Raw genomic sequence first — 144,179 nt, 5'->3', positions numbered from 1 at the left:
CGTGATCGAACATGTTTATTATATGATCTCATAACCCGGCTTCGGTAGGCTTCCATTCGGATGGCTGCCCAGTTTCTCTTTTCTTCCACCAGATCAAGCTCAATGGCCCAGGTTTGATCATTATTGCTTGGGTAAGATTCCACTCGGGCAGAAGACTGTCCAATTTCCATAGGCAAAACTGCTTCTGTGCCGTAGACTAGACTGTACGAAGTTTCCCGGGTGGTTGTCCGAGGTATAGTCCTGTATGCCCATAGTACACTTGGTAATTTTTCAACCCAGTCTTTACCTTTCCCTTCAAGTCGGGTTTTTAATGCTTGTACAATAATTCTATTAATTACCTCGGTTTGACCATTGGCTTGTGGGTAAGCTACAGAGGTAAAAGATTGAGTGATTTTCATTTCTCGGCACCAGGACATGATTTTCTTTTCCTGGAATTGTCTGAAATTAATCTTCTAGGGATACCAAATATGCAAACAATATTTTTCCAGAGGAATTTCATCACTTCATCCTCAGTAATTTTGGCCAAAGGCTCGGCATCCACCCACTTAGAAAAATAATCCACAGCAACCAAAAGAATTTTTTTCTGAGCCCGAGCTATGGGAAAAGGGCTCACAATATCCATGCCCCATTGATCAAAGGGACATGATTTCCAAATAGGCTGCATGCTAATAGTAGGACTATGTTCAAATTTAGAATGGTACTGGAAACCTTTACATGTCTGGACAAGCTGGCCGGCATCTTGATTCATTTTGGGCCACCAAAATCCGGCTAGTATCGCTTTTCGAGCCAGGCTTGCTCTACCAAGATGTTCACCACAGCATCCCTCATGAATTTATCGAAGAACATATTCCACTTCACTCTCCGCTAAACACTTGAGCAGAGGACCCTTGTGTGATCTCCTGTATAATACATTATTTAAAAGGACGAACCTGGGTGCTTGCTTCTTGATTTTCAAAGCTTGAGCCCAGTCTTCTGGGAGCTTGGCGTGAGTTATATACTCGATCAAAGATGTTATCCATGAACTCTCCCAGGCTGATGGCACACCTTCATCAACAGAAATAACCAGTCGGGTAAGACATAAGATTTCCCGGGTGCTGATATCTGATAAAGAGGCAGCCATTTTGGTCAGAGTGTTAGCTTCCACATTTTTATCTCGGGGAATTAGCTCAATGCTCCAATCAGTCAGGGGTGCTGCCCGGGCTATGATGAGTCCAAAATATCTGAGAATTTTCTCGTCCTTTGCTTCATACACTCCTTTGATTTGCTGGGTAACTAACTGAGAATCAGAGTAAATAACGACAAGGGAAACCCTAACTTCATGGGCGGCTTGTAGTCCAGCAAGAACAGCTTCATATTCTACTTCAACATTGGTGACTTGGGAATCAAATTCGCAGAGCTAATTTAACCTTCTCTCCTAATGGCGCAATCAAAACTATTTCAACCCCGCATCCTGATGAATTTGATGCACCGTCAAAAAAACTCTCCATACTACTTCCTCTTCCGGTTGAACCATTTCTATCAAGAAATCGGCTAATGCTTAGGCTTTGATGGCAACCCGGGGCTTATACTCAATGTCATATTCCCCGAGCTCTATTGTCCATTTTATCATTCTCCCCGAGACTTCAGAATGAGTCATGCTTCTTCCAAGCAGGGAGTTGGTGAGAACCACAATTGGGTTTAATAAAAAATAAGGTCACAGCTTCAAGACGGTCATTAACAGAGCAAGAGCTACTTTCTCAATTTCACTGCGTTTTAGTTCTGCTCCCCTAAGGACGTGACTGACATAGTACACCGGCCTCTAGTCTGTCCCTTCTTCTTGGATGACTACAGAGCTAACGGTGTATTCTGTAGCGGATAAGTAGACCAGCAATTTTTCCCCAGGCTCGGGCTTTACCAAGATTGGCAGTTCAGCCAAGTGCTTCTTTAGATCTTGAAAAGCTTGCTCACACTTCTCATCCCACCCGAACTTCTATGATTTCCTTAGAACATGAAAGAACGGATAACTTCTGTGGGCAGACCTGGAAATGAACCGGGACAAGGCAACAATCCTCCTGGTTAATTTTTATACTTTCCGAATAGATTGGAGGGAAGGCATGTCAAGCACTGTTTTAGTCTTTTCCGGGTTTACTTCAATTCCTCGGTGCGTCACTAGAAAACCCAAGAGTTTTCCACTTCTTACCCCAAAAATACATTTAGCCGGGTTTAGTTTTATTCCATATTTTTTTAATGTGGCAAATTTCTAACCCAGGTCGAAAATGAAGCAAGAGACTTCCCGGGTCTTGATCAAGATGTCGTCCACATAAACCTCCACATTCCTCCCTATTAGTTTTTGGAAAACTTGATTCATTAGGCGCTGGTAAGTGGCCCCAGCACTCTTCAATCCAAAGGACATTATCACATAGCAAAACGTGCCTCCAGAAATGATGAAGCTGGCTTTGTCTTGATCTTCTCGGGCAAGGGGGATTTGGTGGTACCCCTGATATCCATCCATGAAGCTCAACAATTCGAAACCGGAAGTTGAATCCACCAATTGATCGATCCGGGGAATTGGGTAGCAATCTTTGGAATGGGCTTTGTTCAGATCTCAGAAGTCCACACACATCCTCCACTTTCCCGTGGCTTTTCAGACAAGAACCACATTTGAGAGCCAAGTAGGAAACTGCACCTCCCGAATGTGGCTGGCCTGCAGCAATTCCTGCACCTGTTCGTCAATGACTTTATCCTTTTCAGGTCCGAAATGTCTCTTCTTCTGCTTTATAGGTCGGGATCCCGGGATAATATTCAATTTATTCCGATTAGTTCCTGTTGAAACCAAGCGAAAACACAAAGGTTAGCTTTTAAAGTGGCCGCAAGACTAACTCGGGTGGAGACATTAAGATCTCAGGCCACCTGGAACTGCTTCCCTGGCTCGACCTCCACTGTTTTCTATTGTTCCTCAACAACAAAATGCACTTCTCTTTCAACCATCTCCTTTTCTTCTCGAATTACCTTCTTTCCCTTTATCTTCTTTCCTGGCCTTCTTTTGATCCACTCGGGCCGTTTCTCCATAACACTTCCGAGAGGAAGGTTGATTGTATAGGCCCGTGTTTCTTATTTGAAAATTTGCGGAAAATTTTGAAATTTTCTCTTTAAATAAATAAAATGCCGAATTCATAAAATATACTGATAAAAGGTTCAATGTTTAAAGTAGCAGCGGAATAAAAGTTTTAAATGTCGAGATAGCAGCGGAAGTAAATATTTGTTTCAAAGCAACAACTTAAAATAATTCATCGTGATAAAAATGAGTTTGCATAAATATGATAAATAAACTGATAAATGGGGTCCTCGGGTTCCTACTATTGCCGACCGAAGCTAGCTCACTGGTTCCCGCCCTCGGTCCCGACCTCATCAGTACCTACAACAATCAAGTCTAGTGAGTCTAAAGACTCAGCATGCATATATCGTAGATAACAAGTAAATATATCATAAAAATTTCATGTCGTGTAAAGATATCATGTCGTAAAGCATAACGTGAAAATATCTTGTCATGAGTAATTATAAATACGTGCATAACTGAACTGAAAATCGTAAGTGAAATGTTTTCTCGATAGAGCCCTGTCATGAAATAGCATATAATAATTTTCTGTTGAGAATATGTTCTACGCAAGTGGCCCATAAAGTGAAATGAATCATCTGATCAGACTAAGCCACAGTATACTGGGCGGTAGAGATCTACCAATACATGAACATGAACCGGTCAGTGACCACCGGATGAAGTGATAATCCCATGATAAGCTGCAATCCCATGAACGTGAAGTGGCAACAAGCAATATCGCATATATCTCAAAAATGAACATTTAATATTTTTATGCACGTAATATAATTAAATGTCCTGTATTATTTTACCGAAAGGGTTAGATCGCTCTCAGGCTTGCTGCGACCTAATTCTAGCATGAAAAATATGCGAATGATTTAACTTGACCAAAACTTCGTAATTGAATCCAAAAACAAGACAATTACGCCCAATGACTTAGTATTTAATCATGACTCCGTGCCAACCCGACCCAACACCGAACTGTCATTTAGTCATGATTAAAATACACCTAAAACGATGACATAATGCTCTTAAAATTATAGTACTCGAAATTTGTGGAATGGAGGCCAAAAACATGAAATGCTCTTTCGAGAGTCATTTTGGCACATTGCACCGTAAATTCTCGTACGACCTCTAAACTTAACCGAATCACAAACGGACAAAAAAATCATCTTTCTAACTTGATGAGGCATTGTCCAGTCCAAAGCCATAGGCACAAAGCCAACCAAGAACTCAAACGAGCCTCAGAACCTGAGCACCAACTTGCTGTCAAAAATACAGCAGCAGCGCTTACGCTCGCATGCTTTGTTTTCAAGACTATCGGCCATTGGAGCTTGAACCACCAACCAGAGCCTCTTACCAACATCATAAGGTATGGTTTGAACCATGGCTAAGGGCCCTAGGCCAGCCACAATCCAAACAACACCAGAACAACCCGAAACTCTTCACCCGAGAACGCATATGCACGCGTGGGGTGTTGCAATTGTTCTTGCTGTCATGGAGCATTCCAATGGCCATTTGATTGACCATGGCATGATCTAGACATCAAGAGGTATGGTATGAACCATGGCTAAGGGCCAGAAGCCAACCAAGATCCACACCAAACCACAAAACCGAACACACACTTACACAGAAAATTCAGAAAACAGAACCATGGATCACATGCATTGTTTTGTTTTAAAACCGGGGGGGGGGGGGGGGGGTGACCGTGAACCAAGCCATGAAAGGGCATCTTGATCACGTCCTAGACATGCCAAGGAGAGGTTCGGACCATGGATATAGCCCTTAGGGCAGCCGAGATCGGAACACACGCATTAGCCACGCAAGATTCAAAGTTTGAGACTCGAAATGGCAGCCGGGACAGTTGCTGTCGAAACGTGCTACTGGGGGCGAAAGGGTTCAAACAAACGGACCAAACTCTTCCTAACACGCCCTAGGACATGAGACATGACCATAAGCAGCCTTGGGAGCCTAGGATCGAGCCAGCCTGTAAATCAACCAAAACAAATACCACCGTGAAGCATGAAGTGAAATCGAAAATCTGTACAGAAATTCGAAAGTGTTGCTGCCTTGTATCGGTTTTTTTTTGTGATTAAAATCATGCACATGTGATGTAAAAAATTCAGTATATGACTTGATTGAGGAGTAAATAAAAACATATACATGCCTGGATTTGTTTTGAAAGAAAAACAAATGAAAACAACGACGCGGCGCGGCTGAGACGAAGTGTTCTTCACTTTCTTGTTTCTACTCGATTTTCTCTCTTGTTTTCTCAAGGCTCTCTCACGATTTCTCTACTGAAAAAGCTCTGAAATTTCAAAAATGGAGAGAAGAAAGTGTCTAGGAAATGAAGGAAAGGTTGCAAGATAAAAGGGAGAAATGAATCTTTCTATCTTTCTAATTTGTGAGATAAGGAATGATTTGATATCAAAAGATTTTTGAAAGAAAATAACGAGTGCACTTGGTCAAAATTTTGGTCTAGGAACAAGGAAGAAAATTGCCTAATTATTTATATGTTGGTGATTTAAAAGTGGGAAAAATTATCTACCTAGAAAAGATTAAGGAAAGATATCAAGGAAATGAGTTGTCAAACAAATTTTAAGTCTAGAAGGGAGGGGCCGATTTTATTAGATAATTGGGGTGAGAATATTGCTTAATTATTAATTATTGAAGATTTAAAGTTGAAGGAATTATCTATGCCAAGAAGGGATAAAGAAAGATACCCAAAATTGTGAGTTAACAAATTTAAATCCTACAAAGTGAAATGGCCAAAAATTGTAGGGTAATGGGAGGGAAAATATTGCTTACATAATGTATTTTAAATCTTTAGTTTTTATCTATCCTTTAAATATTTTAATGAGTTAATAAGTTAATTATTGAATAACATTATCTTACATGCATGGCTAAATCTTTAAGTTACTTAAATAATTCTTTAAACCTTCTTTTACATTAAATTAACTTATTATTTATCTTAAATAAATTCTAGGAATATTTTCTTAATATTAAATTTTATCTCAAAACTCCAACTCCAGTCCGGCCTCACTTATTTAACTGAAACGATAAAACCATACTTATGCTATTAAAAATAAATAATCATGACTAACAACTTTAAAATTCTTTAAATAATAAAGAAATAATTTTAATTTAAATACTAGAAATTATGCATGGCTTATACGTAGTCTGATTTACGGGTTTTACAACTCTCCCCCCTTAAAAGAAATTTCGTCCTCGAAATTAAAACTTACCGAATAACTCGGGATAACGACTCCTCATCTCTAGCTCAGACTCCCACGTAGCTTTCTCCTCTGAATGATTAAGCCATTTGACTTTCACTCGCTTAACCAGCTTGTTCCGAAGCTTCTTCTCCTGTCTGTCTAAGATCAGCACTGGTCTCTCTTCATAAGACAGGTTCGGAGTAAGCTGCAACGGTTCAAAATCCAGGACTTGCAAAGAATTCGCCATATACTTCCTCAGCATAGAGACGTGGAACACATTGTGTACTCCGGCCAGATTCGGCGGGAAAGCAACACGATAAGCTAATGTCCCAACTCTGTCGAGGATCTCAAATGGTCCAATAAATCTCGGACTGAGCTTCCCTTTCTTCCAAAATCCCATGACACCCTTCATAGGTGCTACCTTCACAAAAACGTGGTCGCCGACGGCAAACTCTAGATCTCTCCTCCTCTGGTCCGCATAACTCTTCTGTCGATTCTGAGCAGTCCTCATCCTATCACGGATCTTGACTACTACATCGGCAGTCTGCTGAATAATCTCCGGACCCAATTCTGCTCTTTCCCCTACTTAATCCCAATGAATAGGAGATCTACACTTACGACCATACAGTGCTTCGTACGGAGCCATACCTATTGACGACTGAAAGCTGTTGTTATAGGTGAACTCTACCAATGACAAATTCGACTCCCAAATCCCAGAGAAATCCATAACACAAGCACGGAGAAGATCCTCCAAAATCTGAATAACTCGCTCTGACTGCCCATCTGTATGAGGGAGGAGAGCTGTGCTAAACAACAACTTAGTACCCATAGTCGAATGCAAACTCTTCCAAAATGAGGAAGTGAATCTAGGGTCTCTGTCAGATACGATAGAAACTGTAATACCAAGAAGTCGGACTATCTCCCGGATATACAACTCTGCATACTGAATCATGGTGAAAGTCGTCTTAATAGGCAAGAAGTGCGCTGATTTGTTAAGACGATCAACGATCACCCAGATGGCATTTGATCCTCTGACTGACTTCGGCAAACCGGTCACGAAGTCCATGGTAACATTCTCCCACTTCCACTTGGGAATAGGAAGAGGCTTGAGCATACTTGCTGCTCTCTGGTGCTCCGCTTTCACAAGCTGACATATCAGACACTCAGATACAAAACGTCTGATATCCTTCTTCATTCCCGGCCACCAATACAACAACTGCAGATCTTTGTACATCTTTGTACTCCAGGGTGAATAGAATACGGTGACATGTGGGCCTCTGATAAAATATCTGCTCGAATAGAACCATTGCTAGGAACCCACATTCTGTCTCGGTATCTCACAATACCGTCGCTGACTGTATACAAGACACTGCCCTTGGCCTCATCTCTCTGCTTCCACTTTGCCAACTGCTCATCTGTTGACTGCCCACTGCGAATACGGTCTAGAAGGGAAGACTGAATCGTCAAAGTAGATAGACGGGGAACTCTACCTCGAGGATATGTCTCTAGATCAAACCTCTGCATCTCAAACTGAAGAGGTCTCGAAATCGCTAAATGAGCCATCACTGCGACTTTCCTGCTCAATGCGTCTGCAACTACATTAGCTTTACCCGGGTGGTAGCTAATGTCACAGTCATAGTCCTTCACTAGCTCCAACCAACGTCTCTGACGCATATTCAACTCTTTCTGCGTAAAGAAGTACTTGAGGTTGTTATGGTCGGTAAAGATCTGGCACTTCACTCCGTAAAAATAATGCCTCCAAATCTTCAAGGCAAAAACTACGGCGGCCAACTCTAGATCGTGGGTAGGGTAGTTCTTCTCATGGATTTTCAACTGTCGAGATGCATATGCTATCACCTTCCCATGCTGCATCAACACTGCACCTAGACCGAGCTTCGAAGCATCGGTATACAAAACAAAGTCTCCGGGCCCTGACGGCATGGCCAATACTGGCGCTGAGATAAGAGCTTGCTTCAAAGTATCGAAGCTCTTCTGACACTCATTGCTCCACACGAATTTCGCATTCTTCTTTGTCAACGACGTGAGTGGAACTGCGATAGAGGAAAATCTCTGAATAAACTTCCGATAATATCTTGCTAGCCCAAGGAAACTACGGATCTCTGATGCATTCTGCGGCACAACCCAATCTCTAACTGCTGCAACTTTCGCTGGTCTACCTCAATACTGCTGCTAGAAACGATGTGGCCTAAGAACGCCACCTTCTCTAACCAGAATTCGCATTTACTGAACTTTGCGAATAACTTGTGTTTCTGTAAGGTCTGCAAAACTGTGGTCAGATGCCTGCTGTGATCCTATTGATTCTTTGAGTAGACGAGAATTTCGTCTATGAACTCTATCACAAACTGGTCAAGATACGGCTGAAATACGCGATTCATGAGATCCATGAAGATCACTGGCGCATTGGTCAAACCGAACGGCATCACAAGAAACTAGTAGTGGTCATAACGAGTCCTAAAAGCAGTTTTGGAAACATCAGCATCTTTCACCCTCAACTGATGATAACCGGAACGCAGATCAATCTTGGAGAATACCGAAGCTCCCTGCAAGTGATCAAATAGGTCCTCAATCCGCGGAAGTGGGTACTTGTTCTTCACTGTAACTCTGTTCAACTCCCGGTAATCAATACAGAGCCTCATAGAACCATCCTTTTTCTTCACAAATAAGACTGGCGCGCCCCATGGTGAAAAACTCGGGCGAATGAACTCCTTGTCAAGAAGTTCCTGAATCTGCTTCTTGAGTTCTGCCATCTCTGTCAGTGCTAGTCGGTACGGTGCTTTTGAGATCAGTACGGTACCTGGCATAAGCTCAATCAAAAACTCCACCTCTCTCTCGGGTGGCATACCGGAGACGTCCTCAGGAAAAACGTCTAGAAAATCTCTAACAATGGGAACATCAGGGGCTGATTGACTGGGTGCCTCGGGAACGGATAAAAAGTCGTTAAAAACGCCCGACATCCTCTACGCATGAGCTTCCTAGCCTGGACACAAGGTATAATGTACAGTAAAGGAAAGTACATGTCTGGTTCGAATAAGAACTGCGCCATCCCAGGCGGTCGGACTAGAACAGATCTCTGCTGGAAGTCAATCAAAACTCTGTTCCGCAATAGCCAGTCCATCCTTAGAATGGTGTCAAACTCTGGCATTGGCAGTACGATAAGATCCGCATAAACAAGATTGCCATGAAGCTCGAGGTCTATGTCTCGGATCACATTGGTAGCTGTCATCTCCTCCCCAGAAGGCAAAACTACTCAATACGCCACATCTATCCCAACGGTCTTGACCTTGAGGAAGTTAGAAAAGACCTCCGAAATAAACGAGTGAGTAGCCCCTGAATCTATCAAGGCTTTCGTAGCGGAACCAGATATAAAAATTCTCCCTGAAAGATTGGAACGTCAAGCTGAACCCAATAATCACTAGAACTAACTTAATAGACATGCAAAGGCCAGAGTTTTTCTAAACTAAATTCCCGAAAATATCACTGATTAGAGCATGCAATCCTATCATCAATTATATGTTCAAAATCTTAATCCAGATTCCCAAAACAATGAATTTCAAATATTAACTTAAAGCTTTAAGATACCTGTCATGAGCATGGTGTCGGGGTTTGTCTCCGCTGCATGGAGAGCAAAAACTCTGCCTTGGGTAAGCAGACTCCCCTGTGGGCACTGCTGCAGCAAGTGGTCTGGACTACCACACTTGTAATACTTCCCGGAACCATACACGCTCCAGCATGGCAGCGTGTGCACTTAGGACAGACTGGGTGATCAAAAGTCCTCAGAACTGCGCGTCCCCGCTGCTGCTGCTGTCCTCTGTTTCTGGGTGGGCCGTGATGAGTCCTCTTATGCTGATGTTGCTGCTGCTGGGGAGGAGGGCGGTGTGGTACTTGAACTGGTCGCTTACCCTGGCGATCCCTCTCAATGTCAATCTGATCTTGCTCTGCAGCAAGAGTTCTGGAAACAGTGACTTCGAAGGTAGTAGGGCCAGCCACCCTAACATCACGGCGCAAGATCGGCCGTAGTCCATCTAGAAAGTGCCTCAGCTTGGCACCCGCATCATTCGCAATCAGGGGCACAAAATGGCAGCCCCCCTCAAACTTACGGATGAACTTTGTAACAGTCAGCTCTCCCTGCCTCAGGGTCATGAAATCCCTGGTCAATCTAGAACGCACTTGGTCAGTAAAATATTTGGAGTAAAATACCTCCGTGAAGCGCGTCCAGCTCAGCGTAGCCAAGTTCAAAGCTATTGATGCTCCTTCCCACCATAGGCGTGCATCTCCTACAAATAGATATGTCGTGCAACGAACTCTGTCCGCATCCCCAAGCTCCATAAACTCAAAGATAACCTCGAGGGACTTGATCCAGCCCTCGGCAATCATAGGATCGGAAGTCCCTGAGAACTCATTCAGCCTCATCTTCATGAAGCGCTCATAAGTAGCCTCGGGCCCTGTCGGCCTGGCTGTCACAGCGTTGTTCCCCGCAAACTGTGCGAAGAACTGAGTCATCCCAGCTAACATCTGGGCATTCATGTCAAGTGGAGGGGGTGGAGGTCCATTCCTCTCCTGCCTCTGATCCTCCCTGTCCTCCTGGTGAGGCTCATCATCTCTCGTGCGCTCAATAATGCGTCTAGGAGGCATACTGTTCCATACATAACCATACGTAACTAACATGTATAATCTCTATTATTTCTTGAAATTTAAATAAATACTGCAAAATCATAATCTTGACATAAATCATTTCATGGAAACATGCTGTAAAAATATTTCATGCTTTAAAAGAAATGCGTAAACGTAAAACTTACAGACCGAAGACGTGACTTTGTGAGCTTCTCGAGGTCAGTAATAGTACAACCTTTTACAAGAACATAGGCTCTTATACCAGCTGTAGAGGCTCGTGTTTCGTATTTGAAAATTTGCGGATAAATTTGAAATTTTCTCTTTAAGTAAATAAAATGCCTCATTCATAAATTATACTGATAAAAGGTTCAATGTTTAAAGTAGCAGCGGAATAAAAGTTTTAAATGTTGAGATAGCAGCGGAAGTGGCCCATAACGTGAAATGAATATAGCATATAATAATTTTCTGTTGAGAATACGTTCTACGCAAGTGGCCCATAACGTGAAATGAATCGTCTGATCATACTAAGCCACAGTATACTGGGCGGTAGAGATATACCAATACATGAACATGAACCGGTCAGTGACCACCGGATGAAGTGATAATCCCATGATAAGCTGCAATCTCATGAACGTGAAGGGGCCACAAGCAGTATCGCATATATATCAAAAATGAACATTTTATATTTTTATGCACGTAATATAATTAAATGTCATGTATTATTTTACCGAAAGGGTTAGATGATTCTCAAGCTCGCTGCGACCTAATTCTATCATGAAAAATATGCGAATGATTTAACATGACCAAAACTTCGTAATTGAATCCAAAACAAGACAATTACGCCCAATGACTTAGTATTTAATCATGACTCCGTGCCAACCCGAACCAACACCGAACTGTCATTTAGTCATGATTAAAATACACTTAAAATGATGACATAATGCTCTTAAAATTATAGTGCTCGAAATTTGTGGAATGGAGGCCAAAAACATGAAATGCTCTTTCGAGAGTCATTTTGGCACATTGCACCGTAAATTCTCGTACGACCTCTAAACTTAACCGAATCACAAACGGCCAAAAACATGACCTTTCTAACTTGATGAGGCACTGTCCAGTCCAAGGCCATAGGCTTAAAGCCAACCAAGAACTCAAACGAGCCTCTGAACTAGAGCACCAACTTGCTGTCAAAATTACAGCAGCAGCCTTGGGAGCCTAGGATCGAGCCAACCTGTAAATCAACCAAAACGAATACCACCGTGAAGCATGAAGTGAAACCGAAAATCTGTACAGAAATTCGAAAGTGTTGCTGCCTTGTATTGGTTTTTTTTTTTGGTGATTAAAATCATGCACATGTGATGTAAAAATTTCAGTATATGACTTGATTGAGGAGTAAATAAAAACATATACATGCCTGTATTTGTTCTGAAATAAAAACAAATGAAAACAACGACGCGGCGCGGCGGAGACGTAGTGTTCTTCACTTTCTTGTTTCTACTCGATTTTCTCTCTTGTTTTCTCTAGGCTCTCTCACGATTTCTTTACTGAAAAAAGCTCTGAAATTTCGAAAATGGAGAGAAGAAAGTGTCTAGGAAATGAAGGAAAGGTTGCAAGATAAAAGGGAGAAATGAATCTTTCTATCTTTCTAATTTGTGAGATAAGGAATGATTTGATATCAAAAGATTTTTGAAGGAAAATAAAGGGTGCACTTGGTCGAAATTTTGGTCTAGGAACAAGGGAGAAAATTGCTTAATTATTTATTTGTTGGTGATTTAAAAGTGGGGGAAATTATCTACCTAGAAAATATTAAGGAAAGATATCAAGGAAATGAGTTGTCAAACAAATTTTAAGTCTAGAAGGGAGGGGCTGATTTTATTAGATAATTGGGGTGAGAATATTGCTTAATTATTAATTATTGAAGATTTAAAGTTGAAGGAATTATCTATGCCAAGAAGGGATAAAGAAAGATACCCAAAATTGTGAGTTGAAAAATTTAAATCCTACAAATTGAAATGGCCGAAAATTGTCAGGTAATGGGAGGGAAAATATTCCTTACATAATGTATATTATCTCAAAACTCCAACTCCAGTCCGGCCTCACTTATTTAACTGAAACGATAAAACCATACTTACGCGATTAAAAATAAATAATCATGACTAACAAGTTTAAAATGCTTGAAATAATAAAGAAATTATTTTTAATTTAAATACTAGAAATTATGCATGGCTTATACGTAGTCTAATTTACGGGTTCAACATTGATATTCCCTGACTTTACCAACTTGGCTTCGTACTGGGAATTTGATTTTCTTATGGTAGGTGGAGGCCACAGCCCTCAACTCATTCATAGCTGGTCTCCTGAGGATGATGTTATTTGAGGACTGGGCATCCACCACCGTGAAGGTTGTCATTACCATTTTTCTCAACTCTCCCGTTCCCAAAGTTAAAGGCAATGTTATCTCTCTTTCTGGGTAAACGGCATTGCCCGCGAAGCCAAACAAGGTTGTGTCAACTGCCTCCAGCTGTTACCCCGGCAAATCCATCTTTACCAAAGCATCCCTGAAAATGACATTGACAGAGCTGCCATTGTCAACAAAGACTCTCATCACATCATAGTTTGCAACACGGCTTGAATAACAAGAGCATCGTTTTGGGGTAGGCTAATTCCTCTAAGATCTCCGAGCCAAAGCTTATAACCAACTCATTTCTACTTCTCCAATCAACTTCCAGATAGTCTTTTCTGCTTCTGGCCTTCCAAGCCCGGTTAGAGTCACCATCTGTGGATCCTCCTTAAATTATTTTTATTACCCCTCGAGTCGGGGAGGGTGCTTTTGTCGAGGCCTAAAAATCCTTACTTGGAAAATTGCGGAAAATTTAAAATTTTTCTTTTCAAATAATTAAAATTGCCTCAATCATAAATGAACTGATACATAAAGTTTGATGTTTAAAATGGAAGCGGAAGAATTAACATTTTTCGAAATAAAAATAAAAAATTTTTCCAACGATAATTAAAATGTTTGAGCCATCAAATAATAATAAATGCTGAACTGAGGTCCTCGGGTCCTACTACTGCCGACTCGAGCTGGCTCACTGGTCCCCGCCCTCGGTCCCGACATCATCAGTACCTACAACAATCAAGTCTAGTGAGTCTAAAGACTCAACATGCATATATCGTAAATAACAAGTAAATAAATAGTAAGTTTGCATGCAAGTGAAAAATATCATGTCATGAGGCATATCGTAAAAATGTCGTGTCATGATTAATTATAATACGTGCATAACTGAACTGAAAATCATAATGAAAATGTTTGCTCCTTGGAGCCCTGTACTGGAATAGCCTGTAGTAATTTTTCTGATGAGATTATGGTCTACGCATGTGGTCCCTGAACTGAACTGACCGGTAACTGGCGACCGGACTTAATAATATACGTCTGATCAGACTACTGCCACAGTACCGGGTGAAACAACTGAACTTACCGGTAACTGGCGACCGGGCCGGTAACTGGCGACCGGACTTAGTAATGGTCTCATAACCGGTAACTGACGACCGGACCGGTAACTGGCGACCAGATTTAATCATGATAGTAAAGTGACCACAAACCATATTGCATAAATCTCAAAATTTGTATTTTTGCACGTAATATAATTAAATAACTGAATTAAATATCCTGTAACAATTTTACTGAATGGATTGGATCCCTCCCAGGCTCGCTGCAACCTAAATATGCCATGAAAAATATGCAATAGTTTTTTTCTTGACCAAACCATGCAATTAAAAACCAAAAACCAAGACAAATGCGCCTAATGACTTCGTATTTAATCATGACTCCGAACCAACCCGAACAAACACTGAAACATCATATAGTCATGATTAAAATACGCTTAAAATGATGAATTAATGCTCCTCAAATGATGCATGTCGAATCTTAGGTGAACGGAGGCCAAAACATGAAACGCTCTCGAGAGAGTTAATTTGGCACATCGCACCGTAAATTCTCGTACGACCTCAAAAATGATCCGAATGACAAACGGCCAAAAACATGACCTTCCTAACTCGATAAGGCACTGTCCAATCCAAGGTCATGGGCTAAAATCCAACCAAGAACTCAAACGATGCCTGAGAATAACAGCACACTTGCTGTCAAAATTACAGCAGCTGCGCACTTGCTTTCCTTGTGTCGTTTTCGAGACTACCGGCCATTGGGGCTTGTACCACCGACCAGAGACTCTTACCAACATCCCAAGGAATGATTTGAATCATGGCTATGGGCCCTAGACAAGCCACAATTCGCACCATTCAGCAAACACCCGAAAACTCCAATCGAGAACAACTTGCATGCGTGTGTGGTTTTGTGTTTCATTTGCTGTCTCGTGTCGTTCCAGTGGCAATTTGATTGACCATGGCACGATCTAGACATCTTGGGGTATGGTATGAACCGTGGCTATGGGCCATAGGCCAACCAAGATCCACACCAATCCACCAAAATTCGAAACACACATGTTGTACAAAGGAAGAGTCGAAATGGGGAAGGGGCTGTTCTTGTTGTGTTATTTGAAAACCGATTCACCATGGACCAAGCCACCAAAAGGGAGACTTAGTCACGTCTTACACCTGCTAGGGAAGTGATCTAACCATGGCTATAGGCCTTGTGGCAGCCATGATCATATTCATTTCCTATATGATAGCAACACAGAATTTCGAAAGGTTCAGATGGACAACATGTGGAGTTGCTGTCATTTTCGTGTCTTCCAGCGTGCATGGGGTTGAATGAGTGGACGAACATGGTCATAATGCATCCTATTACATGTCTAGATGTCACCTTGGGAGCCTGGAATCGAACCAATACCTGCAACTCACAAAACAAATGAAACCGTGAAGCTTGAACTGGAAGGGCCGAAAATCTGCATGTTGTTTTCTGAAAAATCTTGCTATGTTTCGGTTTTTGCCGTAGAAATAATGATCATGCATTGAAAATAAATGATAATAGGACTTGATTGAAGAGTCAAGGAAGAATATATGCATGCCTGATTTCATTTTGAAAGAAAAACGAATGAATAAGACGATCCGGCGCGGAGGAGGTGTAGCGCTTTCTTTTCTACCTTTCTTGCTCTCGATTTTTCCTCTCTTTCTAGCTATGATGCTCACGGTTTTTCCCACTCTAAACTCTCTGAATTTCGGTCATGGGGGAGGAGAATGATGGTTGGAAAGGTGAGGGGGAAGATCCACTAATAAAGGGATTAAAATGCAAGACCAAGTCTACCTCTCATTTAAATTTTAAATTTGTTTGAACAAGTCTTCTTGGGAGGGAGCATGGCCGATATTTGTTTCATCTAGACTAGGTGAGGATAAGGTTGATCATTAATTAAATGGTGCTAGAAAAATGAAGGGATTATCCTACTAATTAAATACATAGAAAGGGTCAAAGGTGGTGGGGTGGCAAGGCATGCTAAGTCATCCAAGGGGCCGAAAATCATCAATACAAATGAAGGGAAATGTTGTTTAGTTACTAAATTTATAACCCTTAAAAGCCTCACCTATCCTTTAAATAATTTAGTGAACTAACCCCTTAATTAAGGAACTTAAATGAATTTATTTTTCTACTCACCTCAAGTAACTAAAATAATTCCTTAAACTTCCTTATTAACTTAAATGGACTTACTTGCTAGCTAAAATAAATTCTGGAAATGTTTTCCTAAATCTTAAATTTTATCTCTAAACTCCAACTCCAGTCCGGCCTCACTGAATTAACTGAAATGATAAAAATCAAAATACTGCATAAAATAATTAACTTAAGGAAAAACATTTAAATACTCATGCAATAAAATCATTTTAAAATTTAAATACTAGAATTATGCATGGCTTATACGTAGTCTAAGTTACGGGTTCTACAATCCTTCCCCCCTTAAAAGAAATTTCGTCCTCGAAATTAAGACTCACCGAATAACTCGGGGTACAGACTCCTCATCTCTGTCTCGGATTCCCACGTAGCTTCCTCCTCTGAGTGGTTGAGCCATTTGACTTTGACTCTCCTAACCAGCTTGTTCCGAAACTTCTTCTCCTGCCTGTCTAGGATCTGCACTGGTCTCTCCTCATAAGATAGGTTCGGAGTAAGCTGCAACGGCTCGAAGTTCAAGACATGCGAAGGATTGGCCATATACTTCCTTAGCATAGAGACGTGAAAGACATTGTGTACTCCGGCCAGATTCAGCGGAAGAGCCACACGATAAGCTAGCGTCCCAACTCTGTCAAGGATCTCAAATTATCCAATAAATCTCGGACTGAGCTTCCCTTTCTTTCTGAATCGCATGAAACCCTTCATAGGTGCCACCTTCACAAAGACATGGTCGCCGACAGCAAACTCTAAATCTCTCCTCCTCTGATCTGCATAGCTCTTCTGTCGACTCTGAGCGGTCCTCATCCTATCACGGATCTGGGCTACTACATCGACAGTCTGCTGAATAATCTCTGGACCCAACTCTGCTCTCTCTCCTACTTCATCCCAATGAACAGGGGATCTACACTTAAGGCCATATAGTGATTCATACGGAGCCATATAGAAGACTGGAAGCTGTTGTTATAGGTGAACTCAACCAATGGTAAGTTCGACTCCCAACTCCCAGAGAAATCAATGACGCAAGCACGGAGAAGATCCTCCAAAATCTGAATGACTCGGTCTGACTGCCCATCTGTCTGCGGATGGAAAGCTGTGCTAAACAGCAACTTCGTACCCATAGTCGAATGCAAACTCTTCCGAAACGAGAAAGTGAATCTGGGATCTCTGTCAGATACGATAGAAGCTGGAATGCCATGGAGTCGGACTATCTCTCGGATATACAACTCTGCATACTGAATCATGGTGAATGTCGTCTTAATAGGCAAGAAGTGCGCTGATTTGTTAAGACGATCTACAATCACCCAGATAGCATTTAATCCTCTGGCTGACTTCGGCAATCCGGTCACAAAATCCATGGTAACATTCTCCCACTTCCACTCTGGAATAGGAAGAGGCTTGAGCAAACCTGCTGGTCTCTGATTCTCGGCCTTCACTAACTGACAGGTCAGACACTCGGATACAAATCGTCTGATGTCCTTCTTCATACCAGGCCACCAATACAATAGCTGCAGATCTTTGTACATCTTCGTACTCCCTGGATGAATGGAGTACGGTGACATGTGGGCCTCTGATAGAATATCTGCTCGAATAGAATCAATGCTAGGAACCCATATCCTGTCTCGGTATCTCACAATACCATCGCTGACTGGATACAAGGCACTGCCCTTGGCCTCGTCTCTCTGCTTCCACTTTGCTAACTGCTCATCTGATGACTGACCACTGCGAATACGGTCCATAAGGGAAGACTGAATGGTCAAGGTAGATAGACAAGGAACTCTACCTCGAGGATAAGTCTCAAGATCAAACCTCTGCATCTCAAACTGAAGAGGTCTCGAAACTGTCAAATGGGCCATCACTGCAACTTTTCTGCACAATATATCTGCAACTACATTAGCTTTACCCGGGTGGTAACTAATGTCACAATCATAGTCCTTCACAAGCTCCAACCAACACCTCTGACGCATATTCAGTTCCTTCTGCGTAAAGAAATACTTGAGGCTCTTGTGGTCGGTAAAGATCTGGCACTTCTCTCCATACAAATAGTGCCTCCAAATCTTCAGTGCAAAAACTACGGCGGCCAACTCTAGATCATGGGTAGGATAGTTCTTCTCATGGATTTTCAACTGTCTAGAAGCATAAGCTATCACCCTCCCATGCTCCATCAATGCGGCGCCAAGACCGAGCTTCGAAGCATCGGTATACAGAACAAACTCACCGGACCCTGATGGCACAGCCAAAACTGGTGCTGAGATAAGAGCTTGCTTCAAAGTATCGAAGCTCTTCTGACACTCCTCGCTCCAAACTAATTTCACATTCTTCTTTGTCAGTGTTGTGAGTGAAACTGCAATCGAGGAGAATCCCTTGATGAACTTCCAATAATATCCTGCTAGTCCAAGAAAACTGCGGATCTCTGATGCATTCTGCGGCACAACCCAATCTCTGACTACTGCAACTTTTGCTGGGTCTACATCGATGCCACTTCACGGCACAACCACATCTCGAGAGCGCAAATAGGGATATCCAAAGCCACTCGGTTGAATCTTTTGATATACGCTTTCAAAGTCTCTTTCGGGCTCTGCTTTACTTCAAATAAACTGAAAACAATCTTCTTATACTTCTTGCTACTGCTGAACTGATGCAAGAATACCTTCTTGAAGTCATCAAAAGATTGGATGCTTTTAGGAGCTAGCCCTTCGAACCATCTCTGGTCCGACTCAACCAGGGTAGTTAGAAATACTTTGCACTTAATTTGGTCTCCATAGCAGTGTAGCATGGCCATATTTTCGAATCTGGCGAGAAGCTCTTCAGGATCATAACTCCAGTCATAACCCTTAATCCTGGCTAATTTGAAATGCCCGGGTAACGGTTCCCGGACGATGATATCAGAGAAGAGGCAATCCTTGATCTCCACTCGAGTGTTGCTTTTAGACCCGACTTGCCCTTCCAGCACTCACTTTCTTTCTCAACTGTTCCATCTCTTCTACCACGGTGGGAGATTTAGAACCGGCACTCGACTCCCTTCCTTCCTCCCTTCTACTTCCCTCTCGATCTTCCCGCTCTTGCTCATGTCCCTGTCCAGGTTGAGCAGAATGATGAGAAGGGGCTTTCTTTGCCAAGGCCTCCTTCATAGCATCGGACACAAGTTTAGCCAACTCTTCTGGTGTTAAGTTGATAACAGGCTGGGTAACAAGGGGTGGCGGACCACCTGCACCAGAGAGAAGTGCATTCGCTCCCTGGATCTGAGGCTAATGATGCGATCTGGGTGAAATGGATGAGACGGATCGGGTGCTCCACCGGATCTGCTATCAAGAAGAGGAAAATATGAGCAGTGTTGATATCAAAACCAGAGACTTCCTTCCCGGGCAATTATGGAAACCTGTGATCAAGAAGATGTGTGAATAGGCGTCGGAAGGACATCCGACGTGGCCACTCCGATGCTTAAGTTAGTGAATAACTTAACAAAGGGACCAATGTAACCAAGTGATGGTTTTGATATTGGTGTGAGGAAAAGATTTTGAGAAGCAATAAATGCTATTGTTTTCAATATCTGAATGAAATAAATGCAAAGAGAGAACCTGATATTTATAGGAGGAGAAGTGATAATGACCTCGTTCTGCGTGCTACCTACTAATTATAGTATGGCGGCTGATTATACTCTACATTCTGACATGTCAAATCTCACACTTGTCACATTCACCCTACTTGATTTTGTCAACCACTTGGATCGGTGTCAGAGATAGAACAACCACTCACACCCTATTCTACTAGTACACTCGAGTGCAATGCTCATATTGAGGTATGAGAGCCCAGACAACCAATAGCTCGAGGAGAAGAAATCCCAAGCCTTCGACTGCTCGGCTTCTGATGAACCCTTCTCGCAGATTCACCCTAATTTGAGCTATCCATTCAGTATTCCAGGTTGTTCGTGACCCGGATTCTTTTGTAGACATCACCAATTGTCTCGGATCATATATGACTCGGACACAATTCATACCCCTAACCCGGGCACAATTCATGACCCGGGATATCTCGGGGCATCATCAAAACTTATGTCGGCCCAATTTTGATTTTAGTCATTCCTCAATTTTAAATTTCATTCCACCATGTTTTTTCTGAATTTGATAACTAAAAGTAAAATATATATAATGTTTCGATTAAATCACCTAGATCTGAAGTTACTACGAGATCAAATCGAAGGAGATGATAAACAACAAACTTTCTTTATATAGTTATTTGTCAATATAAGATTAAGAAAAGTTACAATTTTTTTCTCTTACAAATGGTCGAGAACATAGTAGAATAAAGAATGCTTTCACATTATTTGAAGTTAATTGAATAAAATATCGCAATACTAATTACATTAAAAATAAATTTGGGACCCTCTTAAAGTATGGGCTTTTAGACGGCCGCCTAAGGTATGGACTTGTGTGTAACCATTGCAAGTAACGTCGCTACGAAATACCCACAAATAGTCAGAGGATTACAGCGGACGATGGAAGAGAGGTTGCAGTCCGAAAAGAACATGGTTGGACAAAAGATCAAATTATTAGAGATAAAATTGTGTTTTAGATCTATCAATTAAGGGAAAAATAGTTCTTTAAGATTTTAAAATGGGGAGGTCATTCATCTAATTGTGTGCAAATGGAGATTAATTCCTTAATTTATCACGTCAATTATGATTCATAATACGTACTTTGTAAACGAGCTAAAACTATGCATGTTTTAACTTACCTTATGTAAATAATTAAAAATATTTGTGTCATGAGACGAGAAATAATAAAAAATAGTAACGAGGTTCTAGTATTCTAAGTGTTGGGAATGAGTTTTTCTCTCCTTGTTGAGAGTTTTGATCTATCTCTGTTGCTGGTGATTCTTGGCCTCGTCATCTTCTTCTCTCTTGATTCCAAATCCTCGGAGCACTATGGATATCATGATGGCAGGGCCTATCATTCTCCACTGCTGAGGGTGATGAGGTGCTCATAGTACCAGACATTTCCGATCTATGGTTGGTAGGGGAGATTTCTTACTGATCGATCGATTAACTTTGGGGCGATGAATAATCGTTTGGCAGACATCTGACGCCCAGTCAAAGGAGTTCTTATTCTAGAAATTGAGATCCAACCGTATTTGTCTTATATTTTTCATGAATTCGATTTGTGCCTAATCTTGGAAGGGGGACCTTGGTCCTTTGATAGGTTACCTCCTTATTGTACATAGACTGCAACTAGGGGAATTGCCGACACAGGTTGATGTGATTATTCAAACAAGTGTGATCCAAAACGAAAATCACACACTCAATTCAATGAATTAAATAAAGAACCATTGTGTGTCTCGATCTTGTGAAACAAGTAAATGGTTTGTGATATTCACCCTTAAACTATAAAAAGTTTAGTAAAATATGAAATTTAAACGAACCTTCAAAATACTAGTCTTTGACAATTCACATGAAAAAACAACCGACGAACACCACAAAGAATGATTCTTTGATAAGTTTTATTTTGATTAACACAGCAAAAAGCTTTTGAAATTTGAGATAAAAACTCACAAAATTGGATAAAAATATTCAATTCATTCACTAATAATCAAAATCTTTTGAATAATTGTTTACAAGGTGTTTTTATAACAAATAAGATAACAAATCATTAAAACTCGCAAACGATATTTTTGAATTGATTTATACAAGAATTTAAATAATTACGTGGTTCCGAAGTTAAATACACAAAATAAAATGAATATTTAAAATCAAATATGAAGTAAATTTGTTGAGAATTTCGGTTCACCTGTCACTTGTTATTTTCTATATTTAATATCGACTAACATTCATTAACTTTGACAAGATTTTCTGAATAATTAACAGATTTTCTCAAACTATGTTAAACTAATTCAACACGATGAAAGAATTGGACTATAACTATCAACGAGTATTCAATTTCATATGTATTAGCAAATTGTAAATCCATGGATTATATTAATTGTTCCTATTGCAAATTATTTTATCGACCTCAGTCGTAATATAAAATTTATCAAAGTTATCTAGGCTTCAATAATTCATAGAAAAACAATAATATAATATAGAATAAAGCAAAATTTGAGTATTTAATTAATTCAAACGACGGTTCGGGGTAGGATCCCTTTAAATCTGAACAAAAATGGTTTAGCTACTAGAATATTGCTAAAATATACTATATAATAATTAAATGAATGTTCTTAAATAAAAAAAATACTAATGTAGTCGAAGAATGGAAGATACACTGCTCGAAAAATTCCGAATTCTTCAAGTTGCCTCGACTCCGGTTATTTTCTCCTTCCGTGCGGCTGCTCTCCTTGCTGATAATTACTGATAATCCTTCTAGAAGATGTGTGGTAGGCTTTGATCAAGTAGGCAATATCCAAAAAATATGGGTCCTATCGATTGGCAATGATATCTCATTCTTCTGCCATTGCGAGACATTACAGCGCTTACATATGTTGATGGACTTTCTCTCCTATTACTGGAAAATCAACTTCCTCTAGGACTAGGGATCAAAAGACGTTTTCAGACTAACGAAAATAAGCGCAGCGGAAGGTATGATCGAGTAACTAACGATCAGACTGTCCTTGTGGTACAAGCCGTCGATATCTAGTAATTGACTTTCGTCAGATATTAGTTCTCTCTGTCATTGTATGGAGTAGAGGCTAGTTCGGGCAGGTTTCTCTCTTATGTCATTCAACCAAGTTCTTAGGCGCGCTGTGGTGGATGAAATTTCCAGCCCCTGCGCACTTGTCTCGCAAAATCTTTTTCTTGAGTGTGTTAGGGCTGGTAAAAACCTCCGCCCCAGCGCGCCTTGATTCAATGAAATAAAGAAATGTTTTATGTCTCGATCTTTTGAAAAAAAAATGGTTGTGATATTCACCCCTAAACTATGAAATTTTAGTAACAAATAATCACGATATAAAAAAATTGAAATTCAAATGAATTTTCAAAGAACTCGTATTGGCAATCCGCGTGAAAAAAAAACTGAAAAGTGCCACAATGGAACTCGTCTTTGACAAGTTTGATTTTGATGAACAAAGGAAAAGGCTTTAGAAATTTTAGAGAAAAATCTCACAAAGTTTGATAAAAAAAAAATCAATTATTGTAAATAATCCAACTTACGAGGTATTTTAATAAAAAAAAACATAGTAAATATCTCTTAAAAACCCAAAAATATTGTTTCCTTAATCATTTTGCACCAAAATACCGAGTTTCTGAAGTAATCATGGTGGGGTTATGTTAAGAAATTATTATTACCCAAAAGTTTTCGTGATCGACAAAATCAAGATAGCACTTCACTATTTCAGAAAACAGATGCATATTTTATGTGTAACAGATATCAATTCAACCGCCCAGTCTAGCAACCAGACTGCTTCACTACCGGCTACACCAAAAAGAGTTTAACCACTTAAACAAAGGATATACGAAAGAAGTCTGACCGCTTGAATTCCAGACCACTGATAATTCAACTGCTTAGAGTAAAAGAAGATGAACTTCTCAACTTGTTGATTCAAAGACATCATTAAAGAAGGTTATTTATTACCCACTTAATGAAATACATTCTCTGACTAGTTCAAGACATTCAATAGTTTGCACCGCTTCAAAGTTAACTTATCCCTACATTAGTCCCGAGAATGATCTGCATTTATATCACTATCCTAGAAAAGAAAGATAATTTATCTTTCAAAAATCTGAGGATAAAATCAGTTGCCATAAACAGCAACTCTACAGAAACTCTTCAAAGAACGAGACTCAAGGAAATATCAACAAAGAGAACATTAATGTATATCTGAAGAACATTAAATGCAGTTGCAGATGATAGTGACACACCTTCTCTCTGTTACAAATTAATGTTACTAAAATCCTTTCGACCGTTGGAATGATCGCCTATATTAACAGAGAAGGAAGTGTGCAAGAACACACGCGATACATTAGCAAATTCACAAAAGTGAAATCATCACAAGCTTGCATACTTCAGAGATTCAGAGCGCACTCAAAAGTCTACACAATTCATCGCTCATAAGCACACACTGAACAGAAAGATATCTGATCACTCAAGGATCATCTTCGTGCTACCAAAATCAATTTGTTTATTTATATTAGTAACCTTTCGATTATTTTTTTAAGTCGTGGTGTTAGGTGAACCGAGTGTTCTTAAAATTCAGAATTGTAAAGTGATCAATAAGAGTTCCAACACAGGCAGTGTGACAAGTCCTGATTGGAGTGGGCTGTTGCGAAAAGTTTTTGTAAAGCCAAAGTCTTTTAATGGAATCCTTCTTAAAGAGGAAGAAGGGGTGACGTAGGAGTTTTCATCTCCGAACATCCATAAAAAACCTTGTGTCTTTACTTTCTGCAAGCACTTACTTTTCACTATATTTATTGCTAAGGTTGCCAACAAGTTTTAAGCTATCATTAGAAATCTTGAACCGTTTTTCTGCACTTTACAGTGGTTCATATTTTTAACAAGTTTGAGAAGAGTTTTCATCTGTTTCAAAACGGTTGAAAACCAGTTTTAGAAAGCAAAATTTGAAAGAGTTTATCAACACCCCCCCCCCCCCCCCCCCCATCCCTCCCTCTAAACTCTTTCCCGATCTCAACAAGTGGTATCAGAGCGGTATCTTCTCAAAAATCGATACCCAAAAAATACTCATGGCATCTTTTAACAAAATCCCTATGTTTTCAAAGGAAGATTATGACGATTGAAAAATTTGTATGCAGGCTCATCTAGCAGCCCAGGATAACGATATGTGGTACGTCATAACTGACGGGCCAATGAAAATCGTAAAAGTAAATAGGTTAGCAATGGTCGAATATTAAGATTTTTGTCGAGTAAGAAATTTAAAATCTTTATATGAGGATTCTTGAATTCTGTGGGTTATAAGCGAAGTTGATTTATTAGAATTAGTCCATCATTAACATGGGGAAACTTATTAAGCTTTATACGTTAGAATGAATTTAGTACTGGGGATACGTCAAAGTGTGACATTCGTTCCAATGAGGAGGGTTTAAGTTTCTTAGGCCTCAACTATAATGTCATTCGGAAGAAAATAGTTTGAGCATGTGTTTGATGCTACGAAGTCATTAAGAAACTTAGGATTAAGTGGATACGAGTACTGGAATTAGGTTATCTAAGACTACTTTGGTTGTGTAAGCTTTAATTTCAAGTTTATGAAATAGGTGATTATACGGGGATATTTGATGAAATAAAAACAAAAAGGAATTAGTTGCATTCAAGATTTGTCTGCAATTACCACTGAAGGTGTTCCTCAAATGGTGGAAATACATCGTTTTGAATGTACAGTTGAGGACAAGAAGAAGGCAAATCTCGAGATGAAGCTGGGGGAAACTTTTGCAGAATTTGACATACGGTTCAGCAGTATTGTCATCGAACTCATTTCCTTCAGAAAAGAATATTCCAATCGAGAAATTGCCCTGAAGGTTATGAGAGCTCTTCCTAGAGAATGGGACGTAAAAACTATAGCAATGCGAGAATCGAAGGATCTGAATAAACTGGAACTCCATGATCTTTTCGCTGATCTTAAAGCATATGAGTTCGAACTTGGGATACGAGTTCGAACTGAAGAGGAACCATCCACTTCCCAAAAAACAAAGGCCTTGGCAGCTACCACGGGTACTCTTCCGGTCAAAGAGTCCACAAGTAAGAAATCGGCAAAGCAACTAAGCAATGAAGCCATATTCCTATTTGTTAAAAATTTCGGTAAATTCATGCATAAAAATCAATCTCAAACTAATAAACCCTACTTCCAAAAGGACCATACTGATGATGGTCAAGCTAGCTTTAATTGTGGGATAAAGGGGCATTTTATTGCAGAATGCAACATTCCAAGAAAGGATGAAAAGAGACCAGTTGACAGGAGACGGTCTAAAGACGATAAAATGTTCACCAAAAAGAAAATTCAACGAGTTCTAGTAGCATAAGAGTACAAAAGCAAATGGGCTGATTCAGATTCAGAAAAATCCATCTCTGAAGAATCTTCAAGTGAAAGTGAAGATGAGACGATAAAATGTCTCATGGCTAATGAAGATTCAGAACTCTCAGATGAAATGGTATTTAACTTTGAATCTATTGGATTCACTCGAGAAGTTCTGGTCACCGCACTACACGACATGATAAATGAGTTTAAAGACTATCGCAAAAATTCGATGAAGTCAAAGCATAAAAACAGGACTTAAAAAACAACTTGACTGTCTCTAGCTGCTCGCAGGAAAAGGAGGTCGATGATTTAAAGTGAAGTTAATTCTGCAAGCTGCTGAGAATGATGATTTGCGTGGACTGTTCCATGCTATGTTGAAAGAGAACAAAAGGTTGATAAATATAGTCAACTCATGGAATAATTCATCTGCCTCACTTAACAAGATTCATGAGATGCAAAAACCAGCCGAAGACAGAGTCAGGCTAGGTTATAGTATCAATGAATGCAGTACTATAGAAGCATCAACTCAACCATTACTAGAGAAAGACAGTTTAAAATCAATTAAATTTGTCAGATCTAGTACGTTATATGAACATGACAAGCCTGAAGTCCAAGGCATTCAGAATGTAAATCTTGAGAACAATGGAAGGCGATGTGGTTTAGGATATGTCGAAGTTAGGAGTGCTAATTCCAACCGTTCACAGCGGTTCAGATTGATCGTGCAGAAATCCAAGTTCAACCGGATATCACTCAAAAACAAGACCTAACCACTACCACAATAACCGACCTATTCAAAAGAGGTACAGAGTAAATGAAAATGATAGACGGCAAAGACAACATACTGAAAAAGAAATAACACTGCATTCACCACCTGATTATCCACTTAACCGCACTCACCTTGGGACACATCATGGAAAGTCCTTTAGGATAATCCAAGTGTGGATTCCTAAGGGTCTAATCAGCTCAGGACCCAAATAGGAAAGGGTACCAATCTCTCATTTCATAATTTCAAGCATTGAATAAAAAGAACTTGGAAGAATCGATCTGGTTCCTGGACAGCGGCTGTTTCAGACACATGACCGGAAATAAAAATATTTTATCAGAAATTTTCAAGTACAATGGACCAACTATCACCTTTGGTGATAACTCTAAAGGTAAAGCTGTGGGAAAAGGTAAGATTATACATGGCAAGATCATTATCAAAGATGTACTTCTGGTAGAAAACTTGTGTTATAACCTGATTAGCATAAGTCAACTATGTGACAACGGTTGCACCGTTGAATTTCACAAACATATATGCACTGTTAAAACTGCCGCAGGTAACTCGGTGCTTACCGGTCATAGAGAGAAAAATACATATATAAGGTAAAATGGAATGATGATTGTCTAAAGGTGCCCACTTGCTTCATTGCCTTAAATGATAATAAAAATTGGCTCTAGGATTAACGACTTAATCATCTTAATTTCAAATCCATTGTTATCATTAGAAAGCTTAAACTGGTATCTGGATTTTTTAACATTGATTTTGCCAAAGATAGAATCTGCAATGCTTGTCAGCTAGGTAAACAAGTTCGTTCAACTTTCAAGAACAAAAGAAGAAACTTATCAGTTAGATGCTTGGAACTTCTTCACATGGACTTTTTTGGACCTATATCGGTAATGAGCTTAGGGGGAAAGAAATATACCCTTTTGTTAATTGATGATTTTTCCAAATTCACATGGGTAATATTTTTAAGCTCTAAAGATCAAACCACGGTTCAACTAATCAAGCTCCTCAAAAGAGTTCAAAATTAGAAAACTACAGCAGTAGACAGAATCAGAAGTGACAGAAGAACTGAATTTCTGAACAAATTCCTATCATCTTATCTCGAAGATCATGGCATAAAGCATGAGCTGTCAGCTGCTAGATCACCTCAACAGAATGGAGTAGCTGAAAGAAGGAACCGCACACTGAAGGAAACAGCTAGGACCATGCTGGCAGAATCCGGTATCTCACAACGGCTTTGGGCAGAGGCTATCAATACACCCTATTATAATCAGAACCGGTCTATGATAAATAAAAATCATGAAAAGACTCCATATGAAATCTGGACCGGCTGATACTTCCGCATCTTCGGTTGTAAGTGTTTTATTCATAATAATGGCAAGACACATCTAACTGCATTTGATGTAAAATCCGATAATAGTGTTTTCTTGGGATATTCAGCAGTGAGCAAAGCATATAGATTTTATAATCAAATAAATCTCATTGTCAAAGAATCCATACATATTGTATTCGATGAATCATCCATATGTCATGACAATAGCAGTAGCAGCATTCATGATCTAATCAATAAGCTTGATGCTACTAACTTTAAACCAAGCAGTGATGACGAAATAAATTTAAGAGAAAAAGGTGAACACATCTCGGAGCAAAGTCCAACAGCTCAAGAACAGACTCATCAGACAAAATAACCCGAGAATAATCATCAACCTGAGATTGTTCAGATAGAAGAAGAGTTGCTGGAACAAGAAAGTAACATCACACAACCAACCGAGCCAGATCCATATGGACCATGTATCCAGTGGAAAAAGGATCATCCACTTGAGCTGGTCATCGTTAACCCTACTGCTCCTCTTAGAACTAGAAATCAAATGATTAATGAATTTATGCATGCCGCATTTGTCTCCCAGTTAGAACCTAATAAGATTGATGATGCACTACATGATATTAACTGGATAGAAGCTATGCAGGAGGAACTTAATCAATTTTGAATGAAGCAAGCATCTAGTTCCTCGTCCTGATAATATGTACGTAATTGGTACTAGATGGGTGTTTAGAAACAAAATGAAAGGAAATGGTTCGATAATCAGAAATAAGGCCAGACTAGTAGCTCAAGGTTATAGCTTGGGATGTAATCGAGTCGAGCCAAGCCGAACTCTTGAATGTTTGAGCTTGACTTGTTTATAATCGAGTCGGGCTTGAGCTTTATTTAACGAATATATTCATGGCTCACGAGCTTATTCAAGCTTTTATCGAACCTAAACGAGCTCAATAAATATGAATTGTACATTTAAATATTCATTAAATTCATTAAAAAATAAATTATACATTTCGAAAAAAAATATAATATTCTTATTAAAATTTATCAATTTATTATAATAAATAAATTTAATAGATTTTTCTATATATTTCATAATTAATGTGTTAAATCAATAAATTAAATATCAAAATTATTATTTTTCATCTAAGATATTACTTATGAATTTACTAACGAACATGTTCACAAGCTAACGAGTCGAACATTGTAGAGCTTGAAATTGGTTCGTTTATCTTAACGAGCCTCATTAAACGATCTCAAATGAGCTTTTATCGAATCGAGCTTCGAATAAATCACAAACAGTTTGGTTCATTTACATCCCTAGTTATAAGCAGAAGAAAGGAATAGACTTTGATTAATGTTTTGCCCTTGTAGCTAGGCTAGAAGCATTAGAATCTTTCTGGCCTTTGCAGCATTTAAGGATTTTAAGGTATATCAGATGGATGTTAAATCTGCATTTCTAAATGGTTTGCTAAACGAAGAAGTTTATGTAGAGCAACCACCTGGTTTCGTTAATCACGTTCATCCTGATTATGTTTACAAACTAGATAAACCCATGTATTAACTAAAACAAGCACCTTGAAGGATCATGTGATGGGCATTTTGATGTTCTTCAAACACAATATTCTCCAAGAGCTGCAATAGCTCGTGTTCTAAGAATGTATACACCGATGAATTAAATCGAGTTTGGTTACAAACCAAGCGGAAAACTCTCAAAGTAATCCTTCGTTAAGAAACACTGATATATTTTATATCCTGAATAACTGAAAACAACATGAATCAGTTTTGACATATATCAGTTCAGTTATAGTGAAAAACTGAACCGACGGATGCTCTTACTGATCAAATCAGTTTGAAAACAATAGTTAAACAATTAAATACACAAGATATGTTTATGGATATTCGGAGTCTTCAACTGCTCCTACGTCACCCCTTTTATCACCTAGGTAGGATCCACTAGAAGACTTTGATCTATACAATTGATTTGTACAAACCCACTCAGCTTAGGACTTATCCAACTGCCTAACTGAACTCCTAGACTAGACTTAAGGCAGCACCTTCCAGTCAACACTTGCTTTACGTATGTATGTCAAAGACTACATACAGAAGTTTATTGTTTTTGTGCAAGACTGTATTTGAGTAGTGGTGTGTGTATATGTGAGAACTGATCTCTGAGCACAACACTAAAGTGTTCTCACACACTGAGGGAATTATGCTTCTAATCTAAGTTGATCCCTATGGGTTGTTTGCTTCTTGAAAGCTGATATTCAATATGTGTGTCATTTCTAATGTTTTTCCACACAATTGTTCTTGTTCTTAAATATTTTTTTTGTGTTTGTCTTCACTGATCTTCTATTTATAGGCGAGAAATTGATCGTACAATGACATTCAACAATTGTATCCGTTGCAGCTTTAATGTTTTTCTTGAGATTCGTGTCTCGACTTTTCCGAAATATATGCTGGAACATTTTGTCTTTAAGCTTTGCTGCAATGTCCATTATTGTACATTTGATCATGCAGATACTTTTGTATCTTTGTGCGTAGCTTGAATCCATTTAGATAAGCTGGCCTTGATCTGCAACTGATTGATTCCTAACTGATTCTCCTAACTGGTCATCTGAACTGATCTTCAGTTGGGCTTGGTGAAATCAGTTGACTCATCAGTTGAACTGATTTCACTCTTTCAGTTGAACTAGTCAGCTGAGTTCTTCATCAGTTGAACTTTTCATCAGCTGGCCGGGCTTCTGAAGGTCTTCAACTAAACCATCTATCAGCTGGATAATCAGTTAAACTGTTCTTTGATATATCAGTTGAACTGATTCAGTTTGGTCGATCAGTTGGTGTTTTCAATTTGTGTCTCGTAAGCTTCAGTTTTGGCTTGTTTAACTGATCAGTTCGAAACCTGATCAGTTCCAGCTTCCTGCGCACTTAGATAAAACATTAGAAACAAAATAACAAGTTTTGTTATCATCAAAATCAAGATTGCAAATATGAAATGTTCCAACACTCCTAGAGCATTGTATAACACGTTAACTAAATTCTTGCTTGAACGTGGCTTCTCAACTGGAACACTTGACAAAACTTTGTTTAAATTTTCAAAAGATGGTAACTCGTTATTTGTGCAAATATATGTGGACGATATTATATTCGGGTCAAACAATCCTAAATTATGCGAGAGATTCTTTAAGATAATGCAGGAGCAGTTTGAAATGAGCAAGATGGGAGAACTGAACTTCTTTCTAGGGCTGCAAGTCAAGCAGTCAAAGGATGTCATCTTCATTAGCCAAGCTAAATATATGAGAGATATGCTGAAAAAGTTTGGAATGAAAAATTGCTCCCTAGCTACTACCCCAATGAGCTCATCAATCAAACTGGACAAAGATGAAGGGGGAATCTATTTGGACACAAAAATGTACAGAGGTTAATTGGTTCAATATTGTATATAACCGATAGTCATCCAGATACGATGTTTGTTGTTTGTCTAAGTGCTCGATTTCAATCTAATCCAATGCAACCACATTTTACTGCCGCTAAACGAATCCTTAAATATCTTAAGGTTACTATTAATATTGATCTTTTTTACCCCAAAGATTCCAGTCTTCATCTTGTAGGATATTCTGACCCATATTATGCCGGCTGCAAAATTGACAGGAAAAGTACTAGTAGTTCATGTCAGTTTTTGGGTGATACGCTAATATCGTGGTTTAGCAAGAAACAGACGTCTATTGTGACATCAACCACTGAAGCGGAGTACCTTGCGGCTGGAAGCTGCTGCACACAGATGCTATGGATATAACAACACCTCGAAGATTATGGAATTCAAGCCACTGAATCTCCCATTTTCTATGACAACACGAGTGCAATCGCAATCACATACAATCCGGTTATGCACTATCGAACAAAGCATATTGACATCAGACACCATTTTATCCGAGAACATGTCATGAAGAAAGAGATTCGACTTGAATATGTGCATATTGATCAACAAGCGGCTGATATTTTCACTAAACCGTTACCAGAGGCTAAGTTTTCTTATTTTCGAAATACACTTGGTTTACTCGATTTATCTTAGTCATTTGTTTAACATTCTTAGTTGATTGAATTATTACTAAGTTTGTTATGCAGAGAATAAAGAAATAGATAGACGAGAAGTGGTAAAAACATAATAAAATTTCATTAATTTAGGCGAGCCCTTACAGCAGCAGTTTCTTTTTTCACTTCACCCCTCCAGAAGGCCAACCAAGTGGTCAGCCCTTCAACAGAGGTGCGCATAAAGTCCTCTGAGAATGTAATCTTTCTCAGAACCCTCTACTCCTTCAGAAGCATGAGGAGGTAGCTAGACACCTTCATTAGAGAAGATGTCTTTGATATCAGCAACGCGGAGGCGCCACTGATACTTCGTAAGTGTTGCCACCCCTTTGGGGGTAGCAAAAAGCCCTCCCCCGAGGGAAGACTGAATTTCCTGGATTTTCATCCAGGATGACAGCGTCTTCTTCAAGACGCTTTCCTCCAAGGCAGCCTTCCGTGCCGTGATTATCTCTTGCATGAACTCCTCAGCGAGATCCGGCTCACTTGAACTACTTCCAGTATTCATTCTCTTTTATCTTGCTCTGCACTTTAAAATGATTTTGTGACTAACCCCTCTGTTTGTATTTATAGATAAGAACCATAAAAAAAGTCACCATCGTAATTACTGTCAGAAGCATATGAAGAGGTCTCTGCAAATCGACCATCGTTTCATTAGCAAAGGATATGTTTACTTTATGCATTTGCTTAAGAGGAATACCGGTTTAGTCAATAAATTAATATGACTCAACCGCCGCCCCTCTAATAATATTAAACGGTTCATTTCTTCATATTGGGCACGTTTTACTTTCCACGTCATTTCGTAAAAATTACGCAACTTTGTGTCTGCCATGTTTTGATGTGACGGCTACTTTCTCAAAATCAAAAATTAATTATTTTACCACCGTCTAAAATTTTTCAAAATTCTTCGAAATTAATTATTTCACCTCCGTCTAAAATTTTTCAAAATTCCTCCACTAACAGTTCTCCACGTGGGCTGACTTGTGATTCTTCAAACTGGACACTCATACTCAAATTCAGTATCATTCTTATCTTTATTTTTGCTGCAATCATACGCAATTCTTCTGAAATATTATCTGAGATTATCTTCTAGATGTGTATTTCGATCTTTCCGCATCAAATGGCTACATCAATTGTTCAAAATACAATTGCCATCAACTTCGCATCAGTATTTTCCATGACCAACAAGCCATGTTTCGTCTTCTTGAATCTTCTGGGCTTATTTCATTTCTGGGATGCAGTGAGAAGTATTCTAAGCATTTAGTGATGGAATTCTTCGATTAAGTATACATGAAAAATGGAGAAATTATTTGTGATGTTCGAGGAAAAAATCTTCATTTCATCTAGAAGATGTTTGCTGATTTGTTTAAACTACCTGCAGTTGGAATCACCGACTTCACTACACTTTCAGAGGGCAACATTGAGCTTTGGAGAAGCAATTTATTTATCACTTAATCTCCAATTTCTTCTCCAACCTGTCTAAAACAAGATCTGAAGATCGAATTCAGATTGCTGGCTGATATCGTGGCAAAAGGAGTCCTTGCAAAGGCTGGTGCATATGACAAGATAAGTTTTGAAAAATTTCTTGTCATGGCCACCATCTCATCAAATCTGAAGGTCAACTGGTCCAACATTCTATTCAAAACATCGGTGGCTATGATAAAGAATGAAAACCAGTCTCAAGGATTTGCGGTTCAAATCTGTTATCTGCTAATTAACGTTGGAGTTCAACCGGTGGAAATGACTGAAGTTGGAAAGACCAAGCTGTTCAACTGGCCAACAGCCGAAAACTTTATCAAGAAAAATCAACCAACCGATGAGGAAATAGTCTCTATCAAAACAGAGATTGGGCTGAATTTGTAAAACAAAATAATACTGAGTCAACTCCCAAATAAACAAAGAGAAAGTTGGTCTTAAAATCAAGCTCTGATTATGAATCTAGAGATGATGTTCCTGTCTCTCAAGTTTTCAAGAAAAAACGGTCCAAGAAAGCCAAAACAACGAAGATCAAGTTGATTAAGCATCTTTCAGTGCCACTGGTTCCTCCCCCAATCCCTGCACTCCCTGCAACAAAGATAAAAGGTACTCAAATTACTGAACCATAAATTGAATCCTCTTACTCAGATATGGGAGGAAGTGTAGATCACCCATACATTGGGACGAGGTTGGTGAACGAGGAGAATTCGGACCAGAGTTGATCAAACACACCGCCGAGTTAGTAGTCAAGATTCGAGATAGAATGAAAACTGCACAGAGTCGACATAAAAGTTATGTCGATAAGCATCGAAGGGAGTTAGAGCTTGTCGTTGGTGACCATGTGTTTGTGAAAATAACTCCTATGAAGGGTGTTATGAGATTTGGCAAGAAAGGAAAGCTCAGTCTGAGATATATTGGACCATTTAGGATTTTGGAAAAGCTTAGGACACTAGCTAATAGAGTGGCATTACCACCGATGCTAGCCAGAGTGCATTATGTGTTCCACATCTCGATGCTGCGAAAGTACATATCGAATCCCTCACATGTACTAAATTATGAGCCTCTACAGTTGATTCCAAATATATGTCATATGAAGAAATACCTACACAAATCCTAGGAAGACAAGATAGAAGATTATGAAACAAAGTTATTCAAATGGTCAAAGTCAAGTGGCTAAATCACTTGGAGGAAGAAGCTACGTGGGAGACTGAGAGGGATATGAGGAGTAGTTATCCGGAGTTATTCGGTAAGTTTTAATTTCGAGGACGAAATTTCATTTAGTGGGGAGGAATTGTAAGGTCCAAAAATAAGATGACGTAATCCAACTGCATGCGAATCTAGGGAAAATGAAAAATATCTAATTAAATGATTTTAATTTCTTAAATTAATTAGGTTTAATATGTTTATATGGTTAGGATGTACTTTTTACATGAATGCATAAAACTGTATTTTCAAAGGTTAATCAAGTTGCGATCGAGGAACGGAGACCGAGGGCTGAAAAATGAAAAATATTTTTATTAATAATTATTTTTAATTATTTAAAATAAGGTTGATGCTTTATGATAATTTTAAGAATAAGGAGTTTTGAGGTGATTTTATACACCGAGACGTAATTTTTAACGGTATTCGATTTTCGACTAAAATATGAATTTTTCGAGAACTCGGCTAATATTTTTACAAACTTTCCTAAACGAAATATTTTATATATGTACTAATGGTTTTATTGGACCTATTATGCTAGACTAATGGGCCCTAAATTGCACACATGTTTAATCATCAATAAAAAGCCTACAAACCCTACCCCATAACCCTATAAACTCACGCCCAACTCACACACCACACACTAGAACTCCTTAAGCAGCAAAACACACACACACACGAGATTTTTGAGAAGGAAATATTCGGTTCCTGCAAGGAATAATCAGCCTAGGTTCTACGTTGCCATTCTTCGAATCTCCACAATGTTTTCGTGCGTAATATATGCAAAGGCACGCCATATATCTTATTTTTCTCATCTATCACATCCTATTACGTGTTTGATTATCGTTTGCATGAAATATGTTTACCATGTATTTATATTTCGTTTTTATGCATTAATATGTCAAAAACTCATGATTTTATGTCCCAAAACTAGATATATTATTGCATGAAGGGGCTGCCATAATAGGCACACCAAAAAGGAAGATTTTAAGGGTTTTTAAACATCCCTAGAAAACGGTTTAGAGGCTGCACGTGAACTAGAATAAGGCTCGATCATAATTGCATGCGTTGGGTACAAGGGATCGGTTAGGAGGCTTCCTAGCGTGCGGCTCGAACCATCACTCGACCAGGGCTCGAGCTAGACATGGCAAGGCATGGGGAAGAGCCCTAGCCATGCTAGGACTCAAGCACAGCAGCTGGGGAGGAGTCCATGCAAGCTAGGACTCTTCCCGAGCCAAACGAGGAGAGCAGCTGTGCGTGTGGGTTTTGGCTCGGACAGGGTGGTTAAGGCTGATCTAGGCTAGGTCTCAGAGAGTTCCAGGGTTGGTCAAGAGGATATGGGCTCGGGTGGTGGTCGGGATAGGAGTCCTAGAGCGTGGGAAGTCCAAAGGCGTAAGGGTGAAGGATCGATAGGCTTCTTGTCTTCGGGCAGGGGGTTGCAGCAGGCTATGGGCTGGTTCAAGGGGTCATGGCTAGTCAATAGGGTCCATAGGTGGTCTGGGAAGAGGTTGGATCAAGGTGAGTCGGGCATGGCTTGATGAAAACCGAGAGTTGGCTCAAGGAATAACTTAGGGTTCGGTTTTTAGGTTTTAAATGGCCAAGGTTTCAAACCATGGTCCACGGGGGTCAAATCATGGTTCACGAGGGTAAATTAAGTAATAAAAGTCTATGGTTAAATTTGGAAACAAATATTAAAGTTTGAATTAATTCGGGTTTAAAAAGTTCTACGAATTAGTGATTACGAAATTAAATCGAAAGACTAGAATTTAAGCTAAATAAAAATATAATAAAATTAATTTAAGCTTAAATAATTATTTAGATTGGTCTAGAGTCAATTAAAGTAACAAAAGTCAAAATCGATAAATTTGACGTCTAGGGGTAAAACAGTTTTTTACACTGAAAAATGGGTACACGTCATGGCAGTGTCCCGAATGATGTAATATATGATAAAATGTTTATTTTAAATGTTTGATGAATTTTATGATAAAACTTTAAAGTTGAAAGATATGTTGGATGCTTGGTTTAAAAGAAAAATGATATTTATATGCATGATTTTTATAAGTGATGAAAATATGAAACTTTGGAGGAGGTGAAATAATTGTGACTATTATGATGATACGATGATATGGTTGGGGATATTGTGAGGGAAAAGGCTCAGAGGGAGTCTATTTACGGGAGAAGGCCCCAGAGGGAGCCCGACGAATGTATTTCCATATGATGATATGATAGGCCAAGGCTCAGTTGACGGGTGAGAGTGTTGCTGATGTCCCTGCCGTCAAATACTGTGGTTACATGTAGATGGATCTATCGACCTTAAAGCTGAAACGAAAGTCAGAATTAACGATCTGAATTCAATAAAAAGAAAACGTATACGTCCATGATGAAAAGGACAAATGTTTATGATGAAATGATATATGCTACGAAATGATGAAAAGAAAAATTTTTATTTTTATGCATGTTCATGAAAAGTTATTTTACTTAAAAGTATTTTCACTGTTGCATGTAGTTGTATATGTATTACTGGTAATCAAGATTATGGTTTGCTGAGTTATTAGACTCACTAGGTGTGATAGTGTGAGGACCCGGACGCTAATCATGCTCTTAATCATCATTTAGGACAATTTAATCAATTATAATAAACATGGTCTAAATTTTTTTTTTTTTCAATATGAAATGCGGAATGTAATGGAATACATTCTAATATACATGCAAGTATTAAAGTACAAGTCTTGTACTATATACAATCATTCAAACTAAGGTTTAATGACTATAAATCAAGTGTTTAAACCCTATCTCTAATCAAAGTCCGTAGTCTCCACTCTAATCACGATCTCTCTTCATCTCCTCGACCCTGAACCTGTCCCACCTGTTGTCATGCACACATACAAACACGACAACAGCCGGATAACTCCGGTGAGATATATATCCCAATATAAACAATGTAAACATGCAGTCATATAAAAGCATATATAAAAGCATGAAACACATACCAATAACATGTATCAAATCTGAAAAACATGTATCAATGCAATCTCTGAATCACACTCTGTGACTCCTAGACTCTGACTCGACTCATCCTAATCTAGGGATCCCGATCTGAATAAGAACGCAACGTTCTGCCATCTACTTTACCCCAGCTAGATGGTGGTACGTTCTTTGTCCCAAACTTTGGCTGTCTATATTGAAGATCTGCAGTAGGAGTCGGTCTTCTCCTCAGTCTATCGATATATATCCAAAAGTCCAATGACTTGGCGGTTCTGCCATGGCGGTTCTGCCAAAGACTAGGCGGTTCTGCCCAACTCTGACTCATGCTTTGCTATAATCAATAGAATAAGCATATCAATATCAAGCATTGCAAATATCAAATGCAATAATCATTCAGTATGTGAATTTGGGAAACTCAAATCGAATCTAACTCGAGTTGTGCGTGTCCCGATTAATCCTCTCCTAATCATATCAATTCACAATAAATCATTTCGCAGATTAACAGATAAAAATTCCGGGCATTACAGATAGATTCAGGTGAGCATGATATTAATGATGATGAAGGTTTGGATGGTTGATCTTGCTGGGCTGAAGGTGCACACAATTCGACGACCAGCGCTAGATTTCCGCATTACACTTATGATTATTGATTATGATTATGATTTACGTTTAAGTTTACGTTAAATACTTTTACGACTTTTATGATGTTTTATGAGTGGTTTTTGAGAGGTTGTTAGAGTTAATTTATATTTTGAAATATTTATAAGTTAGGTTTGGGAAAGATTTATGAATCTATGTTTCAAATTACTTTCTTTTGAACTTTCAAATATATTTGGTATATTTATTTTAAAATTGTGTCAAATATTATATATATATATATATATATATGGTTCAGCCGAAAAGGTGATGATACGAATCCTCGTACGAATGAGAAGCAAACACGATTAATTAGAATCGCGCCCTCAATTCAATAACCAACAAGGATCGATTGTGTTGTCCCGATCTTTTGAAACAAGGAACGATTTGTGATATTCACCTCTAAGCGATTAAAACTTCGCAACAAATCTCAACGATAATAACAATCGAATTTCATACGAACCTTCAAAGAACTTGTTTTGACAATCCGTGCGAAAAAAATCGACAAACGCCACAAAAATGCAATCTTTGATAAGTTTGATTTGGTAATGAACAAAGCTTTAAAAGCCTTTAGAAATGAGAGAAAACCTCAAAATATTTCTTATCAATCTGAATTGGTTCGTTTTTGGTCTCCTACAATCATTATATAATCATTAAAACATGAAAAAGTAGTGTAAAAAATCATAAAGAAAGTTGTGAACAAATTCTACATGGCAGGGCGCGCGGCTGCGCATTGATCTCGCGCGGTGGCGCGGGTTTTACACGCGGTGGGCGCGCATGGGCGCGCGGTGGCGCGCGCATGTGGCAAGGTGGCGCGCCTAGTGTTGCTTTATGCGCGCGGTTGCGCATTTTTCTTGCGCGGGTGCGTGTAAGTTGCTGTATTCATGGTCTTTTATCACTTGAATGACATTCCAAATACTTCCATTATTGTGTCCATGTTCCCCAAGCTCCTCTAATTTAGACACCCCATTTGTTGAACTTCCTTGGTAGCTCACCATGAATCCTTGAAGTGCTTCTTTAAACTTCTTGCTACGTCCCCTTGTTATAGGTCCTTCGGGCAACTCCAACGACTCCCATGACTTCTTTGGTGCTTGACCAACCACGTTTGCATCATCCTCCCCTTCTTGAAAAGGATTTGTCCTCAAATCTTGATCATCTCCTACATCAAACAACGAAAGATCACTAACATTAAAAGTGGAACTGACATTGTACTCACCTGGTAAATCTAGTTTGTAAGGATTGTCGTTAATCTTTTCAAGCACTTGAAATGGTCCATCACCCCTAGGTAGGAGCTTCGAACGTCGCTTCTCTGGAAATCTTTCCTTCCTTAAGTGCAACCACACCCAATCTCCCTTTTCAAAAACCATCTTCTTCCTCCCCTTGTTGGCTTGCTTCGTGTATTGTAAATTCTTCTTCTCGATGTTAGCCTTGACCTTCTCATACAAACTCCTAACAAATTCAGCTTTCTTCTTGTCATCCATGTTCAACCTTTCACTCACAGGCAAAGACATCAAATCCAAAGGAGTTAAAGGGTTAAAACCATAAACAATCTCAAATGGTGAATAATTCGTAGTAGAATGCATGCTACGATTATAAGTAAACTCAACAAATGATAAGCATTCTCAAATTTCCAAGTTCTTTTTAAGTATAACACGTAAAAGTGTTCCTAGAGTCCTATTAACAACTTCAGTTTTTCCATCTGTTTGAGGATGACATGTAGTAGAAAACAATAGTTTTATGCCAAGTTTAGCCCATAAAGTTTTCCAAAAGTAACTCAAAAATTTAACATCACGATCAGATACAATAGTTCTAGGCATACCATGCAACCTAACGACTTCCTTAAAGAACAAATCCGCAATATTTGATGCATCATCGGTTTTATGACAAGCAAAAAAAGGTGCCATCTTAGAGAATCTATCAACAACAACAAATATTGAATCCCTCCCCTTCTTAGTCCTAGGCAACCCCAAAACAAAGTCCATAGAAATATCAACCCAAGGTTCACTAGGAACAGGAAGTGGTGTATACAATCCATATGGTTGTGTTCTCGACTTAGCTTGTCTACAATTTATGCACCTTTCACAAACACGTTCAACATCACGTTTCATATGTGGCCAATAAAAATGTTCATGCAAAGAACTCAAAGTTTTAGCCACACCAAAGTGCCCCATCAAACCACCTCCATGTGCCTCCCTCACAAGTAATTCACGAATTGATGACTTAGGAATGCACAATCTGTCTTCTCAAAATAAAAACCCATTATGCAAATAAAATTTATCATGTGGACTATGCATGCATTTTTCAAATATCTCCTTAAGATCCTCATCCAACAAATACAACTCTTTCACATGCTCAAACCCCAAAATTTTTTACTCCAAGGTAGAGATTAGTACGTACCTCCGTGATAGTGCGTCGGCCACTACATTTTCCTTATCTTGTTTGTACTTCATTATGTAGGGGAATGTTCCTATGAACGCCACCCACTTGGCATGCCGCTTGTTCAGTTTCTGTTGTCCCCTAAGGTACTTTAGAGACTCATGATCCGTATGGATCACGAACTCCTTAGGCCTCAAGTAGTGTTGCCACATCTCCAAAGTCCTCACAAGCGCGTACAACTCTTTGCCATACGTTGGATAGTTCAGCGCTGCTCCATTGAGTTTCTCACTGAAGTACGCCACTAGTCGTCCTACTTGCATCAAAACCCCACCAATACCTTCACCTGAAGCATCACATTCAATTTCAAAAGTATTAGAAAAATCAGGCAAAACAAGTAAAGGAGTATTAATTAATTTTTGTTTAATAATATTAAAAGACTTCTCTTGCTCCTTGCTCCAATGGAATGGAACATTTTTTTTAATCACCGCTGTCATCGGTGCTGCCAGTGTGCTGAAATCCTTTACAAACCTCCTATAGAAGCTTGCAAGACCATGAAAACTTCGGACTTGACCAATAGTAGCAGGAGTTGGCGAATCTCGAATAGCACTTACCTTATCTTCATCCACTTGTATTCCCTGTGAACTTACCACAAAACCAAGAAAGACAAGCTTGCTTGTACAAAAATAACATTTCTTTAAGTTAGCATACAAATTTTCAGCCCTTAGTGTGATTAGCACAAGTCTCAAGTGGTTAACGTGCTCATCCAAGTTTTTGCTATACACTAGGATATCATCAAAATAAACCACAACAAACTTTCCTATGTGTGCACGCAAAACATGATTCATTAACCTCATAAAGGTACTAGGAGCGTTAGTTAAGCCAAAGGGCATGACCATCCACTCATATAACCCGTATTTGGTTTTAAAAGCAATTTTCCACTCATCACCTACCATCATCCTAATTTGGTGATAACCACTTTTCAAATCAATTTTACTAAAGATACAAGCTCCATGCAATTCATCTAACATATCATCTAGTCTAGGTATGGGATGCCTATACTTAATGGTTATGTTATTGATTGCTCTACAATTTACACACATACACCATGAGCCATCTTTCTTAGGAACTAGTAAAACAGGTACATCACAAGGTGACATGGACTCACGCACAAAACCCCTATCTAACAACTCACTTACCTGCCGCTGAAGTTCCTTAGTCTCCTCCGGATTGCTCCTATAGGCTGGACGATTTGGCAATGCACTTCCCGGCACGAAATCGATTTGGTGCTCGATTCCCCTCAATGGTGGTAAGCCTTGAGGTAACTCTTCCGGAAACACATCTTCAAATTCCTGCAAAAAAAAAACAACAATGCTCGGAAGGAACCCGACTATGTCACTTGTGTTAAGGAGAATCTCCTTGTAAAGAATCAACACAAGTGGTTCATGTGTGTGCATTAAATGTTTCAACTCACCTTTCTGGGCCATATATGTTTTCTTTTTGTTCTCTTTTCTCTCAATTTCTTTTCTCTCTTTTTTGTTGTGTATGGCTATCTCACCTTTTTTATCTCTCTTTCTTTCAGCCATCTCATCTTTTCTTTCAAGGGTCATCTCACTTTTGTTCTCACTTTTTTTTCGGCCTCAATTGGTCCTCCAACATTTGCTTTGGGGACAAAAGAAGTAAAACAATGGGTTCTTTCTTGAGTACAAAAGAATATCTATTCATAAACCCATCATGTGTCACTTGTCTATCATATTGCCATGGTCTCCCTAACAAAATATGACAAGCATTTATTGGCACCACATCACACAACACCTCATCAACATATTTCCCAATCGAAAAAGAAACCAACACTTGTTTTGTCACCTTCACTTCCGCACAATCATTCAACTATTGAAGCCTATATGGTTGAGGATGCTTTAACGTAGGTATACCCAAATTTTCTACCATCTCACTACTAGCCACATTGGTGCAACTTCCTCCATCTATAATAATGTTGCAAACCTTGCCACTGACAAAACATATAGTATGGAACAAGTTTTCCCGCTGATTCGTCTCATCTTCTTTGACTTGGGCACTCATGATACGCCTAGTCACTAATGCCTCACCCACAACTGCTTCATATCCCTCATCAGGATCCTCTAATGCAGGCATCTCATCTTCATCCTCTCCATCATCTCCCTCACTATGAGATTCATACTCCCCATAAGTATTCAATACCATCACCCTTTTATAGGGACATTGGCTTGCAATATGTCCAACTCCTTGACCCCTAAAACATTTGATATCTCTAGAACGATTAATAGGAGTTTCAGGTTTACCTTGCAATCCCTGCTTAGGCGCCTCCTGTTTAATGTCAACTTTGGACTTGGTCACAACCTTGCCTTCTTCTCGTTTAACAACGTTGGAACGCCAAGGTGTTAATGCATTCCCCACTTGAGTAGTGCGACCAACTCCTCTCCTCTTGAGTTGTTGCTCCACTTTTATCACCATCGGCACCATCTCATCTATATCCAAGTAGTGCCTAAGCTCCACTTGGTCTTGAATCTCCCTGTTCAAACCACACAAGAAACGAGCCATAGTAGCCTCACGATCCTCCTCTATGTTTGCTCTAATCATGACAACTTCCAACTCTTTATAGTAGTCCTCAACACTCTTCACACCCTGTCTCAAAGTTTGTAACCTCTTAAACATTTCTCTATAATAGTGATTCGGTACAAACCTCTTCCTCATTACGCTCTTCATCTCAGCCCAAGTTTCTATAGGCCTCTCATTGCATCTTTTCTTAGTGTTCGATAATTGATCCCACCAAATAAGTGCGTAATCAACAAACTCAACCACTGGCAACCTAACCTTTTTGAGTTCAAAATAGTGGTGACAGTCAAAAACAAATTCAACTCGCTTTTCCCATTCTAAATATGCCTCTGGGTCTGACTTACCATGGAACGACGGAATTTTCATTTTAATGCTACCTATGTTACCATCTTCCCTATTCCCATCATCATACCTATCCCGTACGGCTTCTCTTCTTCCTCTACCAAACCCTCTACCTCTTTCGTTCCTACCCCAGTTCTCGTTTTGACTCTCCTCTTCTCCTCCCAAATCATATTCATCCTCTCCTTCTTCGCCTCTATCCAAACCTTTAGGCTTAGATTTATTTTCGCTAGTACTAACCTCAAGCCTATCCAACCTCTCATGTAAAGGATCCAACTCGGCCCTCATCATCCTACTGAAATGCCCAAATAACGCCTCCATTTGAACCTTAGACAACCCCTGGTTCGAACTATCTCCTAACTCCCTCTCCATTTTACTTTCAGATTTTGTACCTGCAAGAAAATGTTAGTAGAAGTAAAAGATGTTCCTCACCCAAATTCTCATGATCACTCCAAAGAAATAACGCTCGCACTCAAATGTTTTCACTCGAATGTGATAGTTTTCTCGAAAGTGTGATCAATTTTTATATTTGTATATCAAACTAACAAGATTCAACTCGTGGACACTCGCAACTGTTTCATTTGGACTGCGCAAAACCAAGAACGCTAGAATAATGCAGATCTTACAACAATACAAAGGATAACACGGATCTGAAAACAAAAACAAAAATATAACACAGATCTGATAACAGAACAAAATTTTTGAAAGATCTGAAAATAGCAACGAAAGGATAACACAGATCTTGAGAAAGAACGAAATTTTAGACAGATCTGAAAATAACAACGAAAGGATAACACCGATCTGAGAACAGAACGAAATTTAAACAGATCTGAAAATAGCAACGATAACTTACTTGAATCAAAAAGAACCAAATGCTCTGATACCAAATGATACGAATCCTCGTACGAATAAGAAGCAAACACGATTAATTAGAATCGCTCCCTCAATTCAATAACGAACAAGGATCGATTGTGTTGTCCCGATCTTTTGAAACAAGCAACGATTTGTGATATTCACCTCTAAGCGATTAAAACTTAGCAACAAATATCAACGATAATAACAATCGAATTTCATACGAACCTTCAAAGAACTTGTTTTGACAATCCGTGCGAAAACAATCGACAAACGCCACAAAGATGCAATCTTTGATAAGTTTAATTTGGTAATGAACAAAGCTTTAAAAGCCTTGAGAATTGAGAGAAAACCTCAAAATATTTCTTATCAATCTGAATTGGTTCGTTTTTGGTCTCATACAATCATTATATAATCAATAAAACATGAAAAAGTAGTGTAAAAAGTCATAAAAAAAGTTGTGAACAAATTCTACAGGGCAGGGCGCGCGGCTGCGCATTGATCTCGCGTGGTGGCGCGCGAGATTTTGTCTAACCCGTGCGGTGGCGTGGGTTATACGCGCGGTGGCGCGCGCATGTGGCACGGTGGCGCGTCTAGTGCTGCTTTATGCGCGCGGCTGTGCGTTTTTCTTGCGCGGGTGCGTGTAAGTTGCTGTATTCATGGTCTTTTATCACTTGAATGACATTCCAGACACTTCCATTATTGTGTCCATGTTCCCCAAGCTCCTCTAATTTAGACACCCCATTTGTTGAACTTCCTTGGTAGCTCACCATGAATCCTTGAAGTGCTTCTTTAAACTTCTTGCTACGTCCCCTCGTTATAGGTCCTTCGGGCAACTCCAACGACTCACATGCCTTCTTTGGTGCTTGACCAACCACGTTTGCATCAGGTGAGGGAAGGAAAATAAATTTATATTGTATTTTAAAGAAAAACGAGTAGTGGACATTTCAGGGCCATAAACATCTATATGGATCAAATCCAATAGATTATGTGCACATTCGTTTTCCGTAGAAAAAAGGATTTTTCATCTTTTCTTTCATACTAGACTCACATGTTTCAAGAGAGTTTATCATTGCCATGTCAAACATGCCATCTTCCACTAGCTTGTTCATATTTCTTTGGGAAATATGCCCTAACCTAGCGTGCCACAAATGTGTATTATTTAGATTATCTTGTACTCTTTTGTTTGTTGTTGAAATTGTTCAGACATTCACTTTTATTTGCGAAAATATTTATGGCCCAGATATTTTCTTATATTTAGTCTTCTTGTAGTGAAACAAACATGTTATAATTTATCGGGCTTCGTTGGCCCTTAACCTATCCTTTGGAGCTTGCTTTTTATTGGTCTTAATTTTTTTTGTAAAGGGCAAAACATTGATTTCCTTTATCTTGTGGGCTATTTTTCATCATTGAAAAGAAGCCTACTAAGAAAACAATATTTTCTTTCTTTATGGTAGTGTTGTAAGTAGTAAGTATATTGACTAGCTCTTCGAGGCTATCTATCATCTATCTTATTCATTTTAAAACTCATCACGAACCCATCAAATGAATAAGATATTGACAACTAGATGATGTCATCATGTAGCTCGTTGAGAATAATCAATTTCATGCCCACCTTATTCTCAATAAGCACAAATATGCACATCATGCTCATGGGCAGAAGCAACATCTTGCATGTGTGTAGTCATGAGCTCGTTGAAATGAATGTGCATCACTGTACAAGTGTCAGTACCATCCAACTCTTGTATGTGCATTCGAATGACAACATCATTCATTATTTCCTCAAACTGTCTTCATAAGTCATATAATTACATATATATTTTAAAGAAATAAATTACAAATAAAATAAGCTTTAATACAACTAAAATAATATTTTCAAAAGTTCAAATTCAAATTTATAAAACAACAAAAATTAAGAATTAAAATATAAGATATAATTAAATTCTAAAAAAATTATCCTAAAAATATAATAAAAGGAAGAATGAACTGTTTCGACTTGTTTTTTACTCGTTCGTCGGTTCAGGACCTATTCAAACAGGTTCTTGAAAGGTTTGAGCTTTAAAACAATTTTAAGACGGTTTAATTTTGAAAACAACCATATGATGACTATCATATTTAGCCCAGACAGTTATTCTGCAACGAATTAGGGGAGAGAGGATGAGATGAGATCTGAAAGAGATTTTTGTTGAAGAAGAATTTCATATTTTAATTAGATTTTTTTAAAAAAAATCAATCTAAAGAGATTTTTGTTGGAGAAGAATTTCATATTTAATTAGAATTTTTTTATAAAAAATCAATCTAAAAGAGATTTTTGTAGGAGAAGAATTTCATATTTTAATGAGATTTTTGTTTAAAAAAATCGAATTAAATATGAAAAGTTGCCGCAATCCTCTTAATTTAAGTGGTGAGTTCAAATATATACTCAAGTACACTAATCTAAATTTAAAATTATCTGTTTTTATTTTATTAGATGTGCAAAAAGGTGAGTTCGTCTTAAGATTGAATGATGAGAGTGTGTTTTTTAAATGTTTTACATTCTATCAAATATCACAATGATGTTTCAAACTGTTCTAGAATTGATGCTATTAATGAGTTTGTTGAGTGTGATATGCATGAATTAATTTGTAGTCACCGCTATTAATACTATAATTTAATTATTATATTATAAAATTACTAAATAAATAAGTCTAGACTCAGAATAAACACAATCGAAAATTAGACAGCGTCGATGTATCGAGAGTATAGGTCTTGTTCATATAAAGAAATTGAAAAGTTCGAAGATCAAAATTTCCACTAATCCATTTTTTGCAGTTGTCTGTTCTGTGACCTCTTTCAGCAAAACAAGCACTTCCACTTCCTCACTTAATTAGTAGTTAAGTTAACTTTCAATACATGAAATTAACTTATAAACTCTTTTATAAGCAATCTAAATGATCTGCATCAAACTACAGTAGTCAAATTCAACTTCTTGATCTCGACCATCTCAACGGGAACACAAAATGCAATACTTGTGTTACCCTAAATGGTTTAAGGATACAACTAGCCATGAGTTCACAACTTCATATATTTTAGAATAACATTTATTCTTATTCGGACTTACCCTAATTTTAGCCTCATTCTTTCCATCAACCCTTTGATCAAGAATGTTAGAACTCAAGTATGATTGCATTCATTGAATCATGGTAAAAGCGTCTAGTAGCATTGCCCCAGGATCCACTAGGTATCAATGATAGTGTCGGCAAGAACCTTAAGCTAGGGTTAGAATACAGTACAGTTTCTTCAACGCATATATCTTGATCGAATCTGCAATTATTGGTATATCAAGAGTTGAAAATAAATTCGATAACGATGTGATGTATCTTCGAGTGATAACAGTGACATGGTATGTGCAATTAGGAAAACAATTTTCCCTAAAGCACATGTCTTGCCCTGGCCAGAGACTCCTTGCACTATTAAAGATATCTTCACCCATATGAAAAACAGTGAATCTCAGATGAAAATGCATTTGCTCTTACGTATTTAAAAACTGAATCAAATCTCGTCGTCTAATGACACTCTATGAAGTCAGTCAACAAGTCAAAGTGCAGTTCTAGTATGCACCGCCTCCATATTGTCCTAGGTCAAATAACTAATTGTGTACAACCATAATCACATACTGTTTCACTCGATAAGTGATAACCACTTGAAAGTCCGATGGAGGGTTATTCAATGTATCATTAAATGGTCACTAATTTGTTGAACGAACATCTACATGTGCTAACCAATGAAATATGACCTTTACATAACATATGCTAGTCTCAAAGCTCAAGCGACATTTATCCTTATTTTTTGTCGCTGATTGGACTAGGGACCTGTTTAGAATATAAAATACACTTCCTAGTGAGTTAAATGATCTTACGTTTCGAGATAGATCTCATGATACTTGTTTGAGTCCATAGATGAATCTCTAAAGTTTGCATATTTTATGCTCAATTCCTACTGATGTGAATCATTCAGGTTGACACATGTAAATCTTTTTCTTAATGTCACGATTAAGGAACACTATCTTCACGTTCATCTGTCATATTTAGTAGTCATACCATGCTGCTATAGCTAGCAATGTTCTAATGGACTTTAACATTATGATTGGAGATTTTTTTTTAAATAGTCAATACATTGTTTTTGAGTATATCATTTTGCTACCAATCTTTCTTTGAAGGTCATTACATTCTCATCCACCACAAGTTTCCTTTTGTAAATCCATTTGCTTCTTATGACAACAATTCCCTTAGGTCAATCTGCTAAGGTCCATACATGGTTCGAATACATGGAGTCTATCTAGGACTGCATGGCTTCAAGCCAATTAGATGAATTGGCATCAGACAATGCTTCTTGGATCACATTCGGGAATGAGCTTATCTTGGCTTCTTCAAGGAGCAGGCTCATCATCTTAGGTGGCTTCAAGACTCTTTTAGATCTCCTATGAGCTTGTATCTCTTCGACTAGTTTTTTGGGTATGGGTTCTACTATTTCATAAGATGGTAGTTCCCGAACCTTTTCAAGTTCTATCATTACGCCCTTGATATCCAATAGAAATTTTTTTTCTCCAAGAAGGTGTCATTTTTTAAAATAAACAACTTTGTTTCATTGAGATCGTAGAAATAAATATGGAATTTTTTGAATATTTCACAAAGTAGCACAAATTGGCTCTCCTATCGAATTTGTCTCACTTCCTGCTTCACATAAGCAGGAAATCCCCTTATTATTAAGAAAAAATATTTGGGTGGCTTTTTCATCCGTATCTCAATATCTCATATGGAGTTTTATCCATTACCTTTGTATGGACTTTGTTCAACAACATTGTTGCATCCTCAAGCCCAAATTCCCTAAAGGATGGTGGCAGTTTAATGAATCTCATCATAGATCGAACCATGTCCACCACTGTTCGAATACTTCGTTCTAACACACCATTCAAATGGAGTGTTGCCGGTGGGTCCACCGTGAGATAATCTCATTCTTTTAAGGTACTTTTAAAATTCAATACTTAGTATTCTCTACCTTGATTAGATCGAAGTGTTTTGATATTCTTTCCTAATTGTTTATCTATTTTAGCTCTAAGTTCTTTGAACATTTCAAAGGCTTTAGACTTGTATTTCTTTAAATACACATACATATACCTCGACAAGTTATTAGTAAAGGTAATGAAGTAGGATTTGTCATATTTTGTGCTAATGCTTAGTGGGCCATAGACATCTATATGGATCAAATCCAATATAATATGTGCACATTCTTTTTCCGTAGAATTATCATTGACATGTCAAACATGCCCTCCTCCACTAGCTTGTGCATCTTTCTTTGGGAAATATGCCCTAACCTAACGTGCCATAAGTGTGTTTTATTTAGACTATCTTGTACTCTTTTGTTTGTTGTTGAAATCGTTCAGACATTCACTTGTATTTGCGAAAATATTTATGGCCCAGATATTTTGTTATATTTAGTCTTTTTGTAGTGAAACAAATATGTTATAACTTATCGGGCTTGTTGACCCTTTAACTATCTTTAGAGCTTTCTTTTTATTGGGCTTAATTTTTTTGTAAGGGGCAAAACGTTACTTTCTTTTATCTTGTGGGCTATAATTCTATTAGGAATTAGGGAGAAAGGATGAGATGTGATCTAAAAGAGATTTTTGATGGAGAAGAATTTCATATTTTAATTAGATTTTTTCTTTTAAAAATCGATTCCCATATTAATTAATAGTTGCCGCAATCCTCTTGATTCAAGTGGTGAGTTCAAATATATACCCACGTACACTCATTTAAATTTAAAACTTTATATTTTTATTTTTTTTTTATGGAAATGAAATTAATTTGGGTTATAAAGATGTTTTATTATTCATCTGATTTTTAATAATGATGCCAAATAAAATTAAATTAACAAAGTGGGCAATTTTGGATAAAAGCTATACATCTATCTTGTTTAATTATTTTTTGCATTTTCTTGTTAAGGCCAAGATAGGATTTTGATCTGGATATGATAAAGAACACCAAAATAACAACTGAGATTTTCTTGAACGAGATAACGATGACTACAAATCTAGAATTCTTTTATGGAAATAATTTTAATTTCACTGTTTGGGCAGACTAATTATATATATGATGGTAATTATCTCCTCGAACTCAAGAAAAAATCACAATTATCATACATATAAAGTAGAAAGAACGTAACAAAATAAACCATATTTCCGTCGTCATTTTCTGGGTTGATTCCATTGATGGTAAGATTGTTGGATTAACTCAAGAAACCATATTATTTCAGGGTTCAATTTGTTGGTGTTGGAGGTTTTTCTTTTATACAAGATTTAATTTGTGTGCATGGGAGTGTCTGTTTTTGAGTTCTCGAATGTTTTTTGCGTGCGTGTTTTGAATTTTGTTCGTACGTCGTCGACAGTACTACTGATCATATTTCTACGTAGTTGTAATCTGTCATTGGATGTTTGATTTCTTGTCTTATTTGTAATCTGTGTTTTGAAATTATAATTTTATCGTGTTTTTACAATAATTTGTACGTCTAATTTTGCAGTTTGCAAGCATGAAGGCGACTCTAAAATACAGAATAACAGCCCAAGGACTTGTGCCAGTGGATGCCTTTAGGTCTCTCGAAGGAGATGGAAACAACAACTTTAAAGATATTGCACAAACTAACAGTAAGAAACGTAGGCCATGTTCATCTCCTGATGGTCGAATCGAGAAAAGGCGGAAGACACTGGATTCGGTCGCTATGGAAAAACGGATAAAAAACAGGTCCAGCAAGGCAATCAGAAGTATTTTGGATCCAAAATCTGGGACTGTAAGTAAAATTAATACTCGTTCGCTTCCTCATATCATGTCGACGAAGGTTTTTATGTATGTGTGCGACGTGCTTGGTTTTATTTGAGCAGGGCAAGGCAGCAAAGTTAACAAAGAATAGGCGTCCCACGCCGGCAAGAGAAGGTTGTCCTCAATCCTCTTCAAGTGGTGAGTTCAAATATCAACCCCACTGATCCATATATGTTGGTTGTCATGATATATATATATATATATATATATAAACTTTATTCTATGTTATTTTAGGCATCTCGTTCGAAAAATCATCGGGACATCCCAATCTTTGTGGTGATTCTAAACTTGTAAGTATGACAGCAAGTGCTTGCAAATTATCGAGAATTACTTTAAATTATTATATATATTGTCCGGAAAATTCACTCGATGTCGTTTTTGTTGATAGTATCATGAAGATGAAACGAGAGACACTCCAAAATGTCGTCGAAAAAGATTATGCATCGATTCTGATCGTGAGCACATTTTCATGAGCATTGTTTATTTTGGTAGTTTCGAATCGGTGGTTTAATTTTCATTGACATGCTTTCGCGCATGATTTCAGGGCATGTTCTCGATGAAGACATCATCAACAAGCATACTGAAATATTGTCACCCGAAAAAGCTTTGCAAGCTGCAATGCTGAAACGCCGATTTGCGAATATCATCTTCAAAGCCACACATCAAACACTGCTGGATAGGGTAAGGCTTTCTTTGCCGGCCTTTGTGCTCTGTGTTGATTGTTTTAGCTAGATTTATGTTGTGTACGTGTTGCTTATGTTGTAGGGTGCGAAAATCGACTCTGTGACGATGAGTCGAGAAAGAGAAAGATTGGGAAGAGAAAAAGCTGAAGGTGGTTGGTTTAATTATATATATTTGGTTAACTTATGAAATATGTTCTTTCATATTGACTTCTAAACATTGCAGATAATGCGAAAATTGAAGCAGAAGTTGAAGGCGCATTGCGGAAGATAAGACAACTTCAGAGAGAAGCTGAAAGAATGAAATTAGAAAAGGTCTTTTTTATTTGTCTTTCTTTCTTTAGATTCTCACAGCGGAGGATGAGACCATTTCTTTCTTATGCAGATGCAAAAAACCGTTGATATCAATGACAATTTGGAGGTAACTAAAGAATTCGATGAAATAGTGAGCCGTGGATGTCAACCAAGGAGATGCTAGAAATAGAAGAAGGAGAAATATAATTCTTTGAAAAAATATTATTAGGAATTTATGTAAATGTCTATTCTTTTAGCAATTTTCTTGTTTTATATAAAAATCAAATGTATTGTTTTGATAAGTTTGCGTAAGAAAAATTATGATTAATAAAACATAAAAGTTATGTTCACGATCAAACTTTCTTTTTTGTAAATTTCCTAATCTATGCAAGAATTTATAGTACATCCCATCGTGTTACGAGAAAAATTTAATCGACTTTGAACATAACTATGCCGTCGTAAGATCATCCAAAAAATATACATCGGAAAGTTAAATAGAGATGAGCTTAAATTGGAAATGAATGTCGTATATGTATGTCACTACTTTCATTCAACAAATCTTTATATCATAATATAAACATATGTGCAATATTCTAACAGAGTGGCTATCTTTGTTAATTGAAATTAGGTAACTTTATTCGATTTACCTCCGAAGACATTTTTTGAACAAGTTGAAGGAATGAGCATTATAAAAATAAAAAATATTCTAATTAATATTATGTATTTGAGCTCATTAATGTGTTGTTTCTTATATTAAAAGTCATCATGTTTGTTATTAATGTATACATGAAGTTAACTGAATTTTAGTCTTAACAATGCGAAATTTGTGTTGACGCAAAACAAATAAGATCGTTTTTCAATACTTTTGAAAGAAAAAGTGAACCCTTTTAATTTAATTTACTCATATATTTAGATTTAAAAGGAGTACAAATACATGGTGCAAATAAATATTTAATTAACTTTTTTTATGATATTAAATGTCATCATGTTTGTTATTAGTGTATACATGAAGTTGACTGAATTTTAGTCTAAACAATGACACTTATGTGGACCACTATTAACATTTCAACAACAATATTGAGGTACATGGAAGGAACTATTCGAATTAACAATGTAGAACCACCATGACTCATTTTAATGTACATCTAATTTAATTATGATATTATGATGTGACCAATGAATGAACATTTTTATCTTTATGCTCTAAGAATTAATTTATTATTTATTTAAACCACAATTTATTATTTATTTTTTATCTTCGAAATAGCATATCACGCATAGGATATTTGGTATAACATTTATCATAAGCATAACTTTTCCTAAACACCAAGATTCCTCTTCTTTCCATAATTTACTCATATTTTTCCCTAATTTTTACTTCAGGGGACGAGACCATATAAAATTTACAATCTCACCGTGTAAAGGTCATGATAAATTATCGTATGTTGGGATTCTCACTCATATTTAGTTAAATCCTCACAATGCCAAAACATAGGGTACTCTCAACACAACACGAAACGAATAACTCATGCTCGAACAACAATTTGAAAACTAAAACAATTAATATACAAATTATTTTAAAACATAAGCCCACTTTAAAAAATAAGTTACCAAATTACATATATAAAAAATTTCACTTACCTTATTATTGCTTGAAGAATTTGAAAACAAAAAAAGAATAACTAAAACGACACTTCAAAGACACAGCAGCACTTCGACAAAGAAATCAGTCGTATGGTGGGATTCTTTTCGACTTATTGATCCCTTGGACTGGGCTTAACTTTCACACTACGTTCACAAGTAAGTAAGCTAAATTATGAACAGTGAATATCGGGTTTGGAAGTCGTTTTGACCATTTTTTGGGTATTTAAAAATTCCGCAAGGCGGCAATTGCAAGTGCTACTTTAATTGAGGTTATTCTTGTTACTGGAGAATAAATGTTAAAGCAGTCAAGCCTTCGTGTTGACGATAACCCTTGATTACCAATCTGACTTTATACTTATCTATTGTTCCATCTGATTTCATTTTCCGTATAAAAATTCATTTGTAACCTAATGGCTTTCTTCCTGAAGGAAGATCTACTAATTTCCATGTATGAATTTGCAAAATAGATTCAATTTCGGAATTAATTATCACTTTCCATTGAGGTCCCTTAGATGAATTTACTACCTCTTTAAATTTTTGAGGTTCACTTTGTAACAAGAAAAAAATAAAATCCGGACCAAATGATTTTTTCACACTATCTCTCTTGCTATGTCTGGGTTCAACCTCATAGTCGATGTGGGGCCCCGGGTACGACATTAATACTAATAATTATAAATATAACAAAACAAACGATTGAGTAAAACACATAATCTGTGATTCACAAACCGACATAAATATCGTCAAAATAATTTAACGGTATCAAAAGTTTGAAATATAAGTTTTAACATGCCAAAATAACTGTCTGCACAATATTTGAGATTTGCGGGCGTGCCAGTTGCGAAGTTGCACCAACTTGTGTGAAAACAATAAATCTAACTTCTAAATGTTCAAGTGACGTGAATTCTAAATTCAACCGTCAGTTATAGTCTCCTAAAACAAATGCAATGCCAAAATAAAGAAAACTATAGTGAATCGATGCAAATAAACCCCTAACATGATTTTGAATAAAATTGTAAGAATTCATCAAAACTTGAAAAATATAAAAACTTGTGCTGAAATCTAACACTAGAAGACGTAAAATGCTAGAAATATACTAGAAAACTTGAAAAACTATTGCTTGAAGATTGTAAATTTAGCAGAGAGCTTTTTGCAGATTTGTCTGTGTGTGTTGAGTTGTGTGTAGTGTCTTGTCTGTGTGTCCGCCGACGTCTTTTTCTTCCCAGTGATGTGTCGTTTCTCCCCACTCCACCATGAGCCCATGATCTTTCCCATTCATGCCACGATTTCTACCTATCCTCCCACGTTCTTCTTTCTCTTCCGCGCTCAGTGACCAGTTTCGAATCGATAAAAATCAATCTGCCACACTTGACGGGCCTATATAATTCAATTGGGCTTCTAATTAAATTGGGTTTGCATAATTAATTATTTTTAGCCCAAACAATTGCCCCCCGCAATCATTGGCCCATGGGACAAAATGCTTGTATATAAAATCATAAAATATTTCATATTTCTCACTGGATCAAGAAAGCCCAAATTAGCATTTTTTGGGCCCTTTGTAATGGACTGTAGAATTCAAAAGGCCCAATCTCTTGAGAGATTTCAAATTAAAGTGAAAACTTATCCCGCTCTTCTTTGTGATAAGCTTTGCATCAGCAGCATGTCATATGCAGCCTCTACCTGAGAAATTGCTTGCTGGTCATCTTTACAAGCGGCAACAAGTTAATTCTTGGCTCAAAGAATATCCTCAAATGAAGCTTCCTCTGAAACACCGAGGAGTTTTAGGGCATTCTCCGCGGACATCTCGAAAGACACTGAATCGTCAGCTCGTGAGCCAGCTTGGATCGGCAAAGCTAGCATGCGCCGGGTCAACCGTGTACCCCACGAATCATGGCGGTCTGGCTTGATCGCCTTGATTATGGGGGATGAGGGAGGCCGGCGAGGAGCTGGGGGTCTGGGTCTGTGTAGAACCCGTAAATCAGACTACGTAGAAGCCATGCATAATTCTAGTATTTAAATTAAAATGATTTTTATTGCATGAGTATTTAAATTCTTTTCTTTAAATTTATTTATTTTACGCAGTAGTTTAATTGTTACCTGTTCAGTTAAATAAGTGAGGCCGGACTGGAGATGGAGTATGGAGATAAGTTAATAAAGACTTATTTAAGAAGTGGTAATTTAGCATGTTAGTAAATATAATTTAAAAAGTTGGCATGCAAGCAAATTATTAAATTTCTTTGGTATTTTATTAAATTATTTTAAAGCATAAAATGCATGTTTATTCTATCAATTTATCTTTAATTATTTTTATGCATTTTATGCATAATTCATGCATGGTAGAATTTAATTCATGAAATTTTAAAAGTTCACGCATTAGGATTTCTAGGTGCATTTCACGTTTGAACGAGGATTGGAGACCGAGGAATTTTCAGGAAAATTATTTTTATTTCACGAATTATTTTTATAAATTAAGTTAAAGCATTTTAAGTGTATTTTTGAAAAATGGGAATTTTTGGATGTTTCTACCCGCAGATTTTATTTTATTTTTTTCAGTACGCAAATTTTATCGAATCGGGGGACTTTTTAATGGTTCGGTTATTATTTTCAAAACCTTTTCAACACGATATATTTTTCAGGAGTGGATTTGGATTTATGGGCCCAATTTTGGACTTATTGGGCATAAATCTTTTTTTTTAACTTTTAATTAATAATTGAGAGCCAATTAACCATTTGTTTATTATTTATTAAGCTCCTAAATCACTAATTAACCTAAACCTAAGAGCACACTAGCCGACACCTCCCTCAGCTGCACTTTTCCTCTCGGTTTTCAGAAAAAAACTCCATCAAGCAAGCCTCGGCGTTCCACTTGTTCTTGCAAGAAAACTTCATACGGGTTCCTCTCATCATCCTTGTTCTCCAATCATCCCTAAGGCACGCTTGTATCTCTTACTTTCTCATCATTCACGTCCTATATACATCGAAAATTCATGTTTATGCATGTTCATCACTCGATCTATTCCGTAACTACGTTTCGGTCAAGTTTTCATGGACTTGTCTATTAGCATGCATGATACTCACGTTTTTTTTCTGAATTTGGTGCAAGGGGCTGTGATTCTTTAGTGTCTAGAGGCCGCTGGTGGTGACAAGTTGCTGTCATGAGGTTGAGTAAATGTGCTGGACGTACACGAGTGAAGAACCGAGAGTTTAGGGGGCTTGGGTGGTTCGAGTGATCGGGAGGGGGTGTAATGGTTTCGATCGGTTCCTACATTTAATCTGTACAGCAGCCTTTTTGCTTGGTTTTAGCTTGGTTTAGAAGGGTCATTAGGGTCTTAATGGTGAGTCTTAAAGGTAGGACAAATGGTTGTAGAGGAGTGGACCGAGATGTTGGAGAGGAGTTGTAGTGGTGTAGGACGTGTGTTTGGTTTTGAAATAATGGGGGACGCCGAGAGTTGTTGTAGTGGGGTAGGTGTTGGCCGATAATTTGAGGACTTATATAAGGTAGCAAATGACCTAGGATGAGTGGTTTATTATGGTGCAAAAGTTGGAGAAGAATCGAGTGTGTTTCGGGTCGATTCGGGTTAAAACCGGGATCCCGGTTCAAGTTTTAAAACAATTCGGTTAAGTTATGAATTAGGGTCGAGTTTACGTCTAGAAATGTTTTTAATAATGTTTTGGAAAATTTTAAGGAGTTTGGTAAGCTTCGGGTAAATTTTAGAGGTCCAGGGTTGAAACGATAATTTTTGGATTTCCAGGGGCAAAATGATCATTTTGCACCCGGGGTGAGATTTTAGTCCTAGCACCGCCCTGAGCACAAATCATGATATTTTTAAATGTTCATGCATCACGTTTACGATTTTTACGCTATTATAATAATTATGGTGCATGCTTAATTTAAAGGAATTAAGTGAGAAAGTGAGGAGCACTCCATCTCCGTCGCGCCGCGTCGTTGTTTCATTTTTTTTCTGTCAAAACAAACCAAGGCATGTTTATATCTTCTTTCACTCTTCAATCAAGCCATATAGGTATTTTTAAATATCGCAAGTACATGATTTTAATGCAAGAAGATCGAAATTGTTCATATTTAATTATGTTGGTTAATTATATTACGTGCAAAATATTCATTTTTGAGATTTATGCGATATTGCTTGTGGTCACTTTACTATCATGATTAAATCCGGTCGATAGTTACCGGTCCAGTCGTCAGTTACCGGTTATGAGAGTATTACTAAGTCCTGTCGCCAGTTACAGGCCCGGTCGCCAGTTACCGGTCAGTTCAGTTGTTTCACCCAGTATACTGTGGCATTAGTCTGATCAGACGTACATTATTAAATCCGGTCGCCAGTTACCGGTCCGGTCGCCAGTTACCGGTCAGTTCAGTTCAGTTCAGGGGCCACTTGCGTAGACCATAATCTCAACAGAAAATTTATGACATGCTATTTTATTACAGGGCTCCAAGGAGCAAACATTTTCACTATGATTTTCAGTTCAGTTATGCACGTATTATAATTGCTCATGACAAGTTATTTTCACATTATGCATCATGACATGATATTTTTATCCCATGCAAATTTTACTATATTATTTACTCGTTATTTACGATATATGCATGCTGAGTCTTTAGGCTCACTAGACTTGATTGTTGTAGGTAATGTTGATGTCGGGATCGAGGGCGGGGACCAGTGAGCCAGCTCGAGTCGGCAGTAGTGGGACCCGAGGACCTCATTTTTTTCAGCATTTACTATTTTATGATCAAACATTTTTCAAGTTGCTGGATTATTTTAAATTATTATTTTTACAAACAAACATTTACTTCCGCTGCCATTTCGAACATAAAACTTTATTTATCAGTTTATTTTATGAACGAGGTATTTTAATTATTTTAAAAAGAAAAATTTTAATTTTTTTCGCAAATTTTCAAGTACGGATTTTTAGGCCTCTACAGCTGGTATCAGAGCAATGATTCTGTAAAGGGTTGCACTACTACTGACCTCGAGAAGCTCATGAAGTCACGCCTTCGGTCTGTAAGTTTTACATTTACGCATTTTATTTAAAGCATGAATTATTTTAAACAGCATGTTTCCATGAATTATTTTACGTTCAGATTTTAATTGTTCATTGTTTATTTAAATTTAAAAATAAATTATGGAATTATGCATAATGTGTACGTTTGGAATTGGACATGTCTAAGAATTCGAATATTGGGCTTTAGGAGAGGTTGAAAATGATTTGACTATATTAATTTTTAGGTCAGTAGTGTTGATGTCCTCCTTATGGGTTATAAGTTAATCTTGAAAATTATGAATGCTTTTGAGACTTGTAGAATTTCTAAGAAATTATTAATGGTTCTTGATTGTTAGTCGAGTAAATTTTTGAGGATTTCATAAAAGCAATAGCGATTCGAAGACTACGACAATCTTTAGGATTATAAATGTACAATTTGAGGATTTTAAGTATCTATGGAAATGTAAGATTAATTATGAGAATTTATTTAGGATGCATTCTCTACGTAGTTGGATTTAAGGATTGAATTGCAGGAATTGATAATTTTAAGGACCTAATTGTAATAAACAATGATTTGAGGACCTAAGTTCAAAAATAAAATTCTAAGGGACTATTTTCGAATTTACCAAATTTTGGGATTAAATTTCGAGTTCGAGAATCTAAAAGTTTAATGAGGTAAAGATGGAAAATTTTATAAGGACAATGATGCAAATTTCGAAGGGTTGTATGGCCAAAATGTAAATTTGGAGAACTGTAAGGGTCAGATTGCAATTTTCAAAATTTTAAGGATTAAATGCGAACTTTTGAGGAATTGGAATTTAAGTATTTATAAGAATGTAAGACGTGTTATGGGAATTAATTTTGGGTTTAATAAACTTAAGGCTATTGAACCTTATGATGCGGGAAATCTATAAAATGAAATTGAGAATACTGAGGACTAATGGGTAATTGTGCAATTTCGAGATCTAGGGAAAAATTGGATGATATTCGAGGAAAGAAAGAATTAATTTTACAATTTTAAGAAATTTGAGAACTTATTTAGTAGTAAGTGAGAATTGAACGGTTTAAATGATAGGAATTTTCGGTTATTTAGGCTCGAAGAAAATATAGAATATTTAGATATTTGGATTATAATGTTACAATGAATGGTAACCAAGGACATTGTAGGATGAATCAATCTTAGACGTGAAAATTTAAGCGTTAATGAAATCATGTTGTGGCAAATTAAGGATTTAAAGTGATTACGATTTAAGGTAAATTTGATCGGCTAGTTAAGTTATAAGGATAAACATGGAGTTAGTAAATTTTTGGGAACATGAGTTTGATGTGTCACAAGTTTTAGTCATGATCTTAACAGTTAAGATTATACCTTGTGAGAATTTAAAATTTTTAGGAAAGTTGGGTATGATGATGTTTAGTTTAATTGGTAGACGCACGTAAGAGGTGAGGTGGACACCTTGTCTTGAGAAATTTTGGAAATCATTAACAAACTTGGGACTAAACGGATATGCGTATTGGAATTATTTTATTCAAAGCTATTTGGATTAGGTAAGTTTGAATTTCAAATTTATGGGATATTTGTTCATACGGAAATTTTGAGTGAAATAAAAACAAAAGGAAATTAGTTGTGTTCAATATAAGTTATCAATTGATGAATATTAAGATTTTTTATCAAGTAAGGAATATAAAAGCTTGATATGGGGATTCTAGAGTTCTATGGTTTATAAGTGAAATTGATTTATTAAAGTTAGTCTAATGTTACCCTGGGCTAACTTATTAAGTTTATATGCTAGAATTAAGTAAGCATTAAGGATACATAAGAATGCGACACTTGTTCCATTGAGGAAGTTCAAAGTCCTAGGCCTCAACTAGATTGTAATTGGAAAGAGGATAGTTTGAGCAGGTAATTGATGCTAGAAGTGTTATTATTAAGGTAGAAGGTCGATGTTGTATAATTGAGTTTTATGGATTAACGTTATTCGATGTTTAAGATTTACAACGATTTCACATCCGAGATGCACTTGTAAATAATAAGGTACGTAAGTTTAGTGCCGTAGATAAAGATTCGATTCAAGGATTTTAGGCTAATACTACTATGAGGTTGAAATAAGGTGTAACCTTTAAGCGTTCTACTGAGAATAGTAGTCGATCAGTAAATTTTGGTACAAAGGTTTGTTAAGTCGAACTGCATAAATGCTAATATAATAAGTCGATGAATATTACGAGTATAGTATAAGAAAAGTAAGGTGCGATAAGTTTGGACATTCATCTCTAGTATGAGAAACTGCGGGATAAGTCAAAATTCGGGGCTATAGTTGAATAGAACTAAGTCACCATAAGTTGTTTTAAGTTGCGATTCACAAACGAGGATTTTGGTAGACAAATTTATTTAGCATTGAGGAGACGTAAGGACAACTTAATATTTATCTAATCAGAGTAGCGCATCGGAAGCGTGGATTATTAGGATTCTAGAATCAAGAGTCTAATTTTTTTTTTATCAAGGATAAGCGAATTTCGAGGACGAAATTTCTTTTAAGGGGGGAAGGGTTGTAGAACCCGTAAATCAGACTACGTAGAAGCCATGCATAATTCTAGTATTTAAATTAAAATGATTTTTATTGCATGAGTATTTAAATTCTTTTCTTTAAATTTATTTATTTTACGCAGTAGTTTAATTGTTACCTGTTCAGTTAAATAAGTGAGGCCGGACTGGAGATGGAGTATGGAGATAAGTTAATAAAGACTTATTTAAGAAGTGGTAATTTAGCATGTTAGTAAATATAATTTAAAAAGTTGGCATGCATGCAAATTATTAAATTTCTTTGGTATTTTATTAAATTATTTTAAAGCATAAAATGCATGTTTATTCCATCAATTTATCTTTAATTATTTTTATGCATTTTATGCATAATTCATGCATGGTAGAATTTAATTCATGAAATTTTAAAACTTCACGCATTAGGATTTCTAGGTGCATTTCACGTTTGAACGAGGATTGGAGACCGAGGAATTTTCAGGAAAATTATTTTTATTTCACGAATTATTTTTATAAATTAAGTTAAAGCATTTTAAGTGTATTTTTGAAAAATGGGAATTTTTGGATGTTTCTACCCGCAGATTTTATTTTATTTTTTTCAGTACGCAAATTTTATCGAATCGGGGGACTTTTTAATGGTTCGGTTATTATTTTCAAAACCTTTTCAACACGATATATTTTGCAGGAGTGGATTTGGATTTATGGGCCCACTTTTGGACTTATTGGGCATAAATCTTTTTTTTACTTTTAATTAATAATTGAGAGCCAATTAACCATTTGTTTATTATTTATTAAGCTCCTAAATCACTAATTAACCTAAACCTAAGAGCACACTAGCCGACACCTCCCTCAGCTGCACTTTTCCTCTCGGTTTTCAGAAAAAAACTCCATCAAGCAAGCCTCGGCGTTCCACTTGTTCTTGCAAGAAAACTTCATACGGGTTCCTCTCATCATCCTTGTTCTCCAATCATCCCTAAGGCACGCTTGTATCTCTTACTTTCTCATCATTCACGTCCTATATACATCGAAAATTCATGTTTATGCATGTTCATCACTCGATCTATTCCGTAACTACGTTTCGGTCAAGTTTTCATGGACTTGTCTATTAGCATGCATGATACTCACGTTTTTTTTCTGAATTTGGTGCAAGGGGCTGTGATTCTTTAGTGTCTAGAGGCCGCTGGTGGTGACAAGTTGCTGTCATGAGGTTTAGTAAATGTGCTGGACGTACACGAGTGAAGAACCGAGAGTTTGGGGCTTGGGTGGTTCGAGTGATCGGGAGGGGGTGTAATGGTTTCGATCGGTTCCTACATTTAATCTGTACAGCAGCCTTTTTGCTTGGTTTTAGCTTGGTTTAGAAGGGTCATTAGCGTCTTAATGGTGAGTCTTAAAGGTAGGACAAATGGTTGTAGAGGAGTGGACCGAGATGTTGGAGAGGAGTTGTAGTGGTGTAGGACATGTGTTTGGTTTTGAAATAATGGGGGACGCCGAGAGTTGTTGTAGTGGGGTAGGTGTTGGCCGATAATTTGAGGATTTATATAAGGTAGCAAATGGCCTAGGATGAGTGGTTTATTATGGTGCAAAAGTTAGAGAAGAATCGAGTGTGTTTCGGGTCGATTCGGGTTAAAACCGGGACCCCGGTTCAAGTTTTAAAACAATTCGGTTAAGATATGAATTAGGCTCGAGTTTACGTCTAGAAATGTTTTTAATAATGTTTTGGAATATTTTAAGGAGTTTGGTAAGCTTCGGGTAAATTTTAGAGGTCCAAGGTTGAAACGATAATTTTTGGATTTCCAGGGGCAAAATGATCATTTTGCACTCGGGGTGAGATTTTAGTCCTAGCAGCGCCCTGAGCACAAATCATGATATTTTTAAATGTTCATGCATCACGTTTACGATTTTTACGCTATTATAATAATTATTGTGCATGCTTAATTTAAAGAAATTAAGTGAGAAAGTGAAGAGCACTCCATCTCCGTCGCGCCGCGTCGTTGTTTCATTTGTTTTCTGTTAAAACAAACCAAGGCATGTTTATATCTTCTTTCATTCTTCAATCAAGCCATATAGGTATTTTAAATATCGCAAGTACATGATTTTAATGCAAGAAGATCGAAATTGTTCATATTTAATTATGTTGGTTAATTATATTACGTGCAAAATATTCATTTTTGAGATTTATGCGATATTGCTTGTGGTCACTTTACTATCATGATTAAATCCGGTCGCCAGTTACCGGTCCGGTCGTCAGTTACCGGTTATGAGAGCATTACTAAGTTCTGTCGCCAGTTACAGGCCCGGTCGCCAGTTACCGGTCAGTTCGGTTGTTTCACCCAGTATACTGTGGCAGTAGTCTGATCAGACGTACATTATTAAATCCGGTCGCCAGTTACCGGTCCGGTCGCCAGTTACCGGTCAGTTCAGTTCAGTTCAGGGGCCACTTGCGTAGACCATAATCTCAACAGAAAATTTATGACATGCTATTTTATTACAGGGCTCCAAGGAGCAAACATTTTCACTATGATTTTCAGTTCAGTTATGCACGTATTATAATTGCTCATGACAAGTTATTTTCACATTATGCCTCATGACATGATATTTTTATCCCATGCAAATTTTACTATATTATTTACTCGTTATTTACGATATATGCATGCTGAGTCTTTAGGCTCACTAGACTTGATTGTTGTAGGTACTGTTGATGTCGGGATCGAGGGCGGGGACCAGTGAGCCAGCTCGAGTCGGCAGTAGTGGGACCCGAGGACCTCATTTTTTTCAGCATTTACTATTTTATGATCAAACATTTTTCAAGTTGCTGGATTATTTTAAATTATTATTTTTACAAACAAACATTTACTTCCGCTGCCATTTCGAACATAAAACTTTATTTATCAGTTTATTTTATGAACGAGGTATTTTAATTATTTTAAAAAGAAAAATTTTAATTTTTTTCGCAAATTTTCAAGTACGGATTTTTAGGCCTCTACAGTCTGTGTGAACCGCGGCCCAGAAATGAGTGATTTAGCCGGGCCGATATAGCTGTAACCATTTCTGTGCGTGGCTGTGTGAAGAATGAAACGGGTATAATGGTATAAGAACTCAAGATTATTGGGGAGCTTTCATGGTTGAATAGGGTAGGAGGGAGGGAGATTAAATGAACGAATGTCTCCGTTTTGGAAGTAAGCTGTCGTTTTTGAACCTTATAAACATATTACTTCTAAGTTTATTCATGTCTCGGTCTCGGCCACTCCCTTGGCTTCATCTCTTGCATCCAATAAATTAGATATGATATTGGCTATTTTGATGCATTTACCTCGTGGAAGCAATGTATGCGAGCTTCATAAGCCATTATTTGGCTTTCTCGCATCTATATTCGTGTCTGACAGGGAATATGATATGTCATTATCTTTGCTTTAGGTGTGTTGATTTCCAACCAACCATCAATTAGGTCTAGAACTTCTCCAAGGTCAATGGTTATTGCCGAAGATTGGTAAAGACTCTAATTTCTTTATGGCTATCTATTTTTCTGTTATCCTGCTCTGTTAGTTGAATGTTCCCCGATTTCATATCCTTGTGTGTATCACCATTATCACGTTTGTTTCCTGCTTCTATATGTTGGTTTTGGTATGTTCATTGATAGCAGATAACACTGACTGAGAGTTGCCCATGGATTGGCCTCAGTTCTCCAGTGCGTTCTGTAACGCCCCAGATTCGACGACTGTCCTCACTGTATCAAGACGAGTCTTTCCAGCGTGCTTATGTCCTCACTCACACGCACCCTGGGAAACTTCCCAGGAGGTCACCCATCCCAAAATTGCCCCAAGTCAAGCACGCTTAACTTTGAAGTTCTTATGTGATGAGCTACCGAAAAGAAGATGCACCTTCGTGATATGAGTAGTACAAATCAAATCTTTTAAGCCCTCTTCAACTGTACAGTCCATTACATTGAACAGTCTCGGAATCCCTCTCATTCCCGTGTGGGTCGGTTCATTCATGTTCCCTTCACCTAGAAGCCTGCCAGGAGCCGCTCATTGTCCGTGCAACTACTGATGGCACCGGCGATCACCCCCCCGCCCTCTTCGGCCCCGGGCCTCACATGCCCACCAGCTTCCGCTTGGTTCGTCCCCGAACCACACCGTACTAAGAGAGGTCGGCTCTGATACCACTTGTAACGCCCCAGATTCGACGACTGTCCTCACTGTATCAAGACGAGTCTTTCCAGCGTGCTTATGTCCTCACTCACACGCACCCTGGGAAACTTCCCAGGAGGTCACCCATCCCAAAATTGCCCCAAGTCAAGCACGCTTAACTTTGAAGTTCTTATGTGATGAGCTACCGAAAAGAAGATGCACCTTCGTGATATGAGTAGTACAAATCAAATCTTTTAAGCCCTCTCTTCAACTGTACAGTCCATTACATTGAACAGTCTCGGAATCCCTCTCATTCCCGTGTGGGTCGGTTCATTCATGTTCCCTTCACCTAGAAGCCTGCCAGGAGCCGCTCATTGTCCGTGCAACTACTGATGGCACCGGCGATCACCCCCCCGCCCTCTTCGGCCCCGGGCCTCACATGTCACTTGTAACGCCCCAGATTCGACGACTGTCCTCACTGTACCACGACGAGTCTTTCCAGCGTGCTTATGTCCTCACTCACACGCACCCTGGGAAACTTCCCAGGAGGTCACCCATCCCAAAATTGCCTCAAGTCAAGCACGCTTAACTTTGGAGTTCTTATGTGATGAGCTACCGAAAAGAAGATGCACCTTCGTGATATGAGTAGTACAAATCAAATCTTTTAAGCCCTCTTCAACTGTACAGTCCATTACATTGAACAGTCTTGGAATCCCTCTCATTCCCGTGTGGGTCGGTTCATTCATGTTCCCTTCACCTAGAAGCCTGCCAGGAGCCGCTCATTGTCCGTGCAACTACTGATGGCACCGGCGATCACCCCCCGCCCTCTTCGGCCCCGGGCCTCACATGCCCACCAGCTTCCGCTTGGTTCGTCCCCGAACCACACCGTACTAAGAGAACCTGGCTCTGATACCACTTGTAACGCCCCAGATTCGACGACTGTCCTCACTGTACCACGACGAGTCTTTCCAGCGTGCTTATGTCCTCACTCACACGCACCCTGGGAAACTTCCCAGGAGGTCACCCATCCCAAAATTGCCTCAAGTCAAGCACGCTTAACTTTGGAGTTCTTATGTGATGAGCTACCGAAAAGAAGATGCACCTTCGTGATATGAGTAGTACAAATCAAATCTTTTAAGCCCTCTTCAACTGTACAGTCCATTACATTGAACAGTCTTGGAATCCCTCTCATTCCCGTGTGGGTCGGTTCATTCATGTTCCCTTCACCTAGAAGCCTGCCAGGAGCCGCTCATTGTCCGTGCAACTACTGATGGCACCGGCGATCACCCCCCGCCCTCTTCGGCCCCGGGCCTCACACGTTCGACACTTAAGCATTGGTGTCATTTAGAGCTTTTTGAAACACAGATAACTCTCTACTATTATGTGCTCTTATGTGCTGCATCCACTCAAGACGATTTCATCGTCCCCAGCATTTATGCATTGCACTTCAGTCGGATCCCTTTCCCACATACACATTTATGTATTTGCACTTCAGTCGGACCCCTTTCCCGCATACACGTATATGCATTTGCACTTCAGTCGGACCCCTTTCCCGCATACACGTTTACTTACTGTTCTTGCATGCGGTGGCTCTGCTTTATATTTGTTGACTGTTGGTTTGGTGTTGTGGTTGTTGGATGATGGATGTGGAGTGAAGATGGGTTTGTAACATGCAATGTATTGTATTGGAGGTTGGGAAGGAATTTCTATTCGATCTTAATCCATTTAACCCAACTCAATTCAATAGCTTCGAGCAAAACCACAAGTTGGCTTAAAACTCCCCGCTCGCCATTATCTCCTCCCTTGATTCCATATCGAAACAAAATGAATCCAATATGATAAAAGTGGCCTACTGGCCAACTTTAATTGATCGTTGTCGTTTTTGAATCATAACCAACAAATATTTACATTAGTGGCCCTACAGCCTACTTCAACTAAAATCTTACAACATGAAGCTAAAAAATACAAAAATGGCTGGATAACCTATTTCTTTACCAAAGTCCACTTCTGGGTCCTCTTGTGGCTCGCATAGCGCCCTTGTTCTTTTCTGTTCTCCATTTATTATTCGTTGTTCCGCTTGGTGAGCTCAAATCCCCGCTCGGTGTGTTTCTTTCCTGCCATATTCTAAGTGGCCTCAAGGCCTACTTCATGGGTCTGTCACTGCACATGCAAACAACCAATTTATATAATGGCGGTACGGTCTACTTCACCATGATTTTTCGTACCATAAGAACATTGGAAATATCAACCGAATTCATATATAATAAGTGGCCATAAGGCCGACTCCCTAGTGAAACAAAGGGCCTTCAAAATAATGAAAGTGACTTACTGTCCCATTTTCTCCGATCAATTTTATTGTTGAATTATAAACAACAGATATTTATTTCAGTGGCCCTAAGGCCCACCTCACATGACATCTTGAAATAAGGAAGTAAATATATACAAAAGTGGCACCGAAGGCCAACTACCCACTGAATATCAGCCTTCGTGTTTGCTTCACTCGCTAGCTTTTTCGATTTCCTCCCTCATACTTGGAAAATAAGGCTTGAGATACTTGCCATTTATGCATCTTTTGTGTGGATGACTATCTAGACTTGATAGCCAATATGCATTTTCGTCTAACACCTTATGTACTTTGAATGGTCCCTCCCAATTGGGAGACCACTTGCCCAGCTCCCTATCCTTTGTTCCTAAAGACAATATGGCCTTCCACACTATTTCCCCTTCATGAAAGCTTTTCTTGTCAACCCTTTTGTTGTAGATTCTTGCAACTTTCTGTTTCTGTAACAGCAGAGCGTTGTACGCTTGGATTCTCAGCTCATCCATTTCTTCTAACTCCATGATCATTGCTTCATTATAATGTTCCAGGGAAAGTTCATTTTGCCTTGCCACTCGCATTGATGGCACCATAATCTCCAACGGGAGCACTGCATCGTGGCCAAAGGTAAGGGAAAAAGGGCTCACTCCAGTGGCACTCCTCTTGGATGTTCTGTATGCCCACAAAGTTTCTGATAATAACCGTGGCCAATCCCTGGGATTTTCTTCCATCATTTTCTGTAAAATCTTTATTAAAACTTTGTTCGATGCTTCGGCCTGTCCATTGGATTGTGGGTAATGAGGGGATGAATTTCTCCATCTGCAAATTCCTTCATATCTGAACCAGTGAACATAGTTCCCTGATCCGTGGTCAGGGACTCTGGAATTCCAAATCTATGAATAATATTCTCTTTCACAAAGTTAATTACATCCCCTTGTTCTCCTTTCTTCAAAGGCACTGCCTCTACCCATTTGGTGAAAAAATCCGTGGCTACAAGGATGAATGAGTGGCCTTTAGATGATGCCGGGTAGATTTTCCCTATTAGGTCCATGGCCCAACCCTTGAACGGCCATGGTTTGACAATGCTGTGGAGCTCGTCTGTCGGAATTCTTTGGATGTTCCCGTGTTTCTGACATGGCTGGCATCCTTTAGCATATTTGATGCAATCTTTCAGGATGGATGGCCAATAGTAGCCATACCTTCTTATCAACCATCTCATCTTTACTCCAGATTGATGCGCTCCACACACTCCCTCATGAACTTGCTTCATGATCTTCAATGCTTCTGGGAAACCTATGCACCTGAGGAGCAGATCATCTAAACCTTTCCTGTACAAATCTCCCTCCACTAAGACATAATTAAGAGCTCTCATTTTTAAACCATGTGGAATATCTCTCCCGGTTGATTCTAGCACCTGTTTTATGTCATCCCTCCAGTCACCAGCTAAGTTTATATCCAAGTTGAGCGTGTCTACCTGAATCTCTCTTTGCTGAATTGAAGGGTGGTTTCTCTTCTGAATCAACACTAGCCTGTGTGTAAGTTCTGGAGACATCTTCAATCCCGAAACAATATGTGCCAGCTCGTCTGCCTCCCAATTTTCTTGTCTTGGGACGTGTATTAATGATACTTCTTCAAAATCATCTAGAAGTTGAGATGCCGCTGTATAGTACAGAGCCAAGGACAAACTTGTGCATTTGAACTCCCCTGACAGCTGTTTGAGTACCAGCTGAGAATCCCCTGATATTAACAACTCTCTTGCCCCTAAATCTTTCAAAATTTCCAATCCAATGACTAGTGCTTCGTATTCCGCCTGATTGTTGGTACATGGAAAACCCAAATTAAAGGATAGAGCGGTTTTCACACCTCTTGGGGAGGTGATCACAATACCAGCTCCAACTGCTGTTTCTGTACTTGATCCATCAAACTTCAACTCCCATGGTCGAATTTCCACTCCACAAACTGGAAAACCAACCTGCTCTCCAATAGACTCATCAAGTGAAGGATGATCAACTAAAAAATCGGCTATAGCTTGACCTTTTACTGATTTTTGGGGGTAATAGGTCAATGTAAACTCAGCCAATGCTAAAGAACATTTGCCAATTCTCCCAGAGAAGATGGGTCTATTAAGAATTGTTAGAGTAGGTGCACATCGAGCCAAGTGTTGGCCGAGTGTTCACAATGAAACTCTATGCATAAACACTCTTTATTTTAATAATATTTGAAATTATTGTTTTGGCACTTCTTTATCTGTATACCCATGCTAGTTGCATATATAAAGCCCTTGAATATACAAATAGTAGAAAGAATATGAGATGCTCATATGATGAGTATCATGAAACTCATATTTGGAATACTGTATATTCTAAACAGCTCCTAGTCGATTTAGCCGCTGCTAAGAAGGATATAGGCCGCTCGAGTTCGAGACTAGTATCTACGATGTGAGTACCATGTTTCATTGGTAGGGGACATTGTGATGTCCGAACATGCAGATAGGTGCTCCTTGTAGAGTGCACTGAACAACCCTCCATAAAGGACTTTCCAAGTGGTTCTCACTTATCGAGTGGAAACGTCCTATTTTATGGTTGTACACCATTAGTCCTTATGACCCGGGACAACATTGAGACTCTATGTGCTAGCATTACACTTTGACTTGTTTACCGACTCTCATGGGGTCATCAGGTGGCAAGGTCGGGTGTTTTGTCGAAACATATAGGAGTCGATGCATTGTAGTCGGGGATTCACCGCTTACCTTCGGGTATGGATATCCTATGTGATCTCATGTGTATGTAGTATGAAATATCTGATCAGAGTATGGTGGTAATTATGAAATGGGTTTCATAGATTACACCATCGATGCAACTACGACATGACACATAGTATCGATTCATTGACAACTCTCGATAAACCAATGGTTGTCGAATCGGTCGGGATATATGAGTTGAAGGGACCGTACTGTACGCTAACCATAATTGAATGGTTCTTGCAGGCACTATCATTTGATACCTAGGGAATCATGTAAGCGATGCTGCTAGGCGTTTAACATGATTGGTTGGGTACTATCAGACTTGAGTTCTGAAGTTCTTGTTATCAAGGAGTTGATAATTGAGAATGGAGCAATTGGGGTATGCTCGTGTAAGGACATGTTTAGTCCGAATCACATGGAGATGTGGACCCACGGCTAGTTGTATCAATGAACCATTGAGGGCCACACAAGTACTAGCTTTCTAAATCCCGTTGAGAAGTAAAATAGTTCAATGTAATGAACGGCTTATAAATGAGTTTATAAGCGCAAGGAAAAATAGAAGTATGACTTCTATGAGGAAAATGTAACTTTTAATTTATGGAAGTGTTCCTAAATTAAAAGTTCCATAAATTAAAAGTTGGCCAAATAAATAATGTATTTGAAAATTGTGATTTTCATAAACATTATTATGGACTAAATTAAATTAATTCAAGTGTTGAATTAATTAAACACTAGTGGGCCTAGTAGAGTCCAAATAATTAAATTAATTCAAGTGTTGAATTAATTAAATCATATTGGGTCTTGTAGAGCCCAATAGTAAAATAATTATTCAACTAGTGACTTGAGTAAATTCAAGTAATGTTTAATTAGTCTCAAATTTGTTTGAGATAATTAAATTAAGTCCATGGATTTTTAATTGTTAAAAATCAAATAACATTGCATGCATGGGAGGTGAAGGGTTGGAGATTACTTTTTCAATCTCCAAGGCTTGGCATGCTAAAAATGTTTTAGCTTTTTACACAACCAAGACTAGTCATCCCTCTCCCCATTCCACTCCACTTGGCCGAAACTTTGAGAGTTTTTCCTTCCAATTTTCTCTCAAATTTTCTTCTTCAATTGTTGAGGAAAAAAATCACTTCTCAAAGAAAAATCTTCTTATTTTTCTAGTGCAAAGTAAGAAGGGTTCTAGCTAGCAAGTGGTGGGCCTAATTTTGAAGGAAAGGAAGAAGCTTGTAGATCAACTCATCCCTTCAAGAGCTTAGTTGTTTAACAACTAAGTTGGAGCCAACATCAATCTTTTGAGATTGATAGGTAAAGATTTCTAAATACCCTATGAATGTCATATTGTGTTTTTCATATTTGCTACACATTATAGGATTAGGGTGCTCGGTTTTCTTGTTGAAAAATATTTTTGAAACTTCCGTTGCGTATTCGGGCACCTTAATCGATCCCCTTTCAAGAATATATTTAATCAAGTCGGTTTTAGTCACCACAAGCACTCTTGATTGAATCAAATAATGTCTTAACTTAGTACATGCGTATTATAGTGTTAAGAATAGCTTCTCAATCACAGAGTATTTTACCTCTACTGGAGTAAGGAATCTACTCAAATAATAGATAGCCTGCTCATTTCCTTTTTGATTATTTTGAACTAATAGACATCCAAACGATTCATGATCAGCAGAGATGTATAATTTAAGAGGCATTCCATACCTGGGAGGCATTAGAACAGGTGGGTTAGATAGATATCTCTTGATCACCTCAAACGCTTGCTGATGTGAATCTTCCCATTTGAACTCCCCGCTGTCTTTGAGCTTCAACAACTGTGAAAACTCTTTCGTCTTTCCTACAAGGTTAGAAATAAAACGTCTCAAGTAATTCACTTGCCAAAGGAAACATTGTAACTCTTTCTTGTTCCTAGGTGGATTTGCCTCCATTATAGCCTTTGCTTTGTTTTTATCCACCTCAACTCCCCTTTGATACACCAGAAATCCCAAAATGTTTCCTGCTTTTACGCCAAAGGCACATTTCAACGGATTTAACTTCAACTCATGTTGCCTCAATCTTTGGAAACTCTTCCTCAAGTGTTCAATGTGATCAGCAGCTTGTTTAGACTTCCCAACGATATCATCTATATACACTTCAATATGATGTCCTATCATATCATGAAAGATCGAATTCATAGCTCTTTGATACGTGGCTCCCGCGTTCTTTAGCCCGAATGGCATAACAAGCCATTCAAACGTACCAACAGCTCCCGGGCATCTGAATGCTTTTTTGTGAGTGTCAGTCTCTGCTATTTTGATCTGGTTGTAGCCCGAGAGCCCGTCCATGAAGGATAACAATTCATGCCTAGCCACTGAATCAATCAACATATCAGGTATCGACATTACATACACATCTTTGGGAGTCGCACAGTTCAAATCTCTGAAGTCAATGCATATTCTGATCTTGCCATTCTTTTTCATGACTGGCACAACGTTCGAAAGCCATTCAGTATATCTGATTGGTTTTATAAACTTGGCCTTTAACAATTTCTCGACTTCTTCTTTTACTTTCAATTCAACTTCTTTTGACATGCGACGAGATGGCTGTTGAAATGGTTTGAAACCTTCTTTGAGTGGAAGTCGGTGTTCGACCAATTTCTGGTCCAACCCTGGCATGTCGTCATAACACCATGCAAAACAATCTTTGTACTCCTTCAACGTACTGATCAAATCTTGCTCCAACTGCTCTTCCAGTAGCTTACTCACATACACTACTTTTGGATTTTCAAACTCCCCCAAGTTAATCTCTTCCAACGGGTCTTGTACTTTGTGTTTACCATCATCCATTTGAGATGGCGCCATCAATAATTCATCAACTTGGAGTTCATCATCTTTGTATTCCTCTTCATGGACGACCTCAGTTCCATAGGTGTCCGATGGTTCCTCCTCTTCTAATTTGTTCAGTACTTGCTGCACATGTGCCTTCCATATAGAGGTTGCAACTATCTCTTTTCCTTTTTGGTTCAAATCAATCATCAATCTCCTCAATCAGCGGTTGAATTATCGGCCTAGGCGGCACGATAACAGTAGGCTTGAGGATTCTTTCCAACACCGAGCTTGGAGTTGGTGTTTGAATGTACAACGGATTTTCTTTCTTGCTATTGCTACGGATTTTGATGGGACCAAAATCCCCATTGTAATATCTGGCCTCCACTGCACTTGCACTTTTTGGAACGGCTGTCCATCCGCTTCTACAACCTCCACATCATCCCCTTTCCAAAATAACAACAGTTGGTGCATTGAGGATGTGATGCACTGGTTTGCATGGATCCAATATCTGCCTAACAACGCTTGGAAGTTGGCGGTTGAATTTACCACAAAAAATGCACACAAAGACGACATGCTCCCCACAGTAACATCAGCGGGGAACACTCCAATGATCTTGGTGGTTTCCCCTGTAAACGCAGCAACAGAAACCTCAGTAGGGATCAAATCTTCTTCAATTTTGCCCAGATTTCTTAACATCCTTACTGGAAGAACATTCACAGCTGAGCCATTGTCAATCAAGACCCTAGACACTGGTTTCCCATTGACATGGGCCTTGAAGGAAAGCAAATCCAAATGGGAAAAACTGACAGTGATTTATCATAATCAGAGAGCTCGAGCAGCTCCAGCGATGACGAGGAAATGAAATGTTTGATGGCTAATGACACATAATTGGAATCAATCAGTGAACATGTATTTGTACAATGGCCTTATGTGCTTGGTCATGGCCGGTGTAGGCACTTCTCAAGTATCACATGTTGAGGCTTATTTGGGTGGCCCTCCTGGATAATCACTCTTGAACTCCCTTCAGGGAGTTTATTTGCGTGTATTCCTTATGTACTGATTCCTTGGGCAACAACTCCTCATTCTCTTCTTCTATCATTTTAAACCTCTCTGGTAGTATCACCACTCCTGTGGCACAATCCACAGTGATGTGAAACTCTCCAACGCAAAAATTAATTGTTTTTCTTATTTGATCATCCTCTTCGCTTAACAAATCATCATCATCCTCCACAAACTTATCCTCAGTAGCCGATCTTCTAAACTTGAATTTACTCCCCACTGGCTCGCTGGAGACTGGAACATCAATTGTGGGTTCATTTCTCAACTTAGCGGACTCCTCTCTTGTTGCAACAGCTCTTTCTCTCAACAGCCGTCCCTTTTGAGTCCTAGTCGGTGGTCTAGGGAACTTTTTGTGTTGGGCCACTCTCCAAGACTCACTGAACTCCCCTTTAGCTGGAAGGACGTATCTGGGCTTTGCTCTCATGCTCTCAATCATTTTTCCGTTTGATATTTCATATGCACGCTGCTCTCTGTCTTGATCAACTGATATTTTCCTGGTTTCCACCCTTCGTAACTCAACTCTACGTATATTTCTCCTATCCGAGTATCTCTGGTACTGATCACGAGATGATTCCCCTTTGAAATTTTGATTCTCACGCTCTGGTCTTTCAAGGAAATGTTGGTTCCTTGGCCTAGAGGCCGCGGATTCGCCAACATCCCTGGTTAAACGCTGCTGAAATGTTCTTAGTCGATCGGTATTATACCTTCCAATGACTTCATACTGTTGACCCTTCAGGATCCAGCATTTCTTGATTATTCGCTCTTTCACTGCAAAAGATCGGCTTCTTTTCTCATTGAGAAGATCCCTCAAATCTGTAACATTTACATTGACCAAAGCTACTAGGGGAAAAAGGATCATCATCCACCGCCATAGACTCCTATTTATTAGGGAACTTCACGACTCCCTTGTTAATTCTGTCCTGCAAAATGTTCTTGAACGCCCAACAAGATTTATTAGCATGATTGTAGGAGTTGTGGTACTTACAATTCTCTCGTCCTTTTAGCTCTTCTGTGGGTGGCATCCTGTGATCAGGTGAAATAGTGATGAATTTCTCATTTACCAAGAAATCAAAAACTTCCTCGGTCTTTGACACATCAAATGTATATTGCATGTCTTTGGGGAGTAGGGAGTTGTTCTTATTTTCAAGTTCTGCTGGCTTCTTTTTTAACAGGGGAATTGTGCAAGAACCAGCTGATCGGATTTCTGCCAATGCCATGTCTTCCACCTCCTGATAATAAGACCTCATAGCAGTTTTCTTCTTGTATGACTCTTCCTGCAATAGTTCTTCATATTCAACCACTTTGGCAGCTAGCTCAAAGAAATCTCTGAACTCCATACCTTGGAATTTCTTCCTTAATTCAAAATCCAACCCCTTTTGTGCCATCTTCACGAACTCGGTCTCAGGTAGGAATACCTTGCACCTATTCTTTATCTTTTTGAACCTGTCTATGAAATATTCCACAGACTCTCCTTTTTTTTGGGTGACTCTGGATAAGTCGGCAATGCACACTTCTGGTTCTGTTCTATACAATTGTATGTAAAATTGTGTTTCCATCTCTTGCCAATTCATCACTGAATTTCTGGGGAGTGAGGCATACCAAGCAAAGGCAGTCCCTGTGAGAGAATTTGGTAATAGGCGCAACTTTAAATTGTTGAAGTTCTCTAAGTTGGCTATTTCTATGTACTAGATGGTAAATCTGGCTATGTGTTCCATTCTGGACTGGCCATCCTCCCCAGAGAACAAGCTGAAATCATGAACTCTATAACCCCTTGGATAGGGGTTATTCGCGTCTATTTATTCTGGATAGGGTTTGTTGAATTTTTGGCGGCCTATCTGCCTCAAAGCCGGCCCATGTAGCTCTTGAACAACCTCTCTCACCATTTTTGGATAAACCACGTGAATGTTCCGAGCTGGGAGTGGGTGATGGTAATGATTTGCCTCCCGAGCTTGAAACCCTGCATTTAAACCAATATTAACTACTGGGAAGCCCCCATCTACTCCTTGATAATCCATGTGTGACATGTCTTCATACGCATCCGGTTGATACAGAGGATTTGTCACGATGTACACCTGAGTAACAGGTTTCTTCGAGCTCCCCACTCCATGAACACGTGAATATGGCTGAGCTCTCCCTCCTAAGGTTTCTTCTCTTCTGTGAGGTGGTGTATACCTTCTTTCTGGCTGATTCGGGAGAGCAAACTCCAGGCAACGAGGATCGCTAGCCCTTGATTTTCCAATTCCCTGGTCGAACTCATGGACTTGGTTGCTTCCCTGACCAGTCTCTTTGACAGTGGTATTTTGCTCCCCTCGGGTAGACTGATTCGGTTTACTCAGTAGAGACTTCAAACAATCAGACATTGCTTTAGATAATTCCAGTGAGATTTCTTCAATCTTTATAGCAGTCAATTCTTCCATCACCCTGTTTGAAACTTGATCGTATGTAGTAGGAATCTCCAGATCTATTTCTTCAGCCTGTGTTTCAACAACAGGTTGCTCGGGCTGTTGAACCTGAGTTCCCTCCTGATTAGTCAGAGGCTCTCCACTCTCCTGAGTGACGTTTTCTTTTCTTCTTGGCGGCATAGCGGGTCCCACCGGGCATGCCAAAAATATGTTTGCACAATATTTGAGATTTGCGGGCGTGCCAGGTACGAAGTTGCACCAACTTGTGTGAAAACAATAAATCTAACTTCAAAATGTTCAAGCAACTTGAATTCTAAATTCGACAGTCAGTTATAGTCTCCTAAAACAAATGCAATGCCAAAATAAAGAAAACTATTGTGAATCGATGCAAATAAACCCTTGACATGATTTTGAATTTACAAAATTGTAGGAATTCATCAAAACTTGAAAAATATGAAAACTTATTGCTGAAATCTAAAACGAGAAGACGTAAAATGCTAGAAATATACTGGAAAGCTTGAAAAACTATTGCTTGAAGATTGTAAATTTAGTAGAGAGCTTTTTGCAGATTTGTCTGTATGTGTTGAGTCCTGTCTGTGCCTCCGCCGATGTCTTTTTCTTCCCAGTGACGTGCCGTTTCTCCCCACTCCCCCATGAGCCCATGATCTTTCCCATTCGTGCCACGATTTCTACCTATCCTTCCACGTTCTTCTTCCTCTTCCGCGCTCAGTGACAAGTTTTGAATCGATAAAAATCAATTTGCCACACTTGACGGGCCTATATAATTCAATTGGGCTTGTAATTAAATTGGGCTTGCATAATTAATTATTTTTAGCCCAAACAATAACTAGTGAGCCAAAATAATCCAAACATCATAAAATAACTGCTAAGACCCGAGAATCCCACCCTAACTCGTATCTCCTCGCCTGGATCTTGACTCTGGCATCCCAAGCCTTGCCTCACCTATCGTCAAGCACATGAAAACAAGAGGTAGCCTACGTGCCGGTGAGTATAAGCCCAGTATGATACAATCAAAACATATGAGAATTAAAATGACAAATAGTTCATATGAAATTCATAAAGATACAATATAATGCAATGCATGATCAAAAGCTGTGGGCTATCAGTAAATCTCAAGATCAAGTGAATCATCTGGTCATAGGGTACGAAAGGGAAGAGAATCCCCCAGCAACATCCACCGACTCATCCGCTCAGGGTGGGGTGATGTGTTCTACAATCCCAGGACTATGGTGCACCTATAGAGAGTGTTCAGGCCATAGCAGCGACCTCCGCATACGCTATGCCAACTCAAATATAGCCTCATACATCCAACAAATCAATAAATCAAGGCGACCTCCGTCATATCAAATCTGAATCGACAAGTGACTTAATATGCGATGTAATGATGCAAATCAATATCATCATCTCGATATCATTATAAATTCATCTCAAGACAACCATCATCATCAAATCACTTGTAATTCATCGAGCCATATAATTTTCAATTTAAAATAAAAATGATAGTTTTACCTTGTATGTTACCGACCGTGGCATACTTTTCAAATATTACCAAAAGAAGATCGAAAGGTGTAGTTGAAAAGTTTTGAACTCCTGAAATCTACTATAAGTCAAGAACTCAGATCATTTATCAAAACGGAGCAGTTTCTGTATAAAATTCATAATTAATTCAATATTACTTCGAATCAAGATCTGCAAATTGGATATGCAAGAAAACGCAAATTCCAACAATTATTGTTCACAAAGTTTTGTCAAATAAAGTCATTTATCCAGTCGTTCATAATCTGAAACATACAACATAATTCTCGCGAATTCTGCGTCATTGCATTTCTGGTACATTTTAGTATTTCGAGCATAATTTCCTCAATATCCAATGGAATCAAGCCAATTGGATCATTTCGAATACAATACAATATTCTATAACTTTTATTTGAACATCGAATCTAGATTCCCAACCAATAAATCCTCGAATTCGAATAAACAGAAGCCATGTACACAAATCTGCACTAACTCGTAGTTCCAGACCAGTTTTAGTACAAATCACATATCTCTTTCATTTCTTCCTGGAATTGAGTGATTCAAGAACCAAATTGAAGCTAACTCGATGATATACAAACCATCCCATATCACAAGATACGGAAGGTGTAAAACTGTTTTGCCATAGAATAAGAAACTATGCTCATATCTCTTTTAAATTCAAACAAACTCAAGTACAACATCTTCAACATCTTAGTATCTCAAATATCAACTCAAATATCTATTCTAAATTTCAAATCATTTCTAAACTTTAATAAAATTGTTAAATACTTACATCATCTTGAAGCTTGTGATGAGAGGATCACAAATTTATCTCCATTTCATATATTTTTTTTGAGAAAATCTCCCTTAGATTGAAGAAGAAATTTAGAAATGGAAGGAGAGAAAGGGTTTTGATAGAGGAGGAGGAAAAATGGTGGAGAATGAATGGTGGAAGTCAAAATGGTTTTACATAGTCACTTTTCGTGTCTGTAGAACTGCAGCGCCATTTTTCAGCGCCTCAGCACCAAAATCCCGCAGCTCAAGCGCCTAGGCGTTACTATTCTAGTGCCGCAGCGCTTGAATAGTAACCTCATGAACAATAACTTTTTTTTTAATTCGGGCATTACAGTCGACTTCTTTTTCTTGTTTTATTGTCTCACATGATCTTTCAGAAGAATTTGGCTCCTCTTTAGATTTGTATGGAAATACATGTTCAAAGAATGAGACATTTCTTGATTCTATTATCGTTTATTGCGGATATTAGATCAAGAAAAGGATTAGCACCGACTTTTATACATGGTAAGCTAGAACATAACAACAATATATTCATAATTTCTTTCAAAGAACAATTTTTCTTTCTTCAATGTCATTTTGCTGAAGAAAATAAATTGTAGTTATTTTGTGTATGATTCTATTTTGAGCACAAAACTTAGCAAATGGTGATTAATATTTACCTTCACGATCATTTCTTAGTACTTTAATTTTCTTGTTAAGTATATTTTCAACTTCACTTTTGTTAATACAAACTTATTTATGGCTTCATCTTTACTTTTAGGAAGATAAACATAACAAAATTTTGTGCCATCATAAAAAAGTAATGAAATATTTATCTATACCACGTGTTTGAACTCCTTTTAAATCTAAATATATGAATAAATTAAATCAAAGGGTTCACATTTTTTTTCAATAGTTCAGAAAAATGATTTTGTTCGTTTTTCTTCAAAACAAGTTTTGCATTTGTGGTTTTTCTCAATATGTTTTTTCAAGTTAATTTATGTACGAATTGTATCATACTTAACATGTCCTATTCTACCATGACACAAATTTGAAGACTCAAGCAAATAAGCAGAATCATTCACTTTATTTATTTTCGATTTAATAGCCATTACATTAGGCCTAAACAAGTTATCACTAACATAACAATTTCTGAAAAATATTCCACCTTTTGATAAAGCAATTTTGTCTAGCTTAAAAAAAATGAAAGTCGTGATTATTCAAAAGCAAACCGAACACTAAATTCTTTTGAATTTTCGGCACATACAACAAATTGTTGAGAGTCAATTATTTCCCAGAATTCATCGTATTGATAAACATTCCTTGACTCTTGATGTCAGATGTAGAAGAATTTCCCATGTACACCTTTTCACCATTCTCAAATTCATCAAGATTCTCAAACATCTCCTAATCGGAGCACGTGTGGCGAGTGACACCTATATCAATCCACCACTCCCACCCATTCAATTTCTCGACTTTCGAGCTCAGTCCATGCTTGAAGATGTTGGCTTTAGCAATAGAAATATTTTAAAACCTTATCTCATATAACTTGTTGTTTTCTTCAATACGAAGCCTAACAACTAGTTCTTCCATATTCATTTCATTTCGTTTATGTTTCATATAATTCTTGATGACTATCACTTGAAAAGTTTCACTCAACACCAAGTCCTTTGCATGAATACCATGCCAGATCACTTAAAGTTCTTGAACTTGAACGATCAGCATTTTTGAGTCCATATTTTGTATTCCAAGAATCGGCCAACGATAAATTTCTTTGTCCCAGCATCCTCGATTAATACTTTGAGTTTAGATACTCCCATGTTCCCGATTTGTTTTCTTTCACTATACACATTATAGAGTGAATCGACCAAACCATTCAATACATATTTTCTACACCAGAAAACTGAATGGTCTAATGCATCAACATCAATGACCGTCTGAACATCTCCATCTACCTCAACAGATTTGGGAGAATCTTCGGTTAGGAACCTTGCCTGATTCAATGTCGTGAGATAGAAGATCATCTTCTTCTACCATCTCTTGAAATTTGAACCATGAAATTTCTCTATTTTTTCAGCATGGTTCACTCGCATCGTAATGACAGAAGCAAGGACCATACAATAAAGGAAAGTGACCTTTGGCCTATTCGAGTCATTCAAAATACTAGCCATCACTACAAGAAAATATGCCTTCAACATCACTAAAAATACAAGATTTTATTGGAAAACCGTTGTGTTTTTACTTTAAACAACGGTTTTAACAAAAAATGTTGCAGATTAGCGTGTTTTTTGGACAAACGACAATGGTTTTTGTTAAAATCGTTGTGGATTAAGGTGTTTTTTGGAAAAATAACAATGATTTTAGAAAACCGTTGTGGATTAGCGTGTTTTTGGACAAACAACAACGGTTTTAGCTAACTGTTGTTGATTAGCGTGTTTTTTTTACAAATGACAACGGTTTAGCTAACCATTGTCGATTAGCTTGTTTTTTTTTGGAGAAACGACGACGGTTTTAGCGAAGCGTTATTAATTGCTGACGGTTTTGAAGAATATTTAACGGTGATTTAACAAACTTAGCGACGGTTTTACGAAAAACCATCGCAAATTGTCTATAAATACTCACTTTTTCGGTCCATTTTCCTCCACACCATCCACATCTACGATAAATCTTTCTCTCTTAGACGATTTTAGTTTCGATTTTGGGTAAGTTTTTTCCTTTCGATTCTTAGTAAATTTCTAATTGTTAGTTAAGATCAGTAATATTATTTGTTTAGTCAGATTGTAAGTTATTTTGGTAGATTTATTAAATTATAAAAATAATTTTTTTTATTTTACTTAAAAAATTAGCGACGGATTATGTCTAAACCATCGCTAATGAACGATGTTTTTCTCTAAATCGTCGCTAATTAGCGACGGTTTAGTAAAAAACCGTCGCTAATAAGCGACGACTTAGTGAAAAACCGTCGCTAATTATTAACGACGGCTTAGTCCGAAATCGTCGCTAATTTTACCGACGGTTTATGATTTTTTCCCACCATACAACGGTGATACTTGCAACAACATAGCACAAAATCTGATACAGACGAACTGAAAATTACCTGAACTTTATCACGAATAAGAAGAAAATTGTGTATTTGAAAAAGATCGGGATATATATATAGAAAAAGTTGACCTTTCAGAATGTCAAAGATCAGTGACCTTTCAAAATATCATCCTTCACAAATGCAAAGGTTATTGACCTTCTAGAAAAACAAAGGTCAGTAACCTTTCAAGATACAAAAGGATATTGTCCTTTCATAAAGATAAATGCTAATGACCTTTCGAAACACCAAATGTTATTGGCCTTTCATAAAACCAAAAGTCATTAAACTCACTTTATATATATCACATTTAATTAAAATGTATTGTTTAAAGGGTAAATTGTAGATTAATCCCTAAACCCCAACTCAAATTTATTTTAACTTCTTACACCTAAAAACATTTGTCTAAACTCCCTAAAATGTTAAAAATGATGAAAATACCCCTTACAAGTGTAATTTCTAATGATTGATTTTCCTGAGTGAAATGGTATCAGAGCCGAGGTAAAATTATTTCAAACATAAAAAATTATTATTATCAAGTAATTAAATGTTTGAGGAGGAGAATTTTCTCAATTAACATGAATCCGAACCCAGGTTCGAGATTAACTATTTACAGAATTTATTCCAGAACTCTGGAATATTTGAAACAGGAAGATCTAACCAAGATTAGATATCAAGAAGTAACCTATCAGAATCTTAAGGTAAATTATGATTCAAAATAACATGTTCTTTGAAATAGTACCGGATTCCTCTAAACTCTTGGGAGATATTAGAGAAATTCAAAAGACGGTACAAAATTATCCTCCGAGCTCTTTTTTTTTCCCGGTTAACTAGTGGAGAAAATCCTTGAAAACCAGGAAGAAATTCTTGGAATATTAAAGGATATTCGAACAAGAATTCAAATCCTAGAACAACAATCAAGTTCTAGTAAAAGAACTTCAGAAGGAAGGTTACCACCATCCTTTGGTACTGAACCCTTGTTACACCAACAAGGGAAGGCCAAAGTAGTGTTAAAACTTTTGACTGAAGAAGAAAACTGATCAATCTAACTAAATCAGTCTCAGAAAAGAAATTAATCTGATGACGACTTTAGAAAGGATTGGTCTCGAGGGTCTACAAGAACTTGCAGAATCTTTGCAAATCTCAAAGTTGTAAATCTAAAGATGAATACAACGAGAGGTGAACCACCTTTTATAACCTGGTCATCTTCTCAAGAACCACCAAGGGGAAGTGTGGGATCTCAGAATATAAATATGAGAGAATCTCAACCCGATTTTCATACTGGTGGAGAATCACACCCAGCGGGAACAAGGACAAGGAGAAATCAAATTCTCTTTGACCAAACACCCTATGGAAAAACTGTTTTAGAACCTATACATCCTTATGGGGTTATGCTTAACCTTGATGTACTATATTTCAAAAACAGAGAAGATCTCGTAGACGACTGGACATCTGCTATGAGAATCGCTGCAGGAACACTTGATCTCAATAGAGAATGATTCATTAAACTAATAGAAATGAGTCTTATTGGATCAGTTAAAATTGCTTGGGTCATGACTTCATTAGAAACCAAAGAGTCAGTCCTAGCTGGAGAATCTCTTAGTGAGATAGCTGGAAAAATGGCTATCATATTTAAAGCACAATATATAGGGGTAGACTATTTTAACAGTCAAGATACAGAGAAGAAGAAGAAATATACTCAAGCTCTGTATAGCCTTGAATTACATGACATATGTTTAGTGGATGAATATATTTTGTTATTCACTAAATATAGATGGAATTCAGGGGTCGAAAAAAATATATCTATGCAGCTTTTCTTCGCCAAAATGCCAAGTCCCTGAAGATAAATGCTTATAAGGGAATATGTCTATGGTAATCCAGATACGTTGGCACGAAGAGCCTCTTTTCTCAAAAGAAAATTGGCAGAATGGTGTCATATGGCAGCATTACAAAAGAATTACAAATGCTTAAGAGGTATCGATAAAAGAACTCCTTTATATTTTAAAGAAAATGATCTTCCAACAATTATTGGAAGTAAACCACAGAAGCATAAGTGGAAAAGTTTTAAGACTCATCCTTATGCTCGAAGTTGAATAAGTTCTTGGAAACAAAGAACGGTTTGGTCTAGACAAAAAGCCAGATCTTATAAATCTGGACAAAGAAATGAATCATCAAGAAGTAGGATATCATCCCAAGCATCAAGTACCTCTCGGAGCACAGGAAAAACACCTACAAAGCAAACTTTTAGAAGAGCTCATACTCGAGCTAATGAAAGTTTTAAAGATTATAATTGCTGGACATGTGTAGCAAGAGGTCATATCTCAACCAATTGTCCAGAAAATGAAAAAAGAGGTATTAAATGCTTCGATCCGACTCCGCATATTGAAGAAACAGTTTATTACCAAGATCTTATTCAAGTATAACGATTCGAGGATATTGCCTAAGATAAAAGTATATATGGAGAAGAAGAAGTGTTGAGTCGGGGAGAATCTGATGGAACTGAATCGGAATCTGACTGAAGACGAGGTGTTTCGACAAGAAACACATGAAGATTTGTCTGGTTTCTTCAGTCAGAAAACAATATCTCATAACATGGTTCATAGAATCATGAGAGAAAATCCTAGTCTACAGAGATAACAAGGATAATATGCAGTACATGTAGAAAATTTTTTAGAAAGTCTTGGCCTATGAAACAGAAAGAATCATATAATCTATAAAGTTTCTAGAAGTGAAGAATAGAGTGTGCTAGTGCCTTGGAAGGCATTTCAAACACTATATTCTCCAATGAGCTAAAACAGCTCGTGTTACCGATGAATTAAATCAAGTTTGGTTTAAAACCAAGCGGAAGAAACTCGAAGTAATTCTTCGTGAAGAAAACTATTATATTAGAAAATATTTTATCTCATGTAAACTGAATAACCGAAAAAGGATATATTAATATTTGCATTCATCAGTCAGTTATGGTGACAACTGAACTGACGGATACTCTAACTGATCCAAACAGATTGAAAACAACAGTTAATCAGTTAAATACACAAGATGTGTTTATGGATGTTCGGAGACTTCAACTGCTCCTACGTCACCCCTTCTACCGCCTCGGGTAGGATCCACTAGAAGAATTTGATTTATACAAACACTTGTACAAACCCACTCAGCTAGGACTTACACTACTGCCTAAACTGAACTCCTAGCTACGACTGAAGACAGCACCTTCCATCCAACACTTCTTTAACATCTATGTGTCAAAGACTACATACACAAGTTTATCGTTTTTCTGCAAGACTGTATTTGAGTGGTTGAGAGTGTTTGTGTGTGTGAGAAGTGAACAAGGATGTTCTCACACACTGAGTGAAATAAGCTTCTAATCTAAGCTAATATGACTGTGAAGAGTTCCCTCTGGGCTGATTGCTTCTGAAAGCTGATGTGCAATGAGCGTACCGTTTCTTTTCTCTCGTATATGCGTAGAAGCTTCTTTTTGCTCACTTTTTTTTTTTGAGTCTTCACTGATCTTCTCTTTATATAAGCAGGAAAACTTAACGTACAGTGAGACTCATTTGTTGTATCCGTTGCTTCTTGAATTCGTTTCTTGGACTTTGTGTCTCAACTTTTCGACTGCCCTTCTGAAACGTTTTGTCTTTAATGCTCTGATGCAACGTCGGTTATTGTCCTTTGACTGGACAATGGTTTTGTACCTTCACGTACATCTGGAATCCACTGAAAGAGTTTGTCTTCATCCATAACTGAGAGATTCTGAGTTGAACTGATCAGCTGGGTTTCTTCATCAGTTGAACACTCTTTCGGCTGACTAGGCTTCTGAGATTCTCCTGCTGAACCACCTATCAACTTAACAATCAGATGGACTGCTCAATTGACGTAACAGTTAGACTAATTCAGTTTGTGCGATCAGTTAGGTCTTCAGCTTGCGATGTAAATAGCTCGTGAGTGATCCTAGCTACTGCACACTAAGGTAGATTATTAGTAACATAATTAACAAGTTTTGTTATCAACAAAATCAAGATTGCGAACTTGAAAAGTTCCAACACGAAGGGAAATGGCAATCCCAATGGAACTTACAGGAAATAGAATGGAGATGCAATTAATTCCTACTGAAGAAATTAAGGAGAAATTACAAAAACTCAAGATAGAAGTAGCAAGGACTATGTCCTGATTCATATCGGAGCAATAGATTATGATACAAGCTACTTTCAAATAAGGAATAGATTCACCCATTAATGTTGCTATATGCGATAAAAGAATGGGTAACCTTCAAGATTCAGTACTGGGAACTATCTCAGGAAATCTCTGGGCAGGAAAGATTGTAGGAGTAATTTATCCAAGAATTACCTACAACTTAGCAGATCGAGATTTTAGTCGTTCCTTAACATTGCATCAGAATTTTAAGGAAAAAAGACTGATGAAAGAAGGTAATAGACCATATTCTATTACCTATCAAATTTCATATGCTCTATCTAATATACATCATTCAGAATTGTTTATTAGAAATGAGTTCATTGAAATACCTGAGATATTTGGAAATGTTGCTCAGGAAATTTATCCAGAAAAAATTGACTTTAATACAGGAAACAAATATCCAAATACAAGACAAATCGATTCTGCAAAGGAATCAAAGTCTTAGATTGGAATCAAGGAAACTATCTTCTCAGGGAGATAGAATTACAAGTCATAGGTGGGGAAAAACGCCTGTCCAAGTAACCCAACAAAAGCTAAAAAGCTTTTTTACCATATGAAAGATTAGATGCCCAGAAGAGTGGAAGGAAATAGAAATAGTATTTGACATTACGAAACAAAAGAATCAATTTCCTTGTAATACCATATACTATTTGGAACAACCTATAATAGGAACTTACCAAGGAATGATTAATATCGGAGAATTGGAAGTTCATATCAAAGGAATTCCAGGGAAAGAACCAGATCGACTGGTTCTTGGACTAGAGTTTCTCGAGGAACACAAACCTTGGAAACGTCTAGAGTATAGAATGGAGTTTATGGCAGATGATAGGATGTGGAAAATCTAATGACCACAAGCACATTCTCGATATACATTCCAGTAGGAATGTTATATGAAAAATATAAGGCAGAATATTTTGTTGCTTATATTGATTAAGGTGCTGGAATCTGTACAGCAAAACGAGGAGTTTTTCCAAATAATTTGGAAGAAGAATTACCAAAGATTGCTGTAAATAATTTTCCAGAAGAATCTTAATCTTATGCAAATGGATTAAGATGACTGAAATCGTAATTGGAGGTGCTGTACAAACACCTTGGTACAAGGTAAAAACACCACCAATTTATTTTAATGATACAGGAGCTGATACTTTTCTAGGAAACAATTTCCTACAAATGTTTAAGTCTTATACGCAAGAAAATGAGACTAGAATATTAGTGTTCACAACACCTTATGATCACAAGATTATAGTCGAGAGACTACGAGAGGCATTTTATCGAATATTGCCAATTCAATTTCGCAGCAAGCGTGGTGATGAAGGAAAAATTCTGAACCAAAAAAATGAAGGATTCTAGACAGTTTGGAGAAACAATGCTCCAACTAAGAGAAGATAAAGAGCTCCAACCAAAAGAAATAGAATGCCTTAAGATAGCTCTACATAAGAATGTGGTAGAATTTGAATTTAAGGTATCATTGGAAGATGCCAAGAAATAGATCAAAAAAAATTAAAATGAAGATTCCTTGGCATGGTGGGACAAAAATCAACTCAAAGCTTGCCTTAAAATCAAGGAAGGCAAAGAGTATGAATTTGTCAAAGCTTGCCTTAAATTCAAGAATGGCAAATAGTATGAATTTGTTCGTTGCAAGCATATCCCAATGAAAATAATTGATCAAAAGGATATGCAGATTATAATCAAGGAACATTTGGACCTTGGTTTGATCAAAGCAGGAATTTCACCATACAACAGCCTAGGATTCCTGGTAAGAAATCATGGAGAAATAAAAAAGAACAAACCCAGATTAGTTATTAATTATCAAGAAATTAATAAGATTCTGGAGTTTGATGGGTATTTTATATCTAGCAGAGAACATCTAATTAGTTGCATACGCAATGCAAAGATATTCTCTAAATTCGATTGTAAGTCTGGGTTTTACCAGATTCGAATGCAGGAAGAAAGCAAGAAATTCACAGCTTTCTCTACACCACAAGGACACTATATTTGGGAAGTATTACCAATGTGATTGGCTAATTCACCTCTGATATTTCAAAAGAAAATGGATAATCTATTTAAAGATTATTTTAAGTTTATGTTTGTCTATATTGACGATGTGTTAATTGCATCTAAAATATGAAGGAACATATTAAACATTTAGAGATTATCTATGATGTTTACAAAAAATAAGGACTGATTCTATCATAAAAGAAAGCAGTCATTGCCAAAAGAAAGATTGAATTCCTCGGAATAGAAATCGATGAGTCAGGAATAATTTTGCAAGATCATATAGTAGAAGAAGTGCAAAATTTTCCAAACGAGTCAAAAAAAAAAAAAACAACTTCAAAGTTTTTTAGGAATTGTTAATCTTACTGGGATGTTTATTAAAAACCTAGCAAAACACAGAAAGTTGTTCCATTACTGAAAGAAGATGCCAAATTTATATGGACGAAAGAACACATACATGGGCTTAGTCAACTAAAGGAGATTTTTAAAAATCTTCTGAAAATGGCTATTCCTTAGGATGAAGATGATCTGATATTATATACAGATGCCAGTGATCAATGGTGGGCGGCAATTTTAACCAAGCTCACACCAGAAGGAGAATAGCCATGCAGATATTGCAGTGGACTTTCCTCGGATGCAGAAGCTATAAGATGGCATATCAACGAAAAGAAATTTTATGCAGTAAAAAGGGCTTTTGAAAAATGGCCATTATTTTTACTTGTCAAGAAATTTACTTTAAAAGTTGATAACACACAGGTGAAAGCTTTCTTAAGGAATATAATAGAATATAAACCTGAGAAAACAAGATTATTAAGATGGCAAGCACTATGTAAGAATTATATTTTTGATATTGTGATAATTAAATCTCATGAGAATATTCTTGCAGATTTTTTAACAAGAGATGGACAGCGGTGATATCGATGTCATCATCAAGATGCAGAGGCATTTGAGGGAACACCTTTAAATGCTTCAAAACGAGTTTAACAAGCTGGTCTTAAACGCAAAAGTTGCGGGAAGACTACAACAAGTCGATAAGATAGTTGTCTCTGATCAAATAACAGGATGTTTACAGGCTTATACTATGTTATGGTCTGTAATGCAAAGACCTATCCTCCAAGGCATTGAGAAGCCACTGGTTTCCCAAATGGAGAGTTTTCGAGTACAAGACTCTATACCTGGAGCAGGGGATTCAGATACCACTAGCACAAGTGTTAAGTCGGGATCATCTCCAGATGAGTCGGCTGAAACAAAATTTGAGACTCCAGATCCTTATCTCGAGTCCTCAAGTAAACCCTTAACCTTCGGGATTGAAGAGAAAAAGATCAACCTTAGACCTAATACTGACAAGGGTAAATCTAAGGTTGATACTAATGAAGCTACAATTTCTCCATTACAGGTGTAACAACAGAATTGTGAGAAATTGAAAACAAGAGTAGGCATTAACCCAGCTGCTATCAGGGTTGATGTTTCAGGAAAATATCCTAGGGTATGGATGAAACAAAATTCATATCCAAAGGAGGTCAAATCTTGGTATGAATTCGGGACTCTTGCTTCAATGTATACCACATCACCAAGCTTCCGAGAAATCTCAGGTATACTAAAATGAAACCAGGAAGTTGTTCATGAAACTTGGCCAAATAATGATTATTTGTCCAGAGGAGACATTTTGGAGCTATATTTCTTCAGTACAACAACAGAACCAACAGGAAAAGGCACCCACGAAGCTTTTCATTTTATCAAGTTAAGGAGGCCAGATACAAATGTTCAGAAATTTATCAAGGATCCTCTGTGTAACGTACCGTACTTTTAACTACTTAAAGTTTGCGGAAAAATTAAAAATTTTCATAAATGAATCGTGAACCATCAAAACTCGATAAAACAAACTGTCCATTCCTGAATTAGTTGCATAAAAGATCTCAAAGTAAAGTTTGTCAAAGGTATTTGCTTAAAATCTCATAACCAGTAGCGTGAAATCAGAGTATTTGACATTTCATAAAAACTTAAAACTTGGGCGGTCCTCGGGTTTAGCCTCCTGCTCAGTCCAAGCCAGCTCCTTGGACCCTACCCCTAGTCTCCACAATATCATGCTCACCTGCATCGATCAATTCTAGTGAGTCCAAAGACTCAACACGTATAAACTGGAAGTAACTAGTCAGCTTTAAATTAGAACATACAAATGGGAACTTGAAATTGTATAAATAAACTTGAACATATGTACATACATACATAGACGTGCCATAACATGAAACTTTTCTTAAACGTGCTTGCATACTTGTACATACTTGAACATACTTAAACTTCATCATTTTACGTAGAGGCATGTTTCAAAGCAAGTGACCCATAACATAAATCGTCTGATCAAACTAAACCACAATACTGGGCTGACAGGGACGAATCCACTGCCACATACATGAGATCCCCGTTCATGCTTTAACGGGTGGATTGGTCCCCGTTCATGCTTTAACGCTTTCCAATCCTGATCTAAACCCTTTCATGATTTAACGGGGTGGATTGTTCCCTGGTCATGCTTTACCGCTTTCCAATCCCATACATAAATTGGTCACAAGACATTTAGCATACCTCAAAAACTTAAAATATTTTCTTTGCACGTCGAACATACTTACTTGGCGTTGAGGGATTCGTTGGATCTCGCTTGGGGCCACTACTGCACATACTAACATGAATTTCAACAGTTAACTTGCATAACTTAGACGTAGGTATTCTTTCTCACCACCGAATTAAATAGATAGCTTATGACATTCTAGATCACTCGGGACTTGCCCTCGTTAAATCGTCGTACTAACCCATGACATCGAACCCCGAACAATCTCTAAAATGATGTGTGAACATTTCCCAAATATAAAAGACGTGAACTTACTATTAAAACTTGAAAAGAAGAAAGAACAAAATATTTTTACAGATGGGGCCGTGCTCGGGCGGTAATAAATTACCGCTCGAGCGCCAGGGTCCGCGCTCGGGCGGTAATAAATTACCGCTCGAGCGCCGAGCCTTCTAGGGGAAATGCTCGGATAGAAAGAGTGGTGCTCGAGCGGTAAAATATCACCGCTCGGGCGCCAAGTCTTCTGGATTCCGCGACACGAAACTTTAAACTCCTACTAAATAATATGAATCATGAACCAATCTATCGAGACTCATCTTAGGATGCTGTGACAGGGATTCAACTCAAACAAATGCCCCCAAAACAACGACGCACAACAACTACGCAACATAATCTCTAACATGAATTTTGACACCAAAATATTTCTTACGACTTCTAATGCAACCTAGTGCCTATCGACACAAGACTAAGCACCAAAATTTATCCCAATGTCATACTCACAATACCCAAACACAGCAGCGATCCACCAACGGTTTCCCAACGAAGCCTGCAACTCAAAAACTTCAAGAACGCATCAAAACATATTTTCAGAAAATGCAGTTTGAGCAGTCCCACAAAAATAACCATAACTCACTCAATTTTTATCCAAATACTTCGAATTTTATATCAAATCGAAGGTATCGAAGAGTTCTACGATTCTCATGTTGAAAGTTTTCTCGAAATCGCGACCGAAAAATCACAGTTTTCAAAAGAACAGCAAAAACGAGATTTTCAGATCCAGAAACGTTCAAAATGCAATCTAAATAATTTTCGCTCAAACCTTACCCTTCACACATGTATTTTTATGCATAAAAACAACGCAACACATACTATGACATGATCGACGTAGAAAAAAAAGAATATAAGTGCCTTTTGATAAATAACGTTACCGAAACGATGACTCTAACGCGGGAACGAAGCGAGAGACGATCCGGGACGAACGTGGCACTATCTTCCTTGAAGAAAAGGGGCGAAAATTGCTGAATTCTTAGAGGAGGGAGGGGTGGCTGCCACTAGCTAGAAGAACCCTAGGTTTCTCTCAAAAAAATAAAAATTTGAATTGTGTGTGTGTGTGTTAATCGGTTTTAGTGTGTGTAAAAATGTGTAAGTGTGTGTGTAACATGAGTGTGAGTGAGTAATTAGGGTGGAATTGCTTAATTAAATAATTAATCAAGCTATTTAAAATGTTAAACCAATTAACAAGCTAATAAAAATGGTAAGCTAATACCCACTTTACTAAAATCTTCTAATTTAAAATAAAATACACACTTGCTAAACTTTTAAAAGTTTTAAACCCTTAAATCACTAAATAAATAAATTAAACTTTTAAAATACTAAAACTTATAAGTCATTTAAAATGTCCCTTTCTAACTTAAAATAAAATACCACATTTAAAAATTGCCAAATTCATCGCCGGTCTCTTCTCCTCGATCCCGTATCGGATGATCGCCTGAAACATGAAACTCGAAAAACATTTAACGTGCGTCACATAAACATAATTAATTTAAAATAATGCATTTAAATAAATCATGCATGGCTAAAATTCATTTTAAATTAAAATAAATGATTTACCCATTTAAATTATTGCATGAGTTTTACGTGTGCTGATTTTGGGCTCTATACTCTGTCAGAAGAAACACTCTTTGTTGCTTCAATTACTGAAGAAGATATTTCTACCAGAAGAGCATGAGGTTTATGGGTCTGTCTAACTGAGATGGAAAAAGTCAAGTTTTCGTTTAAATTTTATCGTAATTCGATAAACGGATCATTCCTGTTAAATACTATGACAGGAAAAACCATAAGTTTTGCAGAGGATCTGTTCGAAAAGAAAAGAAATCTTCTGTGGGATAACAAGCTGTCGGGTAGTAAAGAAACTCGTCGAAAATTCTGCATTATGGCTCATGTGGGAAGATGGTTAGAACAGATCTGCCCAGAATGCCCAAATCAAAAGGAGGCAGAATTTGGCAAGGGCTTCAGACCTCGATCAGACAAGAAGCATCTTGCAGAGACATGACCAAGTGGTGAAGGACCACAACCACGTTTTTCTCGGGGAAGCCAAAAGTTTAAGATTCCTCGACAAAAATAAGTGGACATGTGACTACCATCACTTTTTCTTGGGGATAAAAAAAGCTAAAAGATTCCCCGACAGGAAGTAGTGGGCATGTGATAAACCCACTAAATGAACATGAAAACTTGAACCAAAATGACTATAAATAAAGAGTAAATGGGAACAAGAAAATTAACACAAGAGTTAAACTGAAATTTGGAACCAAAGAAAAATATATGCTACATATCTTAAGGTTTCCAAAAGAAGGATTGAAGAAATATGAAAGGAGCTGAAATATTTTAAAAATCTATGCAAACTATTAAAAGAAGAGGAGAACGAGATCTCAGCTGATATAATACAGACGCATATCCACTGGTTATCTCAGGAGATAAAATCAGAAGAACAAGCCATTGCTAGATTAATGATCTAGAAATGGACAAATCAAGAAAAGTTGGAGGGATCATTCAATCACCCACTCAACCCACTCAAGAGATAATATCAAACAAAGCTGGTTGGCAATAAAGAAAAGCTATGGCAAGAGATGAAGTCCGTGACTCAACTCCACAAAGGGCTTCTATAAATAATAAGACAGAAGGAAGATGAAGGTATCACTCAACCTCTTCATTTTTCTTCAAAATAAATTGTAATTTTTTTATTTCAAGTTTATGTGTGCTGTGAGTTCAGCTACTATAAGTAGCTAAACACGTTTATCCTCCTCTACAAGAGGTTACTATATAATAATATTTTATATGTTTGAATAAAAAAACCAAGGCTTTTGCACCTCTCATTTATATTTTCAACTTGAGCTTTTACTCTACATCTTGAGGTAGGAAACGAAACAGGGTTGTACTAAGTGCTGTTGAAGGAATCTGCATCAGAAACCATCGGTTGCGATTGTGTGGTTGGACTATAAGGAGCAGTCTGTAAAATTCGGTGGATATAACCCGGCGGCACTCTGGTCAAAAAGGTAAAATGTTCAATTTATTATACGGAAGCATGATGGGTCTTTTATAAAATAAAAAATAAAAAATCGATCATTTGAGCATGGTATATAGGCTGGAAACCTTGCGTAGCTGAATGTCTTGGGGCTATATGCCTTCAAGAACAGGCTCGATAGGTATAACAATGTCTCGTACCATAGGTAAAAGGGTAATGGATTCTTGGAAATTTTAAAATATTGGGAAGTTGAAACAAAAAATTATGGGGATAGGGAGTAAGGATAAAGTTGAGAAAAGAAGTAAGGAGTTATTGAAAGTTTGCCCACCACATGTGCTATTTAATTTTTCTTTCACTATAGGAAAATACTAAATTATTAAGTAAGTACATGATTCTCGGGATATTACCGCAGAAGGCCTAGTTCGAAGCTCAAATGTAGATTTCAGGGATGCTTACGAGGAAAATATTGGGATGCTCTTTATTTAAATTACTAATTTTTAAAATGCTATGTTATTATTGAAGAAAAGGAGTTATAGAAAATGAAGAAATTATTTTTAAAAAAAATACAATAACGAAAACTATATAAATAGATTTAATAATTTATAAAAACATAATTAAATAAAAATAAATGATAAATTACTGCCTCTAATGAGCATAATGTCATCATGTCATTTTTGGACAAGTTTTCAATGAGAGACTCTTATATCAATTTAAATTTTGATACCTTTTATAATTCACAAATTACCTTTAATTTTGCTCCAATATGTATAATTTTGTTCTTGAATTTTATTCGTTAATTAAAAAAACAAAGAAAGAAAGAAAGAAGAGAAAAATGAATGTGTTTTATTTATTAAATTATATTTTTATCTATACTATCTGATAAGGGAGAAGCTCTGATGTTAGAGTAGATGTCCTACAAGCTAACGGTTGGCTACTGAATTTATTGACTCAAGTGTTATAAACAATCTTTATTTTAATATAATTTAACTTTTTATAGTCTTCTTTTACTTTATCTGTATACCAATGCAATCAGCATAGATAAAGTTCTTGATTATACTTTAATACAAATGAATCGTAATTTGATGTTGAAACTCATTTGTAAACACTGAATAATCTAAATTCGTTCCTAGTCGATTCAGCCGCCTAAAATATGGATAAATCCTAAAATATGGATAAATGTCGCTTGAGTTCTAAACTAGCATCTGTGATGTTGTGTACCGCGTTTTTTGGTAAGGGCATAGAGATGTTCAAACATGCAGATTGGTAGTCATATGATGATTATACCGAACAACCATGTTGAGGATCGAAGTTGAGTTTAGAGGGGGGGGGGGGGGGGTGAATAAACTCTACTTGTTTTTCCTTTCTTTTGATGAGGTACTAAAATCCTGTTAGAGATAGTAGTTTATCTTGTTGCGTATACCTTCACCTAGATTACAATTATAGGTGCGGAAACAATCTGATGAAGTAAGTGAAAGACAATAATAACAGTAGGCAGTAGTTGTTTATGGAAGTTCGAAGATGAAATCTTCTACGTCTCCCCTTCTCCTTTTTCCAGAAGGTATAACTAAAAGACTTTGGATATTACAGTACAACTCTTGTACACACCCACTTCAGAAGGACTTACACCTTTGCCTACTGAAACTCTTAGTAACTCGACTCAAAAAGAACGTGATACAAAAGGTTCTGAAAAAACTCTTTTCAGATTACAAGCTCTTCCTGATAAAGTATAAGTGTTGTAAAAGATTGTGAAGAGTGTAAGAATCAGTAGCACAAGATGATCTTCAGAAGATCAGATATTTGCTATGAAGCGTGTGCTACTTTTCTTTGTGTTGAACTCAAAGTTATCAAGGAATTTCGAGGTTGTCTCGTTGAGTGAAATAGCGTTGATCCTTTAAAAGATATTATGCGTAGAGTTCTTTTTCTGTAAGGGTTTGTTCCATGTATATATAAGCGACTGAGTTCAACGTTTATGATCAGAAGATGTCTTCAGATTTCTGATAGAGTCAGCTTTATTACCAAAATAAAAGTTCCTGCAGAGAAGCTATAAAACAATCAGTCATGTTTTATACTAAACTAAGTAAAGTGAATTAAATGACTCCGTATAGTATTTAATGCTGCAATTAATACTATACTTGGTAACTTTAACGGTAACATTTAAAGTAGTCACGTTAGGCATTATCTTCTACTGATTCTGTTTTTCTATCCTTTCTACTGCTTTTGTTTTACTAGACCAGTAGCTTCTGATTTTCTTTTTGTCTACTGTTTTCTTAAAGAGTGCTGCTGGTCTGCTGGTTTTTATTTTCATCGCCACAATTAATTCATGTCTATCAATTGCCCCATTTGTGGTGATGCCAAAACCTAAACAGTAGGAAAGCGTTAAATAACAGATAATCAGTTAGTAAAAGGATAATATCAATGAAATTAACAAAATAAATTGTCAATCAGTTCAAATGTCCTTGTAAATTACTTCTTCATCTTGAGGATCCTGAAATCTTCTATCTGAAGGTTCAGCTTCTGATTGCCTTAGTTCTGCTTCAGATGGATCTCTTCGTTTTTCTTCCCCCTTTTTGGCATCAGCGGCAATCACATGGGCCATAAGATCATTCATTCTTCCAGACAAGTTTTGAATGTCATTGGTTAACATCTCCAGATACGGAGCTTGAGTAGAGATACGATCATTGAGAGTAGTGAGAGATTGAGTTTGAGAATCAATCTTGGCATCCATTACTTCCATGGAGGTGGAAAATGATCGAATAAGATCATCATGCTCGGTGAGTCGATTTAGTATATTAGTTTGAGCAAGCACGATGTGACTATAATTTCTCGATACAGCTTGTCTGAAAACAATGGTTTCAGCATGCATTTTCTCCACGGATTCCGCCGTTTTATATATTTGTTTGCTCATTCGTTCTCTGAAGAACTGAGCAACACTACATTCTGATATGCTTTCACAGGACATCCGCTTGACTAAATCAGACAGGTTATGGAGTTCCCTTTGCAGAACGTCAATCTGAAACTCCAAATTGAATGATTCTGATTCAGGTGAGGGGGTTCGCGCAAGCATGCGTTGCCTCATTTCAGCAGCGCGAGTGTTCGTGAGAGTTTGAACATGATCAGTGACAATCAGTGCAGTAGAGACTTGATTGGTGGTGAGGGAAGTGGTGTCCATCACAGCAGTAGAAGGACCAGGGTCAACAGAGGTTTTATCTGGAATAGCAGAGACATTTTGTTCGGCAGCAATTATGGTAGGAACAATCTCTTCATCAGGAGCAACCAAGTTGGAGACCAAGTTCTCTTCTGTTGGAGCAACGGCAGTAGGTGAAGCTGATTGTTCTGCAGTTATGGGTTCAGATTGCTGGTTCAGAAGAACTTTCATTTCAGCTTGATGAGCAGCAGAAAATTTCTCTAGATTTGGAAAAAGAGATACAACATCTGATTCTGCCATATGTTGTTCTGCGGTTGGAGAGGGTGATTGTGGCAATGAAGTAGCTGGAACTGCTTCCTGAGTAGTAGGGGACGTGGGAACAATTGACTCAATGACTTCTTCAACGGAAGCCAGTTCATGCACAGACAAAAGAGATGATGACTGAAGAGGCCTTGTTGGTGATGCAGGAGTACTGAGAACAGAAGCTTTTGGTGAAGCTGTAGTCCGTTCCTCAACTGTCTGGATCTGTGGAAAGTCTGGAACAAGGCCGACTTGATATTCAATTGGCTCGCCAAAGCCCTTTTCTTGATCAAGAAGTTGCTCACTCATCTGTTTCAATTTGTCAGTTAGAATCAGAATGACGTTTTGATCCTGAACAGCAGTAGGAATTGTAGGATCAAAATTTGATTTAAGAATTTTCAGAACCGATTCCAACTTCTGACATTTAAGCTGTTCGAGGATGTAGCTTCTTCTATGCAAGGCCTCGATTACATTTTCTGTTTTAGCAAGCTGAAAGACCCTCTTCTCAGCGTTCATTATTTTCCCATAGGATCCTTTCTTCTTGAAGTAAGCAAAAGAATGAAAAATTCGGACCTTGTGCCACTCGTCAAAGAAATTCATGTCATCATTGGCAGAGCTTTCTATTTCTGCCAAATGAAGATCAACACCTGTGGTCACAGTTGTTCTGAGTCCAAAAATTTGTGGTTCTTCAATCATCTTTCCTTTGCCTTTGTCGGTTGATGAATTAGGCAAAATGGGTCGAAATGCAGAAGACCCCCTTGTTGGTTCTCTAATCACTATTCCAGACATTGCTGAAAGTAGAAGCAGTAGATGTTGCTGGAACAGATGCAGCAGCTTGCACTGAAGTAGAAGCATTGGATCGTGCAGATGGAACCACTTCTGGAAACACCTGTCTGATTGGCACTTTCTCAATTTCAGAAATTGCTGCTGTCTTCTTGATTTTAAGAACAGACCGTGCTTTCTTTTTTATTTGAGTTGGTAGGGATGGTTGAACATCAGCAGCAGACTCTTCTGATACTGTTTTATCAGAATCAGTAGAGACGATCACTCTTTTCCTTTTAATCTTTCATTGAGGTTTCTGAGTCTCAGAAAGAGTCTCTCCAATCTCCTTTTTCAAGGCAACAAATTCAGCCACGGTTGGCTTGGGCCTTAAAGCGAGTACATTCTCAGCATCAATCATTGTTACCGAAACAGCATCCTGTTCACTTGTAAAAGCGAAACCAGCATCCTTGAGCATTGTGCTGATCTGAACAGCAAATCCAGAACTTTTCTTGATGACCATGTCTTTCATGATTCTGAATATTAAATGACTCCAATCCACTTTAGTTCCCTTAGTGATGGCAGCCATCACTTGAACTTTCTCCTTTGTTAACTTGTCGAACGTGTCAGCTTTGACTAATATAGCCTTCGCCACAATATCAGCCAGAATTTGATATTCCATTTTGAGTAACTTTTTGTGGCAAGAAGGAGACAATTCTTCTCCAGTGACTGAGAAAGTGCTAAGAGCAATAGACATTTCTAGCTTGGAAATATCAGATAGTTCAGAAGTACCTGAAAGTGGGAGGAGAAAAGTTGCGTCCAATAGTGCGGCGTCAATGGAGATGGATGCATCTCCTTGAGAGTGGACGATCTTTCCTTCATGCACAGTTGCCTTAGCGTAGAAATCCAGAAGTGCATTTTTGTATATCACAGCTGGTGCTTCCAAGAAGTTTCGAAGTCCTGATTTCTCAAGGTCTTGAAACATTTTAACAAGATTCTTATCTTTGACATTGAGAACTGAAGCAAAGTTGACTTGATATGCATTAAGAGTGTATGCTCCGGCCATTTCTCTACGATGAAAGGATCAGATAAAATTTGCAGTAGATAGAAGATGATTAAGAGAAAGCAGTAGCTGAGTAGCAACAGTTTTGAAACGGTAAAAGTGAAAAATGAGAAGGTGATATTTTAAAATGAATGTACAGCCGTCAAGTAAACATAAGGACACGTGTCAGTATGTTTATGGTTGAATGTTTGAAAAGACTTGCAAAGTTTGTCAGAGACGCGAATGATTTAAAATTTTGAAATAGGGGGGCTGTCCAGACGGTTACTAAAAATAATCAGATGAAGATTTGTCGTTTTATGATAACGTCTGCTGGAAGTTTCAGAGTGCTGAAATATTTGAGCACTGTGACAAAACCAGCAGACTTGTTGTTTTATCGAAAAGACAAATACTCTATCTGTTTTTTGGAAAAGGTATAAAAATCTTAGTCTGACTAAGATACTGTTCCCCCTCGGTAAATGCAACTAATAAGTGGATATTAAACACCAAACGACTTTTGGCAATCTTTCAATCTGAACCGTTGAAAATGAACAGTCGCAAGAGTCTTTGTGTCTTCCGAAGATTACTATAAATGCCTGCACAACTTAAACGAAGTTAAACATTCATAATCTAAAATGAAAGCTCAAGTTAAAGAAGAGTTAGAGTCTGATCCAAGGGCCGAAGCAAAAATGTTCAGAAGGAAGTTTGAAGATGTCATTCTTTACGTAATGATCCTTGGATCAAACTCCTGGAGTTGTAATGTCAACAATCAAAAAGATTTGTTGCTTCTATTTAGTCGGAGATGTAGCATCGATCTTTTCCAGAGGCTTTCTAATGCAATAAGAGAGTGCTGGTTGATCGATGAAGCTGATGCTCTGTAAAGTATCTGATTATACATTAGTGCTAACAAGACCCAAGCTTGCTAGATTCTTACTAGACCCAAGCTTGCTGGAATCTTTTCGAAGCAGACCATCCTTTTCCTGCTGAAGATACTACGATCTGCTGATATTACTGAATGCAAAAAGTTTAATGTAAAGCTTCTTGTTAAAGAGCATTTGTTGATCTACTGCTTTTACTTCTGCATCGTTTAATGTACTGGAATGGTTTCTAATAAAATTTCAGTTTAAGCACTTGATATTCCCTTCTGCTTTCCTGCAAATAACTTACTGTTGGCTAAATAAGATAAATAACTGATGAATGATGAATAAAATTCAGAAGAAGAGAAGTCGTCTTGATAGCTTCTACTGGAAGATAAAATAAGCCTTGTTTTGTTAATGAGACAAAATACCTTTTGCTTCTGACACAGAATCACAGAATATCAGAATAAAGTTTTTCCTAAATTAGTGCAATATATGGTAACAAATCCGATGAGAGCTAGATATGGGATGTTTCATATATCTACTGTAGTCAAGACTTTCTCGAGCTTTGGTCCCTGGTTTTCATCTATAAATATGAACATGGGTTAAACCAGATAGTCATTTTTAAGAAAAAAAAATGGCAAGAGATAATAGTCCTGATTTGGCTGATGAGTTCATGAGAGAGGTGACTGCTGCAAGAAAGGAGGCAATAGAGGTCAAGGTGCTGAAGAAGACACTTGCTTCTTGGACTAAAATCCAGGAGCTTAGGTCTTCCTTCGAGAGTGGGCGAACATCTTCTACTAAGGAGTTGATGATGATGTCGAAGTATTATCGACGTCTCCATAGTGCTGATAGTGCTGACGTTGTCTCTGATGATGGCGTCTACCTTCTTATGCTCTTAAAGGAGCTTAAGACTCTGAAAAAGATTGCTTTTTCAGATGAGTTTTTACGTACCTCTACTGGAGAGCTGACCGCTTGGTTGGCATCCTGGAGAGTTTACGTTAAAACAGAAGTGAAAAATGTACGCCCCCGTTTCTATTATCTTTAATGAAATATTTTGTCTACTGATTGTCTCCATCGTTCAACTTTTACCTTCTGCAAAATTAGAAACTGGATAATCACAGAGGAAAAGTTAAGCCAAAATATCAGATAATGATAAATAATTAAGTTAAATCTATCAATCCAAGTGTATTTCGAAAGTAAGAAAACTTATTCTCAGGGAGAAGTTTTGTAAAGATGTCTGCTGCTTGCTGATCAGTAGGAATGTATTCCAGACGAATGTTTTTCTTCTGCACATGATCTCTGATGAAATGATGTCTGATGTCTATGTGCTTCGTTCTGGAATGAAGTACTGGATTTTGTGTGATTGCAATGGCATTGGTATTGTCACAGAAAATAGGTGATTCGGAGGCTTGAATTCCATAGTCTTTTAACTGTTGCTGAATCCATAATATTTGAGAGCAGCAGCTTCCAGCAGCCAGATATTCTGCTTCTGCAGTAGATGTGGCTATGGAGGTCTGCTTTTTACTAAACCAGGATATCAGTCTGTCACCAAGAAATTGACAAAAATCACTTGTGCTTTTCCTATCCAGTTTACATCCTGCATAATCAGCATCTGAGTATCCAATAAGATTAAACGACGAGTCCTTGGGATACCAGAGGCCTACATTTTGAGTACCCTTAAGATATTTTAAAATCCTTTTACCAGCAATGTAATGTGATTGTTTAGGGTTTGATTGAAATCTAGCACAAATGCAAACAGCAAACATGATATCTGGTCTACTGGCAGTCAGATATAACAATGAACCAATAAGACCGCGATACTGAGTTACCTCTACTGGAATTCCACTTTCATCTTTATCAAGTTTAATAGATGAGCTCATTGGAGTAGAAGCAGCAGAGCATGCTTCCATACCGAACTTTTTCAGAAGCTCCTTGGTGTACTTGGCTTGATTTATAAAAATTCCAGTATCAAGTTGTTTAATCTGTAGTCCTAAGAAGAATGTTAATTCTCCCATCATGCTCATCTCGAACTGGTCCTGCATTAACTTAGCAAACTTTGCACATAATTTGGGGTTAGTTGACCCAAATATGATATCATCAACATAAATCTGAACTAATAATATGTGTTTGTTTTTGGCTAAGGTAAACAAGGTTTTATCTACAGTACCAACGATGAAACCATGATTAATGAGAAATTGTGAAAGTGTATCGTACCAAGCCCTAGGTGCTTGTTTCAGACCATACAATGGTTTATATAATTTAAAAACATGATTTGGTAACAAATGATTAGAAAAACCTGGAGGCTGTTCAACATAGACTTCCTCTTGTAGTAGACCATTAAGAAACGCACTCTTTACGTCCATTTGATATACTTTGAAGTTTTTGAAAGCAGAAAAGGCTAAGAATATTCTGATAGCTTCGAGCCTAGCTACTGGTGCAAAGGTTTCATCATAGTCTATTCCTTCTTCTTGTCTAAATCATTGTGCCACCGGTCTTGCTTTGTTTCTTACAACTGTTCCTTCCTCATTTAGTTTGTTTCTGAATACCCACCGAGTTTCAATGACAGCTTGGTGAGAAGGTCTAGGTACTAGAAACCAAACTTTATTCCTCTCAAATTGATTCAGCTCTTCTTGCATAGCTTCTATCTAACTGGGATCCAAAAGAGCTTCTTCAATCTTCTTTGGTTCATCTTGAGAAATAAACGCAGCATGTATGTATTCATTTATCATTTGCCTTCTGGTTCTCAAAGGCGCTGCTGGATTACCAATAACCAATGATGGAGGATGAGATTTTGTCCAAATAAAAGGATTTAAAATGATATCTTCCTGATTTGATATGTTGAGATTTTTCTCGACGGAACCAGTAGTAGGTTCTTGAGTGTCTTCTGCTGGTATTGGCAGATCTAATGTCTGTACTTCTGGTTCCACTATCGGAATGTCTGGTTATGGATTTTGAAGATCCTTGATGTTTGCTTCTACATCATCTTCATTGTCCAGTTCCAAGTGGATCCTGTCTAACCTGTTACTTAAATCTGACGTGTTAGATATTTCAGGAGCTGCTGCCTTCATCGAAGACAACATGAATCGACTCTTCAACATTAAGAGTTCTATTGTTGAAAATTCTAAAGGCTTTGCTTACAGCAGAGTAACCACGAAATAGTCCAGCATCTGATTTTGAGTCAAATGCAGTTAAGTGATTTTTGCCATTATTTAGTACAAAACATTTGCAACCAAATACATGAAAATAAGATACGTTGGGTTTATTCCCTTTCCATATTTCATACGGAGTTTGATTGTGCCTTTTGTTGACCATAGTTATGTTTTGCGTGTAACAAGCAATGTTAATTGCTTCAGTCCAGAAGCGCTGAGAGATGTCTGCATCTGCTAGCATTGTTCTAGCTGCTTCTTTTAGAGTTCTATTTCTCCTCTCAGCTACTTCGTTTTGTTGAGGTGTTCTGGCAGCTGAATATTCATGATGAATCCCGTGTTCATCCAAATATAACTCAAGATTTTTGTAAGTGAACTCAGTACCCCGATCACTTCTGATTTTAATGATGGAAGAAGATTTTTCATTTTGAATCCTTTTCAGAAGCTTGATCAGGAGGCTACTGGTTTCATCTTTTCCTGCGAGAAATATTACCCAAGTGAATCTAGAAAAATCATCAATAACAACAAGAGTATATTTCATTCCCCCTAAGCTCATGATAGGGATTAGACCAAATAGATCCATATGCAGTAATTCCAGACATCTTGAAGTTGACTTGCTATCTTTGTTCTTGAAACTAGATCTTATCTATTTCCCAAGCTGACAAGCAGAACAAACATGACTTTTAACAAAATTAATATCAGGTAGGCCATCAACTATATTCTGCTTTTTGAGATGATTGATTGACTTGAAATTCAGATGATTCAATTTCTTGTGCCATAGCCAGTGTTTATTACTAAGCGAGGCAACTAAGCATACAGGAGTGTTGACATGATTTGAGTTCCGAGAGACTCTATAGGTGTTGCCTTCTCTCTTTCCAGTTAATACAGTAGTTTCAGCAGAATCTCTAACTACACATGAGTGCTTCTGAAAAGCTACAGAATAACCATTATCACATAGTTGACTAATGCTAATTAGATTGTAACAAATGTTGTCAACTAATAACACATCATGGTTATGTTACCAAGGATAATATTACCTTTACCCACGGTTTTACCTTTTGAGTTGTCTCCAAAAGTTATCTTTGGTCCAGTGCAACTCATTATCTCGGAGACTAGGTTTTTCTGTCCAGTCATGTGTCTGGAACATCCACTGTCCAGATACCATGTAGAGTTACTGATTTCTGTTTTCTTCTGCTGTTCCTGCAAACACAAATTTTAGTATCTGGTACCCAAATCTATTTGGGTCCAAGCCTTATCAGTCCTTTGGGGACCCACATTTGTACAATTTTTGTACTTCGGGTATCCATGGAAGTGTGTGCAACAAAGGGTCTGTTGTTTTTACCATTGTGCATCCTAGTATGTTGTTCTTCCCTTCTGTTTCTGTTGTCCAGCCTGTATCTCTTCTGAACAGGTTTAGAATTATAGTACTGGTAGTTTTTAACCTTCATAGGAGGTTGTCTTCCTGAGTTGAATCCACTCATGATTCTAGAACTCTGGTCAACTTTTTCCTTAGGTTTAACATAACCTAGACCATAGTGCATTCTTCTGTTCATCTGATTTACATTCATTTCTACTGAAACAGTAGGTACTTCTTGTTTCTGTACCACGCTGGATTTCACAAAGTGAATATAGTTCCCTTTGCACATATCTAGTTTTGGCTTAGTATTTGTTTCAGAGGTGCCTTCATTATTACAAAATCCGAGACCACTCCTGTCTCCAGATTGTTTTTGTAACTCTTGCATCTTTTCCAGTGAAATAGAAGACTTGTTCCTAGCATTTACCAGTAGTGATAACTTCTGGTTTTCAGAAAGCATCTTCTGGTAATCTGCTTTTGCTCTTTCATTCTCTGTTTTTAATTTATTCATCTCAACTTGTAAATCATTACAGCTGTCTACTTGCAAGCAAGTTAACTTACTGTTCTGATCCTTTAAGTTCTGATTTTCGATCTTAACTTCTTCGAATGATTGAGAAAGTCTAGAATACTCTTCTACCATGTCATGTAATGCATTAACCAGATCAGTTCGTGTGAATTCGTTAGAATCAAAATCAAATACCTCTTCAGATGTCGAGGTTGAATCAGTGTTTGCCATGAGACATTTAACTTCTTCTGCATCACTGTTACTGGAATGACTTTCTGAATCAGATGACTCAGAAGTGGAGTCCTCCCATTTGGATTTGCTTTTTTCAGCAATCATTGCTTTTCGATCTTTTTTGGACTTTTTGTCATTCCTCTTGTGATCCTTTCTCTTCTGGTCATCCTTCTTTGGTTTAGGACAATCAACAATGAAGTGACCTATTTTTTCGCAGTTAAAGCATCCCGTATCACCAGATGGTGAATCTTTCTTGAAGTTACGATTGGGACCCTGATAAGTTCGATGGTTCTTTTTCATGAACCTGAAGAATTTCTTTACAAACAAGGACATAGCATCACTACTGATTTGTTTAGCAGTCTTCTCCAATGTACTGCCAATGATCACAGTAGGTAATGCTTGAGGTAAAGCTGTAGCAGCAGTAGAAGAGGTAGTAGCAGTAGCAGTAGCAGCAAGAGCCTTGGTAGGTAGACTTGAGGGCTCTTCTCCACTTCTTACCTCCAGTTCGAACTCGTATGCTTTCAGGTCTGCAAACAAGTCGTCCAGTTCCAACTTGTTTAGATCTTTGGACACTCTAATAGCCATTATTTTTACATCCCATTCTCTGGGTAAGGCTCTCATCACCTTGAGAGCTATTTCTCTGTTGCTATGCTCTTTACCCAGAGCTGTTAGCTCATTTACCAAGCTACTGAATCTTTCATCGAACTCATTTAGAGTTTCACCAGCTTTCATTTTTAGATTTTCGAACTTCTGCATTGCTACAGACAGTTTGTTTTCTTTCGTTTGCTCATTTTCCTCACATATCTGGATGAGCTTTTCCCAAATATCTTTTGCAATAGAACACATTTTAATCTTGCTAAAGGTATTCTTGTCGAGAGTTTTATATAATATATCCTTTGCAACATTATCAAGGTTGGCCTTCTTCTTATCTTCGCTGGTCCATTCACTTCTTGATTTTTCAACCATCTGGGGTGCACCCTCAGTAACAGCAAAAGCTGTGTTAGGCTTTAATATTTTCAATGGACCATCTGTGATGACATACCACATGTCATCATCTTGTGCTGCAAGATGAGCTTGCATTCTAATCTTTCAATCATCAAAATCTTCCTTAGAGAACATAGGGATCTTGCTAAAGTGTGCCATCTGTTGTAGTTTTTCACGAACAAGAATAACCTGTTCTGATACCAATTGTTGAGGATCGAAGTTGAGTTTAGAGGGGGGTGAATAAACTCTACTCGTTTTTCCTTTCTTTTGATGAGGTAATAAGATCCTGTTAGAGATAGTAGTTTATCTTGTTGCGTATACCTTCACATAGATTACAATTATAGGTGCGGAAACAATCTGATGAAGTAAGTGAAAGACAATAATAACAGTAGGCAGTAGTTGTTTATGGAAGTTCGAAGATGAAATCTTCTACGTCTCCCCTTCTCCTGTTTTCAGAAGATATAACTAAAAGACTTTGGATATTACAGTACAACTCTTGTACACAACCACTTCAGAAGAACTTACACCTTTGCCTACTGAAACTCTTAGTAACTCGACTCAAAAAGAACGTGATACAAAAGGTTCTGAAAAGACTCTTTTCAGATTACAAGCTCTTCCTGATAAAGTATAAGTGTTGTAAAAGATTGTGAAGAGTGTAAGAATCAGTAGCACAAGATGATCTTCAAAAGATCAGATATTTGCTATGAAGCGTGTGCTACTTTTCTTTGTGTTGAACTCAAAGTTATCAAGGAATTTCGAGGTTGTCTCGTTGAGTGAAATAGCGTTTATCCTTGAAAAGATATTATGCGTAGAGTTCTTTTTCTGTAAGGGTTTGTTCCATGTATATATAAGCGACTGAGTTCAACGTTTATGATCAGAAGATGTCTTCAGATTTCTGATAGAGTCAGCTTTATTACCAAAAAAAAAGTTCCTGCAGAGAAGCTATAAAACAATCAGTCATGTTTTATACTAAACTAAGTAAAGTGAATTAAATGACTCCGTATAGTATTTAATGCTGCAATTAATACTAGTACTTGGTAACTTTAACGGTAACATTTAAAGTAGTCACGTTAGGCAACATCTTCTACTGATTCTGTTTTTCTATCCTTTCTACTGCTTTTGTTTTACTAGACCAGTAACTTCTGATTTTCTTTTTGTCTACTGTTTTCTTAAATAATGCTGCTGGTCTGCTGGTTTTTATTTTCATCGCCACAATTAATTCATGTCTATCAAACCCTCCTTCGGATTTTTCAAGTGGTTATCATTCATCGAGAAGATAAGTCCATGGTTATGATTGTACACCATTAGTCCTTACGACCCGGGAAAACACTGAGGCTCTATATGCTAGGGCTGTGCTTTGACTCGTTTACCGACTCTATGAGAGTCATCAGGTAGCGAGACTGGGTACAGTTGCGACACATGTAGGAGCCAGTGCATTGTAGTCGGGAATTCACCGCTCACCTACGGGTGTGGATATCCTGTGTGATCTGATAGAATAATAGTGCATGGAATCTATGGCCAGAGTATGAGATGTACGTTAGAGAAGGAGTTCTCCAATTGTACATGTGATGCCATTATTTATTCTCAAAGATGTGCCACATAGTTATCGAATTATTATGCAACCCTCAATGAACCAATGGTTACAGATTCGATCGGGATATATGAGATGAAGGGACCGTACTGTACGTTAATCATAATCTACTAGTTTTTGCAGGCACTATCAGTGATACCTAGGGAATCATGAGGTGATGCTACTAGACGTTATTACCATGATTCGGTGGGTTTAATAAGAAATATGATTTCTGACATTCTCATGATCAATAATTGATACATAGAATGGGGCAAATTAGGATAAGCCCGAATAAAAAATTATGTCCTGAATCACAAAGAGTTGTGAACCCACGGCTAGCTGTATCCCTGAACCATTGAGGGTCACACAAGTACTGGATTATTTTGTCGTCGTTGAGATAATAAATTCAAGGAGTTGAATTTGTATAAAATATTGAGAGACTAAATTCAAGGAGTTGAATTTATATTATGATATAGTAAATTCAAGGAGTTGAATTTATGATAATTCAATATTGAAAAAATAAATTCAAGGAGTTGAATTTATGAGACATTAAATTCAAGAAGTTGAATTTATAAAATTTGGAGAGAATAAATTCAAAGGATTGAATTTATAAAATTTGAGGATTTAATTTTTTAAACTCAAAAGTTGAGTTTATTAAATATTAAATTAAATATAGTGAGAAGTATGTTTAATGGGCTTCTAGGAGTACAAGTCCAACATGCTAAATAATTAAAGTTCTTAATGGACTTTGATTAATGAATTAAACTAGTTGAACTAGCTCAATTAATTAATCAAGACCATTAATGTTAATTATGATAATTAGGTCATGGAATTTTTTATTTTAAAATTTTTGGCCTAAAATCATGGCCTCCACTAATTTGGATTGTGAGATTTTCGAGAATCAACAACCATAATTCCTCCAAATATTTAGTTTACTTAATTAATTAGATTAATTAAGTAAATGATCATTAAAGAAATATTAAGATTTCTTTATTCTTGTTTTGCATATTATTCTTTCGTGAATTGCATCCAAAAAGCTTTGACAAAGATTTTTTTCGGCTCTTCCAATTGCAAAAGAAAGCTGCTCTCGAAATCCCTTTTTTTGCAAGAAAAGTTTCGGCCACCCTATTTGATAGGTATTGGGCAGATTTTTCTTTGTGTTCTATCTCAACGCAAAATATCTTCTACACTTTCTAGTGCAAGTTAGAATAGAAACAAGTAATTCGGTCGTTGACCGGATTAGGAGATTGAAGAAAAGAGACTTGAAGCACGTACGTAGGGATTTACAACAAGAGCTATGTCCGCTAACACCGAAGTAGTTGGTGAGTGAAAATTTAACTAAAGGTAAAATATTCTAACTCCTCATGAATTTTTATTTATCAAAATCATACGAGTGCTCAATATATATATATATATATATATATATATATATATATATATCTTGAATGTCATGATCTAAAAATTTTAAAACTTCCGCTGCGTTTGGACACGAGAGAAAACCGAGATCAAACTGTGGTATCAGAGCCAGATTTTCTATATCGTATGGTTTTAAATCATATTTAATAATTTATTTCTAACCACACAAGAAATTTTTCAGAAATTGATGCACCATAAAAAAAATTTTTTTTTCCAGAAATAAAGAAAATATTTTCGGATCTGCCCGAAACTGTTCCATGCAGCGCGCGCATGCAGGAGCTCCGTGGAGCGTCCGCGCAACGTGTGCGTGGCCAGCGTGCAACGTGCGCACGGCTGTGCACGTATGTAGGGCGCGCACAGCATGCCTGCGACTGCCTGAAACGTTCGGGCAGTGCGTGGGCAGTGCGAGCGGCTGCCCGAGAACGTCTCGAGCACTGTTCTGATTATTGGGCTTGAATTGTTTGGGTCTAGGGTGCAATTTTCTGATTTTTCAAAACTTTGGATTAAATTGATATTTTATGAAAATTAGTTCAATTTATCTTTTCAAAAATTAATTTTTGGAAAATTAATAATTTTCTTGTAAAATAAATAATTAGAATATGATTTTAATTGTTTATGGTAAAAATGAGTTTTACAAGAAATCAATTATTATTGAATTAATTGAAAATTAAATAAAGATGTTTATTTAATTTATTAAATTCTGTAATAATTGTGGTGGTTAGTGATAATATTATTAAATGCATGATTGAACAATTAATTAAAATTGTATAATTAATTGATGTTAATATTTATATTAAATGCATGAAGGATGATAATGTGTTAGGTGTATGTTAGGATATTTTACTGTTTTATTCATTTTGTTAATATTTGATATTATTAAAGTGAGCCTAGTTTATGGCTCGTTCCCACCCCATGAGATGTATCTCTTATGTGCCATGACTATATAAATGTAATTATGAGAAATAGTGAGAGATCAAGACTTGAAGATGGTGGGCCCGATGCACAAGGTGAAGACATGTAAAATATTGGAAGCACTTGTAATAGTTGCATTTGCATCCCTGCATTCACCTAGGTTTTGGACCTGGATCCATGTCTTGCTCACATTGATCTAACAGTGTTGGTGATCGATCAACCTTATTGATTGTTTTTGTCATATTATGATATATATGTGATATATAGTAGTATGCATGTATGTATATTATTAGATAATATAGTTGCATGGATCCGGCAAACTGATAAGCCCAAATCTTATAGAGATTTTTAGGGATTTTATTTGTGCTTATCTAGACTTTTTATCCCAATTTATGTGCTTAATTGAATTAATAATTGTAGATTTAAATAAAAGATGAAGAATGATTAAATTTGGAAATAAAATAAATTTACAAGACTTCAAAGGAAATAAAATATTTCTATTTTATTATCTTGATATTATTGAAGTTCTTGATAAAGATGGAGTCTAATATTTGAAAATAAAATCTACAATCTTATTATCTACAAGGTTTAAGTGGAGATGGGCTTAAAAAGAATACAAGGAGAGGCCCATTTAGAAGAACAAAAGGAAGAAAAGCGTACAAAGAAGCAGCCGTAACAGAGAAGAGAAAAAAAAAGATAGAGCGCGGAAGTGCAGAACAAAGGAAAGAAGCGTAGAATAGAAGGCTACTGTGAAGTAGCACCAGCGCGGAAGAAGGAAAAGAAGGGAGGAAGACAGAAGACAAAAGTTGGAGGAATTCCTCACACACGCTATAAATCATTGAGAATTCTTTACTTCTTTCTTAACTATGTTTTCTTCATTGAATTTAAACACTAATTTTGACTTTTATTTTAAGTTTATGGAGTAGATTTTTATAGACTAAGGCCACGATAGGGCCGAGACAGATTATTTTTGATGTTTTAAGTTTGATTCAAGTCGATTATTTATTTTATTCATTGATTGATATCATTTATCACGTGTTCTTTTAATCTGGCCAATTAAATAGAATATTTGTTGGTTAATCTATAACCGAAAGGCGATAGATTAATATTTGCTTCACACGTCAATCAACACATGGTTAAATTGACTAGAAATAGTACTCGATTTCAGTGTGCGACTTTAGGTTGAAAAACTGGAATCTCACAGCGATTTAATGTGGTTGAATCTAATTAAATTCAGTTAGGAATAATTGGACTGTTAGATTTAATTAGGTTTATTAATTCGAGAAATCGTTTAATAAATAATTTTGGGAATTCCGTCGTGAATTAAATAATTAATTTAATGAATATGAATTTGACACGTAGATTATAAGTTGTCTCGGTACCGTTGTGCACCTTAGTAGTTTTTAAATAATTTGAATTTTCATCTAAATTAATAGTTTGGATTAGTTTTGCTTTAGTTAATTTATTTAAATCGTGTTATTTAGTTTTAATTAATTTATCTCCCATCATTTGAATTTTATTAGCCTAAATTAGGAAAAATAATTCATATTCTAGTATTTAAACATCAATCTCTGTGGGTACGATACCTGGACTAATCTCCAAATACTATTACTTGACCTAGTCCGCTTGCAAGATTTATTCCCAACCGAAATCGTCGGTCAAATTTTTGACGCCGTTGCCGGGGACTGAATTGTTTAATATTAGGATTTATTATTTTCTTGAGATTAGGTTTTTATTTAATTATGTTGATTCTACGCATATTCGTACGTTTGAAGTTTGTTTCTTATCTTCAGGATTTATCTAGCTGTGCATGAGCCCTGCTAAAGGAGACACAGAATTAGAGCCATTTGATCCAGAGATTGAGAATACTTTTCGACGGAGACGTAGAGCACAAAGTGAGAAATCCTCAGATTCTGACGTGGAAGAACAATTAAAACAAGAGGAGAAAGTTGAAACAGCAGGGATTGAAGCAATGGAGAACGAGGAGGATGATCGCACTGTCTATGATCTTACTATACAAACTACTTGAGGTTATGGTTCAAGCATTACTCGTCCTACTGTGGAAGCAAATAATTTTGAGTTGAAGCCATCCATCATTCAAATGATACAATATCAAGTGAGATTTGGAGGATCGCAGACCAAGGATCCTAATGCACATCTGGAGGGATTTCTATCTATCTGTGAAACAATCAAATTCAATGGAGTGAGCACGGATGCCATAAGATTGAGACTATTCCCTTTCTATTTGCATGGTGAAGCACTAGAATGGCTTAGAGATCTACCAGCTGGCTCTATTACTACATGGAATGGTTTGGTGGAAATGTTCATGAATCAATATTTTCCACCCACCAAGCTAGCACAACTGCGTATGGATATTTCATCTTTTCACCAGAAGGATGAGGAGACATTACATACAGCTTGGGGAAGATTTAGAAAGATGTTGAGGAGGTGTCCTCAACATGGTTTCTCTTCATTTGAACAAGTTCATATTTTCTATAACGGAGTTGATCCTTCCGTGCGTTCCATGCTAGATGCGGCAGCCAATGGTAGCTTATACAGGAAGACTCCACGAGTTGCACTTGAAATAATTTCAAATATGGCAGAAAATAGTGCGGGTTGGCCAGATATTAAACGAGAAAAGAAGGCCGGAGTTCTTGAATTGGATGTGTTGAATGCACTTACTGCTAAGATTGATGGATTGACCCATTAATTCTCTTAGCTGCAATCAATTCAAGCAAATCAAGTCCAAGGAATAGTCATCGAGGAACAACCCATTTTTGATGAAGAAGCAGTGAATTTTGTGGGGAATCAATGGAGACAGCAATCCCATCTATACAGTTCCACATACAATCCAGGATGGAAGAACACCCTAATTTGTCTTGGAAGAATACGGAGAATTCCCTTAATTCAACACATATTCCTCCACTGCCCATTCCTCAACAAGTGAGAAAACAAGGATTATTGGTACCTGCAGCACCTCCAGGATTCAAACAAGAAGATCAAAGACCAATTTATGAGGATTTTATGATGAAACATGTTGTTGGAATGGAGACAATACTGCAGAATCATGATGCTATCTTACGAAGGTTGGATGCTCAAATGGGTCAAATAGCCAATCAATGAGCAAACCGACCCCTTGGAACACTACCAAATGATACTGAGAAAAATCCGAAATGAGTGAATGCAGTGAGTACAGTGATCAAGGCCCAGGAAGAGGAACCAAAGAGGCAGAATTCTACAGATATGGAGGCAAAGAATGATGGAGGAGTGGAATCAAAGACAGGAGATGCTAAGGAACAGAACACTCACACCACCCCTACACGGAAGACATGTAAGAAAGGTAAGGATTTTGATTCTAATTATAATATTGATATTAATACACTTCCTTTTCCTCAAAGAGCAAGGCAACTACAATTGGATCAACAATTTTCGAAATTTCTTGAAGTTTTTAAGAAATTGCACATAAATATTCCTTTTGTAGAGGCTTTGACTCAAATGCCTTCTTATGCTAAATTCTTGAAAGATATTTTGACTAAAAAGAGGAAACTTGTTGATTTTAAAACTGTTAAGCTTTCTGAGGAATGTTCAGCTATTCTGCAAAATAAATTACCTCCTAAGCTTAAGGATCCAGATAGTTTCTCCATTCCTTGCACTAAAGGTAATTTTAATTTTAACAATGCATTGTTTGATCTTGGTGCTAGCATAAATCTTATGCCTTATTCTTGTTTTGAGAAATTGGGGATTGGAGAAGTTAAACCAACCACTATTTCTCTTCAACTTGCTGATAGATCTATTAAATATCCTAGAGGGTTAATAGAGGATGTGTTGGTTAAAGGTGATAAATTTATATTTCCAGTTGACTTTGTTGTGCTAGACATGGAGGAGGATCGTGAGATCCCCCTAATTTTAGGTCGTCCTATCTTAGCTACTGGAAGAGCTCTCATAGATGTGCAAAAAGGTGAGTTAGTTTTGAGGTTGAACGATGAGAAGGTAACTTTTAATGTTTTTCGTAGTATGAAATATCCTGCTGGATCTTTTGATTGTTATAGGATCGATGCTATTGATGATATGGTTGAGTGTAGTGTGCAGGATACTTTTATTGAAGACCCACTGGAGATGCTTTTGGTGAACCCAAAGTCCACGGAATCAGACAGAGAAGAGGTGGAGGAATGTATGAACTACTTGGAGGGATCAAAGCCTCTGCCAAGATCGGTGAATTCGAAGATTGGGGAGCTTGGACATATTCCAAAATCACTTAAACCATCCATAGAAGAACCCCCATTCCTCGAACTCAAACCACTTCCTCCTCATTTAAAATATTTATTTTTGAAGGAAGAAGATAAACTGCCAGTAATTGTTTCTTCTTCCTTGACAGGTGATGAAGAAGAAAATCTCGTGAGAGTTCTAAAGGATCACATATGTGCCATTGGATGGAGCATAGCTGACATCAAGGGGATTAGTCCATCCATGTGCATGCACAAAATTTTAATGGAGAAGGAGCACTCTCCCACTACTCAACCTCAAAGGATATTGAATCCAGCTATGCAAGAGGTCGTCAAAAGAGAGGTAATCAAACTCCTTGATGCAGGTATGATCTTTCCTATATCCGATAGCAAGTGGGTAAGTCCTGTGCATGTTGTTCCTAAGAAAGGGGGAATCACTGTCGTTGAAAATGAAAATAACGAATTAATCCCCACTAGAACTGTGACTGAGTGGCGTGTTTGCATTGATTATCGCAAATTGAATGATGCCACAAGAAAGGATCACTTCCCCTTACCTTTTGTTGATCAAATGTTAGAGCGTTTGGTAGGTCATGCTTTTTATTGTTTTCTAGATGGTTATTCTGGATATATGCAAATCCCAATAGACCCCGAAGATCAACATAAGACGAATTTTACTTGTCCATATGGTACATTTGCTTATAAAAGAATGCCATTTGGTTTGTGTAATGCTCCTTCTACTTTTCAACGTTGTATGATGTCGATTTTTCATGATATGGTTGAAAAGTATATTGAGGTCTTCATGGATAACTTTTCTATTTTTGGTTTTTTTTTTCGACTCCTATTTGGTTAATTTGTCAAAAGTGCTAAAGAGATGTGAAGAAACAAATCTTGTACTTAACTGGGAGAAATGTCATTTCATGGTAAGGGAAGGAATGGTCCTTGGTCACAAAATTTCTGAAAAAGGTATTGAAGTGGATAGAGCTAAGGTAGATATCATAGAAAAGCTTCCTCCTCCTACTAATGTCAAAGGAAATCGTAGCTTTATTGGGCATGCAAGTTTTTATAGGCGATTTATCAAGGATTTCTCAAGTATTACTAAGCCTTTAACTAATTTGCTAATGAAATATGTTCCTTTTGTTTTTTCTGAGGATTGTTTACAAGTTTTTCAGGTATTAAAGCAAAAGTTGACCACCACGCCGATCATTGTCGCACCAGATTGGAATCTACCTTTTGAACTCATGTGTGACGCAAGTGATATTGCTTTTGGGGCTGTTTTGGGGCAAAAGAGGGACAAATTCTTGCATGTAATCTACTATGCAATCATGACACTTTCAGGAGCTCAATTAAACTATGCTACTACAGAAAAAGAGTTGTTGGTTGTTGTGTTTGCTTTGGACAAGTTTTTGCCATACCTTGTAGGGAGTAAAGTGATAGTCCACACGGATCATTCAGCTTTAAAGTATCTCTTAAACAAGAAGGATGCCAAGCCAAGATTGATAAGATGGATCCTTCTACTGCAAGAATTTGACATAGAGATCGTGGATCGCAAGGGGACTGAAAACCAAGTTGCTGATCATCTATCGAGATTGGAGAAGCCCGAGGAAGGTAAGTATGTAATTAGAGATGGATTTCCTGACGAGAAACTTTATGCCATCTCTAATTTACCATGATATGCTGATTTTGTCAATTATTTATCATGAAAATTTATTCCTTCTCATCTTACATATCAACAGAAAAAGAAGTTCTTTTCGGATTTAAAATATTATCTTTGGGAAGATCCTCTTTTGTTTAGAATCTGTGCAGATGGCATTATTCGTAGGTGTATTCCAGAGGAGGAGGTAAGTTCTATACTTGCTCATTGTCATAGTGGTCCAACTGGAGGACATTTTGGAGCTAGTAAAAAGGCCACAAAAATCTTTCAAGCTGGATTCTACTGGCCTACACTGTTCAAGGATGCACACACTTATGTTTTGAATTGCAATGAATGCCAATGTGTTGGTAATATTTCAAGGAGACACGAAATGCCATTGAATAATATTTCAGTCTGTGAATTGTTTGATGTGTGGGGAATTGTTTTCATGGGGCCTTTTCCAGATTCCTTAGGAAATAAATATATTTTGGTAGCTGTGGATTACGTATCCAAGTGGGTGGAAGCAAGTGCTTGTAGAACCAATGACTCTAAGGTTGTGATCAAATTTTTTAAAAAAAATATTTTTTTAAGATTTGGCACACCTAGAGCCATTATTAGCGATGGGGGAACACATTTTTGTAATCGCAATTTTGAATCTCTTTTGGCTAAATATGGGGTCACGCACAAGGTGGAAACACCTTATCATCCTCAAACTAGTGGTCAAGTAGAAGTGTCAAATAGGAAAATTAAGAAAATTCTTGAGAAGACTGTTGGATCTTCGAGGAAGGAATGTGCTAGTAAATTGGATGATGCATTGTGGGCATATAGAACAGCATTCAAAACCCCTATAGGAACTTCCCCTTTTCGTTTGGTCTATGGAAAAACTTGTCACCTTCTTGTTGAACTAGAGCATAGGGCATTATGGGCTACTAAATTTTTGAACTTTGATGTGCAAGCTACATGTTATCATCGTCTTCTACAACTCAATGAGCTGGAGGAATTTCGTCTTGATGCATATTAGAATGCGAAAATCTACAAGGAAAAGACAAAGAAGAGGCATGATGCAAGGATTGTGCACAGGGAATTTGAGTCTGGACAAAAAGTTCTTCTTTATAACTCTCGTTTGAAACACATGCCACGTAAACTACGTTGCAAATGGTTCGGGCCTTTTACTGTTACTGAAGTTTTTCCCTTTGGTGTTGTAGAAATCCGTGGAGATTCTGGAAATCCCTTTAAGGTGAATGGACATCGACTGAAAATTTTTCATGGAGGAATTGTGGAGCAAGAGGAGCCGAGTACTCCTTTGCATGATCCAACCTAATTTATAAAGGGAGTTGTCTAGCTATAGACAAGAAATTTAGCGTTTGCTGGGAGGCAAACCAGTGATTTATTTTATTTCGTTTTATTATATTTTATTTACTTTTTCATTCTATTAGGTTAATCCTCTGTGATTTTGGTGTGTGTAGGGAATATTGGAATGAAGTAAGATGAATTAGACTCTGGAAAAGCTAAACTGTTGAAATAAGAGATTACCAGCACTGAGGAATTCTACCATCCCCATGTTGTACTCCATGGATATTAAAGCACACTGCCAGGGAAGTGTTCTCTTACTATTCTACATCCAAATTCTATAATCTTTTTGAATGGCATGACACTGAGGGCAGTGTAAATCTAAAGCGTGGGGGGGATTTGATTTGTGTTTGTTTCACGTCACCACACTTAGCATGTGCTTCAATGTTTAATCCTCGAGCATGAAAATTTTTTCTTTGGTTATTCTTTGAGAAACCGCACTAGTGATTACATGATACACTAATTAAATTTCTATATTTTTGAACACTCAAGAAATTACATTATACCTAGAATTGATTTAGATGAGCTGTAGTTGTAGCCAAAGGATTTGAGCTCAAACTAGTTTTGTATCATATTTTGAGACATAATGCACTTTAAGTCATACTTATATGAATTAATTATGAATTGGCAAGAGGCGGGCTCATTAAAAAAAAAGAGAAAGAAAAGAAACAATCTAGAACTTGTCTGATTATCTTTCGAGGTAAAAATACGGAGGAGAATTACTTAGGGATGATTTAGGCGATCTTTGGACCGTTTGAGCCTTTCGAGCCTACCCAATGCATCATTCATATCCCTAGTATTCCCTTTTGAGCCTAATAAATCGAATGGAGTGTGTCAAAGACATACAATTAGCCCCCATTCGTATTCTTCAAAATCCCACATCAACTATCCAATTTTAGCTCTTACACTATACCTCTACCTTAATTTTGAGAGAAATAAACTCTTTAGCGCTTTAAAATTTTCAATAACTCTCATGTGCTGATTGATAAGAAAAATTGGAGGAGTTTGAAAAAAAAATCATGAACGTTGTATGATGAGGTGATTGAAAAACCTAAAAGGGAATGTTGTTGAAGATCGAAAAAAAACTGGAGGAAGAGAAAAAAATATATGAGAATATGAATGAAAGTACAAGTAAGATGAAAATTTAGGTGGATAAATGATGAAATTCCTTAAGGGAAGGAAGATAAGAGATGAAGGAGCGCGCTGTATGATTAAATTGTTTATTTTCTCTCATTTTGAATCTCCCTACCTTTATTGTAGCCGTGAGTCGTGGCCTAACATTATAAGCTTGAAAAGACCTATTGACCGGGTCATATTCCTCCAACATTTAGTGGAGAGAGATATGAAAGATAAGCTTATGGAGAGTTTCTTTATATGGAAAAAAATCAGAAAATATGAGCACTCCTTGAACTAAAACAACTTTGAGGAATATGAGTTTTAACTTCCACACTACACACGTCTCATTATCTTGATCTTTTCTATTGAATGCTTGAGTTTTAAAGTTGCAACGAAAGTGAATTTCACGATTTTCAAAGTGTGATCTTTTGATTGAGTGTGACGTAATTTAGAAAGTTGAAAGGTGTTGACTATGTCAATTTTGTGGTGAGTCATTGAATATTCCTCGGTTATATTTTTATCCTTTTATTTGCTCGAGGACGAACAAAGGCTAAGTGTGGGGGGATTGATAAGCCCAAATCTTATAGAGATTTTTAGAGATTTTATTTGTGCTTATGTAGACTTTTTATCCCAATTTATGTGCTTAATTGAATTAATAATTGTATATTTAAATAAAAGATGAAAAATGATTAAATTTGGAAATAAAATAAATTTACAAGACTTCAAAGGAAATAAAATATTTTTATTTTATTATCTTGATATTATTGAAGTTTTTGATAAAGATGGAGTCTAATCTTTGAAAATAAAATCTACAATCTTATTATCTACAAGGTTTAAGTGGAGATGGGCTTAAAAAGAATACAAGGAGAGGCCCATTTAGAAGAATATGTAATGCCCGAGAATTAATCACTGTTAATTAACGAGTATTGAGTTATAATTCAAGGTGATTATGAAAGGATTAACCGGGACACGATTTGAGTCGGCGTGAAATGAATTATGTGCGAGGACAGTACCTCTCGCGCACATGCGCGACATGAGATGCGCACATGCGTGAAGTGGGCAGAGAGTCTCGCGCATATGCGCGGTGGGTGTGCGCGCATATGCGCGAGCTGTGCAAGTCATGTCCAGAGGGCCTCACGCATATGCGCGACGTGTATCTGCGCATATGCGCGAGATAAGCCGAGAGTTGGCATTTTTGAATATTGGTCTCGCGCATATGCGCCTAGTAAGGGCGCGCATATGCGCGAGATGCCGTGTAGACAAGCGCCAGGGCTTATCGCCTCGCGCATATGCGCGGAGGAGGGTCGCGCATATGCGCGAGATGTGTTGCACGTAGAGTGAGCCATTTGCCTTGTTGCATGTACGTGTATGTATATATATATAAACATATACGTTTTAATCTTCAGAAACAAGAAATTGAAGGAAACGTTAGTAAAAATTGTCCTTGAAGCTTAGGATCGCGATTGTGCAAAATCCGTCTGTCTGATTTGGAATCCGACTTCAGTACTGTGTTTCTATCAACTCAGGCTACAACTGGACGTAAGTTTTACTACGTTTGACATGCTTTGAAATTATGATGTTGTCAGAATTGAATGAAATTCATATATGATGTTCTTGACATGTTAGACATCATAGAATTGAAGTCAGATTAAGAAACAGACTGATTATAGAACTGTTATGATTTTCTGAAGTTAATTGATTGAGATATGATATCAGATTGTATTGGTATTGATTATTAGTTGAGGGGATTATTATCTGGTAATGTTGAATTGACCGGGATATCTGGATTATGCGATTATGCCGTTGATTTTGAAATATTGATCAGATTGGGATCGATTTGAGCAGTATATTGATATGATATTATTGATATTGACGTGGCCAGATTGTGGGACTGACAGAGTTTGAATTCCGGACAGGAACGTCATCAAAACTGCAATAAACGAAAGGTATAAGTCAATGTTGTATTGGGAGATCGACTTGAGTCGGTTTGGACTTGAGTTTCCCTAAATCACATACTTATTATTATGTTCTATTATTGTGATTATTGATTTGATTAAATGCTTGTTCTATGGAGTTATAGGAGCATGCATTAGACGAGTAATCTTGTGACAGAAGTACCTGATAGTGGCGGGATAGCCACGGGCACATTGCACGATGTCACAAGATAGTGTATTGGTGATAGGACCACAGTCCATGACGGTTAGGTCAGGACAATGAGTGTTTGGTTATATCGACGTGGATAGAACTGGAGTCTTTTCTATTACTGTTGAACGATATAGGAATACCACATCTGGAAATCGGGATCCCTAGACTAGGATTGAGTCTAGTCTTAGTCGTGGAGTCACAAGCATTGTCGACAGTTTGATATTGATTATGTTTCAGCTTTTGATATATATTGCTGTTATCTGTCCATGCTTTTATGGTTATCATATGATTGCATGTTTCGTTGATTTATACTCGGATTATATTTTCACCGGAATTATCCGGCTGTTGTCTTGTTTGTATGTGTACATGACAACAGGTGGGACAGGATCAGGGTCTAGGAGATGAGGAGAGATCGTGATAGAGTGGAGACTTCGTACTTTGATGTATATAGGGTTTTGACACTGGATAATTAGATGTTGAACCTTAGTTTTTACTGGTTTGTAGACTGTACATGACTTGTACTTTATTTTATACTGAGTTGTATATTAGTTTGATCTCACTACGTTCCGCATTAAAAAGGAAAAAATTTTATGACCCCAATTACTTGATTAGCAAATTGATCCTGATGATGATTAAGAATTGATTAGCGTCCGGGTCCCCACAAATAAAAGGAACAAAAGCGTACAGAGAAGCAGCCGTAACAAAGAAGAGAAAAAAAGACAAAGCGCGGAAGAGAGAGGCGGAAGTGCAGAACAAAGGAAAGAAGCGTAGAACAGAAGGCTACTGTGAAGTAGCACCAGCGCGGAAGAAGGAAAAGAAGGGAGGAAGACAAAAGACAAAAGCTGGAGGAATTCCTCACACATGCTATAAATCATTGAGAATTCTTTCTTTCTTTCTTAACTATGTTTTCTTCATTGAATTTAAACACTGATTTTGACTTTTATTTTAAGTTTGTGGAGTAGATTTTTATAGTCTAAGGCCACGATAGGGCCGAGACAGATTATTTTTGATGTTTTAAGTTTGATTCAAGTCGATTATTTATTTTATTCATTGATTGATGTCATTTATCACGTGTTCTTTTAATCTGGCCAAGTAAATAGAATATTTGTTGGTTAATCTAAAACCGAAAGGCGATAGATTAATATTTGCTTCACACGTCAATCAACACATGGTTAAATTGACTAGAAATAGTACTCGATTTCAGTGTGCGACTTTAGGTTGAAAAACTGGAATTTCACAGCGATCTAATGCGGTTGAATCTAATTAAATTCAGTTAGGAATAATTGGACTGTTAGATTTAATTAGGTTTATTAATTCGAGAAATCGTTTAATAAATAATTTTGGGAATTCCGTCGTGAATTAAATAATTAATTTAATGAATATGAATTTGACACGTAGATTATAAGTTGTCTCGGTACCGTTGTGCGCCTTAGTCGTTTTTAAATAATTTGAATTTTCGTCTAAATTAATAGTTTGGATTAGTTTTGCTTTAGTTAATTTATTTAAATCGTGTTATTTAGTTTTAATTAATTTATCTCCCATCATTTGAATTTTATTAGCTTAAATTAGGAAAAATAATTCATATTCTAGTATTTAAACATCAATCTCTGTGGGTACGATACCTGGACTAATCTCCAAATACTATTACTTGACCTAATCCGCTTGTTAGATTTATTCCCAACCGAAATCGTCGGTCACAAACATACAAACATGGCACGCGATTTTAAATTAAAACGATGAGACAATTTTAAAATTAAAATCCCTCATTTTGAATATGATTCAAAAATTTATATCAAACTGAAAAAGTAAAAATTAAAAGAGTTTAATTTTTCCTTGCCTTTCATCAATCGTGGTTGCATGTTGATCGCTACCGCGGACAGTGTCTGGCTCATATTATTGGGGAGACCTGGACGCCAGAAAGCTGTGACTTCAACCGGACATATGACGTGAATTGAGTGGAACTCCAATGACTTCGGATCATATTATTGGGGGAACTCATGGCGACCGTCCACTACAATTCAATATTGATGGGTCGCTTTGACACATGAAAATAAACGGCGTCATATTATTGGGTCCTTATTAAACGTGAGGCGAAATAGGCGGAGGTTGCATAGGGATGAAATTGAATTTACCTTTTAGAAATTATAATTGACTGATATTATTCGTGATTATAATTGGCTAATTGGATTCTACGTGCCCAATAAGGAAATACGATTTTCCTTTTTCATCAGAGAATGGTGGAAATGTCAAAATAGTGGGAGAGAAATTTATAAAATGAAATCCAAATTTTATAACTTAGATTTATTTTAAAATAATCAACATCCCTTATTCTGTTTCCATATCAGTATATTTTCGATTTCGTCACGTAATACATTTCTGTTATTAATAAGCTAACTGAATCTAATTTTCAAGACTGGTTGGGAAAATTGTTCTGAATTCGGAGAAAATAGCATAGACATTAATGTCAGTCCTGCTGAACTGACAAATCATGCAAGATGTAGGACCATAGTATGCAAGCTAAAGTGTAACAAGCTCGCTTCTATGTCAAATGATTTGTAGGGACAATTTGAGAAAATGTTGAATGCTGCTGACATTCGAATACACATGCAAGAGTTGCATGGTACATGAAACTCGTACAGTGATGCACACCATTTTTAAATGATCATGACTACATGCATGCAAGATGGGGCTCTGGCCCATGAGAATGGTGTACATGTGATTGGGTTTATTGAGAATGTGGTGGGCCTGGAATATCTTATTCTTAACAAATTACTTGATGAAATCAAATTGTTGTCTTTCTCTTCCTCATTTGACGGGGTTATGGTGAACTTCAATTTGAATAAGATAGATGATAGCCTTGAAGAGCTAGTCAATACGCTTATGAGATCACCATAAAACAGAAAATTGTTGTTTTTCTAATAGGCCTCTCGTCAGACGAAAAATACCTCACAAAGTAAGGGAAAGAAATGTTATGTCCCTCATAAGAAAAACAATCCCAATAAGAGGTAAACTCTGAAGGACACTTAAAAGGCCTACAAAGCCCGATAAGTCAGAACATATTTATTTCACTGCAAGAAGTCCGGACATAAGAAATTATATGCGCCAGAATGTTTTGGAAATGATAAGTGAATGTCCAAGTAAACATGATTTCAACAACAAACAAAAGAAAGTTATATGATCCAAATCCCGCACAAATATGACACGCTAGACTATGTCACATTTCCCAAAGAAGGATGCACAAGCTAGTGGGAGAATGCATTTTTGACTTGACAGATATAAATTCTCTACGTACCCGTGAATCCTGTCTAAAATGAAAAATTACCAAGACTCCATTCAATGGAAACGTGGAACGTGCGCATGCTCTACTAGATTTGATCCACACGGGGCAATCCTACTTCATTACCTTTACTGATGGACCATTCGAGGTATTGGTATGTTTATTTTATGAAACCCAAATCTGGAGTATTTGAAAGGTTCAAAAATTCAGATATGAAGTAGAAAACAGCTAGAATGAGTATTAAGACACTTTGATCTGATCGAGGTGGAGAATATTTAAGTGCTGAATTTTTGGGTTATCTAAAAGAGAATGAGATTTTCTCGCAGTGAACTCCACCAGCAACACCACAATTGAATGGTGTTTATGAACGTGGAAATCGAACCTTGATTGACATGGTTCGATCCATGATGGGATTCAATAAATTGCCTACATCGTTTTGGGGCTTTGCGCTTAAAACTGCGGCAATGTTGTTGAATAATGTCCATACTAAAGCAGTGGATAAAACATTATATAAGATATGGATGGGAAAATCTCCCAAATATTCTTACATGAGAATATGGGGATGTCCTGCTTACGTGAAGCAGACAGTAGGAGACAAATTGGATAATAGATCCAATTTGTGCTACGTTGTAGGATATCCAAAGAATTGTGTTGGATATTATTTATATCACCCCAATGAAGCAAAAGTGTTTGTTTCAAGAAATGCCACCTTTTTGGAAAAAAAATTTCTATTAGATAGAAAGGACAAGATGATAGAACTTGAAGAAATTCAAGATACTCCCTCAACAATAGAAGTTGAACCCATTTCCCAACAACCAATAGTTGAAGTACAAGCTCCTAAAAGGTCTGATAGTGTTATGAGACCACCTGCAAAATATAAGCTTCTTCATGAACAAAGTCGTGATGAGCATTGTGTTGGATGTGATCCAATGAATTTCAAAAAAGCAATATCTGATACTGATTCAACCAAATGGCTTGGTGCAATGCAGTCTGAAATGGACTCTATGTATTCAAACCAAGTCTGGACATTGGTGGATCCATCTGAGGGAATCGTTCTCATAGGTTGTAAATGGATCTACAAAAGAAAGATTGGGGCAGATGGGAAGGTATTGACCTTCAAAGCAAGACTGGTTGCAATGTGACGTAGATGATTCAAAATCGACCTCTGGTTTTGTATTCATGCTAAATGGTGCAGCTGTCTCTTGGAAAAGTTCCAAGCAAGACATCATTGCGGATTCTACCACTGAAGCTGAATACATTGCTGCATCTGCTGCAGCCAAAGAGGCAGTTTGGATGAGGAATTTTGTCCAAGAGTTGGGCGTTCTTCCTAATGGATTTGATCCAGTCCCGGTGTACTGCGACAATACTAGTGCCGTTGCACAAGCAAAGTAACCAAGGTCTCATCAGCGATCCAAACATGTACTCAGGAAGTTCCACATCATCCGGTAAATTGTAGGAAGATGAGATATATCAGTCGAAAGAGTACCCTCTGTAGATAATGTTGCTGCTCCACTAACAAAGCCCTTGCCAGGACCATTGTTTGAGAAACGTCGCGAAGCAATGAGATTATAGTTATGGGTAATTGGCTCTAGGGCAAAAGGTATATTGTTAGAGTATATGCCCTGCAAGCCAACGGTTGGCTAGGGAATTTATTGACTCAAGTGTTATAAACAAACTTTATTTTAATATAATTTAAATTTTTATGGTCTTGTTTACTTTATCTGTATACCCATGCAATCTGTATAGATAAAGTCCTTGATTATACTTTAATACAAATGAATCGTAATTCGATGTTGAAACTCATTTGTAAACACTGTATAATCTAAATTCGTTCCTAATCGATTCAGCCGCCTAAAAATGGATAAAGGTCGCTTGAGCTCGAGACTAGCATCTGTGATGTTGTGTACCACGTTTCTTGGTAGGGACATAGAGATGTTCAAACATGCAGATGGGTAGTCATATGATGATTATACCGAACAACCCTCTCTCGTACTTTCAAAGTGGTTATCATTCTTCGAGATGATAAGTCCGTGGTTATGATTGTACACCATTAGTCCTTACGACCAGGGACAACACTGAGGCTCTATATGCTAGGGCTATGCTTTGACTCGTTTTTCGACTCCAAGAGAGTCATCAGGTGGCGAGATTGGGTACAGTTGCGACACATGTAGGAGCCAGTGCATTGTAGTCGGGAATTCACCGCTCACATACGGGTGTGAATATCCTCTGTGATCTGATGGAATAATAGTGCATGGAATCTCTGGCCAGAGTATGAGATGTACGTTAGAGAAGGAGTTCTCCAATTGTACATGAGATGCCACTATTTATTCTCAAAGATATCTCACATAGTTATAGAATTATTATGCAACCCTCGATGAACCAATGGTTGCAGATTCGATCAGGATATATGAGATAAAGAGACCGTACTGTACGTTAATTATAATCGACTGGTTCTTGCAGGCACTATCAGTGATACATAGGGAATCATGGGGCGATGCTACTAGACGCTCTTACCATGATTCAATGAGTTTAATCAGAAATATGATTTCTGACATTCTCATTATCAATAGTTGATACATAGAATGAGGCAAATTAGGGTAAGCCCGAATAAAGGATTATGTCCTGAATCACAAAGAATTGTGAACGCACGGCTAGCTGTATCCCTGAACCATTGAGGGTCACATAAGTACTGGATTATTTTGTCCCCGTTGAGAAAATAAATTCAAGGAGTTGAATATATAGAAAAAAATTGAGAGAATAAATTTAAGGAGTTGAATTTATAAAATTTGGAGAGAATAAATTCAAAGGATTGAATTTATAAAATTTGAGGATTTAATTTATTAAACTCAAAAGTTAAGTTTATTAAATATTAAATTAAATATAGTGAGAAGTATGTTTAATGGGCTTGTAGGAGTACAAGTCCAACATACTAAATAATTAAAGTTTTTAATGGACTTTGATTAATTAATTAAACAAGTTGGACTAGTACAATTAATTAATCAAGCACATTAATGTTAATTATGATAATTAGGTAATGGAATTTTTTATTTTAAAATTTTTGACCTAAAATCGTAGCCTCCACTAATTTGGATTGTGTGATTTTCGAGAATCAACAACCATAATTCCTCCAAATATTTAGTTTACTTAATTAATTAGATTAATAAAGTAAACAATCATTAAATAAATATTAAGATTTCTGATAGACTTAATTTAATTGTGGTGATGAGAGTCAAAACCAGTAGATCGCGTTAGTAAAACCAGAAAATAGTATAAAAGCAGAATCTCTCGTATCACCTTAACAAAGCAGTACTCTTCGAGTACTTATCAACTTAGATAAACAGAAGCAGAACTCGGCTTATACAAGATCAGAACATAACGACTTTTACTTGATCTTTACAATATTAAATGTTACCGTTACTAAATCTAGTACGAGTATTTAGTGCACCATTAATGCTGAACAAAGACATTTAACGCTCCTTACCAGTTTTGGTATGAAACAAGACTGATTGTTTCGTAGCTTTCTGCAGGACCCATTTTAGGTACTAAAGCTGATCTTGCTCAGGAGTCTCAGAAGCCGTCCATGAATATGGACGTTGGACTCAAGTTTTCTATATATATTAAGTTCAATCATATATAGAAAACAACATTATTATCTTTATCTACACAATGATTATTTCAACGTGAGTTTGAGCTATCATCAACTACTTATCTTCAAAGCTCAACATACAGAAAAGCAGCACACGCTTTATTATCAATATCCCATCTTCTGAGATCATATTGTGCTGCTGTTTCGTAAATCTCTTCAAGCTTAACACTTTGTTACATCTTTGAGAAGAGTTTGTAAACTGGAAAAGAGTATTTTCCAGAACCTTGTTGTATTCGTTTTTACTGAGTCGTGTAAATAATAGTTTCAGTAGGCCAAGGGTAAGCCCTACTGAAGTGGGTGTGTACAAGTGTTGCAATGTAATATCCAAAGTCTTTTAGTGATACCTTCTGGAAATAGAAGAAGGGGAGACGTAGAAGATTTTATCTTCGAACTTCTAGAAATAACCACTGTTCTACTGCCTACTGTTTTATTGTGTTTCACCGTATTCCATCGGATCTTTTTCGCACTTATTATTGTGATATGCTGGACTTACTCATGAACAAGATAAGCTATAAATTCTTACAGGATTCTAGCACCCTTTGCAAAATCAACCAACAAAGGAAAGAGTTTATTCACCCCCTCTCTAAACTCTATATTGATACCCAACAAGTGGTATCAGAGTAGATTTTTCTTGTTCTATATTTACAACAGATATGGCACACTTCAGCAAGGTTCCCATGTTCTCAAAAGAAGACTTTGATGATTGGAATATCTGGATGCAAGCTCATCTTGCAGCTCGAGACAATGACATGTTGTTTGTCATCACAGATGGTCCATTGAGGATCTTGAGGCCTAACATTGTTGTTGTTGTCATTGAGGGGGCACCCCAGATGGTTGAGAAGCACAAAAGTGAATGGACTGGCGAAGATAAAAAGAAAGTCAATCTTGATAATGTTGCAAAGGACATTCTCTACAAAACTCTCGACAAAAATACCTTCAGTAAGATCAAGATGTGTTCTACTACTAAAAAGATTTGGGAAAAACTCATCCAAATCTGTGAAGGAAATGAACAGACGAAGGAGAATAAACTGTCTGTATCAATGCAGAAATTTGAGAATCTCAAAATGAAAGCTGGAGAAACTCTGAATGATTTTGATGAACGTTTCAGCATCTTGGTTAATGAGCTAGCAGCTCTTGGGAAAGAATATCGCAACAAAGAAATATCACTCAAAGTTATGAGAGCTCTACCCAGAGAATGGGATGTAAAAACTATGGCTATGAGAGTATCCAGAGATCTGAACAAGTTAGAACTACATGACTTGTTCGCAGACTTAAAAGCCTATGAGTTCAAACTGGAAGTGAGAAGCGGAGAAAAGCCCTCACCAAATCTACCTACCAAGGCTCTTGCTGCTACTACTGCTGCTGCTGCTGCAGTGTTCCAAGTACATTACCTGCTACTGCCATTGAAAGCACATCTGAAAAGATCAGCAATGATGCTATGTCTCTATTTGTGAAGAAATTCTCCATATCCATGAAAAAGAATCACCGAGCTTATCAAAGTCCTAACCGGAACTTCAAGAAGGATTCATCACCCGGTGACATGGCGTGTTTTAACTGTGGAAAGATCGGTCATTTTATTGCTGATTGTTCAAAGCCAAAGGATGATCAGAAGAAAAAGGAATACAAGAGGAATGACAAGAAATTTAGAAGAGACCGCAAAGCGATAATTGCTGAAGAAAGCAAATCAAAATGGGCGGGTTCTAGTTCTGAGTCTTCTGACTCAGAAAGTCATTCTTGCGAAAGTGATGCAGAAGAGATCAAATGTCTCATGGCAGATATTGAACCAACCTCGACATCTGGAGAGGTACTTGACTTTGACTCTGACAAATTTACACGAAATGATTTGATTAAAGCACCGCATGACATGGTAGAAGAGTACTCGAGACTTTCTCAGTCATTCGAGGAAGTTAAGATTGAAAATCAAAACTTAAAGGATCAAGTCAGTAAGTTCGCTTGCTTGCAAGAGAATAGCTGCAATAATTTAAAAGTTAAGATGAGTAAGTTAAGAAATGAGAATGACAGTGTTAATGCAGATTACCAGATGATGAAGTCTGAGAATCAGAAGTTATCAATTCTGGTAAATGCATGGAACAAATCTTCTATTTCTTTAGAGAAGATGCAAAAATTGCAGAAGCAATCCGGTGACAGAAGTGGTATCAGATTCAGCAATAGTGAAAGCACTTCCGAAACGAGTAATAAGCCATAACTGAATACAAGCAAAGGGAAATACATTCATTTTGTTAAATCCAGTGTGGTATATGAACCAGTAGTACCAACTGTTCAAGTTGAACTGTAGATCAGACGAACATAAGGAAGCATTATGGTCTGGGTTATGTTGAACCTAAGGGAAGAGTTCACCAGAGTTCTGGATCCAGCAGAGGATTCAACTCAAGATGAAAACCCTCTATGAAGGTTAAAAACTACCAGTACTATAATTCTAGACCTGTTCAGAGATATAGGCCAGAAAACAAAAACAGAAGAGAAGAACAACATTCTAAGATGCATTCTGTTAGAAATAGCAGACCTTCTGTTGCACACACCACTTTAAATACCCGAAGTACAAGGTCACCTAAAATTGTATAAATGTGGGTTCCTAAAGGACTGATAAGGATTGGACCCAAATAGATTGGGTACCAGATAAATTTGTGTTTGCAGGAACAAGATAGGAAAGCCAAAATCAGCAGCTCCACATGGTATCTGGACAGTGGATGTTCCAGACACATTACTGGACAGAAGAATCTACTATCAGAATTAATGATTTGTACTGGACCAAAGATAACCTTTGGGGACAACTCAAAAGGTAAAACCGTGGGTAAGGGTAAGATTATCCATGGTAACATTACTATTAATGATGTACTCTTAGTTAAAAAAACTTTGTTACAACTTGATTAACATTAGCCAACTGTGTGATAATGGTTAATCTGTAGCTTTTCAGAAGCATTCATGCACTGTTAAAAAATACTGATGAGTCTATTGTATTAACTGGAAAAAGAGAAGGCAAGACATACAAAGTTTTATGGAATAAAGATCATATTAATGTTCCTGCATGTTTAGTTGCCTCTCTTAGTGATAAACATTGGCTATGACACAAGAGATTGAATCATGTGAATTTCAAGTCAATCAATAATCTCAAGAAGCAGAACATAGTTGATGGTTTACCTGATATTAATTTATTTAAGAATCATGTATGTTTTGCATGTCAACTTGGTAAACAAGTCATATCTAGCTTCAAGAATAAAGGTAGTAAATCAACTTCAAGGTGTTTAGAATTATTGCATATGGACTTATTTGGTCCAATCCCTATCATGAGCTTAGGGGAAATGAAGTATACACTTGTTGTTGTTGATGATTTTTCTAGATTTACTTGGGTAATATTTCTTGCTGAAAAAGATCAAACCAGTAGCCCCCTGATCAAGCTTCTGAAAAAGATTCAAAATGAAAAATCAATCTCTGTCACTAAAATCAGAAGTGATCGGGGCACTAAATTTACTAACAAAATTCTTGAGTTATATTTAGATGAGCAGGGAATTCATCATAAATTTTCAGTTGCCAGAACGCCTCAACAGAATGGAGTAGCTGAGAGGAGAAACAGAACTATTAAAGAAGCTGCTAGAACAATGTTAGCAGATGCAGACATCTCTTAGCGCTTCTGGGCAGAAGCAATCAACACACCATGCTACACACAGAACAGAACAATGATCAACAAAAGGCATAATCAGACTCCGTATGAAAATGGAAAGGGAGTAAGCCTAATATATCTTATTTTCATGTATTTTGTTGCAGATGTTTTGTTCACAATAACGGCGCGGGGACCTGATTCTAATTCATTTTCTTAATCATCATTAGGATAAGTTAATTAATCTGGGTCTAAAATTTTTTTAAAAAAAAATACATGAGTGCGCAACATATAATAAACAATCTGATATAAATATCGAAAGTAAAGTACAAGTCCTGTACAACTTATATTCAGATCAACTAGTGTTCAAAAACTACATCAAGTGCTGAAAATCAAATCTACTTCTAAGTCCGGATCTCCACGCTAATCTTGATCTCTCATCCTCTTCTTGACCCTGATCCTGTCCCATCTGTTGTCATGCACACATACAAACACAACAACAGCCGGATAACTCCGGTGAGAAATATATTCCCAGTATAAACAACGTATACATGCAATCATATAAATAGATATAACAGCATGAAACAGATATCAATAACATGTATCGCAATCTGAAAGACATGAATCGATAAAAAACTGTAAATCAAACTCGTGACTCATAATCTCAGACTTGACTCTTCTCTAATCTAGGGATCCCGGTCTAACTCAGACTTTGGCATTTTGTATCGAATATCAGCGATAGAAGTCGATCTACTTCTAAGCAACATCGATACACCAAAAGTCCAGTGTCTTGGCGGCTCTGCCAAAGACTAGGCACATCTGCCCGAAATCTATACATGCTTTACTATAAATCAATAGACTAAGCATATCAATCTCATGAATTGCAAAAATCAATGCAATAAATAAAGTATGTGGTTTTGTGATACTCAAGTCAGATCTAACTCGAGTCGTATCTTCACGATTCAACATTGATTTATACTTTTCTCTTGTCGATTTAACGAAGTCGAAGTCTCGAATTCGAATCAGTAAATACTCAATCTGGCAATGACAATATTGTGGAGTACAATATCAATATACAACTCAATCAATACTGGATATAATCAGAACTCAATCTAATTCTGTTTCGACGGCATAACTGCACAATCTCGATATACCCAGCAATACAATGTCAACAGATACGAATCATAACTCATAATCAATAACAAACTCAATCTGATATCAAATCTGTATAATCTCAATCAAATTCAATCTGAAAATGATAACAATTTCATACGGTATCTGTTCTTCAATCTGATTTCGATTATACACTGATAACAATCTCAGCAACAGATAATATAGATCATATCAGGATTTCCTCAATATCAAATTTTAAAATCATATCAAACAATAATAAAACTTACGTCTAGTTGAAGCTTTTGACAAGAGAAGTACAGTACTGAAGTCGGATTGAAAATCAGACGGACGGATCTTCCGTAAACCAAATTCTAATATCAAGAGAACTTGAAGCTTTCCCTGACTCTTCTTGTTCTTTCCTTGCTGCGTCTGAAGGAATTGGATGAAAGGTATATATATCATGCATGTCCAAAGAAACGTGGCTCACTCTTCAAGCTGCACATCTCGTGCATATGCGCGACCTTCCTCGGCGCATATGTGCGAGACCTACAGGTCTCGGCATTCTTCCTTGTAACTGCTCACGCATATGCGCGTACTCTCTTCGCGCATATGTGCGAGGTTCTATGCCATGTTCGCGCATATGCGCGGGTCCTGGTCGCGCATATGCGCGAGGTTCTCTGCCTGCCTCGCGCATATGCGCCCTGCTTGGTCGTGCATATGCGCGAGGGGTGCAGTCCTCGCACAAAACCATGTCTTCTCTCGTCTTTCCTGGTCTGATCTTTTCCGTCTATAATCACATCAATTCATAATCAATAATCGCATATTAACAGAATAAAAATCTCGGGCATTACAAACGGTAAAAATTATTTGTCTGCATTTGATTCAAAATCAGATGCTGGACTCTTCCTCGGTTATTCAGCAGTGAGCAAAGCATTCAGAATTTTCAGTAACAGAACTCTTAATGTTGAAGAATCTATTCATGTTATTTTTTATGAAGATAGCAGTGCTCCTGAAATTTCTAGTTGCGGATGCATTGAGCAGGAAAGTCGCAGTGATGGCTCATCTAGCAATTTCGAGGCCTCTTCAGTCTGAGATGCAGAGGTTTGACCTAGAGACTTATCCTCGAGGTAGAGTTCCCCGTCTATCTACTTTGACGATTCAGTCTTCTTTTCTAGACCGTATTGGCAGTGGTCAGTCAGCAGATGAGCAGTTTGCAAAGTGGAAGCAGAGAGATGAGGCCAAGGGCAGTGTCTTGTATACAGTTAGCGACGGTATTGTGAGATATCGAGACAGAATGGGGGTTCCTACCAGTGATTCTATTCGAGCAGATATTCTATCAGAGGCCCATATGTCGCCGTACTCTATTCATCCTGCGAGTACGAAGATGTACAAAGACTTGTAGTTGTTGTATTGGTGGCCAGGAATGAAGAAGGATATCAGACGCTTTGTATCCGAGTGCCTGACGTGCCAGCTAGTGAAAGCAGAGCATCAGAGACCAGCAGGCTTGCTCAAGCCTCTCCCTATTCCCGAGTGGAAGTTGGAGAATGTCACCATGGACTTCATGGTCGGTTTGCCGAAGTCAGTCAGAGGATCAAATGCTATCTGGGTGATTGTTGATCGTCTTACCAAATCAGCGCACTTCTTGCCTATTAAGACGACTTTCACCATGATTCAGTATGCAGAGTTGTATATCCGGGAGATAGTCCGACTTCATGGTATTCCCATCTCTATAGTATCTGACAGGGATCCTAGATTCACTTCCTCATTTTGGAAGAGTCTGCATTCAGCAGTGGGTACGAAGTTGTTGTTTAGCACAGCTTTCCACCCTCAGACAGATGGGCAGTCAGAGAGAGTTATCCAGATTTTGGAGGATCTTCTCCGTGCTTGTGTCATCGACTTTTCAGGGAGTTGAGAGTCGAATTTGCCATTGGTAGAGTTCACCTATAACATCACTTTTCAGTCGTCTATAGGTATGGCTCCGTTTGAAGCACTGTATGGTCGTATGTGCAGATCGCCTGTTCATTGGGACGAAGTAGGGGAGAGATCAGAATTGGGTCCAGAGATTATCCAGTAGACTGCCGATGTAGTAGTCAAGATTCGTGATAGGATGAGGACTGCTCAGAGTCGACAAAAGAGTTATGCGTCTCAGAGGAGGAGAGACCTAGAGTTTGCCGTGGCGACCATGTTTTCGTGAAGGTGGCACCTATGAAAGGTGTCATGCGATTTTGGAAGAAAGTGAAGCTTCGTCCAAGATTCATTGGACCATTTGAGATCCTCGACAGGGTTGGTACGTTAGCTTATCGTGTTACTCTTCCGCCGAATCTGGCCGGAGTACACAATGTGTTCCACGTCTCTATGCTGAGGAAGTATATGGCAAATCCTTCGCATGTCTTGAACTTTGAGCCCTTGCAGCTCACTCCGAACCTGTCTTACGAAGAAAGGCCAGTGCAAATCTTAGACAGACAGGAGAAGAAGCTTCGGAACAAGCTCGTTAAGCGAGTGAAAGTCAAATGGCTTAATCATTCAGAGGAGGAAGCTACGTGGGAGTCTGAGCCAGAGATGAGGAATCGTTATCCCGAGTTATTCGGTAAGTTTAATTTCGATGACGAAATTTCTTTTAAAGGGGGGAGAGTTGTAGAACCCGTAGATCAGACTACGTATAAGCGATGCATAATTACTATTATTTAAATTAAAATGATTTTTATGCATGAGGATTTAAATTCTTTTCTTTAAATTTAATTATTTTATGCAGTAGTTAGTTATTATCTTTTCAGTTAAATAAGTGAGGCCGGACTGGAGTTGGAGTATGAAGATAAAATTTAATATTAAGAAAACATTCCTAGAATTTATTTAAGATAAATAATAAGTTAATTCAATGTAAAAGAATGTTTAAGGAATTATTTAAGTAATTTGAGGTAAGTAGTAAATAAGTTCATTTAGGTTCAATAATTAATTTATTAATTCGCTAAAATATTTAATGGGTAGATAAAACACTAAAGATTTAAAATTCAATATTTAAGAAATATTTTCCCTCTATTTATCATGCAATTTTCGGCCACTTCCCTCAAGATTTAATATTGATTTGTCAACTCACCATTTTGATATCTTTCCTTAATCCTTTCATGGCATAATTAATTCCCTCATTTTAAATCCTCAATAAATATTAATTAAGCAATTTCCCTACCTCATTTAACTAGATAATTTCGGCCACCTTAATGAGATTTGATGTGGAATTTACAACTCACCATTATTTGATTCCTTTCCTTATCCCTTCACGGTAAATAATCCCTTCATTTTTAATCCCCACTAATTAATAATTAAGCAATATTCCTACCCCTTTTTTTTTAAGAAAATCGGCCCCCCCTCCTTTCTAGATTCAAAAACTTTTGACAACTCATTTCCTTTGATATCTTTCCTTACCCTTTTTCTTGATAGATAATTCCCTCACCATTTAATCTTCAATAATTAACAATTAAGTAATTTTTCTACATTATTTGACATGATAAAATCGGCCCTCACCCTAGCGAATCAACCTCAAATCTCTTGATATCAAATCATTTCCATTATCTCCCAACTCAAGGATAGAAAAGTTTCTAGCTTGCCATTTTATCTCCCAAATACTTTGCAACTTCCCCATTCATTACCCTAGACATCCTTCTCTCCCTTTCTTCGAAAATTTCAGTAGCATAACCTCTCAAAAATCGTGTGAGGCTAGAGGAAAACAAGAGAGAAAAACAAGAAAGTGAAGCAACTCCGTCTCCGCCGCGCCGCGTCGTTGTATTCGTTTGTTTTTTTTTCAAAACAAATCCAAGCCATGTTTATATTCTTCCTTGCTCTTCAATCAAGCCATATAGGTATTTTAAACATCACATATACATGATTTTTACTAGCAAAAACCGAAACCATCACAACATTATTTTCGAAACATGTACAGATTTTTGTTTCGGTTTCCTCAATCCCTCACGGGTTGCTTGTTTTTGTGAGTTCATGTGGTTGGCTCGATCATAGGCTCCCAAGGCTGCACCTAGGCACGTATTAGGATGTGTTAGGACCATGTTGGTCCATTAGTTCAAGCCCCATGCACGCAAGGAAGGGAAATGACAGCAACTCGTCCATAATGTCATTTTGAGTCTCGAATTTTCGTGTTTTTCTGTCAAGAGGGAGGGTTCTGATCTTGTATTCCCTAGGGGCTGTAGCCATGGTTAGAATCTCTCCTTGGTATGTCTAAGACGTGACCAAGTCAGCCTTTCAAGGCTTGGTCCATGGTTCCATCGGTTTTGAAAATAAAACAAGACAAGTGCCCTTCGAACCCTTTATTTTCTGCATGTGTAGGTTTCGAATTTTAGGGGTAGTGTGGATCTTGGTTCGCTTTTTAGACCTTAGCCATGGTTCATACAATACCTCATGATGTCTAGATGATGCCATGGTCGATCATATGGCCACTGGAATGACACATGACAGCAAGAACGAACAAGACACCCCACGCGTGTGAGATGCATTCTCGGGTGGAGCTTGTGAGTGGTGGCAGGTGTTGCTTGGATTGTGGCTGGCCTAGGGCCCTTAGCCATGGTTCAAGCCACACCTTAAGATGTTGGTAAGAGGCTCTGGTTGGTGGTTCAAGCCCCAATGGCCAATAGCCTCGCAAACGAAGCGATGCAAGCGCAAGCGCTACTGTTGTAATTTTGGACAGCAACTTGGTGCTTCGGTTCAGAGGCATGTTTGAGTTCTTAGTTGGCTTTTAGCATATGGCCTTGGACTGTACAGTACCTCATCAAGTTAGGAAGGTCATGTTTTTGGCCGTTCGTGATTCGGTTAAGTTTAGAGGTCGTACGAGAATTTACGGTGCAATGTGCCAAAGTGACTCTCGAAAGAGCGTTTCATGTTTTTGGCCTCCATTCACCAAACTTCGAATTTTACAATTTTAGGAGCATTATTTCATTATTTTAGGTGTATTTTAATCATGACTAAACGATGGTTTGATGTCAGTTCGGGTTGGCAAGGAGTCATGGTTAGAATTTAAGTTGTTGGTCTAGTTGGCCCCGTTTTTGTGTACAATTACGAAGTCATTCTCAAGTTAAGATTATTTGCATTTTTCTCATGTTAGAATTAGGTCGCAGCGAGCCTGGGAACGATCCAACCCATTCGGTAAAATAATACAGGACATTTAATTATATTACGTGCATAAAAATATAAAAGTTTATTTTTGAGATATATGCGATATTGTTTGTGGCCACTTCACACTCATGGGATTGCAGCTTATCATGGGATTATTAATTCATCTGGTAGTCACTGACCGGTTCATGTTCATGTATTGGTACGGATATCCAGTCCAAGGGCTGTGATGATCTCTACCGCCCAGTATACTGTGGTTTAGTCTGATCAGACGATTCAGTTCATGTTATGGGCCACTTGCGTAGAACATATTCTCAACAGAAAATTATGATATGCTATTTCATGACAGGGCTCTATTGAGCAAACATTTCACTTACGATTTTTCAGATATTCACGTATTTATAATTACTCATGTCAAGATATTTTCACGTTACGCTTTACGATATGATATCGTTACACGGCATGAAATTTTATGATATATTAACTTGTTATCTACGATATATGCATTCTGAGTCTTTAGACTCACTAGACTTGATTGTTGTAGGTACTGATGAGGTCGGGGCCGAGGGCGGGGACCAGTGAGCCATCTTGGGTTGGCAGTAGTAGGAACCCGAGGACCTCATTTATCAGTTTATTTATTATTTTATGCAAACTCATTTTATCACGATGAATTATTTTAAGTTGTTTCTTTGAAACAAATATTTACTTCCGCTGTTATTTTAAACATTGAATATTTTTATCAGTATATTTTATGAATGAGGCATTTTATTTATTTAAAAAGAAAATTTTAAATTATTCCCAAATTTTCAAGTACGAATTTCGGGTCTCTACAAACAGGTTAGACATGATTCATCTGGAACTAGATAATGAAGATGATGCAGAACCTAGAGTTAAAGATACTAAAAATCCAGAACCAGACATTCCTCTAGTAGAACCAGCTACACAGGCACCAGATATACCAGAACCAGCAGCTAACATTCCAGAATCTGCCAAGGGTTTAGATGAGCAGGATCTGAATCCATCAAACCAGGAAAAAATTTCTTTAAACCCTTTTGTCTGGAGAAAATCTCATCATCCATCTTTGGGTATTGGTAATCCAGCAGCTCCATTAAGAATTAGAAGGCAAATGATTAATGAATATATGCATGCTGTTTTTATCTCTCAGGATGAACCAAAGAAAATTGAAGAAGCTCTTCTGGATCCCAGTTGAATCGAAGCTATGCAAGAAGAGGTGAATCAATTGAAAAGAAATTAAGTTTGGTTTCTTGTACCTAGACCATCTCATCAAGCTGTTATTGGAACCCGGTGGGTGTTTAGAAACAAACTAAATGAAGAAGGCATTGTGGTCAGAAATAAAGCAAGACTGGTGGCTCAAGGTTTCAGACAAGAAGAAGGAATAGACTATGATGAGACCTATGCACCAGTAGCAAGGCTTGAAGCTATCAGAATAAACTTAGCCTTTGCTGCTTTCAAAAACTTTAAAGTTTATCAGATGGACGTAAAAAGTGCCTTTCTAAATGGTCTACTGCAAGAAGAGGTCTACGTTGAATAACCTCCAGGTTTTATCAATCATTTCTTAATCATGCATTTCAATTACAAAAAGCCCTGTATGGTTTAAAACAGTCACCTCGAGCTTGGTATGACACGCTCTCACAATTTCTAGTCAATCATGATTTTACAATCGGCACAGTAGACAAGACTTTATTCACTTTAGTTAAGAATAAGCACATTCTATTAGTACAAATTTATGTTGATGACATTATCTTTGGGTCAACTAACCCCAAACTATGTGCAAAGTTTTCGAAATTGATGCATGATCAATTTAAAATGAGCATGATGGGAGAATTAACATTATTCCTAGGACTGCAGATCAAACAACTTGACAATGGAATTTTCATAAATCAGGCTAAGTATATTAAGGAACTACTAAAAAAGTTTGGAATGGAAGCATGCTCTGCTGCTTCCACTCCAGTGAGCTCTTCTACTAAACTTGATAAGGATGAAAATGGAATTTCAGTAGAGATAACTCAGTATCGTGGTCTTATTAGTTCACTGTTATATCTTACTGCCAGTAGAACTGATATTATGTTTGCTGTTTGTATTTGTGCAAGATTTCAATCTAACCCTAAGCAGTCACAGTACATTGCTGCTAAGCGCATACTGAAATATTTGAAGGGCACTCAAAATGTCGGCTTATGGTATCCTAATGATTCATCTTTCAATCTTATTGGATATTCAGATGCTAATTATGTAGGTTGCAAATTGGACAGAAAAAGCACAAGTGGTTTTTGTCAATTTCTTGGTGATAGGCTAATCTCCTGGTTCAGTAAAAAGCAGACTTCCATAGCTACGTCTACTGCAGAAGCAGAATACCTTGCTGCTGGAAGCTGCTGCTCTTAAATACTGTGGATGCAACAACAACTTAAAGAATATGGAGTTCAAGCCTCTGAATCACCTATCTTCTGTGACAATACCAGTGTTATAGCAATCACGCAAAATCCAGTACTTCATTCCAGAACAAACACATAGATATCAGACATCATTTCATTAGAGATAATGTGCAGAAAAAGAACATTCGTCTGGAATACGTTTCTACTGATCAACAAGCAGCAGATATCTTTAAAAAGCTTCTGTCTGAGAATAATTTTTCTTATTTTCGTAATGTTCTTGTTTAATTGATTTATCTTAACTTCTGTTTATTATATTATGTTTTCCTTTACGCAATAAATAAAAGCAGTAGATAAACTCCAAAATATTTCATTCATAAAACCAGATGCATTACATTGCCTTATCTATTACATTTTTTGATATCATCAGTTTGAAGTACTGAAGTACTTCAGCAAGAACCTAACTAAGATCTGCTGGAATCCCCTCTCTTTGCATGATCATGGTTGCTGAACGGGATTATTCCGCAGCTTAGTCCTTCTAATTTAGAACAATCTAACTGATTGTTCAGATTACAAGTCAAGGAATTTCTTCCAAGTCTTCTTATCTTGAAAAAGAATGTCTTTAGACATCATCTTACAGGAAGCTGGAAATTGTCCTTGCAACTCATCTGCTGAATCAGACTCTGAAGAAGACTCCGAGAGAATTTTTGCATAATTCATTTGTTGATTTATTATTCGTGTACATGACTTAGTTTGTGAGCTTGCAGGTACTTATATAGAGTCTCGGGGAAGCTAAAGAGATGTCAAACTGTTCATATCATGCACGAATATCAAGAGTCATCTATCATTCCCTCAGTTCTCGTATCTTTGCATTTATTAGTTTTATTAATTAAGGGAGAACATTATTTTATTCTGAATTTTAATTTTCCGTGCTTTATGAGAAGTAGAAGAAGGTTTGTCTTTTCGATAAAACAATGTGTCTACTAGTTTTTATCAAGATGCTGAAAATATTTCAGTACTTCATAACTTCTAGTAGATATTATCACAAGACGACAAACCCTCTTCTGATTTTTTATTAACCGCTTGGACAGCCCGCATATTTTTTTTAAAGAAGAAAAAATTTGGCATATCTGACACTCTCTGCTTAACTTTTCAAAAACTCAACCGCAAACATACTGACACGTGTCCTTATGTTTCACTGACGGCTGTACATTTTGAATATTAACCGCCTCTTTCATCTCATTTCACTTTTACGTTTCCAGACTTTTGCTTATTAGCTACTGATTTCTCTTGCACTCATCTTTTTTACAGAATCTACTTCGAACTTATTTTACTTGCAGAAATGGCTAGAGCATACACACTCAATGCCTATCAATTTAACTTTGCATCAGTCCTGACAATCAAGGACGATAATCTTGTTAGAATGTTTCAAGCCATCGAAAAATCTGGTCTCATAAAGTTTTTTGAAACACCTGATGTCATATACAAAACTACTCTCTTAGATTTCGACGCCTAAGCAACCGCAGAAGAAGGAAAAATCATTTACTCTCAAGATGGTGCATCCATCTCCATCGATGCTGCACTTCTGGGATCCACAATCTTTCTCCTGTTTTCAGGTATATCTGAATTTTCTGGTATCACTAAAGAGGAAATGTCTACTGCCCTTCTCACCTTCTGGAGAGGAACTCTCTCCTTCCTGTTTCAAGAAGCTTCTGAAAATGGAATATCAAGTGCTTGCTGATATTGTCGCAAAGGAACTTTTGGTCAAAGCTGGAACATTTGATATGTTGACCAAGGAAAAGGTTCAAGTGATGATAGCTATCACCTCCGATTTCAAAGTCGACTGGAGCCGATTCTTGTTCAAAATCATGAAGGATATGATTGTTAGGAAGAGTTCTGGTTTTGATGTGCAAATCAGCACAATGCTAAAGGATGCTGGTTTTCCTTTAACTTCTGAACAGGACGCTTCTTTTGTGACAATGGCAGATGCTGATAATGTGCTTGCCTTGAGGCCAAAGCCAACTGTGGCAGAATTTATTGCTCTAAAATGGGAGGTTGGAGATGCTCAGACTGAGGTTCAAGGACCTCAAAAGAAGATCAAGAGAAAAAGAGTAGTTATCTCCACTGATTCTGATAAAACAGTATCTGAGGAGTCTGCTGCTCCTACCCAAGAATCTATCCCTTCCACCCCTAGCAAGAAGAAGGCTCGCATGGTGCTTCGCATCAAGAAAACAGCAGCCATTGCTGATTTAGACATTGTCCCCTTGAGATAAGTGTTTCCAAAAGCCACCTCTTCTAAACCAGAATCTGTCACAAAACCAGCAGCCACATCTACTGCCACCACATCTTCTACTGTTCCAACTCTCAGACCCTTATCTGGAGTCGTCTTTCGTGAATCTTCTGCAAGGTCTTTTGCTTTTAGACTCGGGATGCCTGCCTCATCTTCAGATAAAGTCAAAGGGAAACTCGTTGCAGAATCATAATTTCACGGCGCCAAATCATCCGTTTTAACTGGTATCGATCTTCACTTGGAGGAGATTGAGAAATCTGCCAATGAATGAATGACTTTCTTTGATGATTGGCATAAGATTCGAGTTTTCCATTCTATCACATATTTTAAAACACCAAGCTCATAGGAAAAAATGGTGAAGAATGAAAAGAAGGTGTTTGATCTTGCCAAGACTGAAAATGTGATTGAAGCAATGAGACGACGAAGTTACATTCTTGAGCAACTGAAGTGTCAGAAGCTGGAATCTGTTTTAAAGACTCTTAAGTCTAATTTCGACTCAATGATTCCGACTGCTGCTCAGGATCAGAATGTGATCCAAATTTTGACCGAGAGATTGAGATTAATGAATGAGCAACTCCTTGCTCAAGAACATGCATTTGGAGAACCTGTTCAGTATCTTGTAGGCTTCGTTCCCGATTTTACTCATAATAATCCAGTTGAGGAAAGAACTATAGCTCCCCCAGAAGCTAAGGTTTCCAGTACTCCTGCATCTCCGAAGCAGCCTATTCAATCTTCATCTCTTCTATCTGTTCGTGAATTGGCTTCAGTGGATGAAGTCATTCAATCTATTGTTCTTACTGTCTCTGCTGCACCAGAAGTAGCTCAGGATGATGATATGGTCCAACCGGAAGCTCAACCAGCAGACCAACCCATGGCAGAATCGGATGCTGACCAATCTCAATCACAGCCGAATTTGGAGATTTTCTCTGCTGAACATCAAGCGGAAATGGTAGCTATCTTGAATGTTCAATCTGAACCCATTCCAGCCGCTGAGAAAGTGTAGGCCACTGAAGCCGCGCAACCAGAAGAAAGAGCAGTCCTGAAC

This window comes from Primulina tabacum, chromosome 12, assembly GCF_025594145.1.
Source record: "Primulina tabacum isolate GXHZ01 chromosome 12, ASM2559414v2, whole genome shotgun sequence".
Lineage (NCBI taxonomy): Eukaryota > Viridiplantae > Streptophyta > Magnoliopsida > Lamiales > Gesneriaceae > Primulina > Primulina tabacum.
The sequence above is the reverse complement of the archived record's forward strand: the minus strand, read 5'-3'. Positions refer to the sequence as shown.